This window comes from Phocoena sinus, chromosome 17, assembly GCF_008692025.1.
Source record: "Phocoena sinus isolate mPhoSin1 chromosome 17, mPhoSin1.pri, whole genome shotgun sequence".
Lineage (NCBI taxonomy): Eukaryota > Metazoa > Chordata > Mammalia > Artiodactyla > Phocoenidae > Phocoena > Phocoena sinus.
Window position 1 is genome coordinate 51287885 of NC_045779.1, and position 144179 is coordinate 51432063.

General features: G+C 35.9%; 1 protein-coding gene across 2 annotated transcripts; it reads left to right on the forward strand.

Moving 5' to 3' along the window:
* Positions 1-8208: 8208 nt before the first annotated feature.
* On the forward strand, positions 8209-60596 carry EMC2 (ER membrane protein complex subunit 2). Of its 2 annotated transcripts, XM_032610587.1 has the most exons (12): positions 8209-8318; positions 18707-18820; positions 19335-19399; positions 21618-21703; positions 28798-28855; positions 38344-38429; positions 38580-38639; positions 44037-44118; positions 44938-45048; positions 47506-47610; positions 56849-56936; positions 60425-60596. In XM_032610587.1, the coding sequence occupies exons 1-11, from the start codon at positions 8279-8281 to the stop codon at positions 56933-56935; spliced, it is 894 nt and encodes a 297-aa protein (XP_032466478.1). In that variant the 5' UTR covers positions 8209-8278; the 3' UTR covers position 56936; positions 60425-60596. The 2 variants fall into 2 exon arrangements, with proteins under 2 accessions (XP_032466478.1, XP_032466479.1); XM_032610588.1 differs by lacking the exons at positions 47506-47610; positions 60425-60596 and having other exon boundaries at positions 56849-57256.
* The last annotated feature ends 83583 nt before the right edge of the window (positions 60597-144179 follow it).

Here is a 144179-nt window from a genome sequence, read left to right on the forward strand (position 1 = left end):
TTTTCCAGGTCACTTATCCATTCTTCTGCCTCTGTTACTCTGCTATTGATTCCTTCTAGTGTATTTTTCATTTCAGTTATTGTATTGTTCATCTCTGTTTGTTCTTTAATTCTTCCAGGTGTTTGTTCTTTAATTTTTGTAGGTCTTTGTTAAACATTTCTTACATCTTCTTGATTTTTGCCTTCATTCTTTTTCTGAGGTCCTGGATCATCTTCACTATCATTATTCTGAATTCTTTTTCTGGAAGACTCCCTATGTCCACTTCACTTAGTTGTTTTTCTGGGGTTTTTTCTTGTTCCTTCATCTGGTACATAGTCTTCTGCCTTTTCATTTTGTCTACCTTTCTGTGAATGTGGTTTCTGTTCCACAGGCTGCAGGACTGTAGTTCTTCTTGTTTCTGCTGTCTGCCCTCTGGTGGATGAGGCTATCTAAGAGGCTTGTGCAAGCTTCCTGATGGGAGGGACTGGTGGTGGGTAAAGCTGGGTGTTGTTCTGGTGGGCAGAGCTCAGTAAAACTTTAATCCACTTGTCTGCTGATGGGTGGGGCTGAGTTCCCTCCATGTTGGTTGTTTGGCCTGAGGCAATCCAGTACTGCAGGCTACAGGCTCTTTGCTGGGACTTGTGGCGGACTCTTGGAAGTCTCATGCCAAGGAATACTTCCCAGAACTTCTGCTGTCAGTGTCCTTGTCCCCACGGCGAGGCACAGCACCCCCCCACCACCACCATGGCCTCTGCAGGAAACCCTCCAACACTAGCAGGTAGGTCTGGTTCAATCTCCTATGGGGTCCCTGCTCCTTCCCTCTTGGTCCTGTTGTGCACACTACTGTGTGTGTGCCCTCCAAGAGTGGAGTCTCTGTTTCCCCCAGTCCTGTCGAAGTGCTGCAGTCAATTCCCGCTATCCTTCAAAGTCTGATTCTCTGGGAATTCCTCCTCCCATTGCCGGACACACAGGTTGGGAAGCCTGACACAGGGCTCAGAACCTTCACACCAGTGAGTGGATTTCTGTGGTATTCTGTGGTATAATTGTTCTCCAGTTTGTGAGTCACCCACAGAGCAGTTATGGGGTTTTATTTTATTGTGATTGCGCCCCCTTGTACCATCTCATTGCGCTTCTCCATTGTCTTTGGATGTGGGGTACCTTTTTTGGTGAGTTCCAGTGTCTTCCTGTTGATGATTGTTCAGCAGTTAGTTGTGATTCCGGTGCTCTCGCAAGAGGGAGTGAGTGCACATCTTTCTACTCTGCCATCTTGAATGAATCACTATCAACTGCTGATGCCAACGCTTTTCCTCCCAACACTGGGAAGCTGACTGATTGCATCACTAAGTCCTCTTGTTACTGAACCAAACTTGAGTCTGCTCAGCCATGTGCAGTAAAGCCAGTCTAATGACAGTGAGTTGTGGTGAAGGTAAGTGCAGTGTTTATTATAGGGAGCCAAGCAAGGAATTCAGCAGAGCTAGTGCTCAAAAAGCCTGAACTCTAATCAGTTATTTTTGTAGAATGGCTCCCAATTTGGGTTTGATTGATGTTTTCTCATGATTAGATTGAGGTTATGTTTAATATTCCATAATCTTGCTATTGCCTGTCCCTCTGCCTGTCCCTGCTCCCACCCCACCTACATGACCAATGTTCAAGCCCATTATCAAAAGATGCAAAAGAAATAATAATAGAAACATCATGAGCAGATGAAGGTAAAACATTATAATACCGAAAGAATTTCTAGTAAGGTGGCAGCAATCTGAACCAAATGGCAGCTTTTGCAGCACACCTATATTATTCCTTACTTCATAGCTTTAAGATTAAAAATTCCAAGTACAATTTAAAAAATTATGGTACATAACATTTTCAAAAAGTTCGTATTATGCTGTTTCCTCAGGAATGAGGTGGTGCTGGATGTCGTTGGTGGAATGGATTTAGGGGGTGGGCAGTTTTCTTAGAGACATGCTGCCAGGAAATCAGTCTCTTTCCCAAATAAATCCATGAGGTTGATTAAATAAGCCCTCCTATATGTAAAAAAGCACATGATTTATCATCTGAAGGGTAATATGGCCACATTATGCCTCATGTGGCCATATTATTGGCCTTTAAGCCAACTTTAGCCAAGAGTGGTCAGCATGACCACTTACAAAGAAAAAGATGACCATTAAAGATGACCTTGTGGCCTGGTGGCAAGGGTAGTATACCTCAGAACTACAGATCTGAGCAAATCAAACCACCAAAGAGAGGGATAGTTGAAGAATGAAAATTACATCTGCAACAGAATAATACGTAATAATAAATGCATAAGTTAACATTCAGTATATTTTTGTGTGAGTTTTGTTTATTGTAAATAAATACTCTTAACGTTTTTCAAGTAAAGAATTCAGTTATAGTTCTATTGCAGAAAATGGAGTCTAGATGAGCTCTAGAGACCATCAAGTCACAGTAATAGTACATAGAGACTCCCAGATGTTTGGTACCCAAAAGGGATGTTTACAAAAACACATTTTTGCAAAAGGACTGTTACATTTGCACAGATGTATGTGTGTATCAGAACAGAAAATGCACTTTGGGGAAATTAAATAACTATTGTTTGAAAAAGTGTACTTTTAAGTATGGTTATAAATCTCAAAAAGAAATAGCTCTAATTTATTGCCCATCTAGGAGAAATTCTGGGTGTACTCTTTCTGGATATACTCTCCTCTTCACTCTTACACCTATGGCACAGGGGAGTAATTATCAGTTTGTGAATTCTACTGTGAAAGGACCTAAGTGATTTCACTGGAAATCTTTCCCAGAGACTTTCCTTTGCTTTTTAAAATAATATAATTGGATGTGAAATGAATGGCTGGCACATTTTATAACATATATATTGCAAATTACGGCAGACTTGAAAGAACTAGAAGTGCCTAAATGGTATGGTTGTGCCAGTAATGGAGGCATAGGCTCTTGGGTTTTGTGGGAATGTATTAAATTACAGAACCTTTTAAAAATGTAATAAAAAACAATGTTCATAAGGTTTCTAAAACAACTCTATATTAATCTGGCTTTTGGTAAATAAAACTCTAAGGAAAACTTCCTTCCAAATGTGAACGTGTCACAGTAAAAATATATTGACATGGAAGGAATGAAGATGAAATAAGTAATATTTTCCCTTAAACACAAAGGGATTATAGTTATGATTCACTAATTAGAAATAATAACATGATTTAAAAGCTATGATGAATTTTATATGAGAGTTGTAGTAGACCAATTTATTTTGATGGATAATTGTCAGAGTAGTAAATTGAGGTTATAAACTGTGCTACATAATGTAGGATATTTGAATTCACTATGATTAAGACAGAACAAAGCAGCCAGTAGATTCTAAATAAATGATTTGATGACTATGTTGAATATTGCAAAAATCAATTAACATGGTATTATGCTTTGTCCTGTTAAATAATGTCCATTTTATAAAAGCCATAAGGCTTATTAAATTTAAGAAGTTGCTTTAGTCTTTCATAATGTCTGAAGACATTAATTAAGTAAACCATGAGCATAAAAAAGAAGCATTCTAAAGCGCTTTGTGGGCCAATCTGGCTTGATAAATAATCAAAGCTTATCCCATCTTAAAGAAAATGTGGAATTACTCAAAGTTATTCATTTTTGACCATAATTCATTCTGATGTATTATTATTCTAACTTTTCAAACAAGATTTTGTAGGACAAAAAATGGAAATCATAAGATAGCTTCACATTTAAAAAAAGCATATAATAGATCACATTCATGTGCCCTTTTCATTCTGCTGTTGAGATCATTAATGAAATAGTAATTCCCATGGTGTTGGACATGGCATAATCTACTATTTGGCTGCTGGGATAGTTTCCTGATATTTGTCACCAATATTGGGCAGTTGTTCAATCAGATAAAGAGGATTAAATTTTTTTAATGTGTACAAATGAAAACTCTCTTTTTCAAAGGAATGAGAAGGTGAGAGGTAAAACTCTGAGAACATTTGTAAAGGTGGATTTACAGAAAGTATGCTTGATGTTTATGTTGCCAAGGTTATGGTTTTACCTATAGAAGGTATTTTTTAATTTACTTTATAATTACATTATAAAATGTTAAAGAAGAATACAGAAGTTTTGTCACTGACATGCCAGTTTTTTCCTGAGTGTGTCTGAGGAAAGCAAGTTTTACTGGACAACTGAAATGTTATAAAATATGAAGTCACTGTCCTCGCTTCAGAGAGTACTATTGGTGACAAAGATTTTTCCTGTAAATATTTCATCTTTCACCTATGAACTAAACATCTCATCTCCACCCTATGAATTTCCCATCTTTTTTACCTACTAGTAGTAAGAACTTGAGCAAATAATTTCATTTCAGGGCCTCATTAGGAAATGCATACAATGTTCATTAGTGTTTTTCAAAATATGGGTCATTACCCCATTTGTGGGTCACAACTAATATTTTTATAAAATAAAATGGAATTGACTCAATTTGAATAGAAAATATAGAGAACAAGACACAGTAAAAGGCTTGTTTGCAAATTTTGTTTTAGTTTTAAATATCTGTATGCACAGTGTGATATAAAGTGCATTCCTTAATATAAGATGTAGGCAAAAAAGTTTGACAAATACTGTTCTAAAGAATCATAAGTTCCTTCTAAGTCTAAAATGAAATTATTCTAGTTTCCAGCTCAAAAACTCTGATATTGACCTCTTTTAACCTTATGTCATATGGTTTATTGCCTGACAGACAACAGTAGCCAGCTATTGGGTTGGCCAAAAAGTGCCTTCGATTTTTAAGTAAAAATAAAAAACACATTTTTCATTTTCACCAAGACTTTTATTGAAAAAAGTATTCACCCTTTTGTTCCACTACCTTCTGCCATTTTTCAGGCAACTTCATAATTTCACCTTCCCAATACTTTTATTATCTTTTTGAGCAAAGAACTGTTCCAGGTGCCTTTTACGGTCTTCCAGGGAATTGAAATTTTTTCCTTTAAGAGAATTTTGTAAAGACCAAAATAAATGGAAATCTGAAGGTACTATGTCTGGTGAATATGGCAGATGAATGAGAACTTCCCAGCCAAGCTAAGTTTTTGCCTGGTGATCAAAGAAACATGCAGTCTTGCGTTATCCTGATGGAAGGTTATGCGTTTTCTGTTGACTAATTCCGAATGCTTTTTTCTAGTGCTGATTTCAGTTGGTCTAACTGGGAGCAGTACTTTTTGGAATTAATCATTTGGTTTTCTGGAAGGAGCTCATAATAGAGGACTCCTTTCCAATCCCACTATATACACAATATCACCTTCATTGGATGAAGACCAGCCTTTGGTGTGGTTGGTGGTGGTTCATTTCGCCTGCCTCACAATCTCTTCTGTTCCACGCTCTTGTACAGTATCCACTTTTCATTGCCTGTCACAATTTGTCTTAAAACGGAACGTTTTCATTACATTTAAGTAGAGAATCACATGCGGAAATATGGTCAAGAAGCTTTTTTTTGCTTAACTTACGTGGAACCCAACCATCAAAGCGATGAACATAACTAGGCAGGTGCAAATGATTTTCAACACTTGATTTGGATATTTTGAGTATGTTGGCTATCTCCGCCGTGGTATAACACTGATGGTTCTCAATTAATGTCTCAATTTGATCGCTATCAACTACAATGGGTCTACCTGCCTGTGGAACATCATCCAGTGAGAAATCTCCAGCATGAAACTTTGCAAACACTTTTGACATGTTCAATCACTCACAGTACCTTCTCCGTACACTGCACGAATTTTTTTTTGCATTTCAGTTGCGCTTTTACCTTTTAGAAATAATCTGCCGAAAATGTTGCTTTTTTCCTTCCATCTTCAATGTTAAAATGGCTACAAAAAAATTCACCTATTTTGATAAGTCTTTTTTAAAATGCGTGCTGATGTGACAGCTGTCATGTGCAATCTAACAAAATTCTTTCAATGAAGTTAAAGACAACTAAGTGCTACTAGAGCCATCTTATGGAAAAAAACGAACAAACCTTTTGGCCAACCCAATACAAGGGCATTTAGTTAAAGTGAGTGAAAAATATTTACTCCCTCAATTAGTTGTACTCGTTATAGCCACTGTAAGTCATTAAAAGACAACTTCTTGGGCTTTCACACACTCTGGGTAAGTGCCAGACCTAAGGCAGATAGGAGTTTGCCATGGTTGAGAAATAGAAATAGGTGAGAATGGTAGGTATCTAGTGAAAAAAGACAATGGTAGGAGATGAAGTAAATCATGGTAAAGTGTTTAGAGTATATTTTTACTGCCAGGGGAGCCATTTGAAAGCTGTAAGCAGAGGACTTCTGTGGCCTTTTTAAGACCAGTAGGATTGCTGTATAGAAAATAGATTTTTACACAGCAAGAATGAAACTAAGAAGGTTAAAAGACTATGACAGTCATTCAGGTGAGAGATGGTTGTGGCTTCTATTAAGGTAGTAGCAGTGGAGATGAAAAAAAATAGATGGATTTGGGGAAAGTTTTGGAAGCATACAATACAGAATTTGCTAATAGACTGGATATAGGGGGCTTGGCAAAGAAGGGAATCAATGATAGTTCCTAGAATTTTAGTTGTGATGGGGAAGAGCAAGTTGGGGGGCATGGTGGCAGGAATCCAGATTTCTGTTTGGGAGCTGTTAACTTTGAGATACATTTTAGGCATCTAAATGAACATGTCAAGAAAGTATAACTGGGTTTCATGGGAGAAGTAAGGACTGCTGGATTTTATGCATTTGGGCATCATCAACATATAAACAGTATTTATAGCCACAGGACTGCTACTTCCATAAGAGTGTCATGCAGTGTCTCTTTTAGTCTTGATAACAATTCAAGGGAGATATTTTCTTTTTATATCGATATGATTAGCTTCTTTCTATGTCTGATCAACTCCTATGCTCAGAGATACATAGGCTAACTGTCAAGCAGCTACTAAATGGTGGAGCCTGGATTCAGATCTGTCTGACAGAGTTCTTGTTCTTTCCATTACACCAGGTTGTTTTACTGAAGTATTAGAATATGTGAATTTCTGAGTGGAGGATTTTAAATTTTTTTGAATGAAGGTTGTTTTTTTTTCAAAAGGTCTGTCTAGTCTAGAGAGAATGAACTTCATTCAGAATCTAATCCAAGTTTATAAATTCAGTAGTCTTTTCTATCCTTATGCAACTTCCCTTGGGCAGGTGCCACTGATAGTTCCTTTTTTTTTTTCTTTTTAACTCTACTCCTTTGGCATGTGGGATATGACTCTCTGTTTTCCTTTTTCCTCATATGTTGATTTTCTTTTCTTCACTGACCCTTAAGTATATGTGTTATGCAGGAATTTTTAGCCTTCTTTCTTAACTTTACATATTCCCCCTTCACATTTTTATGTTCTCATTGCTTCAAATACTAAATATACCCTTATGACCCTCAAATTTTTTGCCTCCACTCCAGACATTTTTTCCCTAGCTCTACCCAACCAGGTCCAAAGGTTTCTGAAAGCAATTAGCCTGGAGGCTCCCCCGTGCGAATAAAGAGGAGCGAAGTGTAGGGGCTGTGATTAATTCATCTACTTATAATCATTTACATATCGTCTGCTTTTATGGAGTTTAAAAAATAGACTGGCAAGCAGACAGTGATCCACGGGGAGCGTTAACTAAGGGTTTGGATTGGCACGAAGCCATTCATGTCAACATAAAGAAGTCCTCGGCCACAGGAACATAACTTGCAAAGCAGAATTCTGCTTAGTTCCTCAAAGAGATTTAACCAGAAATTTTTGAAGTGTATCAGTTCAGCCGAACATTAAAAAGGAAATCGAAGGCGAATCCCATCATGGAAGGAGGAAAGTTGGGGACAGATAACGGGTTCGCGCAGAACTTTGCATTGCAGCAGGTCATGAAGAGAACAAGGTACCGATTAGGAAGTGGGAAGAGAATGAATACACCTATGCAGAAAAAAGTGAAAAGCCGGGAGTGGCACACATTAAAGACCTAGAATTTGTTAAGAATCCACGGTAAAATAGACATCTCACCCCAAACCAGCTTCGGCGGCTCTCGCTCCAGCGGCTCCGGCTCCAGCGGCTCCGCCCCCGCGTCCTCACAGACCTTAACGGGCGGTGCACCGCCCAGCTCGTCCCGCCCCCTTTCCCGACTGGCCCTCGGCAGGGCCGCGTGCACGTGTGAGGCGGATCCCGCCCCCTCCGTGCTCTTGGCCAATGAGAAATGGTGTCGTAATTCGCCACCGCCTAGTCTCGGGTCGTGTGACCACATCTCCCCGCCCTCTCACCCGGTTGCCTCCAGGTTCTGAGAAGATGGCGAAGGTCTCAGAGCTTTACGATGTCACATGGGAAGGTAACTGCTGCCGGGGCGGGCGCGGAAAGACCAGAAGCCGTGGGAAGCCGTTCGGGAGTACCTGCTGCCCTCGGAGAGCTGGATTTTCCGGTCTCTCTTCGGCATTGGACCGGCAGAGCTGTGGTGGTAGCTGAGGTGGAGGTTGAGGCTGACCCCTTCCTTGGCCGGCCACCGACTGGGGTCTGTGGTGTTTCCCACCTCTTGCGCCAGTAGGCTGACCGACCGTCCTACCTCCGCGCCAGTCCAACGGCCCAGGGTAGCTTCCATTGAAAGGCGGCCGGGACCTGGGGCTCGGGTTGTCATACGTTTCCTGTGGCTGCTGGGCGGCGCGGAGGAGGCGGGATAGTTGCCTGCACAAGCGTCTTTGCAGCCGAGAAATACACGGCCTGTACAGGCCTTTGAAGTGCTCTGTAAGGGTTACAATTCTGTGTAGTAAAGGTGTGTGGAAAACCCGTGAACATATCTGATTCTTTTACATGCCAGTTTACATTTCATTCTCTCTTCAAAACTGGGTTTCTGATTTCTCCCCTTGTTAATTATCCCCTGTCCCACTCCCCCTCAAAACACATTTACACACACAACTTCCTTCTTATTCCCTACCAGTAATTCCTTTTCTGAAGGGGAAGTACCTCTGGTTTAATCTGAGGTGGAGTTTGTGTTTAAATTTGGAAGCAGCCAAACTTTGGATGAGTTCTGTAAGAGATTTTCCTTTCTTAAAAACTTTCGTGGGCTGCATGCATGCTTAAGAGAAGAGCCTTGAGTTTCTCTAAGGCATGGAATTTGTGTAATCGAAATTTATATTCCCAACATTTCACAGTAGACTTCAGTAGCTTATTTGTTCGGATATTTAAATAATGGCCTGATAACATGTGGACTGAAAACTATATTGATTGTTCAGTGGTGAGTAAATCTTTCCAGTATTACAAAGTTGAAAACAATAATGGGAAAAGGTAAAATTCTTTTATACTGGAAGTGAATTCAGTGATGTATTATTGCTTTTGTGGCTTCTAGCACACTGAACCGCAGTGTTTCTACCTGTACTGGGGAATCCATTATATTAAAAGTATTAAGTTCTCAGTACTTGGAGACAGCAAATTAAGTAACACAGTCCCTACCTTCAGGGAGTTCATAGTCAAATGGAGAAAGACAGACTTGTAACATAGTTTTAAAAGGCTTGTGTCAGGGTATATTCCTTCAGTAGATACATGGCTGTTATTTTTAATGCTTTTAAGAAATTTTCAAATATTTCATGGTATTTCGAAGGTGCTATTTTGAAGGTATGTTCAATATAAGTTTCTTAGATGATGGTGTTGTGTAGAATGGTAGGGAAGGAGTAGGTGTGTAACTACCAGCAGACAAGGTAATTTAAGTAACTTGGACCTTACCCTGTGGACATTCTAAAGATGAGTGACATAATTAGATTTAGATTAATCAATGATAACTACTTCACAAGTTTGTTGAGGAACAAAAGGGAAAACATATGTTAAAGTGTTTTTAAACTGTTAAATACATATAAAAAGATGATCTGGCTCCTGCCTGTGTCTCCAGCTTTATCTTAAGCTACTCTTACCCTTGCTCTGTGAGCTGGCCACGCTGGCTTCTGTTGAATTCCCTATATGTGCGATGCTCCTCTAGTCTTAAGACTGGATACAAGCTATTCCTTCTGATAGGAGTGTTCTTCCCTCCTGGTTCTACTCTTATACTCTGCTCTACCGACTATTATCATTTCTCGGCATTCCCCTCAAAGGTCACATACTTCAGAGAGCCTTCCTTGACCACCCTACCCCCGCCCATTCTCCATCCCGCCACCAAAATTTAAAAGAGAAAAGACAACAAAAACAAGCAACAAAACTTACCCCTGGTCCTTTAACTATGTGTCCTCATAGTACTGAAGTACTTACCCAATTGTGTTAAGTTTAAAAATGTCTCTCCTCGAATGAAGAGGGACCAAGCCTATCTTGTTCTAGTGCATGACATATTGGAGGAACTTAGTGATCGGTTGACTAACTGAATTGTTAGTAGGATTAAAAAATTAAAAAATCATCACAAAAAATACTATAAGTAATTTTCTTAGTATTGGAGTGATATTTTTAGTATCTTAGACTTAGGCAACTCACTTAGCAAATAGAATATAGTTTGCTCATTTTAATTAATGTAATCAATAAGTAGAATTAAAATTCTATTTTAGGAGACTTTTAGGAAAAGTATTGTAGATTTTTCTTTCAGAGACTTTTGGTAACAAGAGGGTAATGGGAGGACCCTCGGGGTAGTTTTTTTGTTTAGATTTGGAGGGGGGGCGGGAGTGTCAGTTGACCTGTGTCCTTTAAGAATTCCATTGAATAGGGCTTCCCTGGTGGCGCAGTGGTTGGGAGTCCGCCTGCCGATGCAAGGGACACGGGTTCGTGCCCTGGTCCTCCGGAGCGTCTGGGACCGTGGGCCATGGCCGCTGAGCCTGCGCGTCCATAGCCTGTGCTCCGCAATGGGAGAGGCCACAGCAGTGAGAGGCCCGCGTACCGCAAAAAAAAAAAAAAAAAAAAAAAAAAAAAGAATTCCATTGAATAGCATCATGAATTAAAGTACTGGAAATGGTTAGTTCAAAGAGTAGTGTGATTCTTGTGATAGGAAAGTTTATCACATATTTATAAAAGACATATATACTAAGTTTAACACTCTCAGTCTCTGTTGGGCTCTATAAAAAAGTAGGTATATGGTTTATTTATAAGCCAGTTGAAAGTTATTGATGTTTATTATATAGAGGAGTTTGGAGGTGGGAAAGAGTTGAAGGAGGGTATAGTCAAGTTTGTTGAGAATAGGGTATTTGGGCAGAATATGGATAGGATGCCTCGCACAGTGCCTGGCCTATAATAGGCATTAAATGAATATTTGTTGAAAAAATATTTATTAAAAATATTTGAGGGGATTTTAGTTGTATATGCTCACTGTCTCTACTTCTCTTTTTATTCAGTCCTTTAAACAACCACAATTTGGTTTCCATGCTCTATTAGTCTAGTAAGATTTCTAGGGAGATCTAATGCCGGGTCTAATGTATCTGTTTTGTACATCTATACTACATTTGTCATTGCAGGTCATTCCCTCTATGAAAAATTCTTTCGTTGGTTTCTTAATAGCATTAAGGCTCTCTTTTTACTTTTCAGAACTTTGCTGTGTTCTCTGCATCCATTTGCTCCTTAATTTTTGATGTCCCCAGTGGTTCTTTCCTTAGCCCTCTTAATCTGTTATTGGTGGTGATTAATCCTGAGTTCAACAGACTTCTAACTGTTGCAGGCATAGGTGTTATGTGGTCTGTGACTTTCCTGAAATTATATGGAAAATTGGGTGTGTTTTTAAACATGTACATATTTCTGGGGGAAAGTTGGTTCAAAGGTCCCATCAGCTTCAAAGAGCTCTAAAAAGGTTGAATGTCTTCTGTGGGTAATCATCCACACCTAGCTTTAATTATTAGCCTGTATGCTAAATGACATGTTAGTTAAACATATATTTGAGTACTTTGTGCCAGCTGCTGTTCCAGTTCTTGAGGATACAGTGCTGAAAAAGACAGGCAGGGTCCCAGGTCTCATGGCATGTACCCTGAGATTTCACTTCTGCACTAACGGTTCATATTTATGGATATGTAAATGTTTAGTGAAGGTCATTTTTGCAAGGTAAGAGCTGGAGAGGTAGGTTGGTGCCTTGAATACTAGCCTAAGGAATTTGGACTTTATTTTGTAGATAGTTGGGAGCCACTTTCCTATTTAAAAAAAAAAAAAAAAAGATCAGTGACTCCTTTTGTTAAACTTAAAATTTTAAATGGACTTTTGATATAGGGCAGGGCTTTTTCTTTGATAGGGATCTCCTCATTGAAATTCCTTGTCATCTTTAATAAACCATTTTCAACTTTGCTTTCTGTAACATGGAACAAGAACATAAAGAACCTTGTATAGCAGCTTCAGTGCACAAGTCAGTGCATTGAGTCACCTTAATATAACAGCAGTGTTTGAAAGCTCTTTACCTTTGTGGAGTCTTTTTAAAGCATCCAGCTTTGTTTTATAGAAAAAGTCTTATCTTTTGCACTCAAGTTTTTTTTGGCTTTTGTAATATTTAATTATAGTATATAATTACATTAAGTTTAACTGCCATGAACTGGTTTGCATGCAAACACAACTGACATTTTAAAATGTAACAAATAATGGAAACAACCAAGAGCCTGTTGGGCAAGAGCTTCTCAAATGCTAGGGGCATCATTAGTATTTTTTGCAGGAAGAAATTCTTTGATTATAACTGGAGGATAGTTAGAGTTTTTAATGAACCTTATTAATGTCACCCATATTTTTTTCATTGAAGTATAGTTAATTTACAAACACCCCTCATATTTTAATTACTTGTTTACATTCTGTACACACACAAATCTTCTCAGTGCTTCCAATGACCAGCATAGTGGTGAGAGTCAAAAAATAGCTCTCAGTAAATGCTAATTAAAATTTTTGTAGCACTTTATATTTTATGAAGTGCTTTACATAAATTATCTGATATTAGGAGTTCTAAACTCAGATGCCAAGAAGATGAGGATAATGTGTGAAATTACGTGAAAGATGATAGTGGTGCCTATGAAGAACTGGTGAGTGCATGCCTTATCTAAAGGTAATCAGAATCAGATTAAAAACAGATTACCCCCCACCCCAACCCTCAACATTGTACTGGCTAAGACATTTGAGGGGTCTAGGTTTTGCTTTATGTAACATTCATGGCAGATAGGCTTGTGATCTTCTGTATTTTATAGCTGAGGTTAGAAATGTTATATAACAGGTCCAAGATGACTATGCTAAGTAGCAGCATTGGGATTTAAACCAAAGTCCTCTGACTGTAGCTCCTATGTCTTTATGCCACTTCATGCTCTAAATCTGGAATTGGCATTATTTTCTGTAAAGGGCCAGGTAGTAAATGTTTTCAGCTTTGTGTGACATATGGTTTGTCTCAACTATCCAGCTCTACCATTGTAGCACAGAAACAGTCAGACAGTACCGAAATGAATAAGGGTACCTGTGGGTTTTTTTGTTTTGGGTTTTTTTGGGGGGGTGGGGGGTGCCTGTGTTCTGGTAAAACTTTATCTATAAAACAAGTGGCTGCAAAATTTGGTCCTGGGACTTTAGTTTATTGACCCCTGCTTTCAGTCTCCTGCTTTAAATGAAATATGAAGGGCTTCCCTGGTGGCGCAGTGGTTGGGAGTCTGCCTGCCGATGCAGGGGACGCGGGTTCGTGCCCCGGTCTGGGAAGATCCCACATGCCATGGAGCAGTTGAGCCTGTGAGCCATGGCCGCTGAGCCTGCACGTCCGGAGCCTGTGCTCCGCAACGGGAGAGGCCACAACAGTGAGAGGCCCGCGTACCGCAAAAAAAAAAAAAAAAATATGAAGACCAAAACCAAAGATGGAAGGATTAGGAAAAGATAAATAGCATTTGGTTTTAGAGAATGTACTGGTGGCTTGCAGAGAAGTTTCAAAGCCTTTTGGTTCAGAAACAAAAGAGAATTAAAAGTGGGTATGAGAACAGGTAAGGAAACAGAGGGTAGAACATTAATAGCTTAAATTTTTTTGAGCACATTTTGTACCATACACTGTTGTAAGCACATAAATTATCTCACAGTGCTTACCACAACAACTATATGATACAGGTATTATTATTTTTCATCTCCACTTTTTAGATGAGAACATTAAAGTGAAAAGTGTTAACTATCCAATATCACACAGATAGAAAGTGGTAGAACTGGCGTTTGAACTCCAGCAGTTTGAATTTTGCATCTTCACTTTTAACCACTACACACTAGTGCCTTTAGATAGTAGAAGAGATATCTGAAGAAAGAAGATAAAAATTTAAAGCTTATGGGAGTTTTGAAACACAGGAAAAACCTTTGGATAGTGAAAAGAATTGTGAGGCAAAATTGAAGTGTATGTAACACTTTAAATATATCTTTGAGGGAGTCATAACAGTGCATAGATAATACTTTTTACCTTGCTTTAAAAATATCTTGAAGTACATGTTATACTCAATTTGGTTTTCTTTTAAAATTTAGAGCTTGGGTAAATAGGGAAATATTTGCGTGAAAGGGCTCATTGTTTTTCCTAGTTAATCTTTAGAAAAAGTGCTTTTATTACCAAGTCCAAGATCATTCTGCTCAACGAGCAACAGGCTAATAACTTGAGAGGTGAGTTGTTGGGACAAGGAATAGTGACTTTATTCAGAAAGCCAGCCAGCTGAGAAGATGGTGGACTGGTGTCCCAAAGAACCATCTTACCCCAGTTAGAATTCAGGCTCTTTTATAACTAAAAGAGGGGAGGGGGTATGGTTGATTGCTGCAAACTTCTTGGTGTCAAAATCCTTTGTTCTTGCATCTGTTCATGTAGGTCAGGTCATGATGTTCCTGAAAACCTCCAACAAGACAAACTTTATACTCTGTTTGCAACTTCTTATCTCTGTATAAGTAGAAAAGTGTTATACCTTTAAAGGTTGGAGTCTTGAGAAAGGGCTGGCCTGTATATTTCAGGCCATTAGGCAACACTCTTAACTTGTAGCAAAAGCAATAGAATACAAAGGTTAAAGTAAAAGAAAAATATACAATATGGAGTCAGATTTGTTCTTCCCTATTATACTTTGCTCTCCTAATTTTCCTTCTTCTGGTGAGTGATCCTTCAGGTTTTTTTTTTGTTTGTTTGTTTTTTTAAGGGTCTCTGGGAGTAGTCTTTGACAGAGAAACATGTTCCCCACCCCTGCTGTGGGTTACATAAACTAAGAATTAACCTGAGCTCCATTTTGCAATGGCCTGAAGGAACTGCTTTGCCTGCCTTCTCTCTCTCCCCCAATAGGTGGGTTGGGCACTTTCCCAGTCCCTGGGAAAAGGTTGGTCCCCAACCTTTTTGGTACCAGGGACTGGTTTCACGGAAGACAATTTTTCCACGGACCAGGGTGGGGTGGATGGTTTTGGGATGATTCCAGCACATTACATTTGTTGTGCACTTTATTTCTATTGTTATTACATTGTAATATGTAGTGAAATAATTATAAAACTCACCATAATGCTGACAGGAGGTGGAGCTCAGGCAGTAATGAGAATGATGAGGAGTGGCTGTAAATACAGATGAAGCTTTGATCACTTGCCCGCTGCACTCAGCTCCTGCTATGCGGCCTGGTTCCTGACAAGCCATGGACCAGTACTGATCCATGACCTGGAGGTTGGAGACCCTTGCCTTACCAAATGAGATACTTTTATTCCTCTACCATAGTTTATGCTCTTTGTTGTAGAATTCATCTGACAAACTCCCTTTGATCCTTAGGGCTTAATTCACATATCACAGATGTCTTCTTTAACCCTTTCTCCCTGCCAGGTGAAATTAATCTTTCCCTCACCTTGCTTTCTTAGTGCTCTGAACATAACCACTATCTTACCTTTTATCACATTATTTTGCTGCTGTTTACAGTTTTTCTGTTAACTTGTCAATTTCTTAGGCACACTGGATGATTCTTTTTCATCATTACGTTTATAGCATGTTATAAAAAGTATGTATTAATATATTTTTGAATGACTAATTAGAAGTCATGGGGGACATGACAGTGGGTGAAAGGGAATGTTTTAAAAGTCAGAGATTTTCCAGTAATATACTTTGATTATGAATAAGTAGGAGGAGACTGATGGAAAATTGAGTACTGTTGGTAAATGAGAAATTTGACAAAAAAGGAGATGGGACCAATTTTTCTCTTTTAGTCTCTAGTTTATGGGAAGGAATTCTGTGGTTTCTTAAAGGGCATTCTAAAGCAAGTTAAGAAATAATCTAATAGATTAAAAGATATTTCTTAAATTCAAACTGCATAGTTTATTAATTCGCCTGGGCTAGCATTTCTTAATTTGGGTGTCAGGGTACAGGCAAGGGGTGCAGTTTTGTGGAACAGATCTGTAAAACACTAAATAAATTTATATTCCCGAGGCTCTTCCTATTTTAAAATAGTCTGCCAGGTTGACAGAGAATGTCAACTTCAGACAGTATAACTATGGTATAGGGGATGTGGTTTGAATGAGTTATGAGAACCCAGGTTGTGGACCTTGTGGATATATGTTATATGCATGTTATCTTGTGGATATATGTTATATTTTATATTTGATATATGTTATATTGTATATTTGGTATAAGGTATAATGTATATTTGGTCTTCATCCCCAATTTCTGGCACAGAGCTCCTAAACCCTTGTAATTTCCTTAGTGATAGGGTTGATAGGAACATCTTCTGTTATAATATTTGGTCTTAGTCCTGGGTTCCACATACAACATCTTCTGAGATTTATAGTGATACATGTCTTTTTATATACCACTGAATAACTGGTGGCTGGATAGCTTCGGGATGGGGGCTGGTCACTGGTAAGACCAAGACTTGAGTGAAGGGTTGGAACTTTCAACCCTACCCTTCAACCTGCTGGGAGGGGAGAGGATCTGGAGATTGACTTAATAACCAGTGTCTAAGGATCTAATCAGTCATGCCTACAGACTGAAACCTTCATAAAAGCCCCTAAACTTCAGGGTTCGTAGAACTTCTAGGTTGGTGGATACATCAAGATGCTGGGATGGCTCACTCAGAGAGGGTACTCCTATGCCCCCGAAAACCCCCTCCCACCCCCAGCTCTTTGCTCTGTGTATCTCTTCCATTTGGTTGTTTCCTGAGTTGTATCCTTTATAAAAAACCAGTAATAGTAAGTGAAGCACTTTCCTGAGTTCTTTCAGCCACTCTAGCAAGTATCAAACTGGATGCAGGAGTTGTAGGAAGGAACCCCTGATTTTGTAACGAGTTGCTCATAAGTATGGGTATCCCTGACTTGTGTTGGTTTCTGAAGTGGGGGCAGTCTTTTGAGACTGAGTCCTTAACCTGTGGGGTATGAGTAACCTACTTTTTTGTTTGCCTGCTCAATTCCTCTTCAACCTTTAAGATTCAGTTCAAGTTACTTCCTGTGCAGAGTGAGAGTCAAGGTGATTTCTAGGTTTCAGTAGAAGAAATTAACTATGTTAATTTGTAATGATTTTCTAAGACCGTTTTTGTAAATTCACTTAGGGTCCATTTTCATCTTATGATGATTTTTGTTTTCTTTTGTAGACTTCAAACTGTAGGGACTCAGGTAATGCATATAAAGGTAGTGAAAATCCTATATGCTTCTCTTAGATATATTCTATAGAAGCATAGCATATTGTTTATTTAACTCATGTGTTCAACAACAACTTAATTCAACTATTTAAATCTGTACAACATGTATGTCAATAGAAGGAAGAAGGTAGTACTTCAGATGAATATGTAAGATTTTCAAGAGGTAAGAGTAAGAAAGCATGTATGTAATTGGTGAACTGGACAGTTAATTCTACCATAGCCATATAAAAAAGGGATCTTTTTTCTGGGTTAGGTACTCCCCCACCCCAGTTATTATTTCTGCTATTGTCAAAATGCTGTTCTTTGAAACTCCAGAGTTCCCTATTGTATTAATATGCAAAGTTGTTCTCTCAACTTTTGTTGTTTGCTAGTGCCTTTGACCTTACTTTACATTATTCATTTTTATCTTTATATATAATCAAAAAATTTCCTTTGTCCTAATTTTTTCTTCTGTTTATTTCCCTTTGTAATTGTGTATCTTTATATGGACTGTTGTAGTAATGTTGTTATTAAGAGAGTTTTGTGATGAATGTTTCTTCAGTGCTGATAGCCTAATATGATACCCTGATTATGAAAATTTTAGTCAGTGGGTAAACTTCAGGAGCACCTTGAATTTTTGAGATTTCAATGTATAATTTTATTTGTTTTTCTGAGAAAATAATCCTTAGCTTTTATCAAATTCTGAACATTGTAACCCAAAAAAGCTATGATCCATAGTTGCTTAAAGGGATAGAAGATATTTGTAGCAGACCCATGCCGTACACTACTTTTAAAGATAGTTGTAATATCAGTTGTAATGCATTTTCAGTCTTCTAAAGCAGGGGTCCCCAATCCCCTGTCCTCGGCCTGTTAGGAACCAGGCCACACAGCAGGAGGTGAACGGTGGGTGAGTGAGCAAAGCTTCATCTGCTGCTCCCCATCACTCACATTACCGCCTGAACCATTGCTCGCACTACTGCCTGAAACATGCCCCTCCCCCGTCCGTGGAAAAGTTGTCTTCCACGAAACCACTCCCTGATGCCAAAGAGATTGGGGAGCGCTGTTCTAAAGGATCTGTTGCTCTTGCTAAAATGATTTTCTGCTTTATTAAATTTGAGATACCATAGACTTTTACATTAGTGTGAGTGTATTTTCTTAAAAAGTTGATTTCATCTTGTCAACTGACATTAATCAAATGTATATATATATGTAATCGCAAGCATTTTTTTTTCAGAAATGCGAGATAAAATGAGAAAATGGAGAGAAGAAAACTCACGAAACAGTGAGCAAATTGTGGAAGTTGGAGAGGAATTAATTAATGAATATGCTTCTAAGCTTGGAGATGATAGTAAGTTTTTTAATTTATTGTGTTCATGCTCAGCACGTTTCATTTACAGTTCTTAGTTTTTTTAAAAAAAAATTATTATTATGTTTTTTCTGCTGTTCATATTAATCTCTCTATGATCTGTTAGTTTTTAAAAAACTTCTTAGGAAGTCTTAATGGCAATTTTATTTTGAGAAGGACTTATAATTGTTGGTAGTAGTGAAGCTATCAAATAGGCATTTTTGTTTTAAAGCTCACAAGGCTGTAGTCCTGGTCAGGTCAAAATGTATTTTATAATGACTTTTGAAACAGTAAAAGTATTAAATAATTAGAGATTTTTTTTTACCTTATATTAAAATATTTTGCATTGCTGAAAACATAAGGTTGCTTTCTTTCCTTAATTCCAGATGTAATACAATAAATCAATTTTCAGTTATGAGTAATGTTCTTTAAAATATCAGAAACAGGAAGAATTTATTATCTAATTTCTGTTCTGAGATTTTTATATTAAATTCAGTTTTTTCCTCTGTGTATCTAGTTTGGATCATATATGAACAGGTGATGATTGCAGCCCTCGACTATGGTCGGGATGACTTGTCATTGGTAGGTATTTAAACTTGTTTTATTTTATATTTAATTTGCTTCATAAATTATGTGTAAGCAGTTAGTATATGGCTGTATTGAATGCTTTCTGTAGGTGGTTTTCAGTGCTACTCTTTTTTTTTTTTTTTTTTTTTTTTTGCGGTATGCGGGCCTCTCACCGTCGTGGCCTCTCCCATCGCGGACAACAGGCTCCGGACGCGCAGGCCCAGCGGCCATGGCTCACGGGCCCAGCCGCTCCGCGGCATGTGGGATCCTCCCGGACCGGGGCACGAACCCGTGTCCCCTGCATCGGCAGGCAGACTCTCAACCACTGTGCCACCAGGGAAGCCCTCAGTGCTACTCTTGAGTAGCTGGGACTAGCTAGGTACTTTGGGACACAGTATGTTTTTATATCTTTTTAACAATCTTGAGAAGTAGATGTTTAGTATCCCAGTTTCACTGAAGAGGTTAAATTAGTTGGTGAAGGTTATCCACTTAATAGGTGAATTATGCCATATTATAGAGTTAAAAATAAGAAGCATATAGTTTAAAACATTTATTTTTGGGGTTGTTAAATGACTTAATATATAATGTTAAGTACTGTTTTACAATGTTTTAAATGTATATGTTAAATTAGTAGAAAATCCTGACATGTACAGAACATGACTTAAAATATTAATATTAGGTATTTAAGTGGGGCCTGACACATGGAAGTAATTTTTAATTTTAATTTAATTTTAAAATAAAAGAATGATAGCTATATTTTTAAACACTCATGTGCTAGGTGCTATGCTAGAAGCTTTACATCATGGTTTATTTAATCTTTATAATTATTTCATAATTTGATTTGTGTTTGATACTATCACTATATTCATTATATAAAGCAGGAAGCAATGGTTTCTGTTCTTTTGTTCTGTATTTCTGAGCTCTTAAGTGCTCCTTCACACTGCTTCCTCATTTAAGCCCAAAAGAAATACAAAAGAAACAGAAAGTAGAAATACCCAAGAACATATGCATGTCTAATTAGCTTTGTCCTTTTCAAGGTAATTATGTCATGTTGACTATACACATAATTCCAGTGGAGCTACCAGTGATAAAAAATATTCCACGAAACCGTTGTATTACGTTTAGCACCTGTGAGACATAGTCTTTTGAATACCAACAGAGGTGGCAGCTTATATCTTGAGGGAAATTTTGAAATTTTTTTTTGTATAGCAAAATGCCATTTGGTAAAGTAGGAGATTAAGTGAATAGGTAATAACTTCTTTTGTAACACAGTATTTTTTTTTTAGTGGTTCAGAAGTTCAGCACAGTTAGCTTGATTGAACAAGTACTATGAGTTTTGCATGATGTCAGAGAAATAAATGACCATCATCTTCAGTTTTGACTAACTTGAATATTTTTCTTATTACAGAACTTAGAGCCACAGACTTTGAAGCTATATTTCCAGATCATGTTAAAATTTACTTCATTATTGGTTAATAGTTTCTTCATTAGTTAAAGGCATTTTTAATCAGTTATGCTTGGGGGAACTAGAGTGGACCATTTTTATCATGCTTAATATTTCTAGCACTTCCAAGACTCTTATAATCCCTTATAGGTTGCTGAGAACATAGTAGGTGCTCAATAAATACTTGATTATTTGTGTAGTTGAGTTGATGGGTAAATTATGGATATCTGCCAAAAGGAGATTGGTACTCCATTGATATGGTGTCTGTATTTTATGACCCCAAATCACATGTGTACTGACAAGGTGATTGATTAGAATATGACTTCAACAGGGCAAAATTAAACAAAGTGTTAACAGTATTTGCTAGGGACTTGAGGTTACTACCAAAAAACTTAATTTTTATCAAGAGAATGTTTGTGCAATACTTAGGAAGAAAAGGCCAGCAAGCAGTTGTAGTTATTTAAGTGGTGCCTGACACATTATGGAAGCAATTTTTAAGTGATATGGTAGTAGTATTTGAAGAGTTATTAGTGGACCTCATAATCTGCTCATTTTCTTAGTTAAGAGCTTGATCAGTTTCTGAGAACTGATTGTTGTCCTCACTGTAAGTTCAGAGTTCTTTTACTGCATTATTCATTACTGATTAATTTCACTTATGCCATTAGATCTCAGTAATGAAATTATTTAAGAAAAACATTGAAGACTATGTAAGCCGTTCCTTGTAACCCATTTAGTATATGTAGTGTAATTACTACTCTTCAAGTCTTTTTTACCAATATTTTTTTTTAGTTTTGTCTTCAGGAGTTGAGAAGACAGTTCCCTGGCAGTCACAGAGTCAAGCGACTAACTGGCATGAGATTTGAAGCCATGGAGAGGTAACTGAATCTTGTAAATAGTGTGATCCTGTTTTAAAATGGCAAACATGGGGTCTTACATTTAGGTCCTTCTATACCCGAGGCAACATCATTAATTGTGCAAGATCTTTTGCTAGTGAGCTTCAGAATAGTGTCAGAGTGCTTCTCAGACTAAATCCTGCCAAGTTACTCTCCTTAAATAGAATTTGACATAAGAGTGTAATCCATTTACCATCTTTGGCCTAGTGGAATTGGGATCATGCTTTGGAGTAAAATAGGCTTCCTATCCTGTTTCTAAGGATTTATTAGCTGTTGACCTGGCAAATTATTTAAGATTTTCAGCCTTACTCCTCTGTAAAACAAGAATATTACCAACTTGTCAGGGTTGTTTTTTTGAATTAATAATGATATATGTGTAGTGCCCTCACAGGCACTCAAGGTATAGAAGCTATTATTATTATTATTTTATTTATTTATTTATTTTTTACGGTACGCGGGCCTCTCACTGTTGTGGCCTCTCCTGTTACGGAGCACAGGCTCCGGACGTGCAGGCTCAGCGGCCATGACTCACGGGCACAGCCACTCTGCGGCATGTGGGATCTTCCCAGACCAGGGCACGAACCCGTGTCCCCTTCATTGGCAGGCAGACTGTCAACCACTGTGCCACCAGGGAAGCCCTATTATTATTTTTTTAATTGAGATATAATTGATATATAACATTGTATTAGTTTCAGGTGTATAACATAATGATTTCTTAAATGTGTACTTTGTGAAATGATTACCGCAATAAGTTTAGTTAACATCCATCATCATAGTTATAAATTTTTTTCTTATGGTAAGAATGTTTAAGGTTTACTCTGTTAGCAACTTTAAAATGTACAACACAGTATTGTTAACTGTAGTAAACCATGCTGTATTATATCCCCAGGACTTAATTTATCTTATAACTGGATGTTTGTACCTTTTGACCACCTTCACCCACTTCTCCCACTCCCCATTCCCTCGTCTGGCAACCACTAATCTGTTCTATGTATCTGTGAGCTCAGGTTCTCTTTGATTCCACATGTAAGTGAGATCATACAGTATTTATCTTTCTCTGTCTGACTTATTACACTTAGCACAATGCCCTTAAGGTCCATCCAGGTTGTCATAAATGGCAGAATTTCTTTCCTTTTTTATGGCTCAGTAATATTCCATTGTACATACAGTTGACCCTTGAGTAACATGGGTTTGAATTGTGTGGGTCCACTTAGTACGTGGATTTTTTTCAATAGTAAATACTACAGTGCTACACAGTCTGTAGTTGGTTGAATCTGTGGATGTAGAACCTTGGATATGGAAGGGCCGATTTTAAGTTATATATGGATTTTCCTTTTTTTAATTTAAATTTTTACTTTTGGCTGTGCTGGGTCTGTCGTGGCACGCAGGCTCTTCATTGTGGCACATGGGCTTCTTGTTGCAGCATGCGGGCTTCTCTAGTTGCGGTGCACGGGCTCAGTAGTTGTGATGTGTGGGCTCCCTAGTTGTGGCATGCGGGCTCTAGAGCATGTGGGCTCAGTAGTTGCGGCACGTGGGCTTGGTTGCCCTGTGGCATGTGGGATCTTAGTTCCCCAAATAGGAATTGAACCTTTATCCCCTGCATTGGAAGGCGGATTCTTAACCACTGGACCACTAGGGAAGTCCCCTATGTATGGATTTTCCACTGTGCTGTAGGTTTGGTGCTCCTGACCCACACGTTGTTCAAGGGTCAGCTGTACTTACACCAAACTGTTTTAGCCATTTATTTGTCGATGGACACTTAGGTTGTTTCCATGTCTTGGCTGTTATAAATAATGCTGCAATGAACATGGGGGTTCAAATATCTTTTCAAGTTAGTGATTTTATTTCCTTTGGATAAATACCCAGAAGTAGAATTGACTAGATCAAATGGTAGTTCTGTGTTTAATTTTTTGAGGAACTTTTATACTGTTTTCCATAGTGACTGTGCCAATCTACATTCCCATCGACAGTGCACAAGGGTTCCCTTTTCTCCACATCCTTCCAACACTTGGTATGTTTTGTCTCTTTGATAATAGCCATTCTAATAAGTATGAGGTGATATCACATTGTGGTTTTAATTTTCATTTCCCTGATGATTAGTGATGTTGAGCACCTTTTCATGGACTTGTTGGCTATTTGTGTGTCTTCTTTAGAAAAATGTATATTCAGTTGCTCTGACCCCTTTTACTTGGCTTGTTTGTTTTTTTGTTATTGAATTATATAAGTTCTTATAATATTTTGGTTATTAGCCCCTTATCAGGTATGATTTGCAAATATTTTCTCTAATTCCATAAGTTGCCTTTTCATTCTGTTGATGTTTTTCTTTGCTGTGCAGAAGCTTTTCTAGTTTGATGTAGTCCCAATTGTTTATTTTTGTTTTGGTTGACTTTGCTTTTTGTGTTGAATCCAAAAAATCATCACCAAGATTGATGTCAAGTTTACCACCTACATTTTTTTCTAGGGGTTTTATGGTTTCAGGTCTTATGTTCAGGTCTTTAATCCATTTGAGTTGTTTTTCTGTATGGTGTAAAGATAGAGGTCCAGTTTCATTCAGGCTGTCTAGTTTTCCCAACACTGTTTATTGAAGAGACTGTTTCTCCTCCATGATATATTCTTAGCTCCTTTGTCATAAATTAATTGACCATATACGTGTGGGTTTATGTCTGGGCTGTCTGTTCTGTCCCATTGGTCTATGTGTCTGTTTTTATGCCAGTACCTTACTGTTTTGATTACTATAGTCTGAAATCAGGGAGCCTGATCCCTCCAGCTTTGATTTTCTTGCTCAAGATTGCTTTGGCTACTCAAGATCTTCTGAGATTCCATACAGATTTTAGGATTATTCTATTTCTGTGGGAAATGGCACTGGAATTTTAAGAATTGTACTGAATCTGTAGATTGCTTTGGGTACTATGGACATTTGACTAATCTTAATTTTTCCAGTCCTTGAGCATGAGATAATCATCTCATTTATTTGTGTCTTCAGTTTATTTCATTAGTATCTTACAGTTTGTAGTATATAGGGCTTTCAGCTCTTTGATTAAATTTATTTCTAGGTATTTTATTCTTCTTGATGCAGTTATAAATGGGATTGTTTTCTTAATTTCTCTTTCTGATAGATTCTTATTAGTGTATTGAAACACAACAGATTTTTGTATATTAATTTTGTATCTGCAACTTTATTGAATTTATTAGTTGTAACAGTTTTTGATGGAGTCCTTTGCACCAGTAAGCTGTGATTGTATTCACCTGTCTCGCAATTTTGGATGCAGTGGTTTGCCCTGTAACATTAATTGTCTGATGGATCTAAGAAGAGTTGTTGGGTCAGCTTTTTTCTTGCGAGGGTGGGAGTGATGACTTCCAAGGTCTTTATGTGCCAGACCAGGAACCAGAAATCTTGAGTATCTTTTCATGCAATAATTGGCCATTTATATATGTTCTTTGGAGAAATGTTTGTTCACATTGTCTGTTTTTAAATTGGGTTACTTTATTTATTTACATCTTTTTATTATTAGTTGTAAGAGTTCTTTATATATAGTCTAGATACAAGTTTTTTATCATATATATGATTTGCAAAAATTTTCTTACATTATGTAAGTTGTCTTTCACTTGCTTAATGGTGTCTGATTACAAAGGATTTTGATTTTTTTATGAAGTTCAGTTCATTTTTTCTTTTGTTGCTTGTCATTGTGGTGTTATTTCTAGAAACCATTGCCTAATTCAAGGTCACAAAGATTACACTTCTTTTCTTCTAACAGTTTTATAGTTTCAGTTTTTGCATTTAGGTCATTGACACTTTTTGAGTTAATATAGTATGAAGAAGGTGTCCAACTTTATTCTTTCTTTTGTGGATATCCCATTGTTCCAACACCATTTGTTGAAAAGACTGCTTTCCCCATTTAATTGTCTTGGGCAATTAAATCAATTGAATGTAAATGCGATGTTTTATTTCTGGGCTTTCAATTCTGTTCCATCGATATATATGTTTATTATATACCACACTGTATCGATCCCAATATTGATATTGTAGCTTTGTAGTAAGTTCTAAAATTGGGAAGTGTGAGTCCTTCAACTTTGTGGGGTATTTTTTTCAAGATTATTTTTGTCTGAGTCTCTTAAATTTTTATATTCATTTTAGAGTCAGCTTGTTGTTTCTTACCTTTTTAACTTGGTGTTTTAGGTGAGACAGGGTTAACTTGTACCTCAATTGTAGCAGCTTTTTTCACATAGGGTCTATTGATATAGTTTTTCTTAATCCTTTTATTTCTTGGCTTTTGGCTTATGTGTTTATGTATATGTATATTTTAATATCTTTGGATCTTCTCAGTTAGCAAAGGGCATGGATAAATAAAAATAAATAAAATAGTATTATTATAGGTTAGCAGAAAATAATTTTGAATCAGAGGACAGAATGGAAGAAATCTGCAAAGGATTGCTCCTGAATCAGTATTGTACTCTAATACCACTTTTTGTTTTACTTCAAGTAGTATGAGTTCCTAGCCCGTTCTTAAAATATGTGAATAGCAAAGCACATCCCAGAGTCCAAGATGAATGATTTTTCAAATTATCTTTTTAACACATTTTAATAGTTATCATTCTACCCTCTTTCCAGCCTTACAAAAAATTGATATGGTAACAATAATTTATTTTTCAGTATTAACTCAGGTTTCTAAGAAACCTAGTGAACTTTAATTTCTTTAAGCTTTTATTCTTTAATTGAAACTCATATCATCATTTTACCTAGTAAGGTTTTACTGTTTTTTTCTGAAAGAGTGGCTGTTATATGTTTTTGTTACACAGGACCTTTAACCATTGATTCTCATACATGATTGTGTGAATTAGAATTATCTGTGGCATTTAAAAAATAGTAGTTGCCTAGTCCTCACTACTGAAATCAGTCTGTTAGGGGTGTAATGCAGGAGAATAGGCAGATTTGAGAGCGTTGCTGACTAAAGGTAAATTTTTATGGACCTTCAGTGTATTAGTCAAGACTCTCTAGAGAAACAGAACCAGTGGGATGTGTGTATGTGTGTGTGTGTGTGTGTGTGTGTGTGTGTATACATATACATATATATATAATGGAGATTTATTATGAGGCAGTTATGGAGGCTAAGAAGTCCCAGGATCTGCTCTCTGTGACCTGGAGACCCAGGAAAGCTGGTGCTGTAATTCAGTCTGAGACCAGGTCTGAAGGCCTGAGGACCAGGGGAGCCAATGGTGTAAATCTCAGTTTGAAGTCTGAAGGCAAGAGAAAGTGAGATGAGATGTCCCAGCTCCAGCAGTGTAAGGCAGTAAAAAGAGGTAAATTCTTCCTTCTGCCTTTGTTCTATTCAGGCCCTTGAGGGATTGGATGGTGTCCACCCATATTAGGGAAGGTAATCTGTTTTACTGAGTCCATGGATTCAAATGCTAATCTCATCTGAAACACCCTGAGACATACCCGGAAATAATATTTGATCTCGGCACCCTGTGGTTGACACATAAAACTAATCATCACACCCAGTTTTTACATAAATTACTTTTTTTTATTATAATATAACTTAAATATGTTCAAATATAAAACCAGTATTAGTGCCTTACATGTATATTTTCATATAACTGTGAAAACAATGTATGGTTTCTAATAAAATACCAAAAAAACTAGAAAGTACTAAAATTCAAATTATCATTCTATTAATGAAGTGAATGAATAGTTTCCTCTGTCATTTCCAATATATTTCCTGGAAGTTATATAGTTGAGAAAAGATCCCCAAGTGATTCTTATGTACTGTGTCTTGTGAGAACCCGTGCTCTATGGCATTAATTTTGCCCTTGTTTATATACTGTTTATATACTTTATTTTATACTTGTTTAATGATACTATTTTCTCTTTCTCCATATAGTTGCAGGTTCTTATGAGGCTAGCATACCTACTATATAATCATGTGTTTGATGTCCAAACTAATTTTCTTTTTTTGAGCTATTGCTAACTCTGATTAACTTAGTGTACAGTGATGTTATTTGGACTTTGCATGGTATGGACATATTTACAAATTAAGTCTGATTTTATTTTCTCAGTAGTCTACTACAGTAGTAAAATATTCTTAGCTACTGGCATGACCACAACCACAGATACAGGCTTGGTCACTAAAATTGTGGGCTGGTGTTTGATTAAAAGATGTGTCACCATGATGTGTTGAATAACATTAAGAGAAAAATTAAAAATTATCATAGGGAACTTAAGAATAGATCACAAGAGTATATCTGCCATCCCTAGTTTTATAAATACTGCTGTAAAAGTGTTTAAACATCGTTTTTTGCTTTCTCTAAAGATGTGTATCCGGAAGTGGAGAAATTGATTGGAAGGGAGTTGGGGGTTGTGGATATGGTTAGGAGGGAATTTCAGACTCACTCGACTATTTCCTTGTATCCCAAATAAGATCACAGTGTATAGGATTATATTGTTAGATAAAGTTCTTTATGTGATTTCTGATGTATTCCTCCCTTTGATTCACTATCATATAATGTTAATTTTGGCTTCTTAGTTATATCCTGCCATATTTGATTATTTTTTCATTTGATAAACTTGTTAACTATTTCCCATATGAGACTAACCCAGCAAAGTGTATTATGTGTGCATACTTAATAGGTACTTAATGAATTGAACTTCACCAGCTCAACTAAGAAAAGCTGTCATAAATATTTATTAAAGGAGAACTAATACTTAGATCATTTCCTTGTGAATATATTTGTTAAAATTAAACTTTTTCTCATGGTTTATTAGCTGTAATTCTATGTATAACTAGGACCACAAAGGTGTCTCTTTGAGCTGCTAGTTTTTACCTTTGTATTTAGGCCAAATTGAATCAGTATGTTTTTGAAGTAAGTTTTTCTATAAATACTTTATACATTTTTTTTTTTTTTTTTTTGCTTAGAAAATGACATTGTAGCAAACTTGCTGTCATGTGAAGATCAGAAGAGGCTTAGTAGCGATTGTAAATGCATATAAAGTCCTGCCAGTTTAATCATTTTCTGTATTTACTATTTGTCACTAAATTTTAAGGTAATGATTCTTGATATTTGTTTTTCTTTTTAAATAGATATGATGATGCTATACAGCTATATGATCGAATTTTACAAGAAGATCCAACTAACACTGTAAGTTAGCTGGTTGTGCTGAAGATCAATTTGTTTTAAGAGGTGAAATTAATTTATTTTGGAAATAATGGAAAAAAACACATGGAACTATGTTCTATTTTGTTACTTTAAATATTTCATGATGGGCCATTTAAAAAAAATAGGTTTAAAACTCTTCAGTAAAATTTGATTTACAATATCTCTTATTAGAAAGAAGCTAGTTGAAATTTAGAAAGAATGAATTTTATGTGCTTGCAAAAAAAAACACCTAGCAGAGCTTATTGTTTTTGTAATACTTTGAAGTTTATGGAATACTAACTTCTCTGGTTTGGGTAGTTATATTTTAATTGTCTTCATCAAAAATGAAAGACGTCACCTCAGTAATTAGTATATGGAATTGATTAATGAAGGCTTTTTTTTTTCAGTTTTGCTTTCTTCCTTATACCTGAATAGGGATATATATATGTATATGTTTTCCTTAAGATAACATCTTTAATTTATTCTGATTTTGAACAAATATTTATCTCAGTTTATTGGGCAGAAGATTTGTTTCAAATATACTTATATAGTTTATCTGTTTTAAAAACACCATGGTGAAAAATTTTTTTTTAATATTGAGAACATTTTAGTTTACTATATTGGCATAATGGCTTCCCTCAGACTTACCTTTTACTAAATGAAAAGTCAGAGACGCTAGATAACGTATCAGGCGTTTCAATGTTTCATATTATTCTATCCATACACACATATGCCTGCTAAAGTAAAGTAAATATTTTTAGAGTTTTTAAATAATAATCAGTTTGAATTTGTTTTTTCCCTTTATAGAGACAGATTGTTATGTTAACACATAATACAACTACGTGAAGGTTTTCTCTTATTTGCCAAGTAGTTTATTAAAAATATACATTTAAAAAAGCCATATAATGTATGATTGTGGATTAAAAGATGAAGAAATACTGATTGAACATTGGTAACTTGATTCATTTTAAATTATTTATGCTAAGTTTGGAAGTTAATATTGAAGTATGCAATTTTTAGATAGCATTTATACCAGGCATTTATTGGTCATAAATCCCTGATCTCTCCTTGCCCCTTTTGTTACCTATAGGAATATGTATTTTTTTTTGCTTAAATAATATTTTTTCCCAGCTTTATTGAGATATAATTAACATTGTGTAAGTTACACAACTTGGTGATTTGATATGTGTATATATATACAGTGAAATGGTTTAGATTATTGCTTTTAATACAGTCTCACCCCAGGGATATTTTCTCTGGAAACTTTCTAGGTGTTGTGTTTTGTTTTGTAGATATTTGAATGGTAAGGATTCATCATTTTGTGAGGATTCTCAAAATATAGAAAGTTCAGGGAAAATTTTGACAGAGCTGCAAGCCTACCTGTTATTAAAAAAACCCAGTTAATTTAGATATCCCAAATAAAAAGAGAGTTAAAATTGAGAAGTTCTGAATAATCCTTAAATCTTATTTATCCTAATAGCTTGCCATCTGTCTTAATAAAACAGTCCCTTATAAAAAGCCCCATTTTTCTTTTCCTAGAGATTTTCTCATGTACTTATTTCAGCTCTAAGACTTTACTACAGTTTCAAAGGTATTCATTTTTTACACAGTGATATTTCTGTGTAATATGAAATATGACATCAGATTTCTGAAAATTTGTTTCATGTAGTTTTCTCATACTAGTTTAAAAGATTAATAGTTTGTAATTTATTTTTTTGAATTAGGAGTCATATTTTACTTCTGTCAGTTTAAGTTGGGCATATTTTAAATAAAGTATTTCACTGCTTCAGGTTCTCAGATAATATGTAACTAAATATTATTCTATCTTTGTAGTACTTTCCATGTTTTATGGTTTGGCTCCCCTCATAGACTATGTATGAGGAGGTAATAACTAAATTATTTAGTTGTTAGGTAAACATTTTAGAACAAGGTAACTAAATTCAGCTTTGCTAGATGTACTATTCTTTCATCAAATATTATTTTTATCTAGTCTCCCCTCAGTCCCTTCTGTCCTTCTGTAAATGTTTATTGAGTACCTGTGAAGAGCCACGAAAATGTTGGTGTTACTAAGAATAAAGACACTATTTCTGTTACTGTATCCATAGAAAGCACTGTGTTAGACATTAAGGGAGAAAAACAAAGCCATATAAGAACTAATAAAGTCTAGTAGGGGAAGACTTTTCTTATATTAAACAGTAAAGTTACTATGTAGAAGACACGATAGTTATAATTCAAGCTTTTATACTGTAGAGCTTTGCATAGTCTAAAACTGATCATGTGACTCTTTCATCTGCTTCTGTGTTCCTATATATCCAGTATAGAAATGAGGCTGTTCATTAAAGCTTTAAGGAGCTCTCTTTCCCTCTCACATGCATTCATTATTCTTTCAAAAAATGTTTGTTGAGTGCTTGCAACATGCTTGTTGTGGAGACTAGCAGGATGAATTAGACACCATCCTTGACTTTGTTTTTAGAGATATAGCATGATATAATGAACACATTATGGACTTTGAAATAGACTTATTGAATCCTGACTCTGGTGATTTGCTGCATTACTTTTGAGTCTTGTAGGCCTTGAAGGATGAGTATGGCTTAAATAAGACAAAGGTGGTAGGCTGGGGAAAGACATTGTATCCCATGAATGGCATGAGTAAGCCTTAGCATTATTAAAGTACAAGGCCTACCTAGGGAAAAAAGAATAAAGTGATTAAAATGGAAGTTTTCAGATTTTGGGAGGTTGCTTAAATGGGACATCTCATCTATTTTTAAAAAGCTGTAAAATATTCTTTTGAAAAAAGTAACATGTACCCATGTTAAAAAATTACAAACAGTACAGAGTATATGGTGAAAAATAAGTCCTCCCACCCCTGATCTCAAGTCCTCCTTCACTTAGGCAAACATTGTTAACAATTTCTTAAGAACTCTTACAGAAATTTTTTCTCATGCACACACAAATAGGTGTGTGTGCATGTGTGTCACTTTTGACAGGGAGAATGGTTGGAAATGCAAATGGTAGCATACTGTACCTAGCAATATCTTTTAAAGTTCGTGTGCTGTCAGCACATCCTTTACCTCATCCTTTAGGTACCTGCATAGCATTGTAACGCATGGATGTATAATCCCTGTCTTCATGGAAAACTTTCTTTTAATTAAGTCCCCTTGGTATCTGATATATTCTTCCCAGAAGCAGTGCTGCAGTACATGTCATTTGTAGGATAGATTCCTAGAAGTGAAGTCTCCTAGTCAGGAGGTCCATGTATTTTAAAATTTGATAGTTGTTACCAAATTTCCCTCCACAGAAGCTTTTTAGCTGTCTATACTCATTTATTTGGTATATGAAAGTGCTTCTTGCCCTGTATCCTCCCAGGTGGTATATTATCAGCTTTTTTTGTGTTTAACCTTTGCCAGTCTAATTAGTTAAAAATGTTACTTTGTTTTAATTTGCATTATGAGTGATGTTTAATATCTTCTAATATGCTTAAAGGACCAGGTGTATTTCTCTTTTTGAACTGCCTCCTTTAACACGATTTTCGCATGAAATTTCATTTCTATTCTCGTTGAAGAGAGGGCATGGTTCTGGTGCTCTTTGTAAGTTTTAACCTCCCCCTTCTTCCTGACTGATTTACTGCTGAGGAAAACTAGGGCTCTAAGGAACAATATTTTGTACCTTTTAGTTGGTTCATTGTTCAGAGTGACTAGCGATACAAGAAAGTCTACATTTGTGAACCTCCTGGTATGTTACACTTTAGAATTTTAATTTTTTTTCTGCATTATCAATACAGTTTTATTTCTTTTTTTGTTTTCTTTTTAATTGAAGTATAGTTGATTTACAATATTCTGTTAGTTTCAGGTATACAGCATAGTGATTTGGGCCTTTTTGCAGATTAGATTCCATTATAAGTTATTACAAGATATTGGGTGTAACAGAATTTTAATTTTTATTCTTAGAAAATGGAGAATGAAGTCAAATTTTGATTAGTGAAATTCCACCAGATTTTTTTTTTAGAGATAACTTTGTCAGTAATACGGGAGTTGGTTTGAAAGAGGTGAAAAGAAATGAAATAGTAATTTGGAGGCTGTTCTGTCTTAGGCTAGAGATTATGGGGATCTAAACCTAGGATAAGTAGAATTGAAGAGGATGGGGGTTGGATGAAAGTATATTTTGCAATAAAAATATACAAATGATGCAAACTTAGATATGAATGTTATTTTAGAAGGATAACTCTGAAGTATGAAAATTTTCGTCACCAGCTCATCAAAATCAAGTATTGAATTAGGCTCACTGTGAACTTTTTATCCCTTAGATTACCCCAACACCGGTCAGTTTTTTGTTTGCCTGCTTTTAAAGTAAAAGTAGGCTTTTCATCCTTTGAAAGCTCTTTGAGGGAAAAATTATGCCCATTGCATGCAACAATGCCTAGCATATATGCCTTCAGTAAATACTTGTTGAATGCATGAATGCCTTTCAGAAAGAAAGTACAATAATTCTTATCTTTTTAGTTAAATTTCATATTTCAGAAAGATCAGATTTTGCCTCCCAATTGTGAACTGCCTGTTATGATATATCAAATATTTGAAGTCTTATTTTGGAATTAGATGTAATTGCTTCTGTGCCAAGAGTGAAGATGGTTTATTTATTTATTTTTTTTTAATTAATTTTATTTATTTATTTTTGGCTGTGTTGGGTCTTCGTTGCTGTGCGCGGGCTTTCTCCGGTTGCAGCAAGCGAGGGCCACTCTTCGTTGAGGTGCGTGGACCTCTCATTGCAGTGGCTTCTCTTGTTGTGTGCAGAGCACAGGCTCTAGGTGCGCAGGCTTTAGCAGCCGTGGCATGCGGGCTCAGTAGTTGTGACCCGCGGGCTCCAGAGCACAGGCTCAGTAGCTGTGATGCGTGGGCCCAGTTGTTCTGCGGCACGTGGGATCTTCCCATGCTCGAACCCGTGTCCCCCACATTGGCAGGCGGATTCCCAACCACTGCGCCACCAGGGAAGCCCCTGAAAATGCTTTTAGAATGCCATATTTCCCAGGGTCACGGCATAAGCCTCGGAGGCAGAAGAACTTGGAACTCTGCTTTCCCTTTGTTGGCCAGTGGTCTGTTTCTGTGTCCCAACATCTGGGGTAGGGGGCGTTCTAGGTTGTATTTTGCTGGTAGACCTTAATCCTTTAATCATTTTCTAGGTTCTCTCCCTGCGTGGCCTCATTTTTTTTTAAGATGTGATATGTCTTTCAGGAAAAATTGCTAGCTAGCTCCTTGTATATAAACAGAGGTATGTAAGAAATTTATGGTCATAAGAATGTTTTGAAGTTTCATAGTTTATAATAGAAATTCTGACTCCATTATTAAAATCGCTTGTAAAATGTGGAACAGTTTTCATTTTTGACTTAAACTGACTTTTACAAAGGTTGATCTAAACAAGAAATTTAGATAAATACAGAATATTGGCATATTTTATAAGATAAAAAGTATTAAAAAAAAAAGATAAAAAGTATAAGAAAGAAATATAAATGGAAGTTGATAGTCAAGACTGTACTTAATGTCTAATTAGTGCTATTTTAAAAACTGTTTTGGCATATAATTGATGTAGAATAGACTGCACATATTTAAGGTGTATAATTTGATAAGTTTGGACATTTGTATACACTTGTGAAACCATCACCACAATCATAATGAACAAAACCGTCATGCTCTAAAGTTCTCTTTGCTCCTTTTGATTTTTGTATTCTTATATATATTGTTTGAGCTTTCTTGTGAGATATCATTAAGTTACTTGCAAACAATTTCATCCTTTTGGGTCTTTGTTAGACAGGACCAGAACAGTGTTTATACTGGGACTAATTAATTCCCCATTATGTTCTTCTGGGTAGTCTGTTCACTGCTCCAGGAATCATGGCATTTTCCAGTCTGGCTGGTAGGTAGGGGCACTATTCCCAGCCCTGTGTGAGCTCTGGGCACATTTTCCCCTAAACTTTTCTGGTAGATCTTTCCTTGGCTGTAGTGGTTTCCACATACACATGCACTGATCAGTGCGAACCTGAGTACTCGAGGGAAACCCTTGAGATTCAAGGCGAATCTCTTTAGAGTCTCCATTCTGTATTTTTCTCTCTTCTCCTGTACTCTGTCCCATGAACTGTAGCCTCTTTGATCTTCTTGGACTCTGAGCTCCTTATGAACTCACAGCTCAACCTGATTTTCTTTTCTTGCCCAGCACCCTTGAAACTCTCTCAAAGCAGTCAGTCAGGGCCCACCTCATTTGTTTCTGCCTGTCAGGGATCAACTCTCCTTTTTTGCCTGTCGTCCTATGCCTTAAAAGTGGTTGTTTTATATATATAGTACAGTTCTTTCATGGTCTCAGGCAAGAGGGTACAACCGCTCCCTGTTACTCCATTTTGGCCGGAAATGAAATCCCTGCTTAATGCTTATTTTAAATGATCATGGTTTTTGTGCCAGAATGTGGTAGTATTTTTCTGTAGAGGGCTGTTGTATGTGACTTAATGATCCATTGTTGCCTGTATGATAGTGATTGCCATATAGGTTTTTCTTTAAGCTGTCATGTATAGTTTCATTAGGAAGACTGGCTTTGCATAGTTGAATAGTTACCTCTTAAAAGTGTGTTTTAAACCTTATAATATTAGGAGATAAGTTACTATTATCTTAGGCCTTACATGGTTAAGCAGTGTATTGCTTATTATAGTAGAGATTTGGGGGCATGTTTCACAAATTGATTAGTAAAACCTTATGTTTAAAATCTTTGCTTATACTTCACTGAAGTGTTTGTTAGGTGGAAAACTCTTAGTTTTTAAAATAGGCTGTTACAAAGTTAATACTGAATTTCTGTTTTACATTGTAAAATTATGGCATTCCACCTACTATAAATATACATAATTCAAAATAATAGTAACAAATTAATTGGTAATATTTCAGTTTCAGGAACTCTTATCAATAAATCTAGAATGGGAATCAGAAATTTGAGATCCTACTTCTCATCCTACCTCTTTTGATGCATTTGGGTTGTTTAAACCTCTGTTTTTCATTATTTACAAAAGGATTCTGTTTTAAAAAGGCATTTTTAAAGATTAATTATCTTTGAAACACTAGCAGTGCTTTATAAACTGTATTCTGCAAAATGCTGCTGACCTAAAAATTTGGTGTTTGTTCAACAGTAGAGACATGATTCTCTTGTCAAATCAATGAGAAAATGAGTTAATATTAGACAGGTGTTTTTAAAAAAAACGAAACTCATTTTGTGAATAATTGTGTCCATTACAGTGTTCATACCACATCTCTTACTGTAGAGGTATTAGTTGCTATTCATATTTATACTTTGACTTTTTGTCTCTTATTTGTGGCATTTGAATGAAGTATTTTCAACAAGTTTCACTGCATCTATACAATATCTCATTTCAGCTGATACAAATCCTGTAAGGATTGGGGCAATATATCAATATTAAACTAAGCAAGCCTGTGCCAGTTCTTTAAAGATCTCATAGGTAGAGCTTTTGGCAAGTTTTAACACATATATATATTAAGCATAGACCAAAGGTAAAAAAGAAGGAAGATAACATTTATTCAGTACTGTTATATGCTGTGTACTGTGTTAGATACTTCACTTTGATACTTGGAGATTGGTGGTATTACTGAAGTTTGGGCAGGTCGGATGTTTTGGTCTTGGTTAGAAAGCTCGTAAGTGACAAGAATTGGGATTCAGTTCCTTGTCTTTTTATTTCAAAACCTAGACTCTCTGCTCTGACATATTGCCTGTGGAAGAAGTAGTGTCATCAAATGAAATGAATAAACAAAAATGTTTCAAATTCTGTTGAACTGGTGAAATTAGATCATATATGCTCCAAAGAAATTAGTTTCTTAATTATGTTAATTTAATCCTCACCTGTTTGCAGAAGGACTTGGAATAAGGCGTACATTTGAAGTCTAATATTCTTCCTAAAGGCTTTAGGATTGAGTTACTTTTAGAGCTTTACTTTTACTTTCCTTCTGAATTCTCGAGACTTAAACTTTACATTTATTATGGCGCTTTCATTGTTGTGCATAGTGAAATTATTCCAAAAATATTTGAGTTCCTGCTGTGTGGCAGGTGTTCTGGTAGGCATTCAGCATGAACCATATAATCAGGGGTATACATTTTTAACAGATGTGTCATTCTTTCATTACTGAAATATTGTTATCACTATTATTATAAATATTGCTTTTTCATATTTATTGGGAGTCTTTTGATTCACTCTGATATTTTGACTTTCAGTTTTTCAGAGCAAAAACCCACCTTTTCCACCCCAGGACAGATAGCTCCTTTGGTCTAAAGAGGCCCCATTCATTTTACAGTACTTCCCTTGTCTGTATCTTGTGGAGTGTGTTTTACATAAAACAATGACAATCACGTTCATAATTAATAAGCCTAACCTAGCCCTAATTATAGTGTTTTATTGTTTAGTCTTCTGCATTGAATTAAACAGAGATGGAGGGGATGTAAATTTAGTAATTCACACAGAGCCCTCCAGTCACTTCAGCCCCAAACATATAGTCTTGATTATACACAATGCTGCTGTCTCCTATGCCTTTGCTCCTGTGTTCTCCTACTATGCAGTATCGTCCCTCCACACAACTTTCTTTTCTGCTTTTTTAATGTCTACTTGCACTTTCTCTTTCAACCCAGGTATCACATCTGGGACGCTCTTTGCTTCCTGTGTTTCCACTTCCTCCCATCTGCCACAGCCTTGTTAGGATCACCACTGTGTTGCCACAACATCTTAGATATCTCTATTATTGTCTTTTTATTTGATGTCTCTTTCTCTTATCAGACTGAGCTCCTGCAAGGAATTATCTGTTCCTTTTTTTTATCCTTATATTTTTATTGTCCAGCGCAGTACCTGGCAAACAACAGATGTTTGTTACATATTTGATGAATGTATAAATAAATGGCATTGATTTTTATATATTTAAAAAGCTTTAAGTTGCAGGTTTTAAATGTTTTGTCTATTATAAAATATTTCTTTCAGCACCTATATTATTGTTTTGAAAGACTTAGGTAGATTTTTCTCTTGAAATTGTGAAAAAACTTATTTGAAGCCATATTTGTATAATGACATTCAAGTGGCCACAGTAAGATTATTTTCTAATCTCCACTATCCCTCTGTCTCTTAAGATACAGATCTTATGAATGAGACAGAGTAAAGGACTTTAGGCTGGATAAAGATTAGGATTCCCTGCTGGCTTGTAATTATCAGAATCTGGATGGTTATTTATTTGAATGAAATGATGCATACATTGTGTACATCAAAAGTAAAGCACATGTGATTGTTAGAGGAATGTTTGAACTCCCCAGTGGGATGTCATGGGGTATGTTTATAAACTCCCACTAAGCAGTAGTTTTACAATGGAATTTCACTGGCATTGAGATAATAATTTGCACAGTCAAATTACCTCTTTACAAAAACCCAGGGAATCATGAGGGTCTAATCCTTTATTAATGTCAACCCACAGGCTGCAAGAAAGCGTAAGATTGCCATTCGAAAAGCCCAGGGGAAAAATGTGGAGGCCATTCGGGAACTGAATGAGTATCTGGAACAGTGAGTGTCTTACAAGAGGATTGTGTTTTGTTATTCTGATAAATCTTTTTTAATTAAAATGGAATTTGCATTTGATTTTCCTTTTTGCCTCCATGCTGTTCATTTATAGAATATCTACACACTTACTTTTTTTCCCTTTCCTCTCACCAGATTTGTTGGAGACCAAGAAGCCTGGCATGAACTCGCAGAACTTTATATCAATGAACATGAGTAAGTCGTTAACACATAAAATTTCGTTAAGGAGTGCAATTTTCATCACTATATAAGTTCAGAAGGCATAGTAGTTTCTAAAGGATTGGTGAGAGGTATGAATCACGTCATTTTAAATTAGCAAAATAAATAAATGAAGAAAAACAAATCGACAGTTTGTTGGTTATAATATGTGAATTGCTTTAAGTAGGTCATTTGTGTTTGCTAAATTATTTTTGTTTGGGAAATGAGTATTCTTTCAAATACAGATGGCATTCTTTGGAGTTAGAAAGGCATGTATGTGCTGAGCTAAGGTTATTTTTAGTGAATCAAAATTGTGAATTTTTAGAATTTAAATTGTTCTTACATACAAAGAGTATTATACTCCCTGCTGTTTAAAAATTCTGTCAATTGTATGCATTTATTAGCCTTAGTGCTAAGAGAATCAACTCTTCCAAAGTAGAAGCATTCTGTTGCCTGGGTAAAAAACCAAGAATAATCAAGAATGTTGAATGCTGTAGGAACTTGCTTATTGGATATTTAATGTTTTTGTTAGCTTTTTTTTATTGCAGTGACAGGAGGAAATCCCAGTGTGAGAGGATTAGCCCAGTCTTTTCTAATATCACAGCATTAACGCTAACCTCTATCTAGAGGCAGGCTTTTTTTCCCCTTTTTTCTTAGTGAGGAGTCTGAAGTATATCACATTGTTTCTTTCCTTCCTTTTCAGAGAACAGAATCAGATTCTCATGCACATATTCTTACTGTGCACGAATACTTAGAATACTTAACCTCATCCTCATAGTACAAATAGCTGACATAGGAAATAATATCGAATGGAAGATACTTGTCTCTTGCCTTTTCTCAGGGGTATATATGTATGTGAAATAGAGTTAATGTATTATCTGTGTAATTCTAATAAAAGTGGCGGCGAAAATAAAATGTCACTCAATGAATGTGTACTGTATTCTGGGAACCATTTTTCATTTCTCTATTATATATGCTGGCTATCAGATTCTCTTTGTTTTTTGTTAGGAAGTTATTTCCTGAACCATGTTTGGATGCTTGTATGATCATATTTGTAAATATACTTAGCTTTCTCTTACGTATGTAAGAGTGGTAGTGTATTTGGTTAAATGGTAATGTTTCTATTTTTCATTGTTTTAAAGTCAACATTTATAAAGTATTTTTTAAAATGTAAATTATTTGTATGCTGGAAACTATAAAATATTAATTAATGAAATTAAAGAACACCTAAATAATACCAAATTCATAGATTGGAGGCTCAGGATTGTTTTGTTTGTTTGTTTTTTAGGGTTTTGTTTTTGTTTTTGTTTTTATTGAAGTATAGTTGATTCACAATGTTGTGTTAGTTTTAGGTATACAGCAAAGTAATTCAGTTACACATACATATAATGATTATCTTTATTTAAATTTTTCCTTGGGCTAAATTCTTAGAAGTAGAATTACTTGATTAAATGATATGCACATTTTCAGTGGTTTTGATAAATCATTCCTAGATGTGCACTAGAAAGGTAGTGTCAGTTTACTCTCACATCAGCAATTATTAGAATGTCCACTTAACAACACCGGGTGCTACTGTTCTTTCTAATCTTTGCAAATTTTGATAAGTGAAAATTGGTTACACGTTTTTTAAGAGCTCTTTATGTAAATGATATGAGCCTTTGTCCTGTCAAGAATATATCCTTGTTTATTATGTCCTTTTAATATTGATTTTTTTAACTTATAGAAACTTTATATTTTTAGATGGTCAGATATATCAATTTATATTGCTTTCAGGTTTTCTGTCCTCTAAGAACTATATAAATATATCATCTCTGTTTTTTTCTTCTACTTCTTTATCAATTTTTACATTTTTACATGTATTTGTAATATTTCTATATTTAGTTCTCAAATAGGTTATACTTTATTTTTAACCTATCATTAAATTTATTATTTGCCTCACCTTGTAATAGCCACATTCAGTTTTGCTTTGTTTTGAGTCTCTAAAGAGTTTATTGAGATAGAGTTGGATGTACATTTAAGAGAAATGAACTGAAGAATCACAAGAAATTAAGAGATACAAAGAGAAAAGCACCTGAAAAATAGTTTCTTTTCATGGGAAATGATACTTACATTCTGCCTACCCTTTTATCTTGTATTACAAAACTCTTTTTGGTCTTGAAGCTAGTTACTTACACAATGTCTGTTTATTTTTTCTAATTGAACACTTAGAAGGGATATTCAGATTTACGGTGAGTGGAAATAAATGTCTTCAGATTTTTTGAAACTGTATGAAAATCAGAATGTTCACTTAATTCATTTAACTTATTTGAGCAAGTCATTGTCTTCGGTAGGGTATTGTTGGTACAAGTAGTAAGTTACTGTGGAATGTCAGTTTACCACAGTTTTGTGGACCTGGTGGCAAAAATGTACCAATTTAGGAATTGCTTGATATATTTAATATTTTGACATTCTTTTCTTCATATTAATAGTTATAGTAAGTCACAGGCAGCATTGTGAATCTAGATGTAGACTTTTTTACTCCAAATAAATTTCCACAGTAGACTGTTCATATAAGTCTATTCAGTGATTTCATAGAGAGCAAAGGGGATATAGAATTCTGCCACATACTTTTTTTATGTCTTTAAGTTATTTTTATTTAAATTTGCTTCTGATTTATAAATTCTAGATACAGTTATTCTAGTGGTATATGTCACACCAGTTGATCACATTGAGACACTTGCTCTAAGTATAAAAAATTAGTCATGATTTATACCTTAACCCCACAGTACATATTATAAACAAAAATATGTATTTTAAACAAAGATACTGAATTTTTTTTTACTTGATTTGTAGTTAAAAATAGATGTTATATCAGCAGGGAGCAGTTAGTAAAGATTGATTATGATTGTGATTATTGTAGGTACAGCCTTACTATAAAATTCTATAACAAAGGGAATTATCAGAATCCTGTAAGGAAAAAATCACAATGTTGATAAAGCAGTCAAGGAACAAATATTGTAACCTATACATATGCTTTTGTGAGGAACAGAAGAACTTCAAAAGCTTTAGTTACTGACTCTAATGTAGTAATAATAGTGGTTATTCTATTTTAAACGGATTCCAATTATTTTGACTTCTCTAAATCTTAGTCTCATGAGTTGTATATAATGAATTAATTTCTTTATATATCTGCATTGGTATTGGCTATGTACCATCTTGGGAGAACTGAGAAAATAGTCATCACTCAAATCACTTTTGTATGGCTTAATACTCGTGTACCCCTGGCTGAGAAAAACTGGATTAGACCATTTCTCACTCCTTCCAGCTCTAAGTTTATTTGATTCTATACTTTATCCACAAAATTAATTTGATTTTATATTTTGTAAAATTGGGGGAAGGTATCCCCTCGTATGTGATACTAAATAATTTTTGAGAAAAATATCTTGGCATTCATTTTTCATTAGAAACTCCTCTCTGCCCATTTTATCTTACATTATGCTATATAAGAATCAGAGTCACTGTTTTGCTCAACCCATTTAAATCTCTAAGAACATTTATTCTTAGCATTAATATGAATTTTTGGCGTTACCGTAAAGGAACACATTTAGAAGGGAACTATCTTTCTGATGAAGCTGGTGTTTAAGGTAGAGACGACTTCCCCTTCTACACAATGATGAATAAATATCAGATAGGTAGTCACAATACTTTTGTTCTACACATTTATTGTCATTTGTTCAGTCATTCATTATATAGCTATCATATGTCAAGAACCAATACTGGGTGTTGGGCATAAATATGAAAAGGGCTAAATAGCAGCATGATCTTTGATGAGAATTATATATAAGGTCCTTCATAAGTTTGAAATGCTGTGATTTGGGGCTAATCTGCAGGGTGTTTTTGGTTCCTTTGGCCCTTTGGGTTTGATTGCTGTACCTGTTTTTATGTTACCGTTGACATATTCATCACTACCATCACCACCTCGATTTTTCATCCTGATGTGTAGTGTATATAGGTAGTATGCATTGTGGTTAAGAGTGTAGGCTGCCTGCCTACTTCCTAGGGTTTTGGTGGGATTAAATGAATTAATAGTTGTAACACACCTAGGGAAGTGCATGATACATAATGAGTACCTAATAAAAGTTAGCTATTATTAGTATTTCACATGTTTGAAACTGCAACGTATATATTTTGAAAACTAAGTATATCAGACATTAGTGTAAAATAGATACCTTTGTATATTGGTGACAGATGTCAAAAATAACTGTAGGTAGCCATTTTCTGTTGTAATGTCATAACCTCCTCACTGGGACTAAATCTTACAAGACCTGTGTTCTTTAGGATTTCCTGTAAATAGGAAGGATATTCACAGGGCTTAAACATATAAAATACATTAAGGAGAATTATAGTCATGTGGTATAAAACTATTTTCCAGAGCCCTTTGCAGCAGTTTTCTCCTTAGGTTTTCAGTAAAGATTTTGTTTCTCTACCACATGATTAAATAGTAGTAGAGTGCATATCAAAACCACGAACTTGATCTGTTTTTCATGGGTTTAGAAATTCGTAACTTAATAACTTTGTATTTGACAGTAACCTTAAATAATGAAAAGTCTTTATAATGGAATATGTGGGATATGTCTGTAAAGGATTTTTAGTGAATATTTAGTGTTTATTTCCTCATTACACTTTAGCTATTTGAATATTTTATTAAATGATCAGTGGACTTGTAGAACCTATTTTATATGTAACCTGATCCAAGATCTTGAAGCCTGTGTTGTTAATTATGTTTGGATGTCATCCTAGTGACCCAGTTTTAAAAATTTAATATCTCGGGACTTCCCTGGTGGCACAGTGGTAAAGAATCTGCCTGCCAATGCAGGGGACACAGGTTCGAGACCTGGACCGGGAAGATCCCACATGCCGTGGAGCAACTAAGCCTGTGCGCCACAACTACTGAGCCTGTGCTCTAGAGCCCGCAAGCCACAACTACTGAGGCCATGTGGCACAGCTGCTGAAGCCTGCGCACCTAGAGCCCATGCTCCGCAACAAGAGAAGCCACGGCAATGAGAAGCCCGCGCACTGTGTAACCCTTGCTTGGTGCAAATAGAGAAAGTCCCGCGCACTGCAATGAAGACCCAACGCAGCCATACCTACATAAAAAAATAAGAAAAAAAGAAAAATGTAATATCTCTTGATAGTTCACAGGCTGCTTTAGGATTTAAGCTTCTGTGTATTCATTTCATTAAAAAATATGATATTCGTATTTATGAATTCAAGATAGGTACTTTATTAATAAAGGTATTTAAAGTATTTTGGGAATAAAATGTGTAATATCACTAAAATTGTTTTAAAATTATTTTAAGGTGTAACTGACATAAAATTTATGACTTTTAAAATTAACTCCTTGATGTTTTTCAGCTATGCTAAAGCAGCCTTTTGTTTAGAGGAGCTTATGATGACTAATCCACACAACCACTTATACTGTCAGCAGTATGCTGAAGTAAGTGTTTTCAAAAACAACAATTGTATGTGATTTTATTTTTGTTGGTGTGGGTATTATTATGGAACTAAGAATATGTCGTTAACGTTAGGCAAGTATATAAATATGTGAGATGTGATGAAAATTGATTTATGGGAGTAAAATTTTTAATACTATAATGGAAATACTGACTTTTCAGTTAAATGCACTTATTTAAAATAGGGAAATTCTTTGTATTTTTCTAATTGCATACTGTATTCTTTCCTAATTATGAATTATGTCATAGTTATCACCATTTAATGGCCTTTAAGGCATTTACAGTGATTACAGTTTTTACATCCATATTCTAGGAAATTGATATTAAGGTCAGTATTTTGGAAAGTAGGAAGTATTTATCTTATTTGATTAACTGTTAAGAATAGCAATACAATTGAATTCTATAAGGTTAAAAGGACTTCATCATTAAGGAATGTCAGTGCAACTAGGAAAGGACAATTCAGTATGAAGTCTAGATTTATAATACTAGTAATAGAAAATAAAGTTGTGAAGCATTTGGAAGGCAGTTGAAATAGAAATTATACTGCCTTTTTTATATTGGCAGCATTTTTTTTATTTTAAAAGCTCAGTGATCTTAATGTTCATAGAATATAATGATTCTGGAGGGTAGGTTATGCTTTAAAGTTTAGATTAGCTTTAACAACTTTAAGATGAATTCTTTTAACATCTTGCATTTGTTTACAGAATATCTGTTTCAATTACTAATGCCTATGGTATGATGAAACATGCTATATTTCAAAGTAGTAAAATAAACAGGTTTCAGCACTCCGTAATTTTTAACAGGTTAAATATACCCAAGGTGGACTTGAAAATCTTGAACTTTCAAGAAAGTATTTTGCACAGGCATTGAAACTGAACAACAGAAATATGAGAGCTTTGTTTGGACTTTACATGGTGAGTTGAGGTGCATGTTTAATGTTATTTTATGAAATGTCATTTAAAGTCCATTAACCGTCCCAGTTAATCACTTCCCTCTTTTTTTTTTTTTTTGTATTTCATTGATAAGCATATGATTTTTTTCCTCTAGTTAATTATGAGCAATAGGTTGTAAGGCAGTTATATTTTTCAATATTAATATATCCCAGCTATTTGACATTTTATTGTCAATTATCTTTTACTATATCAGAATTTAAATCTGCCTTTATGAAATTAAATAGTAACAGATACAAAGCTATATTATGTATTTCTTTTTTTTTTTTTTTTTTTTTTTTTGCGGTACGTGGACCTCTCACTGTTGTGGCCTCTCCCGTTGCAGAGCACAAGCTCCGGACGCACGGGCTCAGCGGGCATGGCTCACGGGCCCAGCTGCTCCGCGGCATGTGGGATCTTCCCAGACCAGGGCACGAACCCGTGTCCCCTGCATCGCCAGGTGGACTCTCAACCATTGCGCCACCAGGGAAGCCCAAAGTGATTTCCTTCTTTTTTGTTTTCCTCTTTTTTTTTCTGTTTGCGGTACGCGGGCCTCTCACTGTTGTGGCCTCTCCCGTTGCGGAGCACAGGCTCCGGACGCGCAGGCTCAGTGGCCATGGCTCACAGGCCCAGCCGCTCCGCGGCACGTGGGATCTTCCCGGACCGGGACACGAACCACTGTCCCCTGCAACGGCAGGCGGACATTCAACCACTGCGCCACCAGGGAAGCCCGTTGTATTTCTTAATTGTTTTGTTATTCTTGGGTTCATGCCCAACATTTTATTTCTTACCTTAAATTATAATTGTATGAGATATTTTTAAACTATGTTTATAAAAGACATATTAGAAATAAAATCTCTCATGCCAAACTAAAACTTTTTTTATGATATAGAAAAACAGTTTGTGGTACGCATGTAATTAAATATTTCTTTTGTTTATGTATGCTAAATGATGAGCTTAGAAAAAGTCAGTTAACAAGAGCTATGGGAAATAGAGGAAGAATTTAATGAACTTCAAATTTATATAAAATGAGCTCCTTTCTACAGTCAGAATGACTAGAAAAATAAACTTCTTTAATAGGCCAGTCCTTTGAAATTTTAATTTATCCTAGTCTTTTCATGGACTTTCGGATGAATATTTTGTTGGAGCTTAGTGAAAAGGATTGATTGCAGAAATGGAGGCAGGAAGAAGCGTAAATGAAATAATTTTTAGGAAAGAAATGGCAAAATATAATTAGAAAACAGATTAAAGGGATTTCAAAAAATTTTTTCTGGATTCTACTAGTGCCAGTTGTAACAGCTTGTAGGTACAGTATGGTAGCAGTGTCTCTTTTACCAAATAAATACTATTTTTTAAAATAAATAAATTATTAATAATAGTAAAAATACATAGCACTTTATGTGTCAGGTGTTGTTATGAGCTCTCTTTTTTATTTTAAATCATTACATCTTTATATCAACTATTTGAGAAGGTACTATTACTACTACCATTTCACAGAAAATGAAACCAAGGCACATAGAGTCCTGATTAATTTGCCCAAGGATGGACACAGAGCTGCTAAATGATGCTCAGGCAGTTGACTCCAGAATCATTCTCTTAACTACTGCAATCAGATTTTGGCATATAAATTCCTTAGTGGCAGAGAAGGAGACAGAAGGAAAAAGCATATAACACAGGCTAGGCATTAAAGAAACCACATGGACAGATATATTTAAGCATAAGATAAAATTTGTATCTTTCTCTTCCCAGAAATACATACAATTAAAAATAATATGATTTTGAGGGTCTACAGATTCTTGCATGGATCCCAGTTTAACAATCCCTTGTTTAAATACATCTTTAAAAAGGAGATGATGGCTCTAATTGGTTCTTTGGAACATAGTTTGGAGACTCTCAGTGTAGTGAAAAGAGAAATAGGTTGGAAGTGATGATCTCTTTCTACTTGTAAGACTTTCGTTAACTTACTTTAGTTAAGTCAGTTCACTCCTATTGGACTTAATTTTTTTTTCACCTGTTAATGTAGGAAGTTAGACTAAATTATTTTTGAGGTTCCTTATATTAATATTCAGTAATTCTAAAATTCTGACATAGAAAAGTTGAAGTAATTCAGTAATAAGAAATAGCACCAGTAATATCCTACAGTATTTAAGTGATGATGGAATTTTACCTTCAAGGGCTGTGGTAGACAAGTAATAAAATAATTTTAGATATTATTTAAGGTATCCTTTCTCTTCCTACTACCTTGGATTATTCTCCATTTTAAAATATTTTCATTTCATTTCACTAATTTCATTCAGCTTTATTTTATTTTAAAAATTGTGTTGATACAGTTTTGAAAAACTCTTTATTATCAGCCCATTGCAATTATGACCCTTACATGTTTTTGAGTGTCTTGGCTACATCAAAGGAGTATTGTTTTTGATGTTTCTTTTTTGTTCTTAGTCTGCAAGTCATATTGCTTCTAATCCAAAAGCAAGTGCAAAAACAAAAAAGGACAACATGAAATATGCTAGTTGGGCAGCTAGTCAAATAAACAGAGCTTATCAGGTTAGTATCGATAATTTTATATTATGACAAAGGTCAGTTAATGTATTTCTTAGTTGTTGTTTATGTTTCTACAAACTACAAAGCTAGATGTCTATCATTGAACTTTTGTGCTTTTGGGTCTTTATCAAATGTTTTTTACTTTAGTAAAATAGTAGTTTTACTTTAGTAAAATAGTAACAGGAGTCTGTTACTATTATGATCCCATAATGAGCCTTATCATCTCAGTAGTTCTACATTTGGCAAATAAAAGTAATTGTAAAAATCCAGAAAGGATAAATTTCATGATGTATTTCAGAGGCAGATTGGGTATGTGAGTGTATTATTAATCAGAGATATCTCAAATAATAAAAAAAAGAGGAAGAAAATCCTAAAAGTAAACTAACAAGACTATATAACAAAGTTTATGTACTCTGTTTACAGTCAGATCTTATCTGAAACATCTCCCCTCATTTTTTAGTTTACTGAAGCTCATCCCTAGGAGATTCTTCAGGAAAGACTCATGGAAAAACTCACCTTCTTACATCTTTCATGTTTGTAACTTATCTGTCTATAGTCTTTATATTTGAAGGACAATTTGACTTTTTATACATCCTTTGCTATTAAATACATTTACCTAAGTATTAAGCATATTGTTCCTTTTTTTTTAGGATAAAATATTTTTGTCAACAAGTTTCATGCCATCCTGATTTTCTTTCTCTAATAAGTGACTTGCACTTTTTGTCAGGTTGCCCAAAGGAATTTTTTTCTTTATCTTTAAAATCCAGTAGTTTCACTATGATAATGTTTTGTTGATATTCTTGGGTCGGTCTTCCCAAATACGCTATAGACCTTTTTAATATTTGGATTCAGTCCTCTTTTAGTTTGAGGAAAGTTGCTTTTAGAATTATGATTTTGAATTTTTTTTGCTTGATTCCTTAAGTTTTCTTTTTCAGGTCTCCAACTATAAGTTTATTGGATCTCCTTTCACACTTCCTTTTATCATTCATTTTTTTTTCAAATCCATCTGTCATTTTCTGTATTTTATTCTCTTCTTTTTTTTCTGGTAGTTTATATGTTTCCTCTTCTTTGTTACAGAGAACTCAAATATGACCTCTCTATATATCTAGTCTTTCTTAGAACTAGGTCAGGTTCAGAATGATTTTTCTGGCTGCAGGCCTCCCTGTGTTCTACCCCTACCGGTCTACAGATCTTGAATTTTGAGGTGGTGTTCTCAGTTTTAAATGTTACATTTTGTTGTTGTTGTTTTTTCTTCTGGGATTTTCTGCCTCTGGGCATCACTACCTCCCACCCTCCCCTTCTCCCCTTATCTGAACCATCTCTCCCTCTTAACCCCAGTGTTTCTGCCCTGTTAAATTTGGTTTCAGTTTCTGTAGTTTTCTTTCAGTTTGAGGTTTTTTTCCTTTTGGAAGAGGGTGTTTGCTGGATAATTCAGAGATTTTGAGGTCTTAGACTATTAGATTTGTTTAAGGTCACGTTTGCATGCAGTTTTTTTGTTTTGTTTTTTGAAGATGTTGGGGGTAGGAGTTTATTAATTTATTTTATTTATTTATTTTTGCTGTGTTGTGTCTTTGTTTCTGTGCGTGGGCTTTCTCTAGTTGTGGCAAGCGAGGGTCACTCTTCATTGCGGTGCGCGGGGCCTCTCACTATCGCGGCCTCTCCTGTTGCGGAGCACAGGCTCCAGATGCGCAGGCTCAGTAGTTGTGGCTCACGGGCTTAGTTGCTCCGCGGCATGTGGGATCCTCCCAGACCAGGGCTCGAACCCATGTCCCCTGCATTAGTAGGCAGATTCTCAACCACTGTGCCACCAGGGAAGCCCTGCATGCAGTTCTTTATACTTTGATTTGGAGCCTATGAGACTGTCCTAGTTTTGCAAGCCATTGCATCAGTTCATACTTTTTTTTACTTCAGTGGCTTATAGAGTAGTAGGTTGTCCTCTTTTACATCCTGTAGTGCCTACCACATAGCTGTTGAGCTTTTGTAGGTCCTGCTACTGTTGGTGGTATAACAACCTTCTAGGGTTTTGAAGGATTGCCTGCAATATAGTTTTTTTTGAAAGATGTCTTTGTTGGGTTTGTTTCCTCTTATTTTGGTCTTGGTTTTGGTGCTGTTTATTTCTTTGTTTTTGTACTCCTGGTTGGGGAGATTAAAACAATTCAGTGCCCTGTGATCACACCATTTAGTCACTTTTGTGTAGTTTTATTATATAAAATAGAGAATGTTGGTTCTGTTGGCATATTGCAAGTCAGAATATCTATAAATATTAGCTAAGCTATGCTTCTTCAAATGGAGAAGGCTCCATCTGAGAGGGCTCGAGGGGTTCCACACAGAGTAGGCTTGGGCGTTGGGGGTTGCGAGGGAGGGAGGGATAGTTTGTGATTTAAAAATAAGACTTGGGGGCTTCCCTGGTTACGCAGTGGTTGAGAGTGCGCCTGCCGATGCAGGGGACATGGGTTCGTGCCCCAGTCCGGGAAGATCCCACATGCTGCAGAGCAGCTGGGCCCGTGAGCCATGGCCGCTGAGCCTGCGCATCTGGAGCCTGTGCTCCGCAATGGGAGAGGCCACAACAGTGAGAAGCCCACGTACCGCAAAATAAATAAATAAATAAATAAGACTTGGATAATATGAAAATAATAGTGTGCAAACGACATCATTGTTTTTAAGATATTTTTGAGAAACAACTAGCTGCTCAGAGAGTGCTTTTTTTGACCTGGCATGACTATATTTCTAAAATCAATTTTTATTAAATTATAACATACATGGAAAAATGAACCCAAGTCACAAAGATACATTCCAATGAATTATACAAGTAAATGTATCCAGGTCAATAAATAGAAACATTACAGCACCCCAAAACCTTCCTGGAACCTTCTTTCAAATTCTACTCCTTGTATTCCCCTCAAAAGTACAAATTTATAATCCCATAGTTCTGGCTTTTTTTTTTTGAAATTTATAGAATCATACAGTATGTATTTATTTTTGTCTGGCCTATTGCATGATTTATGAGTTTTATATTTTTTTAAGTTTGTAGTTCATTCATTTTCATTGTACTGTAGTCTATTATATGAACATACTATAATTTATTCAGTTTTTTAAAAAATTTATTTTATTTACTTATTTATATTTGGCTGTGTTGCATCTTCGTCGCTGCTCACGGGCTTTCTCTAATTGTGGCAAGCGGGGGCTACTCTTCTTTGCAGTGTGCGGGCTTCTCATTGTGGTGGCTTTTCTTGTTGCGGAGCACGGGCTCCAGGCCCACGGGCTTCAGTAGTTGCACCACGCAGGCTCAGTAGTTGTGGCTCACGGGCTTTAGAGCACAGTCTCAGTAGTTGTGGCACATGGGCTTAGTTGCTCCACGGCATGTGGGATCTTCCTGGACCGGGGCTCGAACCTGTGTCCCCTGCATTGGCAGGCGGATTCTCAGCCACTGTGCCACCAGGGAAGCCCGTTTATTCAGTTGTTGATAGGCGTTTGGATTATTTCCTGTTTGGGGCTATTATGAATAATACTACACTGATATTGCTGTACAAGTCTCTTGGTGTATATGTACATGTACTTCTTAGGGGTGTATACCTTTGAGTGGAAATACTGTGTCATAGGATGTATATATATCTAACTGAAGTAGATAAAGCTGGTTTTCCAGATTACTTGTTTATAGTCTCACCAGCAGTGTTTGAGCGTTCTCATAGTTCCACATTTTCACCAACACATCCTTCTGTCAGTTTTTGTAATTATAGTCATTCTGGTATATGTGTAGTGGTATCTTCATGGTTTTGTTTTGTATCTCCCTGATGACCAGTGAGGTTGAACACTTTTTCATATGTTTATTGGCTGTTTGGATATCTTCTTACGTGAAGTCTATGTTTTTCATTGGTTTATGACTTTTTATTTTGTTTTTTAGTTTTTTGATTATGGGCCCTTTGTTCATTATATGTGTAGCAGATCTTTTTAACTCCTTAGTTGCAATCACTCTCAAATGATTTTGATGAAGAAAGTTTTGAAGATTATCTTCACCCTAATCGTTCATTTCCCTTATGGTTTGTCTTTTATGTTCTGCTTAAGAAATCATTTGCTACTGATGGTCATAAAGATAATCTTGTGTGTCTTTGGAGTTTTTTTTCTTCTACTTTTCACATTTAGATCCACAATCCATTTGGAACTGATTTTTATGTATTATATGAAAATAGAGGTCTGTTTCCCCCCTGCATAGCTTTCCAGTGTTTCTATCTCTGTATTCTGTCATGAGTCCCATTCTCTGGAAGCTGCTACCTTATAATAGTTGAGAGAGAACACAGATGCGCGAGCTGTATCGTCTGGCTTCCAAGTTTGGCTCTGACATGTGGCCATGGACAAATTACATACCATCTCTGGGCCTAACTTTTCATTTGCAAGATGGACATAATAAAAGTTTTCTGAGTATTAAAGGAGTTGATACATACTTTTTACCATATCACAGTAATACACCTTATATTGTGTTTACTAATTGCATGCTGTAAGTTCACTTTATTATGTCTGCTATTTTTATTGCAATTACAATAGCAGTAACAACAATAACAGTTATAATAGCAAACAAAATTTATTATAAGGTAGGTACTTTTCCTGTTTTACAAATGAGGAAATTAAGGCATGAAAGATTAAATAACTTTCTCCAAGGTGATATAACTGGTTATTAACAGGAGCGATTTTCAAACCTAGGCAGCCTGACTCCAAGTTTGGTGCTCTTAATGGCCACAATATACTGCCTTTATAAAGAGATGTCAGGTATAAATGTTTCTAAAAGTGTAATTATAGTTTCCAACTCCCTTCTTAGTTATTTTCTCATGTGAACAAGTGATATCCTACCCTCACTTGTTTCCCTTTTCATTTCAGACCCAAAGCTCTCCATAGTAACTAAATTTAGAGTTTCATTTTGTTTGTTTGTTTGTTTTTCCTCGGTTTCACTGTCTCTTCAGTAATGCAAGACCAGGCAAGCATGCCCTTCCCTGCCATATGAGATGCACTTTACCATTAGACATGAATCCATCATTTCGATATTTTAAGTCATTGTTCATATATCCAAACCCTATTCGTTAGTAATATTTTCCCTCCCTGCCATTCTCTTTAAACAAATTTTTAAAAATTGTCTTATTAGATCCATTCTCTTTTCATAGACTTATTTTGTAAAGTCTTAGTGTTTTTGGAAAGAGCTCTGAGAATATCATCTGTGCTCTTCAGTCTTTGACTTTGGCACCATAAACTCCATAGTACCCAGTGATGTTTTACACATCTTTCCTGACGATATGATTTGCCTTTTCTTGACTCTAAGGGAAAGGATAGTATAAGGAATTTTTGTAAGTTTCTGTCATCTTGGATACCACTCCAAAAATATAACATCTCTCAGTTGATAATGTCAGGTTTCTGTATAGCAGCCTAAAATACCTCTCAATTAGGAATCACCCATCATGCAAAATTTATTTTTGCCTCTAGACACTAGTAACATTTTTTTTGTTTATTTTTGTTTTTGTTTGGCTGCTCTGCGCGGCATGCAGGATCTTAGTTCCCTAACCAGGGATCGAACCTGTGCCACCTGCAATAGAAGCACAGAGTCTTAACCACTGGACCACCAGGGAAGTCCCCGTAACGGGTTTTAAATAAAATCTTTTGTTGCTTTTGAAATTTTCATCTCTATTCTTTTTCTACAGAAGTTGGTGATTTTCTTCATGTGAATCAGATTTCATAAATATTTGTATCTATTGCCTTTTGCTAACATAGTGGTTTAAAATAACGACTTATTTGCTTATGAATCTGTAGGTATCATGTAGGCTTGTGCTCAGTTGAGTAATTCTACAGGTCTATAGTGGACTTATTTTCTTTTCCCCTCTATGCTAGTGGTTGATGGCCTCACTTAAATGTCTGATGGTTGGCTCTCTGTCAGCTGGGGGTGCTGGGCCTTGTATTTCCCATTTGGCAAGCTAACTTGGACTTATTCACATGATGGTTTCAGGGTTCCAGGAGCAGCAAACAGGCAAACTCCAGAGCCTCCGGTTATGTCACATATGGCTAATATTCCATTGAGCAAAACAAGTCACATGGTGAACCCAGATACAGGGGATATAATATTTCACCTCTCAATCGGAAGAGAAATATGTGGTCATTTGGCAGTTTATTACACTTTTGTATAACTCCATAGTTCCATCCTTCTGTTTTTGTTTATTTTTCTTTTTATCCACTTTATTGAGGTATAGTTTACATACAATAACATGCACACATTTTAAGTGTATAGTTGAGTTTTGACAAATGTATACTCCTCTCTCACCACTATCCCATTCAAGACATACAGTTTCCATCAGCCCAGAAAGGTTACCTCTGCCACTTTGTAGTCAGCCCCATTCCACACTGCAGACTAGCACTGATTTGATTTTCATCACTATAAATTAGTTTTGCCTGTACTAGAACTTTATATATAAATGAGATCATAGATTATGTACCCTTTTGTGCATTGCTTCTTTCACTCAGCATGTTTCTGAGACTGATCAATCCACTTCTCCATTTTATTTATCTTATTACTTTGTCCACCCATATTATTTTCCACAAACTGTAAATTTGTGAATTTTAACCCAACTTACTCCAGTTATCACAATGGGTAAATCATTGACCTTTGAATTTGATAAGCAATTTTTTATTATTTGAGTGGTTTTCTGGTTAGTTTTCTTTAAGATCCATCAGGAAATTATGAAAAAAGTTTACTTAAGCAAAATCTGTGTGAAAAATAATGCAGAATTTGTGATTAATGTGGAAAAGTATAATTTTCAGAGACTGACATTTTAGTAATAAATCTCTGGGATCTAATTGAGAACTTTATATGTCTAGGCATATAAACAAGTATAAAGTGTATAGTAAGTATTCCTTATTGTAATGTTTTTCTAGGCATTTAAAAATTAGAGAAAATGAGATTTTAAGAACTGCTTTCTGTCTTTGTTTCTACTTAATGAAACAAAATATGGCTACTACTTGCTTTTCAGTTAGGTAATTGGTTTAGCATGTTCAGTAGAGGCAGGCAAGTTTGATTAATGCTCATGAAAAACTTTAATGTGAACCTACTCACAGTAATTTTCCAGATAAATGCTTCTTTGGTACTCTGTTAAATTCGTCTGTGCTAGTGATCCATATGTTATTTGTGATTGCAGAGGTGATTCTGTTACTATCCTTTTGGGAAATAGAAAATTAAATCATGATTTGAGGGAAAAATAGGATTCTGGCTTAATCAGTTAAATTGCCATATAATTCTAGAATAGACAAAATAATTGCATGTCAGGTAAAATTTGAAGTGATAGATTTATATTTCCAACTTTCTTTTTATTTGTTTTGACACAAGTTCGTTTGGTTTATTCTAAATTGCACTGGTTGTCAGTAGTGTTGATACACAATCTTAGGTGGTTTTCTAAAATTAGCTAATTTTAAAAATCACAAATTTGTATTTATTATTACTTTTATTACATTTAAATACAAATCAAGAAAAATGCTATATTTTAAAATACTATGACTTCAGCGCTACACAAATTTTTCATTTTTATTTTCCATTTAAAAAATTAGGTGTCCTATGTTGTACCCCTTCCCCCAACCCATCAAAAGCTTTTTCTTAGAATTAGACCTTTAAGTATCTGATTAGGACAATTCCTGTTTACTTTGGGTAGGCAGTGGTAAAAGAAAAGGCTTTCTGTTCTTGGTAAGTCCTTGTGAAAGTGACTCTATCAACTGGGTAATAGGAGTAATAAGCACACTCCACACATCCTTTACTCACCAAGGGAAATTATGAAAGGGCAGAGTTTTAAATGTGGTGTTGCTATTGCCATATTTTTAAATTATGGCCTGTATATTCAGCATTTGAATTCCTTAAATTAATAATGTCTTATGAAAGGCAAAGTGATCTTGATTCTTACAAGAAGCTTTTTCTCTTTCCCTGGCATTTCCTCTAGAAATCCCCTTTAGTTACTCTATCAAATCAAGATTCAACCACAGAAGCTAATGGTTTAGGAAATAGGAGAATCATAATGTTAAGCTGCAGCCAGAGAGGTCAGAGGCAGGTTACCAATTCCTGAAGCCTATTGCTTCTACGATGTTACCTGTGCTTGATCACTTAATCTTTCTCAACAGGTCACAAGAAGTTTGCCAAATTAAGTTAATTACAAAAGAGAAGGAACACATCATAAATCAAGTACTAAGTACCTAAGACAGCATTGATATTTGAAGGAAAGATCAGTCACTTGAAAGTATACTGAGTGCTTAGATGTTAACTTGAAAATACTGTATGTTGCTAATAGAAAATGTTAATACTTTAACCAGGGGAAAAACAGGTAATATAGTTATAATAAACCTTCCCCTTCCTTAACAAGGAATATATACTTATCTAGTAAATCTGTAGTGTTAAGTCAAACTGATAAATGATGGGAATTGGCAGTCTAGTTAGAAAACTCATTTTGAAATCAGCATGGGGTATTCAACAGTTACCATGCACTATATTGAATTTAATACACATGAATTTGCTTTTAAATGTACAAAGATAGTATTTAATGCACTATGTTTTGTTTTTATTGTAAAATCCAATCCCAAATTGGTATTATAAAATAAATTATGACTTAATAAACTAAAAATGCATATTTTAAAACGTTTACTTTAATATGTAGCATAGAGTTTTATTTGATAGGTTTTTGCTGCAGAAACATGATATTATCTAGTCAACTAATAAATCTGGGAAATTTTTAAAAATTGCAGCCCACTCTAAGTAGTTTTGGAGAATTCTTGCAACTCTAAAATGTTTGATAACACTTCTTTACGTTTGTATTTTACCTTTGTTTGAAATTGTAAAAAGTTGATTAGAGGGCCACACAAGTAGTCCACATTCCTAATAAATATAAGCTAAATTTCATTTCTAAATTATGCTTTTTATTTCATAAAGCTTTTCTGGTCTGAAGAGGGAGTACAGTTTGAAAATCATATTAATGTTTTTATAGGTTATCATACTACTTAAACATTTAAACTGGCCAATTTCACATGGAAATTTTTATATACGTCAGTTGAAGATGAAACCTTAATGAAAATGTCCTTAAAACCCAAATTTTGTTTTTTATTGAAGAAAAAGAACATATCTGATTTCATGCTAGTGATAAAATAGATAATGTTAACTCTCTAACAATTTGAAAGTAAGACTGTGATTTTGAACCTGCCACTGAAATTGAGCCTAATTGCATTTTCTAAAAATTAGTTTGCAGGTCGAAGTAAGAAGGAAACCAAATACTCTCTCAAGGCAGTCGAAGACATGCTGGAAACACTGCAGATCACCCAGTCTTAAGGTTTCAAAAACTCTTTCACATTACATTTCACAACTGTAAAATTGAGCTCACTGGTTTGTGACCTATTTACTAGATGCCCAGTGCTATTTATATACTGATTTTCTGCTAAGAAGGCAGTTGTAAAGAATGTGATAATATAAACCTAAAAATGCCATTTATTGCTAAGCAGGAAGATGGGGAAAGCCGATGGAAGAGAGATTTGACAAGATTCTTACTGATTGTACATCATTCTTTCCATATCATACATATATAACTGCTTTTAAACCACAATCTGATATAGAAATAACCTTGTTAAATAAACTGATGATTTATTAAACTTGCATATGAAAATTCTAGATTCTTTTTGTTATAGTCAAATAGTGAGTGACTATATTGTTTTAGAACTCGATTTCTAGTTAACTCCTTTTTATTTGTGATAGGAAATACATAGCATATATAGGTGACAGAAGCAAAATGCTGGCAAATTATTTTCATTCTTTTTATAGCGTCAGGTTGGGTTTCGCTCTGTATTCCAGTGGGCTATTATTTTATATGCTGTAATGTTATTCTGATAAATCTTGATTAAAATATATATCATTCTCCAAAGTTCAGCACTATCTTTTTATAAAATTTTGTTTTGCTATGGGACATAACAGATTTTTTTTTACCTATAAAATGGTTTAAGGTTCATGTATGTTATGATATTCAAATTTAACGCTTATGAAAATAATATTTATCCAACTTTCAACTCTATGTAAAAGGCATAATTTTTAGAGAGCATAGATAATAGGGATAAAGGGGTTTCAGTGGCTTAGTTATTTTTACTTTAGGGAAAAATAAGAATAAACTGTCTTTAGAAGGAAATTTTTTACAGTTCTCATATCTCATTACTCCTCAGTAATAATAATTAGAATTTCTTCTTCCTTTTTTTCTCTTTTCATAGTGAACAACCATTACACTACCTTTAGCAGTATTTTGCATGTTTCACAATAGAATAGAAAGAACTTTGAGAGTTAACCACTTTATTCAGACACAAATCAGTTTTTAAAATAGGCAGTTGTTCATTCAGGGCAAATATTGTTAATATTAGTTTGTAATTTATATACATAACTTATATATTACATATAGAAATACATATATAAATTTTAATTAATTAATTACCAACATAATACAGAGACTCCGGCATGCTTGTTATTGCTTTATTTGCACAAATTGGAGATCATGGAAGAATTGACAACCTGGAAGTCTTAAGGAAGAAAACTATTGTCAGTATCAGCTTTTTAACCTTTTCAGTTATTCTGTTAGTAAATTATTCTCCACATCTAGTCTAATTCTTTCATTTTGCAGTTTTTTTCATTTTATTTTGCCCTGAGTAATGGGCAGATGTGAAATAACTCTTCCCATATGAAGACTATTCTTATAAATTAATAATTGTTATCACAAGATACACTGTTTTTGCCCATGAATTTAGTGACCATTTTCAACACAATCAGACATTTCAGATTTGTTTGCTATAAAGAAAATAGTGCCCACATATTATTCCACTACCTTTCTTCCCTTTAATCTCCTCCCATGAGTCACTAGAGTAGTGTTTACTTTAGCAATATTTTTGTAATAAGTAATTTAGTGTCCCTTATAACTGTCAGCCTTTAGTTTCACTATATTTTTTCTAATTTTAATACCTCCTTGCCAGGAATTTTTTATTTATTAAGTACATTGTTAATGTGCAATAATTTATAAAATTCAATTACATATGGTGATAATCTCATTGTGGCAGACAGTTGCCCACCCAACTGCTTTTACCTCCTTCCGTGTTAACAGTATCCTATGTTGTTCAGATAGGAGCACAGATCCCTGTGGGAAGTATCATGATTGATCTGAAAGAGAAGTGGTTTCATTCCATATGGTCCGTGATATGCCAAGGCAGAACTTTTTGCATTGAAGGAAATATTCCATATTTGTGCTACCTAATGTGGTAGCCACTAGCTGTATGTGGCTATTAAGCACTTGAAATGTAGCCAGGACAACCGAGAAATGGAATTTTTAATTTAATTTTAATTTTAATAGCTGCATGTGATTCATGGCCGCCATATTTGAAAGTGCAGATATCCAAAATCTGGGCATGTGGCCTAATTAGGGCTAATGAAATGAACAGAAGCTGTGGGGAAGGGCCTTTCTTTCAAATTAAAAAGTCACAAGTTTTGTGAGCTGAGGCTTTTTAGCCTCTTCTGGCCATGAATGCCGACAACAAGCCTGGAGGTATAATAGCCATCTTACAAGCATGAAATAGCAAATATGAGAATTAAAGCTGTATTTCAGAGATGGTTCCGTAGAAAGATTACTGGGAGCCTGGGTCCCTGATTGGCTGAACTCTTGAACCAACAAGAGCAATTGCCAGCTTCTGCACTAACTACATGAGAAAAACAAACTCTTGATTGTTAAGCCATTGTTTTATTTTTTGTTACTTTAGCCATATATGTTTCTGACTAATATATCCATCATTCAGCTTTTTTTTTTTTAAGATGCAAAACTCTTATCTTAGACATGCTAGGGATGCTATTTTATAATTTAATGATTTAAAATTAAGTAGATAATTACATGTAACAAAAGAAGTAGTATCTTGTTCCAACTCAGCACCTAGTATTTAAGCCAACAGAGGTGAGAAAAAGGCATATTTAGAATGTCTTTAATCATGAGGATAATATTGACTTGGGAACAGAGGAGGAAGTAGAAAAAGTTGAAATGGAAAATCAATGTTTCAATATGTTGGAAGCATACAATTTTTATTATCAAATATTTAGAAGAATTTTTTTTCTTTAATGCTATAATCCCTTTATCCTCAAAGTAACATTTAAATTCAAAGAACTATAGTAGGAGTGTAGGAGGGACTTTAGAGAGATTTAGTTGTTCTGCATTTTAGGATGAGGAAGTGAGGTTCTGAGAAATTAAGCTCTTCTGTGACAGAGCAGGTAATTGGACCAGGATGTCAGGCGTTCCCAAGTCAGTGCTCCTTCTAGCATATTCTAAGGCATATATCTAGTCTCTGATAGGTTGTTCCTTGACAAAAATGAGAGCCAGATATATCTAAAGGACATTGCTTGTTAGCAGAGCAAGGACTAGAATTCAGATTTTCTGGCTTGTAAAAGAATTTTTTAATGGAATAATGAAGTCAGAATTTCATTTTTAATTAAATTGAATTTAAACAGAATTACCCATTAAAGATGTTACTTCATTTATAGTTAATGTGAGAAGTATTTCAAACTATTTGGAACTATTTCAAACCTCTTTCACTTTGAACCTGTAATTTATCCTATCTCTCTTCTCATTCTTGGCAAGTAACCTCTTTTATAGGCTGAATTGTGTCTTCCCCAAAATTTCATATTTGAAGTTCTAAGCCCTGGTGCCTCTGAATGTGACTTTATCTGGAGATTGAGTCTTTAAAGTGGTCATTAAGTAAAATTAGGTCATATTGGTGAGCCCTAATTCAATATGATTGATATCTTTATAAGGAGAGATTAGGACACAGACATACAGTGGAAGGACCATGAGAAGACGAAGACAAGATGTGCATCTACAAGATAAGGAGAGTTTCCTCAGAAGAAATCAACCCTGCTGACACCTTGATCTTGGACTTCTGGCCTTTAGAACTGTGATGAAATAAATTTCTGTTGTTTTAAGACACCCAGTCCTCTGTGTACTTTATTAAGGCAGCCCTAGTTAACTAACAAGGCTCTCTTACTGTTTCACAGAGAAAAAGAGAAGTCATGAGATAAAAACATATCCAGTATGACATTCTTGTGCCCAAATTCACCTCTTTTCCTCTTAGAGTAAAAGAAATTGGCCCTACCCTTTTCTGAGCTATTTCCCACCACTGTCTTCCTCATTTTTTATGCTTTAGCCATACTTTAGCTTCGTGAATTTGCCACACTCCCTTCCTGACTTCCCAAAACTTCGTCTTTTCTTCACATTTGTCCTTAAACTATTTTTTTCTTCATTACCTCTTCTTTTTTATTTCAACTAGATTCTTCCTATTAACGCTAAAATATGCTCAGTTTGCTACCACTTTTTAAAACATCTTCCTTCATTTCCACAGTCCCACTCCAGCCACTACCCAGTTTTCTCTTTTTACAGCCAAATTTCCTCACTTGTCTAAACTCATGTCTGTTTTCCCATTCTTTAAATTGCTCCAGTCTGGCATTCCCTTCACCCCTTGCATTGTTCCTTTGAAATAGTTTAGTTCCATGTCACAAATCTAATGGACGTGTTCAGTCTTTTAAGTCATGACCATTTTCCATCAATTTTATGCTCTATGATACACCTCAAATCTATCTACTCTTCTCCATTTCTATTGCCACCACCACCCTACACCAAGCTACCATTACCGACTCCTAGACTACAACAGTGGCTAGAGAGCTTCTTCACTTCCCCTGCTCCATTCTTCACTACAATTAGAATGTGACAAAACATCACTAATAATGCCTTTTTACCCTCCCCCTCTTTAAAACTCTTCAGTTGTTTCCCATTTGTTGCCTTAAATATGACCTTTGAGGTTCTGTATGCTGTCAGAACCAGGAAGGAAGATTCAGATTTTCTTAATTGTAAACTGTCGTCCTCTACTCTTCCCCTTTGTTTCTGAATTTAGCTACGCTTAAATTCAATGGCCTTGTTATGCTTCCTTCTACAAACTTGGTACTTGTTTTTCCCTCTCTATAAAACAAAGCCTTCCTTAACTCATCTTTCAGAGGTCACACCCCTCTTTTTTTTTTCCTACTGTATTTTAAAGACAGTGTCTTATTTTAAAATACTTTAAGACTCACAAGAAGTTGCAAAAGCAATACAGAGAATTCCCATGTACTGTAAGCTTCTCCCTATTATGTAACCTTAGTACATTGTTAAACCAGGAAATTGACATTGCAGCAGTATTATTAACTCAGGTACAGACTGTATTCAGATTTCACAATTTTTACATGCCTTTTTTTACTTTTCTGTTTATGAAGTGTTACATATGTAGATTCATTTTACCATCACCACAATCAGGATATAGAATGTATATCACAAAGGAACTTCTTTTTTTTTTTTTTAAATAATTTATTTTTGGCTGTGTTGGGTCTTTGTTTCTGTGGGAGGGCTTTCTCTAGTTGTGGCGAGTGGGGGCCACTCTTCATCGCGGTGCGCGGGCCTCTCACTGTCGTGGCCTCTCTTGTTGCGGAGCACAGGCTCCAGACGCACAGGCTCAGTAGTTGTGGCTCACGGGCCCAGTTGCTCCATGGCATGTGGGATCTTCCCAGACCAGGGCTCGAACCCATGTCCGCTGCATTGGCAGGCAGATTCTCAACCACTGCGCCACCAGGGAAGCCCCACAAAGGAACTTCTTGCTGCTCCTTATTAGGTTACATGTTACATCCTCATCTAATGCCTACTGTCCACTGATTTGTTTCTCTGTTGCTATAATTTTCTCACTGTAAAAATGTTATATCAGTGGAGTCATACAATTTGTAACCTTTTGAGACTGACTTTAACTCAACATGTTGCCCTTTAGCTCTATGAGTGTTGTTGTATGTGTCAGTAATTTGTTCCTTTGTATTGCTAAATAATATTCCATTGTTTAGAGGTATCACAGTTTGGTAATGCATTCACCATGGAAAGACATTTGAGTTGTTTACACAATGAAGTGGGCTTTATTCCAGATACGCAAGACTCTTGCTTTAATATTTGAAAATTGGTCAATGTAATTTATCATATTAAGAAGAAAAAAGAAAAAGTACATGAGCATGTCAACTGATCTGAAGAAAGCATTTGAAAAAATTCAATACCCATTTATGACGAAAAAAACAACTCAGCAATAGAAGGAAACTACCTCAATTTGATAAAAAGCATCTACAAAACTTGTGCCTAGCATGCTACTCAATGAAAGACTAAATACATTAAGATGGGAAGAAGACAAGGATATGCACTTACCACATCTGTTTGTTATAGTACTTGATGACTTAGCTGGTGCAGTAAGATAAAGGAATAAAAAGCATACAGATTGGAAAGGAAGAAGTAAAACTGTCTCTGTTTACAGATAACCTGATGGTCAACATGTAAAATCCCAGGAAGTCTCCAAGAACATCTTGGAACTAATAAGTGAGTTTAGCAAGATCACAGAATAATACAAGGTCAACAAAAATTTTATATGCTAGCAATGAAGACATTTTCACTTACAAGTTGCTAAAAAATACAATATTAAGTATAAATTTAAGAAAATCTGTGGGATATGTTTGCTGAAAACTACAAATGCTAATGAAAGAAGAGCTCAATAAATGGAGAGACATACCATATTCATGGATTGGGAGGCAACATAGTAAAGACATCAGTTGTACTCCAAATGATCTGTGGGTTTAATACAATTTCTATCCTGAAGGATTCTTTGTAGATAGACTTTCTAAAATTTATATGAAAAGGTAGAGGAACAAGAATAGCATACACAATTTTGAGAATGAAGATAAAGTTGAAGGAATTAGACTGCAAGATACCAAGACTTACTATGTAGCTACTACAGCAGTCAGGAAAGTATGGTATTGTTACTGATTGTGTGGTTTTGCCAGAGTGATAGACACATAGAACATGGAACAGAATATAGAGTCCAGAATAGACTCACACCAGTTTGGCAAACTAATTGATTCAGTGGAGGAATTGTGCTGGGACGATTGAATATTCAACAAATGGTGTTGGAACAGTTGGGAATCTATAGCCAAAGAAACCCTAAACCTAGACCTCACACCTTAAAAAAATATTCAGAATGGGTCATGGATCTTAATGCATTGTGTAAAACTAAAATTTTTAGGAAAAAAACATGAAGAAACCCCTTTGACCTAGGGTTAGGCCAAAATTCTTCAGGTGACAAGATGTAATCTTTATTTAAAAATATGAATAAATTGAACTCTGTAAAAAATTTTTTTTGTTCTGAGAAAGACCCTGTTAAAGAAGTGGAAAGACAAGCCATGGACAGAAAATACTTGCAAACATATTCAATAAAGGACTTGTGTCCAGAATATATAAAGAACTTTCAAGATTTAATAGAAAACAATCCAATTAGAAAATAGGCAGAAGACTTGAACAGACATTTCAACAAAGAGGCTGTAGTGGTGGCACATGAAAAGATGTTCAACATAATTAGCTATTATTAGGGAAGTGCAAATTGCACCTATAATGAGATACCACTGAAAACCTATTAGAATGGCTAAAATAAAACAACTCTGTGCTGATGATTATGCAAAACAACTTGGAAATGTCAAATGTTTAGCTTCTCTGAAAAATGGTTTTTCATATACTTTTTTTTTTTTTTTTTTTTTTTTTTTTTGGTGGTACGGGCCTCTCGCTGTTGTGGCCTCTCCCGATGCGGAGGACAGGCTCCGGACGCGCAGGCTCAGCGGCCATGGCTCACGGACCCAGCCGCTCCGCGGCATGTGGGATCTTCCCGGACCGGGGCACGAACCCGTGTCCCCTGCATCGGCAGGCGGACTCTCAACCACTGCGCCACCAGGGAAGCCCCATATACTTTTATATTATCACATACCTTTCATTTGAAGCACTTATCATATTAATCATTTTCAGGTGATTCCCACCCCACCCCCCTGCTGTAGATTCTTTAATTACGTGAGGTCAGAGACCATATCTGTTTTTGCCCACTATTGTCATTCCAGTTTTTAGCATCGAAGCTACACACACACACACACACACACACACACACACGTTCATATACTCATCTCTCTCCATTTATATATTTGTATTTATTTTTGCACCCAATTTAATAATCATAATGAGGTGTAGAAGGTATGAACTTTGCATTACAGTAGACATAGTAGAAAGCAAGAATAAATCAAGTCTTCTATACTTAGTTTCTTAGCATAAAAATATAATTAATAATTAGAAAGATCTTGATGCCCAAAGTTAAATTAGAAACATTGCAACAGACCATTTAATCCACAAATGACCGAATTTCAATAAGGTCAATTGCATCTCTACTATTTAACATAAAAACACAAACATTATAAGAATGCACAGCTCATTTTCAAGTCTAAGTCCTGGAAAAATTCCTCTATCTCAACAAACTGCTGCCAGCAAAACAAACTTAGAGACATTAATTTGGCAAATAAGTCACTAATAAGGAAATATGTACTTGCAGATGTCCAAGTAATCATGAACATTTCCAAACAGTGAATGGACAGTAACTTCGAGGAAACCTGAGTTTATGCCTAACAAACTTGAGAGATACACTACTAAAGAATCCCTAATTGCAAATTCAGTTCCTTTTTAGGCAACTTAAATATTACATGAAAACGTGGATACGAATTATGTGAAAATGTGATTGTATCAGATGAATGACCCAAAAAGTTGAAGTTTATCAAAAAGCATGTTCTTTAAAAACTCTAGGTAACAATGTGTACCAAAATATCACATCAATTTAAAATCAATTTGAAGCTCTCCAGAGTGGTAACTGTAGAGTGGTTTCAAGAGTTGGCCTCAAATGACAGCTGATTTTGGATCCAGTTTCACTATACTGGTTTACGTGTCATACTCAGTATGACAGAGAGAACTGGAGACAACACAGCTCCACTGGTTGATAATTCCCCAATGTCCCCCCCCAGTCTGACTTTTAAAAATACGGGAATAAATATGACTACAGTTCTTGTGAGGGGAATCAAAGTTGTGTGGTTCCAGATAAAAACAATTGTAGAAAATTGTCTTGCTAAAAAGAGCTTCAAGTAACATGATATATATGCTGATTTTAAAAAACTAATGGCTTTTGGGAAATAGACATGGTGCAAATCTTTGCATCACAAATTGTTGCAACACAAATGGCACCCAAGAGTCAGAACTCTGATGCTTGCACAAATGCAATCTTAATGAATATTAGAATGAGAGGGAGTTCTAAAAAACAAGTTTTAAAGATGTAAAAATAGTTAAATACAATATTTTTTCCCCATGGGGTGGGAGTTACTGCTAAATATTTCATTTTTCTGCGTGTGATTTCTCTGAAGTTTTTCCCACAAGACAATATTTACTAGTCTAAAGAGAATCATAATACAGTATTTTCTGTTAATTATATCCCAATTTAGCTTAGCAACTTAATTTTCTATTAACAAATCTCAAATATCATTAGACTAGTTTTTGAATTAACAGTCATTGATTAGAAGTAACAAAAAATGATTTTCAATTGTATTCTTTTCCTTCTACAATCTTATAGAAGTACGCCACCTAGAGTAAATTTTATAATTTTTAAAGTATAAAAACTGCTGGGCTGGTTTTATTCTAAACTACAAAAAGTAGGCACATTTTAATCAAAATCAAGCTAAATATTATAATGTGGAATTTTTCATATATTTTCTGTTTTGATGTGACTTTCTTAATATTACTGTATATAAAATAGACTCTTTTTCAATAGTTCCAGATTAAGCAATTTACACAATGTGCCCTCTCGAGATGGTTAACAAATCAAGTTCAGGAGTTATAATTTTTGAAACCTGATTCAATGACATTAGGTAATCTTAACATGTTATTACCAACTAAAATAACTATGGGAATATTTGAGAGATAATATAAATAATGAGTTTTGGATATATACGTAAGTACACACACAGTATACTAGGCAATGTTAAAAATCATTGACTTTTTTTCCCCCAACTTTATTGAAATATAAATGACATATAACGTTGTGTAAGTTTAAGATGTACAAAGTAATGATCAGATACACTTATGTATTGCAAATTATTTACCACAATAAGGTTAAGTAACGCATCCTTAACCTCATAATTACTATTTTGTTGTTGTTACAGTGAGAGCACTTAAGATTTACTCTCACAGCAACCTTCAAGTATGCAATACGGTATTGTTAACTATAATTCACACTATACATTAGATCCCCAGAAATTACTAATTTTAGAATTAAAAGTTTGTGCCCTTTGTCCAGCATCTCACCGTTTCTTCTGATCTCCAGCCTCTGATAGCCATCAATCTATTCTCTGTTTCTATGAGTTTGACGTTTTTAGATTCCACATATAGTGAGATCATATGGTATTTGTCTTTCTCTGACTTATTTCACTTAGCTTAATGCCCTCAAAAGCCATCCATCTTGTCACAAATGGCAGGACTTCCTTCTTTTTTATGGCTGAATTATATTCCATTACATATATATATATATATATATATATATATATATATATATTCCATTGCATATATATATGTATACATTTTCTTTATTCATTCATTGATGGACACTTGGATTGTTTCCATGTCCTGGCTATTATGAATAATGCTGCACTGAACATGGGAGTGCAGATATCTTTTCAAGGTAGTAATTTCATTTCCTTTAGATATATATTCAGAAGTGGGATTGCTGGGTCATATGGTAGTTCTGTTTTTAATTTTTTAAAGGAATCTCCACACTGTTTTCCATTGACTGTTTCAATTTACATTTCCCACCAACAGTGTACCAGGGTTCCTATTTCTCCACATCCTCTCCAGCATGTGTTATCTCTGGTCTTTCTAATGATAGACATTCTAACAGGTGTGAGGTGGTATCTTATTGTGGTTTTGATTTGCATTTCCCTGTTGACTATTGATACTGAGCACTCTTAAACTTGGTGGCCACTGTATGTATGTCTTCTTTGGAAAAAGAGTTTTTGCCCATTTTTAAATTGGATTTTCTTTTTTTTTGCTATTGAGGTGTGTGAGTTCCTTATATTTCTTAGGTTGCCTTTTCATTTTGTTGATTGTTTCTTTTGCTGTGCAGAAGTTTTTTAGTTTGATATAGTCTTACTTGTTGATTTTTGCTTTAGTTGCTTGTGTTTTTGGTGTCATATCCAAAAAATTATTGCCAAGACTGATGCCAAGGAGCTTTTTCAGTGTTTTCTTCTAGGTATTTCCTGTGTTTAAGGCCTTAGTCCATTTCAAGGTAATTTTTGTGAGAAGTGTAAGATAGGCATCCAGTTTCATTCTTTGCATGTGGATATCCAGTTTCCCCAGCATCATTTATTGAAGAAACTATTCTTTCCCCATTGAGTATTCTTGGTTCCTTGTCAAATATTTGTTCAGCTTTTGTGCGTGGATTTATTTCCGAGAGCTCTCTATTCTGATTTATTGGTCTATGTGTCTGTTTTTATGCCAGTGCCATACTGTTTTCATTACTACAGCTTTGTGATATAGTTTGGAATCAGGACATGTTATGCTTCCAGCTTTGTTCTTTCTCAAGATTGATTTGATTAATCAGGGTCTTTTGTGGTTCGATAGGAATTTTAGGATTGTTTTTTGTTTCTGTAAAAATTTTCATTGGAATTTTCATAGGGATTACACTGAATCTATAGATGGCTTTGGGTAGTATAGACATTTTAACAATATTAAGTGTTCTGATACATAAACATGGAATATCTCCCATTTATTTGTATCTTTAATTTTTTTCATCAATGTCTTATAATTTTCAGTGTACAAATCTTTCACTTTCTTGGTTAAATTTATTCCTAAGTATTTTATTATTTTTGATGCCATTGTAAATGGGATTGTTATCTTTATTTCTTATTAAGATAGTTCATTGATAGTGTATAGAAACAACTGATTTTCATATAAAGATTTTACTGAATTTATTTGTTCTTATCTGACTTGGTATCAGGATAATGCTGGCCTTCTAAAATAAGTTTGGGAGTGTTTTCTCCTCTTCCGTTTTTGGGAATAGTTTGAGAAAAGTTGGCATTAATTATTCTTTAAATGTTTGGTAGAATTCACCAGTAAAGTCATTAGTTCCTGAGCTTTTCTTCGTTAGGAGATTTTTGATTACTGATTTAATCTCCTGACTAGTATTTGGTCTGTTCAGATTTTCTGTTTGTTCCCAATTTAGTTTTGGTAGGTTGTATGTTTCTAGGAATTTGTCCATTTCTTTTGGGTTGTCCAATTGTTGGTGTATGATTGTTCATAGTAGTTTCTTAGGACCCTTTGTATTTCTTTGGTATCAGTAGTAATGTCTCCTCTTTCATTTATAATTTTATTTATTTAAGTCCACTCTTCTTTTTTCTTGGAAAACCTAGCTAAAATTTGTGAATTTTATCTTTTTACAAAGCCAACTCTTAGTTTCACTGACTTATTTTTCTATTGTTTCCCTATTCTCTATTTCATTGTTTTCTGCACAGATCTTTATTATCTGCTTACTACTGTTAACTTTGGGCTTAATTATTTTTCTTTTTCTAGTTCCTTGAGGTGTAAAGTTAGGATATTTATTTAAAATCTTTCTTTTTGTAATGTAAGCATTTATTGCTGTGAACTTTTCTTTTGCATAGCTTTTACTGCATCCCATACATTTTGGCATGTGGTGTTTCCAATATCATATGTTTTGATACATTTTCTAACTTACCTTTGATTTCATCTTTGACTCATTAGTTTTTCAGGAGTGTATTGTTTAATTTCCATGTGTTTGTAAAATTTCCAGCTTTCTCATGTTATTGATTTCTAGTTTCATATCATTGTGATCAAAAAAGATACTCAGTGTGGTTTCAATGTTTTAAATTTGCTGAAACTTTTGTGACCTAACATATGATCTATTCTGGAAAATGTTCCACGTGCACTTGAGAATGTATATTTTGCTGCTGTTGAATGGAATGTTCCATATATGTTTTTAGGTCCTTTTGGTTTAGAGTACAGTTTAAGTTCCACATTTCCTTATAGATATTCTGTCTCCATGATATATCCATTGTTGAAAGTGAGGTATTGAAGTCTCCTCCTATTATTGTATTGCTGGCTATTATTTCTTTCACATATGTTAGCATTTGCTTAATATATTTAGGTACTCTGTGTTGAGTTCATATATATTTATAACTGTTATAGCCTCTTGATGAATTGACCCCTTTATCATTATATAATAACCTTAGTTTCCTGTTACAGTTTTTGACTTAAAGTCTATTTTGTCTGATATAAATATAGCTACCCTGCTCTCACTTGGGTTTCATTTACATGATATATATTTTTTCATTCCTTCTCTTTGAGACTATGTGTGTCCTTGAAGTTGAAATGTGTCTCCTTTAGGTATCATATAGTTGGGTCTGGGTTTTTAAAAATTCATTTAGTCACTCTATGCCTTTTGATTGGAGATTTAATCCATTTACATTTAAAGAAATTATTGATAGTAGGGACTTACTACTGTCATCTTTTAAATTGTTTTCTGGCTCTTTTGTAGTTTTTTTTGTTCATTTCTTCCTTTCTGTCTTCCTTTGTAAGTTGATTATTTTCCATAGCAGTATACCTTGATTCCTTTCTTTTTATGTTGTGTGTATCTAGTATCGTTTTTTGTTTTGCATTTATCCTGAGGCTTACATAGAGCATCTTAATGGATATAGCAGTCTGTTTTAAGCTGATAACAACTTAACTTTGATTGTATACAAAACTCTACCCTTTTACTCCTCTCCCCTCATTTTATGTTTTTGATGTCACAATTTATATCTTTTTATATTGTGTATCTATTAACAAATTATAGTAACTATAGCTATATTTACTACTTTTCCCTTTAACCTTTATTGTAGAGTTAAGTGGTTAGCACACAACCATATCATAGTATTAGAGTATTTTGAATCTGACTGTATACTAAACGTTACCAGTATGTTGTATATTTTCATATGTTTTCATGTTACTAATTATCATCCTTTCATTTCAGGTTGAAGAACTCCTTTCAGCATTTCTTATAAGGCACATCTAGTGGTGATTAACTCCCTCAGCTGTTGTTTGTTAGGAAAGTGTTTATCTCACCTTCATTTCTGATGGACAACTTTGCCAGGTAAAGTATTTGTGGTTGGCAGTTTTTTTCTTTTAGCACTTTGAAGGTATCATCTCACTCTCTCCCACCCTGCAAGGTTTGAGAAGTCCACTGATAACCTTATGGGGGTTCCCTTTTATGAGAGAAAAATATTTTTTCCTTCTGGCTGCTTTTACAGTTCCCTCTTTGATTTTAGACAGTTTTATTATAGTGTGTCTTGGAGAAGATTGTTTTGGATTGAAATTTTGGGGTGACCTGTTAACTTAATGAATTTGGATGTCCAAGTCTGTCCCCAGGTTTAAGAAATTCTCAGACATTATTTCTTTAAATAAGTTTTCTACCCCTTTCTCCCTCTTTTCTCCCTCTGGGACTTCAGTTATGCCTAGGTTGTTTCTCTTAATCTTTTACCATTAGTCCTGTAGGTTTTCTTCATTCCTTTTCATTCTCTTTTTTTGCTTCTCACTGGATAATTTCAAATGATCTGTGTTTGGACTCACTATTTCTTTCTTCTGCTTTGTTTGTGCTATCTGCTCTTAAAGCTCTTATTGACTTTTTCAGTGCAGTCATTGTGTTCTCCAGTTCCAAAATTTTTCTTTGGCTCTTTTTCATGTTTTCTGTTTGTTGAACTTCTTATTTTGTTCTTATATTATTTTCCTGACTTCAGTAATTATTTGTGTTCTCTTACAACTGTCTGAGAATATTTATAACAATTATTTTGAATTCTTTATTGGGCAATTCCTGGATCTCCATTTCTTTGGCATCATTTACTGAAAATTTACTGTGTTCCTTTGGTGGTATCATATTTACCGGATTCTTTATGATGCCAGTAGTCTTGCATAGAAGAAGCAGTCCCCTCTGCCAGACTTTATGGACTGACTTCAGTGAGAAAAGACCTTCACTTGTGTGGGGCATGCTGGAACATGATGTGACCCTGGGTCTAGTGGTTCAGGGCACCAAGTGTGCGTGCATGTGGTGGCTCTGGTCCTGTGGAGGGGTGTACCATCTCAATTGCTTGGCCAACTGGAGTACATAATATCAGAAATTATGTGGTCCTTGGTGAACACTGTGGGGGATCTTCAGTGGCTGCGAGGGTTATTGGTTCTTCAGCTGTGCTTCCAGGTCCAGTGGCTAGGGACCAAGCCAGTGGTGGTGGCTGGAGTCAGGGGTATGTGGATCTGGGGGCCAGCTGCAGGTTCCTGTGTAATGATAGGGGCTGGTTGCAGGTACACACATAGTGATAGCAGCCAGGGCAAGCAGCGCATGCCAAGGTCAACTGGGCATACTGGCAGTTGTGGGGCCCTGGCTGTCAGCATACACTCCTGTGACTGCAGGGTCTTGCCATGGGTGCATTCAATGCAGCAAAGGTTAGTGACAGGAATCAAACTGGAGGTGTACAAGTGCACAGCTGGAGGAGCTAGCCCCAAGCGTGCACATGGCATTGGGGGTCAGCCATGGGGGTCTAAGGCTGTGTTTTGCACTCATGCAGCCACAGAGCCGGGATGCCAGTGCAGATCCCAGGCTCTGATAGGGAGGGAAGTGGGGAGTGAGGAGAGATACTAAGGCATTTGGCATCTGTAAACATGAAAACCTGTGGGGCACAAGCCAGATAAATCTGTAGGGGTTCTGTTGTGGTTGTGCTGGTTTCTTCAGTAGCAAAATCTGCTTGGGTCTTCTGTAGAGGAGTTTGCTGGGGATCATGGTCACTTCCACTGTGTGGCTGATACTGGTAGCCCTTGCCCTTCTTCCTTATTCCTAGCTGTATCTATATGTCTCAGCTTCGCCAGTCTCTTGGTGGGCTGAAACTGAAGTGGATTCTTCTTATAGTGAACTGAAAGGCTGGGGAAGCTGATGACACCCTGCTCTCTCTTTCCCAGTGAGGGGAACTCTTTCTAGCTGGGGAGTTCCTTCCTGGCCTAGGGAGATGAGGGAGGCAAAATGAAGCTGTTCTTCCTATCCTTTTTGTGTGTTTATTCTCAGGGTTTTTGTTCCACTGTGTTGCTAAAGTTTCTTAAGTGGACTCCTGAGTTCTCCCAGAGCTGGCTTTGTTCATGGATAGTGGTCTAATTGTTGATCCTTGCGGGGAGATGGCGTCTGAGGCCTGCTACTTTGCCATCGTGGTGATGTCACTCCTCAGAATTGACATTTCATAGTGAATGTGATGGGGGAAGATATCATGAAATTGAGTACAAAATATTTTAGATTTGAAACCAAAGCTATTTGGAGAGTTCTATCTTATCTCTGAGACTCTATCTTATCTTTTCTTTAAAAGATCATTTTCTCTTCTAGTTTTTGTGTCTTTTGATAGGTAATGCTTGGAATTTTTGCTTTGGGAATTCAAAATTTGAAACAGTTGTGGGCAAACGATGCTTCTTGTAACATCCCACAAGGGATCAGATTTTCTAATGAAATATCACTTTGATTTATTTGTGTCCTTGTATAGGTGATTTCTACACTTATCCAGAGGAAAAATTCCTGCAGAGTAGAGGTCTTGTCTTCAGTTTCATTTCCTTACATTATCTAACACATACTTTTGCCACAGGGAATGCTTATAAATATTTGTTGATATCATATTTTGTCTCCAAGCTAACTGAAGTCAGTGAGGAGAGTCATTCAATTGCTAAACTTTAACAGTCAAATTAGCTTATCAGACTATGAATTTAATTAGCAAAGTTTGAAAACTCTTCATGGTTTTTTTTTTTTTAATTTAGTATGGCAAATTTTATTTAAGGCATAGCAAAGCCTCCCTGATAGCAGTTATGTATTACAGAAGTTCAGAATGAAAGATTTATAAAATTTCTCAACCCACTAAAAATATAAACCAGACAGAAAAATTACCCATTGAGTAATAGTAAATGTCAGTGTTTAAAAAAAAAACGAACTTATTTTTTAGTTACAAGGGACACATGCATTTTATTTATAATATAGCTTCAAGACTTTAAATATGCTGCCCAGAATATCTTCCAGTTGCTATAGGGAGTTCTGTTATTCGTCAATGTAGGGTTTCCTACTTGGCAGCATTATGTATTTATGATGGCATCTGTGTTTGCTGGTTGTTGCATTTGCAGTGGAACTTGTATTTCAGCCAGTTGAAGAGGGAGGAAAAAAGAAAGTAAATTAAACCTGACTTCTTGGCAATGAAGTAGTAGCTTCTTATTACCTGGACCCATATATTCCAAGAACACCAAACGTAACTGCAGTTGTGTGCCATAGTTACTGTACCTATAATTGACTATATTTGCATTGTAATAAACTTGTATAATAATATTAAAACCAAAAAGTTAAAAACTAAAATATTATGTCTTGTCAGTTGACATGCACTTTTCAAGCAGAATTTTAATATGGGAAATTAGCTATTAGAATGATGCTTATTTTTTCCTGGTCAAAGAAAAATTGTGATTATCATCAATATCATTTTGTAAGCTTTCATTTACTTAAACTAAGTGAAAATCTAAATGAACTAATTAAAAAAGATTTTCCTCAACTTTTATGAGAGAAACAGAACAGAAAATAAAAGCGAACTTATTAATATGTAGGATTTCTTTTTAAAAACAACTAGTATATTTTAGAGTTAGTGTACATTTATCTCAAGCCAATATTCCAAACCCATATACATCTACCACATTAATCTGTAATATTTGATGTTCGTAAAGGTTATCTTCAGATATCCCAAGAAGTACCTTTTTAATATTAAGAACCTAGAAACACCTGCTTAGCATTGATTCTTAATATACACAACCGAGAGTTAACTCCTTAATGTTGGCATATGAAATTATATTCATTATAATTTCTAGATTTGTGAATTGTGTTCATTTTAATTTATGTAATTCATTTTATTTTTTAAACATTGGCAGTCTCTGAGGCATAGTTTAGTTAAATATCTACTAAGTTAACTTTTAACTTTGTGTTTACCCCAACTGTGTTGCACAATTATATTCCCTGTTCTCTGGAAGCTTATGAAATGGATACCCTGGTGGTACCATTATGCATAAAACAGAAGTGAGTGGTGACAAAAATATAATATTTAGATCTTGCCCTCAAGATGCTTACAATTTAGTTTGAAAGACAGTGAATAAGAATGAAAATTCTATTAGTGTACACAGGAAATAACTGTCCAGTAGAATAATATGTGAGTAATTCTTATTGCCTAGTGACTTAATATGTTAGTGCCGTACAGCTTCAGATGAAGATGTCACTGCAGTTCAGAAGGTTCTTTAAAAACTTGAGGGAAGGGGAGAGACTTGGCCTTGATACTGAAAGATGGGTAGTTTTAGATCAAGTGTTGGCATTCTAGGTTGGGGTAACAATTTATGCATCAGTATTAGAGAGGAGAAAACCACCTTCTAGAGGCACAGTGGCTAGGCCTTTTTTGCTAGGATGAGAGTTTAGAGAAGTAAGTATAGAGAAAGAATGGGGGGAAGTATTATTAGAACAAATATTTCTCTAGCACTTTACAATTTATAAGGGATTTCTATGTAATTCTCATTTAATCTTAAATACCTGTGATGCAGTATCTTTATTACTTCTATTTTAAAAATAAATCTAGAACTAAGGCAACTGGGAATTATTGTTACAAAATAAAAATGAACAAAATATAAATGTAAGCTTTGATAGTCTAAAGAGAAAATATAACAAAAATTAGGTTAGAGTGGAAAAAACTGTTAATCTGTTTAATCTTTTATTGTAAGGAGACGGTTTAAAGGTAAAACATAGTTTCAAAAGTGACATCAAAGATTTTTATAATTTTTTTTCTTACCTTTAGAGAGATCTTTTGCTTAGTAACCATATCTTCTGTGAAGATTAAATTTTTATGAATTTCAGTATTGCCTTCTATTTATTTTTTAAAAATTTAAATTTAAAAATAATCATGATTCCACCATTTTTTCCTGAAGTTATTTATATTTGCCCTTCTGAAGGACTCCTTTGCAAGCTGTACATGTGCGTAAGAATGTTCAATAAAAGTTGGCAATGATTATTTTGGGATGATGGAATAGTAGTAGATTTTTTAGTTTCTTCCTGGCACTTTTCAGTGTACTTTCTGAACCAAATATGCATCATTTTTTTTCCTAAAACATTAAAGGCTTTATTCTTAAAATTTAAAAATTCCATACAAGTGCTGTTCTGAGGAATATACTTTGGGAATCACTGATGTAGATAATTATTTCCTAACCTTTTTGGATGAGTGATCTCTTTCACAATAATATATGATTTTGCCAACTCAGGAATTTAAAAAATTATTTTCTGATTTTCCTATGGCATGTAACAAAGTAATTTAGCAAAAAGTTTTCATAATTATTTTATTTTATTCTCATGATGACATAAGAGAAAATGTTGCTACCTATTAGTATGTCTTCACAAATATAGCATTGATGATAGTGGGTTTTTTGGGGTTTTTTTTTTTTTTTGCGGTATGCGGGTCTCTCACTGTTGTGGCCTCTCCCGCTGTGGGGCACAGGCTCCGGACGCGCAGTCCCAGCGGCCATGGCCCATGGGCCCAGCCGCTTCACGGCATGTGGGATCTTCCCAGACCGGGGCACGAACCTGTGTCCCCTGCATCGGCAGGCGGACTCTCAACCACTGCGCCACCAGGGAAGTCATGATGATAGTGGTTTTTATTACCAGTTAAAATAAGGCCAGATTGGATATAATCATCACAGTCATTTATTTTATTAGCAGTGCTTTTTGAGGTACAAGAAATACTGGTGCACTTTTAAAGAATTTTGATCAGACAGATTGAACTAATGGGTCTGAAGATCATTTTGAGGCAAATTTGCACATTTATCATGTTTTTACTCATTAATGTGTATTTTATTATTTTCTTGTGTTATCTTTCTTCACCCAATGACTGATTATGGGTATAAACTAGGTAATAAGGGACCAAAAACAGATGATTTAAAACTAAGCAATGATTAATACCTTCATGATGACTGGTAATGCTTTGCTGAGTTATAAACTGACAGTGTCTATGTATGGAGACTCTTCCTCTGATTTCCAATAATCACTGTACATTCTTACAGCATTTGCACTCCTAGGCTCTCCAGATTTCATTTTATTTATTTATTTTTTTTTATTTTTTTTAGCATATCTCTTTAATTCCCAAATTCTTAATTTTTGTTTAGGCATTAAGTGGCTATATTCCATTGTCAGTAATTTTTTTTTTTTTTAAACATCTTTATTGGGGTATAATTGCTTTACAATGGTGTGTTAGTTTCTGCTTTACAACAAAGTGAATCAGCTATACATATACATATGTTCCCATATGTCTTCCCTCTTGCGTCTCCCTCCCTCCCACTCTCCCCATCCCACCCTTCCAGGCTGTCCCAAAGCACCGAGCTAATATCCCTGTGCCTTGCGGCTGCTTCCCCCCAGCTATCTACCTTACTACGTTTGTTAGTGTGTATATGTCCATGACTCTCTCTCGCCCTGTCAAAACTCACCCTTCCCCCTCCCCATATCCTTAAGTCCGTTCTCCAGTAGGTCTGCGTCTTTATTCCTATCTTACCCCTAGGTTCTTCATGACATTTTTTTCCCTTAAATTCCATATATATGTGTTAGCATACGGTATTTGTCTTTTTCTTTCTGACTTACTTCACTCTGTATGACAGATTCTAGGTCTATCCATCTCATTACAAATAGCTCAATTTCATTTCTTTTTAATCCAGATTTCATTTTAGATGGATATTTTTAAAAAGTTATTAACATATTAAGTAGATACTGAAACAGATAACATTGTTAATTTAACATCATGATACCTTATAAGACTTTTGTGAACCCATGATGATTACTATTTGGGAAATGGCCATACAGAAACTGATATAGGCATAGGCTTCCATGTAATTCTTAAGGAAAAGAGAGAATTTAGAAAGGAGAGTAGAAAGTTAGGGATTAAAGTTTAAGGCTTACTAAAATTTGGGGAGTGGATGAAGAAAAAATAGCAGAGGATAGAGAACTAAGGAAATACAATTACAGAGGAATAACCATTGAATGAATGACATTACATACTTTATCTCATTTCATACTCAGTTTAAATGAGAAAGTTACAACTAAGAAAGATGAATAATTTGCCCCCAGTCACCCAATAAATGGTAGAGCAATGATGATTCAAAGCAAGATCTGTAATAAAGTTTATGCTTTATCCTCCTCAGCATTCCATCTCTCTAATTCAGAGATGTCAGAAGAGAATCAGAAGAGGGATGATATAATAAAAATTAAAGGAAGAATTTTAACAAGGAAGTATTCTGCATTAGATGTGGCAGGGGTGTCAGGCAAAAAGAGATCTCAGAAAAGATCACTGGAACTGGCAGAGGCCTTGAAGGGCCAGGTCTAACATCCAGAAAAGGCAAAGCCATATTCTATGGAGTTAAGGGGACTTTCTCTGTTAACACAAGACTTGTGCTTTATGCTACTAGTGTGGTATCTTGCTCATTTTTTCCTGGTATCCCTAAGGCTTAGCATAGCATTTTGCCTACAGTAGGCACAAGGCTAAGATCTTGCAAATGTATGACTGATGTAGATTATGGGTCTAAAAGGTCTTGAAACAGTCTGGTGGATATTGAAGATCCAAAGGGTGATGGCACTCTGAAGGGCGATCCACAGAAGGGCTGATGATTTGAAGATGGTGGTAAATGAACACAATATGATGTTAAATGGTGAAAAACAAAGATGGGTGGTATACGAATCATTGGGACCTGCTTCTGGGGACCAAGAAGGTTGTGCCTCTCCCTTACTCTGTCTCTTCCTAGCCACTGTGAATCAGTAATACCACCAAAACCCACAAGTTTGGATGAAGTTGCGGGGGCATGTCACAGAAATTTTGGTCTATTTTAAATTGACGACAACTTAAAATTTTAAAGAACTTGTTATATAAAAATGTACTAACGATGATAAACGTTTTTTCAATAGGTGAAGAAAAAACATTTAGTATAATAACATACACATTTATGAATTTAAAAAATCAATGAAAATTGGGCAAAGTACATGAACAGGTCATTTAAAGAAGGAGATACTTAGCAAAATACAGTTCAATAAATATTTATTGAATAAAACGTAGGCTATGGTAGAATTAGATTTATACCATAAGAGGAGAAAAAACAAGTAGCTTGATTACCAAGAGCTTTGTATGTCATACTTTGGAGCATGGAATTTATCCTGTAGATGGTTGGAGTCTACTAAAGTGTGTCCACATTGAAGTAACTATTTTATTAGCACTGTAGTTAATGTACTCGAAACAGACTTGAGCTAGTGGAGAAAGGAGGTAGGCAGAGTAGCTCAAGTGAGAAACAAATGAAACTATGGTAAGGATAAAAGGAATGAGAGAAAATGGACAGATTTAAGAAATATTAAAACTTGTTTTCTAAATGAACTTCTTTTCTTCCAGTTTTATTGAGCTATAATTGACATATAGCACTGTGTAAGTTTAAATTGTACTGCATAATGATTTGACTTAACAAGCATCATGAAATGGTTACCACAATAAATTTAGTGAATATCCATCATCTTATATAGATACAAAATTAAAGAAATAGAAAAAATGTTTTTTCCTTGTGATGAGAGCTCTTAGGATTTACTCTCTTAGCAACTTTCATATATAAGATACAGCTGTGTTCATTATATTTATCATGTTGCAAATTATATCCCTGGTACTTATTTATCTTACCACTAGACGTTTGTACCTTTTGACCACCTTCATCCAATTCCCCCTTCCTACCGCTTCTGGTAACCACAAAGTTGATCTCTTTTTTCTGAGTTCGTTTGTTTGTTTTAAACATAGTAAGACCTGATGAAATGAATATGGTAGAAGGTAAGGGATAACAGGGAGTCTAGGAAAAATTCTATTTTTCTCAATAACTTGTGTGACTAGCTTGATGATAAAATGCTTGATAGGAAGTAAACAGGGTATAACGTGTTTATTATAAATTTTTGAAATTAAACTTGAAAAGCTTCTTTTAAATATAATTTTAAATGTATTCTTTATTAAGGACTTTAAAAAAGTTTTTTAGAGCACTTTTAGGTTTACAACAAAATTGAGAGGAAGGTATAGAGATTTCCCATATGCCCGTTGCCCCTACAGATGCATAGCCGTCCCTCATCTCTCACCAGAATGGTACACTCATTACCAAGAATGAACCTACATTGACATATCATAATCACCCAAAGTCCATAGTTTACCTTAGGGTTCAGTCTTGGTGTTGTAGATTCTATGGGTTTAGACAAAAATATTATGACATATATCCATCCTTGTAATATCATATAGAATATTTTCTCTGCCCTGAAAATCCTCTGTGCTCTGCCTATTTATCACCCCCTTCCTCTGACCCCTGGCAACCACTGATTTTTTGTCTCCATTGTTTTTCCTTTTCCAGAATTTTTTTTTTTTAATTTGGAGGTACATGGAGTTATGAATTTTTATGTTAGTCAATTAGTTATATATGTAATGCCATCCATTCTCCAAACTAGAATCACAAATAAGATAAAACCTGGATACAGATTTTAAAATTACTTGTAAGACTGCATGTTTATTAATACTATGGTCATATCAGAAATAGATATGGAAACATATTTCCCTGAAGTGTGATTGAAAATACAGTTGTTGTTAAGATTCTGGCCATTAGATTTAGTTCTGGTTGATGTTTAAAATAAAAAAATACTTTTATTAATTTCACATAAAAATGTTAGAAGGGGTCAGGTGTCATTTAATATTTCCCTTTTGTATCAGGTAATGCAATTTTTGAGTTAGAGGTTCTTTATTGTAACATAGTATCTTTCCTCTGTGTAGAAGTTCATGTTAACCATAGAAAATAAAGAAGCTCATTGCAGATTAATATAGATTTTTCTATGTAAAAATTTTTTTAATTCAGTTTTTATGGCACATGGAAATGCTTTCAGTCTGTAAAACATTTTGAAAATTTCATTTAACATGAAAATATATACTGAATTATGATCAGTGTCTTCTATTTAGGCATTGCCACTTACCCAGATCTGATAGAAAGGTAATTCATAGAAATTCTATTTGTGCACATTCAAATTTGACTTGATTTAGAATATTATAAAATAGAGGAGACTGAATAAAAGAAGAAAAAGAACACCAATTTGTGGCACAAATATAAATGATGACATTATATTACAAGATTAACAAACAGCTTCATTTAATTTTAGATTTTGGTACAACACTTAAAACATTGCTATGGCTCAAAGTAAGTTATTGAATCTGGGCAGCAAGGAAATAAAGAAAATTATTAGCATTGTAACAAAGCCCTGAAACAAAATGCCATTTGGCAAATAGCAAGCTGGCGATATGCCAGGGAGGGAAAAAAATTAGAAACACAAATGTTCCATCAGAGTCTTGGTTTTGAAAATGAATAAAAGAAGTAAATATATTACCATTTAAGTGTTATACTTATTAGACCTTCATTTCTAAAGAACAAATGACAAAAATAGGATCTGGATTTTTATAGAGTGGGAATAGGAGCTACTGCTCCCTTTCCATTTTAAGTTTGGAAAGTCTTCTCTCAATAATCTAGGATTGTCTCATTTTGCGTTTAAAGTTCGGGTAGGCCAGCCTAAACTAACAAATTACATCAAAGGGAAATCTGGAACAGACTAATGTCATTTAGGACCTGCGTTATCATATTATATTTCAAATGTAGTAATCTTCCACTTTTACATACACCAAAAACTTCATATTATTGTTTCGAAATAGCAGAGCAGAAAGTTTTGTAGGTTAAGGCTACAAAGTGAACAAAGTAAAAAACTCATTCAGGGACAACCTTACTTCCCAATATGGTAAAAATAAAATTTTGTTTTGTAACAAATTGTATTGCTTATAGAAAACATTCTGCACCACAAAGCTCTATCTTTTTAATAGTTTAAATTCCCAATGAACAAAGATATTAGTAGGAAAGGAGCTCAACAGTATTAAAATCCTTTGAACCTGAGGTAAGAGGTAGAATCTGATTGTACCTATGGTGAAGATGGCCTCCTTAGCTTATCAGGTGTTTTAAGTGTCACTGATTATTTTTCTCTTGCTAAATCTCTAAACACATCTCTGATTTGCTATGGTGTTAGCTGAATTTTTAGGATTATTTAGTTTCACTTTAATCAGTTGAGGACTTAACTACAAATACAGCTTCTTCTTTGATGAGTCAGTAACTGGTTCTTGCATCTTCAAATCTAAGAGTTCTGTTCTCCTGTCATTTGCTTGCCTGACAGTTTTATGCACAGTATGATTTAGTTAAAAGGATATTTAGCATTGTGGTTGATTTGTATTGCATGAAATAAGATAGCTGGTGGAAGCCAATTCAGGCCACACGTACTGTATTTAAGACTTAAATGCTGAACCTTTATGGTACATATAGCTGTTTTGGAAGTTGCCAAACAAGTCACACAGCCTACATGCAACAGACTGGGTGTGGTATAAAATGGCCTGAGCTTTCCAAATTTCCTGGCTTTTTTTCCTCTTTTTGGATTACACTAAAACAATTTCCTTCAGGATTGAAGCATCTGGCTAGCTCTTATAGTTTCTTTTTTTCTTATGATTAAGGGAGAAAAATTGATTCAGGGGAAAAAAAGTTATGGCTCAGCCCAAAGTCTGTGCTAAGGATAGACCTCAGTGGCACATTTTTGTGACATAAAATTTTACGTTAGGCATGCAAATTATTGATTTGATTTTGATTTTCTCAATTTGCCAATGATTCTATCTCAATATGGGGCCTTTACTTAGTGACGTTTAAAGTAATTCTTTACTGTAATACCCTATAGCTGGGAAAATCATCCAACTTTACTCTGCACAAAAAATAAAGCTTCTCCATACTCATGATTCTAAATCTATTATCACACTCATGATGAATTACTGTTGCTTTTGGTAGCACGAAAAACCACAATCTCTTTTTCCTCTCAAGTGGCAGGTCTCTCCTCACTTTTCCTTTTTCTGATTTTAATTCTCTCCCAGCTGCTTATCTCTTCTAATTGTTAACCTTTCCTTAATTATAGGAATCAGCAATGTGCTTTTTGTCAGAACTTTGTTCCTTTAGTGAAATAACAGTCATCAGAAACAGTCACCTTTGGACATTCACATGTGTGTTTACTTATAAAATCAGTTATTAAATCAATACATTTGATTTCAAATAGATGAGACTTGTTACGATAACTAAGCAGAACCCTAGTTATTGAAATTGCTTCTTATGTACAATACAGCTTTACCTCTCAAAAAATCAGCCTTCTAACAACATCTAAAAAAACACTGACAGAGGAGATAAATAAAAGCATTGTATACTTCAGTGATTCCCTGACAGTCCTTTTGTTCTACACTAGATACAGCAGCCCTTGGTTTATTAGAGGCCATTTACTGGTTTTGTTTGTTCGTTTGTTGGTTTTCAGAAGCTTGAGACAATGTACCTGTACCAATGTACTGCCAGATAAGCAGTGTAGGCCTGGTTTAGCTACATGTACTGACTAAATCAGTTTAGCCTTTCACTGTAGCAAAGGAGCATAGTCATACACGGTAGAGAACGCAGACTCAACATCACAGATCTATAAGCAGTGGAACAGGGTTAAAACAGGATGTATTCTACAACGTGGAAAGCAAGAAAGTTGAGTTTACCATTAAAGGAAGATGGAGACCTGGATGTATATTTCTGGAGATTAGTTACTCTAAACCACCCTTTGAACAGATTTTTAAAAATTGGATAAAATAAAATCTTATGTATATTTTTATATATATTACATGTATTATGTATATACATTTTTCTTGCATTGATGACCTGGCAAAGCAGCCAAATCCAAAAGCAGAGTAAACCAGGAACCATAAAAGATAAGTGCCAAATCTAGTTTTATTCTGAGGAGTTCTGCTGAATCCTGAAATACTGGGTTTCCATTTGACAGCTTCTTGGGCCATGGGGGATACTAGTTAAAACTGAAGATCCACCTATGGAAGGAAACCTACCTAATAGGATACCCCTACACAAAGCTGAGATGTGTAGGAGTGAAATAAAGATGGCAACACCAAGGAAATTCTCCAGTAATTCTAGGTAAGTGAAGAATAAGTAAACATTTCCTTGAGAATATATAAGTACAAACTGGCCCCTCAATGGGTCTGAAAAGCCTCAAGGAGTTTAGTGGAGAGCTTAGCTTAGAATGTTTCCAGCTGGTAATGCCCCCAGATGACTGGCAGAAACAAATGAAAATTATTTGGAGGAATTCCAACTTCAGTTTAGGCCTCAACCACCAAGGAAAATGAACTTTCATGGTGAAAAAAATCGTAAAGCACCCAAGGAGACAAGACGTCATAAATGAGAATCTACCAAAACAATCAAAACAATAGACCTCCCAAAACTATAAACACTGGAATTATGAGACAGAATGTACAATCATGGTTAATATGATTAAAGAGATAGAAGCTTGAAAACATAAATAGGTAACAAGTAGATTTGAAAAATAACTAAATAGAAATTCTAGAAATTATTAACATAATAATTAAAAACAGTAAAAAGATTAACCATCAGATTAGATGCAGCAGAAAAGAGAATTGGTGAAGTAATTTCTGAAGAACTTATCTAAAATACAGTCCAGAGAGAAGTGAAAAACATGATAGAGAAGTTAATAGCTGTGGAGAATTAAGGAAGAATATACTTTTTATCAGAGTTCTAGAAGGAGATTATAGAGTCAATGGGAAAGAGTATTCAAAAAGAATTCCTCAGAATTATTGAAAGACAGTAATCCTCACTCAAATCAAGAAAACCAAATAAATACCAAGATTAAATTAAGAATTTCTCTTCATCAAAAATCACCATAAAGAAATCGAAAGATAAGTTACTGGGAGCCAATACTTGCAATCCATACAACCAACAAGGGATTAGTATCTCTCCAGAATACATATATAACATATATTGTATATACTAGTATGTATAATAAAAATAAAAATTATAATATGTTTATATATATAGTAGAGAATAATACATGTTATTGTGAATTAATCAGAAAACTACACAGAGAGCAGCTCCATCTAGTAATTCAGGTTATAAACTTCCAAATTATCTTAAGCATGCCTCTGAATTATCCTAAACATCCCCCCTGTGTATCTATATCCAATATCTCCCAAGTCCTTGTGATTCTGTCTGAACTGTCTTCTAAATAGTCCCCTTTCCTTCTGGCTTCACTGACAATAACTTGGTTCAAGTCTTTATTACATTCCCTTTAACCTAGGGGAATAGATTTCGAACTGATTTCCCTCTCTCCCTTTAATCATTTCTTTTGCAATGCCAACAAAAAGTTTGCTTAATACATTTAGTGCAAGTTTTGTTATTCCACTCAAAAATTCACCATGCTCTATAAATCATGGATGTTCATTTTCATTTTTATCAAATTATACATACACATAGCTTAAGGAGTCAAGTAGTTCTATAAGGTCACTTCTTCATCCTTTTAACTTACGTCCATTTAACTTTTGTCAGTATATTGATGTCTTTACTTAACAGGTTTGTGTTGTTTCTTCTTGATTTTTCAATTTTAATGATTGATTTTCCTTTATGGAAGATGAGGATTTAGCTCTCTTTCTCCATCCCTACCACATATGAACACCCTTCCCACATCCCTCTCTTCCTACTATAGTTAACATTGTAATTTTGATCATATTAACATTTAGTATTTTACATAATTTTGACTATGAAAATACTGTTACAGCTGGTCCAAATATTAAATTAAATTGATTTTACTTTCCTGGAAAAATTTTGTGTTCTTTATCTTGCTCTTTTATTTTCTTGCCATTATTATTAATTCAAATCCAAACTCTTCCCAGTTGCCCAGTTCTTATCTCAAGACATTTCGATACATCATGCATTCGATCAGTTCCATCATCCTGAAGAAGTCTTTCATAGAATGTAAATTCCTAGTATTGTACTTTCATATGTTAGGTTATCAATAAACATTTATTGGTGAATTAACTGAAGTGCTACAAACTGAGCAACATAAACATATTTCTAGTTTATTTCTTCTGAGAAGAACTAAAATGTGGGTCATTTCAGATTTTGCATGATTTGGAGAAGCTTCAATTTCCTAATCTACAAAGTGGGAATAAGAATTTCTACTTCTAAAGTTGTCAGGATTAATCATATAATAATTATAAACAGTAATTGGAACTTACGAAGCACTGAATGGGTGGCAGGTACTGAGTTAAAATAATGGTTTTATACTACTACTACTATTCTACTACTAATGATGAAACATGGGTCCTTATTATAAATTTCCTTAGGGATTTCCAGTGATTTCTCATCAAAAGAAAGAGTTGGAGAAAAGTTTTCACTATTTCAAAATATTTCATGAGAATTCCTTTGACTGTTTTTCTTGGCCTACTATTTGAGGGGTTTGGGATACCTTTCCTATTCTCTAAATACTTTGCCTCAGGGACAACTTAAGTCCTGTCTCAGTTTTGGTAATACTCTGTATCAAAGCATATAACTACCAGACTTAGTAATTTATTACATACTTAGCTTTATTTAACTATTTCATATTTATTATCCTCATCTCTTTATTTCATAGGCTTTTAAAATGCCATGTGAAATAACTGCTTTCTATATTTTGTACTTTTTCTCTGCAGTTTTATATTTGGCATCATGAATTATAGATGCTTAAATGATATTATATTAATTGGTCTAAGTTTCAGGCAAGTAAGAAAGAGAAGGAAGAAAGTCTCCCAGTGGTGTGCAAAATTTCTGGGAGCATATAGACTTGATTCTTAAATGCTCCATAGCTGATTGTACTATTTTTCAGTTATTCCTTCATTCCTCCTCAAGATTTTTCTCCAAGAAGACTTTTTAGAAATTCTGCTTTATGTTGGCTTTTGAAATAATGTATTAAAGCAGGTTGACTCAGGGCTGCCACAGAAGAGCCCTTCAGTCAGCAAAGAAAAATCTTCAATAGTAGAGGGGTCCCCAGTCAACAATTCCTAACAAGGCTGTTCTTATTCCTAATAAGGCTATTCTTATTCCTAATTGTGCCTGACATATAGGGATTTCTGATGGATCATTTGGCATTTTCATTTCCTTGACATACACAGAAGGCATTTGAAGTTGTCCAATTAAAGATGTCTCTATTACATTAGACTTTTTGGAAATCTCAAGTAAAAAAATGACCATCATTGCACAAAGAGCTAAACTAAATCTCTCCCTTTGCTAGTTGAGCTATTTTGTTTGTTTGTTTAAACTTCAGGTATAGCTGGGAAAATATGAGATTATTTTTAAGTTATCAAACATTGGGCGTATTTTAAAATTTGAAATAATTGCTTTAAACGTGGAAATTTGTTTAGTTTTGCTTATTAAGAAAATAACATTGGGCTTCCCTGGTGGCGCAGTGGTTGAGGGTCCGCCTCCCGATGCAGGAGACACGGGTTCGTGCCCCGGTCCGGGAAAATCCCACGTGCCGCGGGCTGGTCACGTGAGCCATGGCCGCTGGGCCTGTGCGTCCAGAGCCTGTGCTCCGCAACGGGAGAGGCCACAGCAGTGAGAGGCCCTTGAACCGCAAATAAATAAATAAATAAATCATTTTGAAATAATGAAAATTCACTGTTAACGTTCTTTTCTTGTCTTTTTTTTTTTTTTGCGGGACGGGCCTCTCACTGTTGTGGCCTCTCCCGTTGCGGAGCACAGGCTCTGGACGCACAGGCCCAGCGGCCATGGCTCACGTGACCAGCCCGCGGCACGTGGGATTTTCCCGGACCGGGGCACGAACCCGTGTCTCCTGCATCGGGAGGCGGACCCTCAACCACTGCGCCACCAGGGAAGCCCAACTTCCTTCTTATATATATAATATAATATATTTTCTAGTGAGCTAAATCCGTTATCCCCAAGAGGCTATTCTGTACTATACCAGGGGAAAGGACAGCTAAGATGAGTGGTTTTTTTGGCCTGACCTAATCATGTTCATTTGGCGATGTTTACACTCACCCCTCCTTTGAGTGGTGTATCAAAAGCTTGGGGTATCTAAACCCTTGCCTATAACAGATTCTCTCAACATGCTTTTCTTGCCTCTTATGGAGTTTCAGCAGACATATCCAGTGAATAAGCGGAGGATCTTTATTTGGAATAGAAACATTCACCAAAGCTCAGATTTCTCTTTGGCCCACTATTTTTATTTTTTGATAGAGGAAGAGACAAAGCAAGTATAACTATTAAGAGGGATGTTTTTTCAAACATCAACATCTAAAGCAATGTCAGTACTGGGTCACCTGACCATCCTATCATGAGGTCTAAAATGCTGTCCAATGGAAACTGATTTTTATAATGATGATCCTGAAATACATTAAAAAAAAAATTTTCCAAATCATTAAGGAAACATTGATTTCCTTAATGATCAAGTATTTATTGATTATCAGCAAGTATTTATTTATTACTATGTCTCAACAACCAAGTATGCTTAGTATGGCTAGCTCTGTCTTAGAAATGAGGAAACTCAGGCACAGTTTCAAGATCCTGCTCGAGGTTTTGCTTAGAAAGTGTTGAAAGAAGAAGTAGTACCAAAGCTCACAGTAGTTTAACTTTCCTCAAGGAGTTGGCAATGTGGATGGGCAGATAAGAAAAAATAGAAATATTTTTAAAAATAGAGAATAATTAAACCCAGAACCATATGGTCAAGACTGTGGGTATAATATTCAGAGGATAGAGTTTAACGATTTTAGCAATTAGGCTTCAAGCAGAATGTTAGACTTGAACTAGGTCTTGAGGATGAAATGGGACTTGCATAGGCAGAGTGGAGGGAAAATGCAATTCAGTCATGGAGGAAAAGTCAGAGCAAACTAATGCAGGGGGAAAAGCAGAGTGTAAGTTCAGAATATTTTCAGTGTTGCACACATTTAACTGTATATTTCTTCTTCAAGTTTAGTACCCCATTCCTAACTAAATAGACTTTTACTAGGAAAATTGGTTTTAGACTTTTAGAGCTGAAAGAAATTTTTTTAACTTGTCCTGAGAATTTGGGCACAGTGAAGATTTGTAATTCATAGAAAGTTATTGAATCACTTTATTGCTTATCTGGGATTCAGTTTGCTTTCTGCACCACCACACTGCTCTGGGCAGATAGGTTATGGGTAATGGTGGTGGGAAGAGAGAAAGCCTCTAGTACTGGGTATTCTCAAACTGTCTCCTTTCCAAGTACTAAGCAGACCCAATTCTGCTTAGCTTCCCAGATTGCAGGGCTGTCAGATGGAAAGGAAAAACAAAGTACATGAAGTTTCTTTTAAGGTGCACATGTGGACTGGTGTTTCCTTTCTTGGCTGTTAGAAGGCATCTTTATCACAGTACAAAGGAATTTTCTTGATATTGTGGGGATTTATTGGCACAAGTTATAATGTGCCACAGAGGCACTTTTTCTCTCTGTAGAGTTATATCTGATGGGTGACAAAGCAAATACACAGCAGGCTTCAGAGGTATGATGTGCAGAACCTGAAAAGAAAGGAGTTTCGAGATTGGAAAGGAAGGAGAAAAAAAGGAACAGGAAGATAAATTTGCTCTTTTACCTCAACCTTGCTCTTATTATGGAAATCATACTGTTAAAAAAACAAAACAGTCCATAGTTCATAGACATTAGCTTTTGGCAAGGAGATGAGAGCTATTCTTTTAGCACACAGGTAAGCCAGAAGGTGTCGAAGGAAAGTGAAGTTTAAAGAACTACCTGATTCTAGGAGGATTCTTGGAAGGTCATTCAATGGATGTTAAAATCTACTTGGAAGGTCTCTAAAAACAGGAGCGGCACATTCATATCTTCTTTGATACTTTTTCATATGATTCTGCCTACAAATGGATGTACACAGCTGGACTAGATGACCTCTGCTGCCTTGCAAATCTTTGATTGCATTCAAGTCATTTAACCATTGGCCATTAGATACTTATAAGTATTTAACTGGGACATATTAGAAGGTCTATCTTATCAAAATGAAATGACACAATTATTAATACAGTTTAAAAATTGGGCAGAAGTTTCAGAAGGAATTCCTAAAGCCTTTGTTAATTGAGAAAGTCATGTCTAAATAAATCTTGTTTCCTTGCGGTAGAGGGAGTGCCTTGAGATATTCTGTATTTATAACAACCATATAAAGAAAAAAGTCTGTCAAGGAGGGCTATGTCCCTTCCTGTGTCTCTGCCTTGCTTTTGTATTTTGGGGCATGCATTCCTAAATAAATGAGCAATGAGCCTTTAGGAAATCGGGGTCTCCTGCCAGTATAGATGTTATACCTGAAAGGGGCATTGCATGCTATTGCATTGTTTATGGAGACGTTACATTCTGATTATATTTTGCAAAAGCTCTTCATTAAAGTGTAGAAATTTGAAGCGAATAGGAAGTTGTTATTCAAAGACTTGTTCCCTCCCATATTGGTCTCTTGGGCTCCATTCATTAAGTAGACTCCTTTGTGCCAGGTGTAATTCAAAACATTGGGAATACAATGGGAATAGCTTGATGTAGTCCTTGTCATTAAATATTCATTGTCTGGACACTCAAACTCTTCAGAGAATATCATACCCAGTAATAACTTTATGTAATTAGAAGAAAGTTTCCTTTTTATAAAGCCAGATTGTTGCCAGAATTATTGCAATATTTACAACAGAGAATTTTAAAATTGGAAAGGACTTGTAAAATGTTTCCTTTTGAGTCAACAATCCATTTTAGAAATCACTGGTAGTTCTATATAAATCAGATTTTCCAATTTATTCATAAAGTGGTAGAATCAAGTATATTTTCATAGATCTGCAACAGCAGGATTGGTAAAGGAGGCATGCAATAAGAAACCAATTTTAAATTTTGTTTCCTATTTCTGAAATTGTTTTCTGTCATAACTCTGGAAAACCAACACCATGAATTTTTCAAATTATCATTAGGCAGCTCTGGCATAATTTATGTTAAGAGGTTTTGGCCTGTTTATGTACCCTGGAATTTGCCAAAATTAGTAATGTGATATTCCATATTTAGCAAACCTATAGAGCAATAAATAAGGACATATGACTATTGGGGAGTGCTGTTTGTTTAAATTCTTTTTTTGTGGCATTCATGAAATACAAGGGACTTCCAGCTCAAATTCTGCAATATTAGGCAGCAAGTTGTACTCTGAACCAAACCAGATGGTGATCAGCTCTATTCCTATTATCAATTCAATGCAGCGATGGTTACCAGACCTTACTTGCAACTTTAACATTTGGAACAGATTAACAGCAGTTAGGCTGAAATGAGAAACCTCCATTTTACTAAAAGGTTCAGAATGTATCATGCTGTAAAATCAGAAAGACTAGTAAGAAAAATTATGAGGAAAAGAGTTCACTGTCTACCTTGGTTTCTTCTTGCAGGACGTGCTATTTCCCTTTCATGAATGCCTTTTTCAAAGGAATTTTAATGGGGAGTACTGTGATGATTAGGGTCTATAAGCCTATCAGCCTCCTGAGGTGCCCCACTACACAACCTGTTGTTGAATTTATCTCAGTGTAGCCATGAACAATCTAGACCTCAGGCACACAAGGAGGATTGTTTGCAGTTTTGGGGGGTTTCCTTTGCAAGAAAGTCTCTCTCTCTCTCTCTCTCTCTGTCTCTCTCTCTCTCTCTCTCTCACACACACACACACACACACACACACACACACACACACACACACAGTACAAGTTCAGAGGTTCATCCAGCTGCTGAAATTCATGAAGCATTTGGGCTGCCCAGGTTTGATCTATGGATTTGAATGTATGTGGCTAAAAGCTTTGGCTTGTCTTCCAATGCCACGTGCTATCTCCAGCAATCTTTTCTTTGTGGCATCTATTGGCCAAATCGATTCCCAGGGCTTTATAGGGCCAGGAAAAGCTATATATGTTCTTCATGTCTAATTTTGCATACAAGGTGAACACCAAGGCCAGCAAATCTTACAGTTACAGCTATCAGGACAAAATTGTAGCCATAGACTTATGACTGAGTTCAGCTCCCATTTTGTGGTGTAGGAAACTGAGGTGCTGAGAAGTTAAAGGATTTTCCTAAAGACACACAGTTGGTGTGAGAGGTAGATGTGATGAGGAAGGATGTGTGTGTTGTTAATGTATCAATATTCTTCTATGACCATGATTCAGAGACAAAGACAAAAAGGTAGATCCTCCACTTTCTATACCCAAATGATGGCAGCCCTGCTCTTGTTCTGGTAAACTGAATGGCTTGCCAGAGAAACCCTTTAGAGAGAGGCCAACAGCCTTTGTGCATTTTTGTTTATTCTCTAGCCAAGACCTTGCTTCAGGGCTGATTGAAAACCCTTCTGCCTATTTTTCGGTATGATAGGAAATATGAATTCCTCTTTAGGAATGGGTATTTGAAGTTTCTTGTACTGTACAAATTAGGGAGGATGAAAACAATGCTTAGTTCCAGGTGGATAAGAATACCTCACATGTGTCTGCTTGAACTGAATTTTGGGGTACAGTTGTCCATGTAGACAGTGTAGTTAAGAGGGACCTGGAGGAGAGTGGCAAGAGGTGAAAGAGAGAGACAGAGACAGAGACAGAGAACCAGGCAGGGAACAATCATTGCAAATTGCAAGAAGGATTGTTCTTTATCCTAAAAATAGAAGGAACACTTTTAAGTATTTCTAACTGGGAATGATATGATAGTATTTGCATTTTGAAACAATATGGCTGCAGTCTAGAAGAAGAAGTAGGATTATTAGAAGACAGGAGTAGATGAAAACCAGTTAGGTTATTGTAGTAGACCAGGTGAATGATAACTTTGACTAGCATGGTTCTTCAGGTCTTTGTTCTATTTATATCTGTATCTACCTATAACTATAGCTGTATATAAATATGTATATTTATAAAATTGATTATACCATATATACCGTTTAAACTCTGATTTTTTAACTTCACAATCTATTGTGAACATTTTTTACCATTCATTTAAATTTCAATGGCCACATAATATTCCTTCATGGGGGAATAGTATAGTAGTTTACTGAATCATCCTCTATTGATGGATATTTGAGTTTTCAGTTTTTCAATAGCCATGACTGTTATGACTATCTTTGTAAATACATCTTTGCTCACATCCATGACTATTTCATTTGGATAACTTCCTAGAAACTCTTTGGTACATAGAGTATTCAAAAGCCTTAAATTTTGTAGGGTGTTGCTAAATTGTACATGGCCACAATTCAAGTTCCTTTTGCAATACAGGTGATACTCAGGAAGCTGCATGTGAGTTGCATGCAGTATCTCCACACTGGGTGTGCTCCTCTTCCCAAATTTGTTAGTTGTGATTCTTCCTTATGGTGTAAAAGTACCTTGTAAATAATCAATGTACCAGTTACCTCTCTTATTCTAGACACTAGAGTTAAAATTTGGAATTGGAAAGGTCTTGTGAAATTTGTATTAAGAATCCATTTTTAAAATCACTGGTAGATCCAAATTTATCGATTTTTCAATTCATAAAGTGAAAGAACAGACAAAATTTTATCCATATTAGACGTGAAAAACATAATACCTGGCCCTCAAGCATTTAAAAAAATTTTAATAGACTTCATTTTTTTGGGTACTTTTAGGTTTACAGAAAACTTTAAGCATTTTATAATTACAACAAAAAGGAAACAAGAAAAGAAAAAGGAAAATCGGGACATAAATTGATTTATATTTTTGAAGTGAAAGAATTATTATTTTTTTCCTTTTAATCTATTAGAAGGTAATATAATTGGTTAACATTTGGGACTGCTTACATCAAGGATCTATCATTTCATAGTAACCTAAAACATAAGTATATTCTCATTAGCTTTTGAAACTTAAATCATGGTGAAGCTAAATGAAACAAGGCGACAAAGTAGAAAAGGTGATGTATTTATTCTATTATTTCGTGCTTTCCTCCCCTTCCCTCCCCTCTCCTCTATTTTCTTCTCCCCATCTCTTCTTTCATGAGAAATAAATATTCATGAGAATTTGCTTAGTGGAAGAGATCTTGAACATACTGGCTACCAGAGAGTTCTTATTCCCACAGTGGCATTTACATTTCTAATGAGATGAGCATTATGGCCAACTTGGAACTCTCATTTTTGTTTAATACAATTCATTGTTACAGGTTTACATGCCACAAACTTACCTTTCAATTAAAATAATTCCCAACTCCACTTCTTTTTTTACTTACTTCAAACACTATCTTGATAAATGCTACATACGTAGTAGATGCTTAGTAAATGCTTGATTAATTCATTAATCTGGAAAGTAGCTGTTAATAAGTTGAAGATTCTTATTATAGGATCTTCCTTGCTGTGAAGATTAGTAGCAAAATACTCTTTGTTGATACCAGAAAAGCATATTTAATGTAATCAAAGGGAGTGCAATAGCTTAAAATCTTAACTGATATTCTGGGTCCCAACAGCAACTATTAACACCTCAGTAACTTTTCACTAGTTGACTATGTGCTTTCAGAAATCTACTTGTACTTACATTTTCTCAACTGCTCTGTGTTCTCAAATAGTTTTAAAAAAAAGAAAAAAAAATGTCTGGCAGAGCATGCCAGCAAAAAGAATAGCCTAGCCAGATTTTAACCAAATCATCAAATAGAAGCTGTGTTTGTTTAGGACCTCAAAGGTCCCCCCCGCCCTTTATTTTTTAAATTTTAAAATTTAATTTAATTTTTTTATGCAGCAGGTTCTTATTAGTCATCCACTTTATACACATCAGTGTATACATGTCAATCCCAATCACCCAATTCATCACACCACCACCCCCACTCCCTGCCACTTTCCCCCCTTGGTGTCCATACATTTGTTCTCTACATCTGTGTCTCAACTTCTGCCCTGGAAACCAGTCATCTGTACCATTTTTCTGGGTTCCACATATATTCATTAATATACGATATTTGTTTTTCACTTTCTGACTAACTTCACTCTGTATGACAGTCTCTAGATCCATCCAGGTCTCTACAAATGTCCAAATTTCGTTCCTTTCTATGGCTGAGTAATATTCCATTGTATATATATACCACTTCTTCTTTATCCATTCGACTGTTGATGGGCATTTAGGTTGCTTCCATGACCTGGCTGTTGTAAATAGTGCTACAATGAACATTGGGGTGCATGTGTCTTTTTGGATTAGGGTTTTCTCTGAGTATATGCACATCCAGTAGTGGGGTTGCTCGGTCATATGGTAGTTCTATTTTTAGTTTTTTAAGGAACCTCCATACTGTTCTCCATAATGGCTGTATCAATTTACATTCCCACCAACAGAGCAAGAGGGTTCCCTTTTCTCCACACCCTCTCCAACATTTGTTGTTTGCAGATTTTCTGATGATGCCCATTCTAACAGGTGTGAGGTGATACCTCATTGTAGTTTTGATTTGCATTTCTCTAATAATCAGTGATGTTGAGCAGCTTTTCATGAGCTTCTTGGCCATCTGTATGTCTTCTTTGGAGAAATGTCTATTTAGGTCTTCTGCCCATTTTTGGATTGTGTTGTTTGTTTCTTTAATATTGAGCTGCATGAGCTGTTTATATATTTTGGAGAGTAATCCTTTGTCCGTTGATTCATTGGCAAATATTTTGTCCCATTCTGAGGGTTGTCTTTTTGTGTTGTTTATGGTTGGTTCCCTTTGCTGTGCAAAAGCTTTGAAGTTTCATTAGGTCCCACTTGTTTACTTTTGTTTTTATTTCCATTACTCTAGGAGGTGGGTCAAAAAGGATCTTGCTGTGATTTATGTCAAAGAGTGTTCTTCCTATGTTTTCCTCTAAGAGTTTTATAGTGTCTGGTCTTACATTTAGGTCTCTAATCCATTTTGAGTTTATTTTTGTGTATGGTGTTAGGGACTGTTCTAATTTCATTCTTTTACATGTAGCTGTCCAGTTTTCCCAACACCACTTATTGAAGAGACTGTCTTTTCTCCATTGTATATCCTTGCCTCCTTTGTCATAGACTGGTTGACCATAGTTGTGTGGATTTATCTCTGGGCTTTCTATCTTCTTCCATTGATCTATATTTTTCTTTTTGTGCCAGTACCATATTGTATTGTTGATTGTAGCTTTGTAGTATAGTCTGAAGTCAGGGAGTCTGATTCCTCCAGATCTGCTTTTTTCCCTCAAGACTGCTTTGGTTATTTGGGGTCTTTTGTGTCTCCATACAAATTTTAAGATTTTTTGTTCTAGTTCTGTTAAAAGTGCCTTTCGTAATTTGATAGGGACTGCATTGAATATGTAGATTGCTTTGGGTAGGTTAGTCATTTTCACAATATTGATTCTTCCAATCCAAGAACATGGTATATCTCTCCATCTGTTGGTATCATCTTTAATTTCTTTCATCAGTGTCTTTTAATTTTCTGCATACAGGTCTTTTGTGTCCCTAGGTAGGTTTATTCCTAGGCATTTTATTCTTTTTCTTGCAATGGTAAATGGGATTGTTTCCTTAATTTCTCTTTCAGATTTTTCATCATTAGTATGGAGGAATGCAAAGATTTCTGTGCATTAATTTTGTATCCTGCAACTTTACCAAATTCATTGATTAGCTCTAGTAGTTTTCTGGTGGCACCTTTAGGATTTTCTATGTATATTATCATGTCCTCTGAAGAGACTGAAAATTTTACTTCTACTTTTCCAATTTGTATTCCTTTTATTTCTTTTTCTTCTCTGATTGCTGTGGCTAGGACTTCCAAAACTATGTTGAATAGTAGTGGTGAGAGTGGACATCCTTGTCTTGTTCCTGATCTTAGAGGAAATGGCTTCAGTTTTTCACCATTGAGAATGATGTTTGCTGTGGGTTTGTCGTATATGGCCTTTATTATGTTGAGGTAGGTTCCCTCTATGCCCCCACTCTGGAAAGTTTTGGTCATAAATGGGTGTTGAATTTTGTCAAAAGCTTTTTCTGCATCTACTGAGATGATCATATGGCTTTTCTTCTTCAGTTTGTTAATATGGTGTATCACATTGATTGATTTGCGTATATTGAAGAATCCTTGCATCCCTGGGGTAAATCCCACTTGAACATGGTGTATGATCCTTTTAATATGTTGTTGGATTCTGTTTGCTAGTATTTTGTTGAGGAATTTTGCATCTATATTCATCAGTTATATTGGGCTGTAAGTTTCCTTTTTTGTAGTATCTTTGTCTGGTTTTGCTATCAGAGTGATAGTGGGCTCATAGAATGAGATTGGGAATGTTTCTTCCTCTGCAATTTTTTGGAAGAGTTTTGAGAAGGATGGGTGTTAGCGCTTCTCTAAATGTTTGATAGAATTCAACTGTGAAGCCATCTGGTCCTGGTCTTTTGTTTGCGGGAAGATTTTTAATCACGGTTTCAATTTCATTACTTGTGATTGGTCTGTTCATATTTTCTATGTCTTCCTGGTTCACTCTTGGAAGGTTATACCTTTCTAAGAATTCGTCCATTTCTTCCAGGTTGTCCATTTTATTGGCATAGAGTTGCTTATAATAGTCTCTTAGGATCCTTTGTATTTCTGCAGTGTCTGTTGTAACTTCTCCTTTTTCATTTCTAATTTTATTGATTTGAGTCCTCTCCCTCTTTTTCATGATGAGTCTGGCTAATGGTTTATCAATTTTGTTTATCTTCTCAAAGAAATAGCTTTTAGTTTTATTGATCTTTGCTATTATTTTCTCTGTTTCTATTTTATTTATTTCTACTCTGATCTTTATGATTTCTTTCCTTCTGCTAACTTTGGGTTTTGTTTGTTCTTCTTTCTCTAGTTCCTTTAGGTGTAAAATTAGATTGTTTATTTGAGATTTTTCTTGTTTCTTGAGGTAGGCTTGTATAGCTGTAAACTTCCCTCTTAGAACTGCTTTTGCTTCATCCCATAGGTTTTGGATCATCATGTTTGCATTGTCATTTGTCTCTATGTATTTTTTGATTCCCTGTTTGATTTCTTCAGTGATCTCTTGGTTATTTAGTAACATATTGTTTAGCCTCCATGTGTTTGTGTTTTTTACATTATTTTCCCTGTAATTCATTTCTAATCTCATAGCGTTCTTGTCAGAAAAGATGCTTGATATGACTTCAATTTTCTTAAATTTACTGAGGCTTGATTTGTGACCCAAGACGTGATTTATCCTGGAGAACATTCCGTGCGCACTTGAGAAGAAAGTGTAATCTGCTGTTTTAGGATGGAATGTCTTATAAATATCAATTAAATCTATCTGGGCTGTTGTGTCATTTAAAACTTGTGTTTCCGTATTAATTTTCTGTTTGGATCATCTGTCAATTGGTGTGCATGAGGTGTTAAAGTCCCCCACTATTACTGTGTTACTATCGATTTCCTCTTTTATAGCTGTTAGCAGTTGCCTTATGTATTGAAGTGCTCCCTATGTTGGGTGCATATATATTTATAATTGTTGTATCTTCTTCTTGGATTGGTCCCTTGATCATTATGTAGTGTCCTTCCTTGTCTCTTGTAACCTTCTTTATTTTAAAGTCTATTTTATCTGAAATGAGTATTGCTACTCTAGCTTTCTTTTGATTTCCATTTGCATGGGATATCTTTTTCCATTCCTTCACTTTCAGTCTGTATGTGTCCCTAGGTCTGAAGTGGGTCTCTTGTAGACAGCATATATATGGATCTTGTTTTTGTATCCATTCAGCAAGCCTGTGTCTTTTGGTTGGATCATTTAACCCATTCACATTTAAGGTAATTATTGATATGTATGTTCCTATTACTATTTTCTTAACTGTTTTGGGTTTGTTTTTGTAGGTCCTTTTCTTCTCTTGTGTTTCCCACTTAGAGAAGTTCCTTTAGCATTTGTTGTAGAGCTGGTTTAGTGGCGCTGAATTCTCCTAGATTTTGCTTGTCTGTAAAGCTTTTGATTTCTCTATCAAATCTGAATGAGATCCTTGCAGGGTAGAGTAATCTTGGTTGTAGGTTCTTCCCTTTCATCACTTTAAGTATATCATGCCACTCCCTTCTGGCTTGTGGAGTTTCTGCTGAGAAATCAGCTGTTAACCTCATGGGAGTTCCCTTGTATGTTATTTGTTGTTTTTCCCTTGCTGCTTTCAGTAATTTTTCTTTGTCTTTAATTTTTGCCAATTTGATTACTATGTGTCTTGGAGTATTTCTCCTTGGGTTTATCCTGTAAAGGACTCTCTGTGCTTACTGGACTTGGGTGCCTATTTCCTTTCCCATGTTAGGGAGGTTTTCGACTACAATCTCTTCAAATATTTTCTCGGGTCCTTTCTCTCTCTCTTCTCCTTCTGGGACCCCTATAATGCGAATGTTGTTGAATTTAATGTTGTCCCAGAGGTCCCTTAGGCTATCTTCATTTCTTTTCATTCTTTTTTCTTTGTTCTCTTCCACAGCTGTGAATTCCACCATTCTGTCTTCCAGGTCACTTATCTGGTCTTCTGCCTCAGTTATTCTGCTATTGATTTCTTCTAGTGTATTTTTCATTTCAGTTATTGTATTGTTATCTCTTTTTGTTTGTTCTTTAATTCTTCTAGGTCTTTGTTAAACATTTCTTGCATCTTCTTGATCTTTGCCTCCATTCTTTTTCTGAGGTCCTGGATTATTCTTCACAATCATTATTCTGAATTCTTTTTCTGGAGGGTTGCCTATCTCATTTCATTTAGTTGTTTTTCTGGGGTTTTATCTTGTTCCTTCATCTGGTACATAGCCCTCTGCCTTTTCATCTTGTCTATATTTCTGTGAATGTGGTTTTTGTTCCACAGGCTGCAGGATTGTAGTTCTTCTTGCTTCTGCTGTCTGCCCTCTTGTAGATGAGGCTATCTATGAGGCTTGTGCAGGTTTCCTGATGGGAGGGACTGGTGGTGGGTAGAGCTGGCTGTTGCTCTGGAGAGCAGAGCTCAGTAAAACTTTAATCCTCTTGTCTGCTGATGGGTGGGTCTGGGTTCCCTCCCTGTTGGTTGTTTGGCCTGAGGCGCCCCAGCACTGGAGGCTACAGGCTCTTTGCTGGGACTAATGGCAGACTCCTGGAGGGCTCATGCCAAGGAGTACTTCCCAGAACTTCTGCTGCCAGTGTTCTTGTCCCCACGGTGAGCCACAGCCACCCCCCGCCTCTGCAGGAGACCCTCCAACACTAGCAGGTAGGTCTGATTCAGTCTCCTATGGGGTCACTGCTCCTTTCTCTGGGTCCCAATGCACACACCACTTTGTGTGTGCCCTCCAAGTGTGGAGATTCTGTTTCCCCTAATCCTGTCGAAGTCCTGCAATCTAATCCCACTAGCCTTCAAAGTCTTATTCTTTTGGAATTCTTCCTCCTGTTGCCGGCCCCCCAGGTTGGGAAGCCTGACATGGGGCTCAGAACCTTTACTCCAGTGGGTGGACTTCTGTGTTATAAGTGTTCTCCAGTTTGTGAGTCACCCACCCAGCAGTTATCGGTATTGATTTTATTGTGATTGCACCCCTCCTACCGTCTCATTGCGGCTTTTCCTTTGTCTTTGGATGTGTGCTATCTTTCTTGGTGAGTTCCAGTGTCTTCCTGTTGATGATTGTTCAGCAGGTAGCTGTGATTCCTGTGTTCTCACAGGAGCGAGTGAGAGCACGTCCTTCTTCTCCACCATCTTAAACAATCTCACAGTTCCCCTTTTAATAGGCCCTTTCCTCTGTCATTCTGCTTCTAGAATACTAAGACCACTCTGATGTGTCATTAGCCGAGAACATTTTCTCTGTTAAAGTCCTTGTCAACTAACACTTCAAAGCAAGAGTTTAAGGCATTAATATTTTCAGGAGTAATTGCATTTTATTAGGGGGATGTTTGAAAAGGAATAAATCTTTATAACTCAAAGTAGCAATGTATAGTGGAGGGGATTTTAGGTGATGATCTATAAGTGCTATTTGGAAAGTTCTTTTTAAGGTGTATATTTGGAAAAATACTTTCTTTTCACAGCTTATCACAGCAGATAAGTTGATGCCAACTTAATTGAACCAATCTCTCCCCTCTCTGAATTAAGGCTTCTTCATATAATCTGACTCTGCCTATTATTTTCTTAAATTCTGTGATGATCCAAAAGCTGAATCCAATGGGTACTTGTTAGCACCCATCCAATTTGACACCTCCTTGCTAATCTTTCCCTTATGAAACTGCCTTTCCTTGGTTTCAACGTGTTCTTCTCTTGATTCCCTTTCCCCATCTCCCAATACTTTTTTTTTCCCATTTTCTTGAGCTTTTTCTCTTCTTCTCACACAGTAATGTTGATACTTCTCATATATAAGCAAGCCTCTTTTGTATTAGTTATAGAGTTTCTCCTTTTTATTTCCTCCACTCTTTTGTCTTTAGCTATTATCTCAATGCCTACCACTCTCATTATCTCCTACTTGAATCTTCTCTTGCATTTTCTATCTCAGTTAGTGACATCACCATTTATTCAACAACCTTCCACTCCTAAACCTGCCTGATAACTCATTTATCCTTGAACTCTCACTTCCACATCCAGTTGACTGGATGTTGCTGGTTCTCCTAAAATTAATTCAACAACTTCTCTCAATCCTCATTTCTTTCCCTCCCCCCAAGGGCCACATTTATTTTTTATTGGAGTATAATTGCTTTACAATGTTGTGTTAATTTCTGCCACACAGCGAAGTGAATCAGCCATATCCATACACACATCCCCTCCCTCTTGGACCTCCCCCCAGTTCCACCCAACTAGGCCAACACAGAGCACTGCACTGAGCTCCGTGTGCTATACAGCATGTTCCCACTAGCTATCTCTTTTACACATGGTAGTGTACTTTTGTCAAACCTAATCTCCCAATTCATCCCACCCTCCCATTTCCGCACAGTTTCCACATGTTATGTTTTAGTTTAAACCTTCACCTCCCCTAATCTATCTTATTGCAAAAACCTACTAAATATAGGCAAAGTGCCTCGGTTGTTCTCTTTCAACAATGATGCTTTTGTCACAGTGCTGCCAGATGTGATCATTTGCTTCTTCATTTAAAGTTACGATGGCTTCCTATGCTTATGAGACAAAGCAGGTTTTTCATTCATTCATTCAATTAATATAGTGAATACCTACCATGAGGCTGACACTGAATAAATATTGGTTAATGAAGTATAATATTCTCTATGTTTTTCCTCTACTTAATAATCTAATTCTAATGTAATTCTATGGATTAACTTTTTTCTTCCCAACACACCCTCCCCCCATGTCTATATCTCCCACTGGTTCATTCTTTAAAAGGTATTCTGTACTCCAGCTATTCAGATATATTATACATCCTGCTAAGATATCATGCTATATTATCCTGGTGACTTCTGCTTGTTGAGGGACAATTCTCCATGGATCACTTACATTTTTGCATTTCTTCTGAGCAGAGGCACTCAATGCCTTTCTTCTGGATTATCTTTTCCAAGATATTTGTATGGCAAGCAGTCTTGGAAGACTGGATAGTGTCTTCCTCTGGAGCAAAGGGCCGGCATGTTTATTGCCTGTTGTAAAAAAAAGTTGGGCTCCATAAGTTTGGGGTTTCTCCCCTGTAATGCAGCCCACTGTATGTGCAAGTGTTACCTGGCCCTTGTTGGGTCACCCGTGGGAACTGGGACCCAGGCATTGGTATAAGAAAGTGCTAACAGTCTGGCTATGATAGCTGTGAGTAGTAAAGATCTTTCTGTTTGATTAAGGAATTTCATGTTTTTTGCCAGCTTCTATGAAACTGTTGCAAGATAATTTGTTAGTTTGCTAATAGGATAAAATCTCAACACTTCACAGTTCTTGACACTATTCATCTTTTAAGATCCAGCTTAAATATTTCCTCTTTGATGAAAACTGTGCTGATTCTTCCAGGAAAACATTTTTGCAGATCTGTGATTTTCCAGAGCATTGCCCTTTAGAGTAATTGACACACCATGTTGTGACTATGCTTTCCAAGTCTGTCTCCTTGCTAGATTAATAGCCCTTTAGAATCAGGTACTAAGTCCCAGTTACCTGCATCTATGGAATGCATATTAATATATTCAGTAAATACTGATGAATCAATGGATATAATTTTCTTTCTTTTCCTGATTTCATCCTAGCCATTCTCATCTTCTTTCTAATATCTGAGGTATTGGGGAACTTATTTAAATTTTCCTTTCAAAGCAACATCCTCCTACTTTCATTATGTAACCACTGGAAAAGATGACTTCTATACCCTCTAGCCCAATTAGAAATTTCCCCACTCTAGAAATGTGTGCTTGTTTGAATTGCTTCTCCAGTTGTGATATAAGGCCAATTTCCCAAGAATAGAGAAAATAACTTCTTATTGAACATCCTTGGTTCCAATACTTTATATAAAAGTGGCTTTATCTTACTGTATATTTCCTTGTAACTAATTGATACTCTTTTGTTAAAATGTTTGCATTTTTCTTTTTAACCCTTAAGATGTTATAAACCACAGCTTGACATTAACTGAATGTCTTCTTGACTCTTATTCGTGATCTGGGGCATCACATTGTCATCAGGCTGTTTAGTTGAAACTGTTAGTAACTATTCTCTGAGTTTTCCCCCATCTAGTCTTCTATTATTCAGGCAACATTTTCTACAGTACCGGTTTTTACCTAATTATCTTTTAGAATTTGCCATAAAAAGAGTCAGAAAACCATATGTAGGAGAATGGTAGACAGGGCAATAGAAAGAAAAAAGTTTGAGTATTAGTCATGATAGTACAAGCCTATGCTTCATAGCACACAAACCACCAAATATCACTGGCTTGACTCAGTGAGTCCAGGTGACTCTCCAGGAAAACTTATCTTCCATACAGTAACTTGACATTTGAACCTACTTAGATCTTGAGGCTCTCTTTTCTCCTCATCTTAGTAGAATGTATCAACAGGGGAAGAGTGAATGGAGAGTTCATAACTTCTTCAAATCCCACTGGCCAGAGGTAATCACAGGGCCCCATCAAACTACAAAGGCAGAAAATACTGGTAATCATTACTAATGAGAACAGAAGTAAATGTATCTAAATTTTGAGAGAAAGGGTTCAATCATGTGAAAGTACATCAAGTTTGAGAGGAAATGAATATTAACTAGGTACCTACTGCAGAAGTCCCCCAATTTTTTTTGATTTATGACATCCTCAGAATTCCTAGACCAAAGTAAGTAACTGTACTGTCGATTTGAGTGGTTAGGGCCAAACAACTTAAAATGTATTTATATACTAACAACTTAGTAGTTTTTTGAGAAAAAAATAATACACATAGTTGAAGGAAAAAATTTTTTAGTTTTAACCATGTCACTTACCAGCAACATGTGTGGGCCTCTTGGGCACTGCGTACCTCTCAGACATTGAAATCAGATTGGATACCACTACCTTCATTTCCTGTTCTACATTGATTTTCATGCTTATTTGCTTTTTGTGCAGCAACCAACAAAACTCAGCTTCACAAAGATATGATGTCACTGAAAGGAATGTAGTATGATCTAATGTTGAAACTGTGAACTACCTGGAGCTAGTAGTTCACACAGTGGCTGACAGATTTCAAATATTGCTGTAGTTTCCTTGAAAATTTAAAATATCCCATACTGCCTCTATAAATGTGCTGCAGTCCCCAGGGGTGCCTCAGTGCACAGTTTGGGAACCATGGGCCTATTGTCCTAGGTACTATATATAGATCACTTACTCCTCACAATAGTTTGGAAGGTAGATGTTATTATTGCCAAGTTGAACGAGAAAACTAAGATCTGAAAAGGGCATGAATTTACCCCAAACCTCCTACTTAGTAATTAGCAGAGCAGAGGCTTGAACCCAACCCTTCTGGCTCCATACCCCATTGCATCATGCCGTGTGTCATGGGATTTGCAGGATTAAGGTTTTCACAGCTTCCTCTCCCCATGACCTTCCCTGAGTTTCAAACAACATTGAAATGACTATTTTTTTAAACATGTGGAAGTGCTTGAAGCTCATGGAAATGATTTTAAGTCATGTCTGCATTTTTAGTTTTAAGGCACACCTGCTAGAAAATAAATTCTCTTGAGCAGAGATTAAAGAACTTTAAAATGGTCTTAATATAGCCCAAGGAAGATTGTTTAAGCTTTGAAATCAAGACAGTACATTTCTAGTTAACTTGTAATTATTTACTGCTAATTTTTAGTATGACATTCAGTATGGACCACATATCACTTTTCCTCCAGCTGTCAGGACAGTCCCTAAACTAAACCTTCTTCACCAGCTGTTGCCTAATTTAATATGGTCCATTTTGGAATTTTTCCAACTCTGCCTGCACATAATTTCTAAGTCTCAACAGACCTGTGCAAAAATGAACCATAACTATAATCTTTCATGTTACTCATAGTTCTATTTAATTATCTGAAATACTACCTGATAAATAGTGCAATCAGAAGAATTCCAGTTTAACAGTAACTACTTCCACATCACTTTTTTGCTGTCATCTAATTTGAAACAGGTTTTGGATTACTACCTCTAAGTTATGTAAACTACTAATCAATGATTAATTTAAGAATCTTCAGGCTGCTGCCTTTTTTCTTTTTTTATGTGGTTCCTAAGTGTCAATAAATTCAGGCCTAGTCAAATAAAATTTTTTTCTTCCGTAGACTTTTAGACCTTTATTTTCTACTGAGTTTGTTGAGGAGGCAAAAGATAGGTGGTTAGAACCAAAAAGAGTAAATCCATACAACAGAAAATTGTTTTCAAAGCAAATGTCTCCTAATATAGAATTAAAAGTACATTTGTATTAAATGCCTCTGACACAGATTATGGTTCAGAGAATTATCTGAAGGTAAGTGGAAAAATTGTTCTTCATTTAAAACAAAATTCGTCAGTGAATGGAAAGAGAGTGACGTTTATCGAGTACTCTAAATGCCAAGCATTCTCATTTATTATTTTGTTTGAACCTGAGCACAACAGTGGGAGGTCATTGTTATTACCTTCATTTTGCAGATAAGGAAACTGGAAGCTGAGACTTTGAGGAAATCTCCTAAGTTTACAAATGAATATTACTTAGAGCTCACATTCAAACTCAGGTGGGTCTGACATCAACATTGCAACGTGGCTTTTGCCCACAAAGGTGTTCCGCCTCTAGATCAAGATATGTGGGGATGGGCTTGTGTCCTTTATGATTCAGAATATGAAAACATGATATTAATTTTTTAATTTATCAAATATTTATTGAGTGCTGCAATATGACTGGCACTTTTCTAGGAGTTAATTGTGCTAATTGTGAATATTGACATTTATTAAGTTGTATAACTTATTTGCATCTTCTAAAAGTCTGATTTATTTTTAACTCTTCTGTTGTTTGACATTAGGGATCTCAAGGGATCCCAGTGAGTTGGTGATTATCTACAGTATTGAAAATATGTTGGACTTGTTCCCAAGAGAACTGTGAGTTTGTGTTTGTTTTTCTACTTGGTACTCTGGTGGTCAAGAGTCAATTTCTATGTCCTGGCTCTGTTTTTTCATTTGCATAATGAGAGGAATGAAATGTCTGATCTCTGAGGTTCTTCTGAGTACTGATATTCTAAGAATCCTCAAGTATTATAGGTCATGCACAATGATCCATGTGATGTCTGAAAGAAATGCCTTTGGATTTGTCTTTGGGAAGTATAAGTGAGGTACAGTGAATGAAACCTTTAAAGCACTATGCCAATTGTATTAGTTTTCTATTGCTGTATAATGAAGTACAACAGATTTTGTGACTTAGAATAATACGTATTTGTTATCTCACAGTTTCCATGGGTTAGGAGTCTCAGCATGGTTTAGCTGGGTCTTCTGCTCAGGGTCTCACAAGGCTGCAGTCAAGGCTAATTCATTTCTGGGTCTTGGTCTTTTTCTAAGCTCTGGTTGTTGGCAGAATTCCTTTTCTTATGGTTGTAGAATGGAGGTCCCCATTTTCTTTTTGGCTGTCAGCCAGGGGCAGCTCTTAGCTTCTAGAGGTTGCTGGCAGTTTCTTGCTCTGTGGCTCCCTCATAAGCCCTTTCAAAACCTGGAAGCTTACTTCTTCAAGCCAATGGGAAGGAGTCTGTCCCTCCTGTCTGCTAAGACTAAGTCTTATATAACCATACTAGGTTGAATAGTGTCCCCTCAAATTCATGTCTACCTGAAACCTTACAAAGTGACGATATTTAGAAATGGGTCTTTGCAGATATAATTAGTCAAGTTAACATGAGGTCATACTGGAGTAGAGTAGGTCCTAAGCTAATAACTTGTCCTTGCAAGAAAATAGAGGCATACATACAAACAGAGGGAAGACAGTCATATGGCAGCAGAGCCAAAGATTGGGGTTTGGCTGCTATAAGCCAAGAAACCCTAAGGATTTTTGGTAACCACCGAAGCTAGAAGAGGCAAGAAAAGAGTCCTCCCCTAGAGCCTTCAGAGAGGTCATGGACCTACAGACACCTTGATTGCAGACTTTTAGCCTCCAAAACTGTGAGAAAATACATTTCTGCTATTTGCTGAGCCACCAAATTTGTGGGACTTTATTATGGCAGCCCTAGAAAACTCATACAATAACATTATATAATCACAAGAATAACAATATCACATTACCATTGCTATATAACTTAACCAAATCAAGGAAGTGACTGACATTCTATCATCTTTGCTGTTTCTGTTGGTTGGAAGCGAGTCACAAATTCCTCTTACACTGAAGGGGAAAGAATTATACAAGGTAACTCACTGGGATCACCTTAGGATGTACCTGCCACATCAATGCAAGTTTATCTTATTTTGTGAGAATGGACCCTTCTATTATGTAGGAATTAATTAAGCAGCCCTATCTAACTTTCTTTACCATTTCTAATTATTTTAAAATTATCTGAACAGATATTTTAATAAAAAGATTCATTGTGACTAATATTTTTTTAATGATGGCTCTTTAAAGTCTACCACTCAATATTTTCTATGCTCTTAATTGTTTTTTTAAAATGGATTTGTTGATAATTTGGCTACAAGTTGTTCTGAAGATGAAAGTTAGTCAATCCTTTGAAAGTATAAAAAAGAGAAACAGAGAAATTTATTAGCTAAACACTGCCCTCTTAAAAACATCATTAATGGGGAGGACCTTCAAGATGGCAGAGGAGTAAGACGTGGAGATCACCTTCCTCCCCCAAAATACCTCAAAAATACATCTACCTGTGGAACAACTCGTACAGAACACCTACTGAATGCTGGCAGAAGACCTCACACTTCCCAAAAGACAAGAAACTCCCCATGTACCTGGGTAGGGCAAAAGAAAAAAGAAAAACAGTGACAAAAGAATAGGGATGGGATCTGCACCTCTGGGAGGGAGCTGTGAAGGAGGAAAAGTTTCCACACACTCGGAAGCCCCTTCACTGGTGGAGACGGGGGGTGCACAGGGGGGAAGCTTCAGAGCCACGGAGGAGAGTGCAGCAACAGGGGTGCAGAGGGCAAAGCGGAGAGATTCCCACCCAGAGGATTGGTGCCAACCAGCACTCACCAGCCTGAGAGGCTTGTCTGCTCAACCACTGAGGTGGGGTGGGGCTGGGAGCTGAGGCTCGGGCTTTGGAGTTCAGATCCCAGGGAGAGGACTGGGGTTGGCTGTGTGAACGCAGCCTGAAGTGGGCTAGTGCACCACAGCTAGTCTGGAGGGAGTCCGGGAAAAAGGCTGGACCTGCCTAAGAGGCAAGAGACCGTTGTTTCGGGGTGCGTGAGGAGAGGGGATTCAGAGCACCGCCTAAACAAGCTCCAGAGGTGGGTCAAGCCATGGCTATCAGCACGGACACCAGAGACAGGCATGAAACGCTAAGGCTGCTGCTGCGGCCACCAAGAAACCTGTGTGCAAGCACAGGTCACTATACACACCTCCCCTCCAGGGAGCCTGTGCAGCCTGCCACTGCCAGGGCCCCATGATCCAAGGACAACATCCCCGGGAGAACACACGGCATGCCTCAGGCTGTTACAATGTTACACCAGCCTCCACCTGCTGCAGGCTCCTTCCCCACAGCGTGAGTGAGCCAGAGCCCCCTAATCAGCTGCTACTTTAACCCCATCCTGTATGGGTGTGGAACAGACATCCTCAGGTGACCTACATGCAGAGGCAGGGCCAAATCCAAAGCTGAACCCCAGGAGCTGTGCGAACAAAGAAGAGAAAGGAAAATTTCTCCCAGCAGCCTCAGGAGCAGCAGATTAAATCTCCACAATCAACTTGATGTACCCTGCATCTCTGGAATACCTGAAGAGAAAACAGATCATCCCAAAATTGAGGCAGTGGACTTTGGGAGAAACTGTAGACTTGGAGTTTGCTTTCTGTATCTAATTTGTTTCTGGTTTTATGTTTATCTTAGTTTAGAATTTAGAGCTTCTTGTCATTGATTTGGTTGCTTTCTTTCTTTTTGTTAAATATGTATATATATTTTTTCCTTTTTCTCTTTTTGTGTGCATGTGTACGCTTCTTTGTGTGATTTTTGTCTGTAGAGCTTTGCTTTAACCATTTATCCTAGAGTTCTGTCTGTCTTTTGTTTGTTTGTAGTATAGGTTTTAGTGCATGTTATCATTGGTGGATTTGTTTATTACTTTGGTTTCTCTCTTTTTTAAATAATTTTAAAATTTAATAACTTTATTTTAATTTAATTTAATTTTCTTTCTTTCTTTCTTTCTTTTTTCCCCTCCCTTTTCTTCCGAGCCATGTGGCTGACAGGGTCTTGGTACTCCAGCTGGGTGTCAGGCCTGAGCCTCTTAGGTACAAGAGCTGAGTTCACAACATTGGTCCACCAGAGACCTCCCGGCCCCACATAATGTCAAATGGTGAAAGCTCTCACAGAAATCTCCATCTCAACACTAAGACCCAGCTCCACTCAATGACCAGCAAGCTACAGTGCTGGACACCCCATACCAAACAACTAGCAAGACAGGAACACAACCACACCCATTAGCAGAGAGGCTGCCTAAAATCATAATAACTTGACAGACACCCCAAAACACACCACCAGACACGGTCCTGCACACCAGAAAGACAAGATAGAGCCTCATCCACCAGAACACAGGCACCAGTCCCCTCCACCAGGAAGCCTACACAACCCACTAAACCAAACTTAGCCACTGGGGGCAGACACCAAAAACAATGGGGACTATGAACCTGCAGCCTGCAAAAAGGAGACCCCAAGTGCAGTAAGTTAAGCAAAAAGAGAAGACAGAGAAATATGCAGTAGATGAAAGAGCAAGCTAAAAACCCACCAGACCAAACAAATGAAGAGGAAATAAGCAGTCTACCTGAAAAAGAATTCACAGTAATGATTTAAAGTAAATGATTTAAAGTATCATTCACAATAATGATAGTAAAGATGCTCCAGAATCTTGGGAATAGAATGGAGAAAATACAAGAAACGTTTAACAAGGATCTAGAAGAACTAAAGCACACACAAACAATGATGAACAGTAAATGAAATTTAAAATTCTCTAGAAGGAGTCAGTAGCAGAATAACTGTGGCAGAAGAACGGATAAGTGGAAGATAAAATAGGGGAAATAACTACCACAGAGCAGAATAAAGAAAGAAGAATGAAAAGAATTGAGGACAGTCTCAGACACCTCTGGGACAACATTAAATGCATCAACATTTGAAATATAGGGGTCCCAGAAGAAGAAGAGAAAAAGAAAGGGACTGAGAAAATATTTGAATAGATTACAGTTGAACTTCCCTCATATGGGAAAGGAAGTAGTCAATCAACTTCAGGAAGTGCAGAGAGTCCCATACAATATAAATCAAGGAGAAACATGCCAAGACACATACTAATCAAACTATCAAAAATTAAATACAAAGGAAAAATATTAAAAGCAGCAAGGGAAAAGCAACAAATAACACAAGGGAATCCCTATAAGGTTAACAGCTGATTTCTCAGCAAAAACTCGGCAAGCCAGAAGGGTGTGGCAGTACATATTTAAAGTGATGAAAGGGAAAAACCTACAACCAAGATTACCCAGAAAGGATCTCATTCAGATTTGATGGAGAAATTAAAACCTTTACAGACAAGGAAAAGCTAAGAGAATTCAGCACTACTAAACCAGCTTTACAACAAATGCTAAAGGAACTTCTCTAGGCAGGAAACACAAGACAAGGAAAAGACCTACAGAAACAAACCCAAAACAATTAAGAAAGTGGTAATAGGAACATACATATTGGTAATTACCTGAAATGTAAATGAATTAAATGATCCAACCAAAAGACATAGACTGGCTGAATGGATACAAAAACAAGACGCCTATATATACTATCTACAAGAGACCCACTTCAGACCTAGGGACACATACAGACTGAAAGTGAGGGGATGGAAAAAGATATTCCATGCAAATGGAAATCAAAAGAAAGGTGAAGTAGCAATTCTCATGTCAGACAAAATAGACTTTAAAATAAAGACTATTAAAGGAGACAAAGAAGGACTCTATATAATGATCAAGGGATCAATCCAAGAAGAAGATTTAACAATTGTAAATATTTATGCACCCAACATAGAAGCACCTCAATACATAAGGCAAATGCTAACAGCCATAAAAGGGGAAATTGACAGTAACACAATAAGAGTGGGGAACCTTAACACCCCACTTTCACCAATGGACAGATCATCCAAAATGAAAATAAGTAAGGAAACACAAGTTTTTAATGATACTTTAACAAGATGGACTTAATTAATATTTATACGACATTCCATGCAAAAACAACAGAATACACTTTCTTTTCAAGTGTTCATGGAACATTCTCCAGGATAGATCATATCTTGGGTCACAGATCAAGCCTTGGTAAATTTAAGAAAATTGAAATCATACCAAGTATCTTTTCTGACCAAAACGCTGTGAGACTAGGTATCAATTACAGGAAAAAGTCTGTAAAAAATACAAACACATGGAAGCTAAACAGTACACTACTAAATAACCAAGAGATCACTGAAGAAATCAAAGAGGAAATCAAAAAATACCTAGAAACAAATGACAATGAAAACACGATGACCCAAAACCTATGGGGTGCCACAAAAGCAGTTCTAAAAGGAAAGTTTATAGCAATACAATCCTACCTCAAGAAACAAGAAACATCTCAAATAAACATCCTAACCTTACACCTAAAGCAATTAGAGAAAGAACAACAAAAAGACCCCAAAGTTAGCAGAAGGAAAGATATCATAAAGATCAGTTCAGAAGTAAATGAAAAAGAAATGAAGGAAAGAATAGCAAAGATCAATAAAACTAAAAGCTCGTTCTTTGAGAAGATAAACAATATTGATAAACCATTAGCCAGAATCATCAGGAAAAAATGTGAGAAGACTCAAATCAACAGAATTAGAAAAGAAAAAGATGTAACAACTGACACTGCAGAAATTCAGAGGATCATGAGAGAGTACTACAAGCAACTCTATGCCAATAAAATGGACAACCTGGAAGAAATGGACAAATTCTTAGAAAAGTACAACCTTCCAAGAATGAACCAGGAAGAAATAGAAAATATGAACAGACGAATCTCAAGCACTGAAATTGAAGCTGTGATTAAAAATCTTCCAACAATCAAAAGCCCAGGGCCAGACGGCTTCACAGTCGAATTCTGTCAAACATTTAGAGAAGAGCTAACACCTATCCTTCTCAAACTCTTCCAAAACATAGCAGAGGGAAGAACTCTCCTGAACGAGGCCACCATCACCCCGATAACAAAAGCAGAAAAAGATGTCACAAAAAAAGAAAACTACAGGCCAATATCACTGATGAACATAGATGCAAAAATCCTCAAAAAATACTAGCAAACAGAATCCAACAGCTCATTACAAGGATCATACACCATGATCGAGTGGGATTCATCCCAGGAATGCAAGGATTCTTCAATATATGCAAATCAATCAATGTGATAAACCATATTAACAAATTGAAGGAGAAAAAACGTATGACCATCTCAATACATGCAGAAAAAGCTTTTGACAAAATTCAACATGCATTTATGATAAACACCCTCCAGAAAGTAGGCATAAAGGGAACTTACCTCAATATAATAAAGGCCATATATGACAAACCCAAGGCCAGCATCGTTCTTAGTGGTGAAAAACTGAAACCATTTCCAGTAAGATAAGGTTGCCCATTCTCACCACTATTATTCAACATAGTTTTGGAAGTTTTAGCCACAGCAGTCAGAGGAGAAATAGAAATAAAAGGAATCCAAATTGGAAAAGATGTAAAACTGTCACTGTTTGCAGATGACTTGTTATTATATATAGAAAATCCTAAAGATGCCACCAGAAAACTACTAGAGCTAATAAATGAATTTGGTAAAGTAGGAGGATACAAAATTAATGCAAAGAAATCTCTTGCATTCCTATACATTAATGAATAAAAATCTGAAAGGGAAATAAAGGAAACACTCCCATATACCATTTCAACAAAAAGAATAAAATACCTAGGTATAAACCTACCTAAGGAGGCAAAATACCCCTGTATGCAGAAAACTATAAGACACTGATGAAAGAAATCAAAGAGGATACAAACAGATGGAGAGATATACCATATTCATGGATTGGAATAATCAACATTGTGAAAATGACTGTACTACTGAAAGCAATCTACAGATTCAATGCAATCCCTATCGGACTACCAATGACATTTTTCACAGAAGCAGAACAAAAAATTTCACAATTTGTATGGAAACACAAAAGACTCCGAATAGCAAAGCAATCTTAAGAAAGAAAAACAGAGTTGGAGGAACCAGGCTCCCTGACTTCAGGCTATACTACAAAGTTACAGTAATCAAGACAGTATGGTACTGGCACAAAAACAGAATATAGATCAATGGAACAGGATAGAAAGCCCAGAGATAAACCTATGCACATATGGTCACCTTATCTTTGATAAAGGAGGCAAGAGTATACAATGGAGAAAAGATATCTACTTCAGTAAGTGGTGCTGGCAAAACTGGACAGCTACATGTAAAAGAATGAAATTAGAACACTCCCTAACTCCCTACACAAAAATAAACTCAAAATGGATTAAAGACATAAATGTAAGGTCAGACAATATAAAACTTAGAGGAAAATGTAGGCAGAACACTCTATGACATAAATCACAGCAAGATCCTTTTTGGCCCACCTCCTAGAGAAATGGATATAAAAACACAAATAAATAAATGGAACCTAATGAAACTTCAAAGCTTTTGCACAGAAAGGGAAATGATAAACAAGATGAAAAGACAACCCTCAGAATGGGAAAAAATATTTGCAAATGAAGCACCTGACAAAGGATTAATCTCCAAAATGTACAAGCAGTTCATGCAGCTCGATATCAAAACAACAAACAACTCAATCCAAAAATGGCAGAAGACCTAAGTAGAAAGTTCTCCGAAGAATGTATACAGATTGCAAACAAACACAGGAAAGGATGCTCACCATCACTAATTATTAGAGAAATGCAGATCAAAACTACAATGAGGTATCCCCTCACCCCGGTCAGAATGGCCATCATCAAAAAATCTACAAACAGTAAATGCTGAAGAGGATGTGGAGAAAAGGGACCCCTCTTGCACTGTTGGTGGGAATGTAAATTGATACAGCCACTATGGAGAACAGTATGGAGTTTCCTTAAAAAACTAAATACCGAACTACCATATGACCCAGGAATCCCACTACTGGACATATACCCTGAGAAAATCATAATTCAAAAAGAGTCATGTACCACAACGTTCATTGCAGCACTATTTACATAGCCAGGACATGGAAGCAACTAAATGTCCATTGACAGATGAATGGATAAAGAAGATGTGGCACATATATACAATGGAATATTACTCAGCCATAAAAAGAAACGAAATTGAGTTACTTTTTAGTGAGGTGGATGGACCTAGAGACTTTCATAGAGTGAAGTAAGTCAACAAGAGATAAACAAATACCATATGCTAACACATATATAAGGAATCTAAAAAAAAACAACAGCAAAAAATGGTTCTGAAGAATCTAGGGGCAGGACAGGAGTAAAGAAGCAGACGTAGAGAATGGGCTTGAGGAAATGGGAGGGGGATTGGTAAGCTGGGACAAAGTGAGAGAGTGGCATGGACATATATACACTACCAAATGTAAAATAGATAGCTAGTGGGAAGCCACCGCATAGCACAGGGAGATCAGCTCTGTGCTTTGTGACGACCTAGAGGGTTGGAGTAGGGAGTGTGGGAGGGAGAAGAAAGAGGGAGGAGATATGGAGACATATGTATATGTATAGCTAATTCACTTTGTGATACAGCAGAAACTAACACACCTTTTCAATCAGTTATACTCCAATAAAGATGTTAAAAAAAGTCCCTTTGTGATTCCTAAGAGATAGCGAAATGAGTAAACAAAAATCATTAGTGCTCCTAGAGATATTGTTCAGTTGATTAATATACCATTGCAACTCTATCATATACTCAGAGCATTGTACACGATTATTAAGTATACCTTAGTACCTCTTCACTATTTCAAATGATAAAATGACATGGACAAAGGCAAGCTGAGACTTGCCAGCCAGCAAAGTCTTTGCCCTTAGATTCCTCTATGTAGTATATACTTACACAAAACATTAGTAGATTCCGTCATATTTATTAGATTTTACAGAACAGCAGTTCAGGGTTAGCAGGAACCAACAAAGTAAAGCAGTGACTCTATTAGCTATAGGTACTCTGTGGTTTTCACGTTGGTTTTTGAATCCAAACTTCCACAAATACTACGAATGCAGTCAGATTTGTGAACTAATATTCCAGACACATCTCTCATATTTTCCTATGGACTTCTTTGTGGGCTATCAGACAGACATGTGTTTTTCTTTGGGTACTGCCATAGAACTCCCTTATGGGATAGATTTCAACCCTTAGTCAGCCTTGGGAAAAAAAATATTTCCTTATATATGAACTTATTACATATCATGTTGCATAACTATTTTGGGTGCACAGCCCTGTACATTTGGAATACTTTCTAGGGTTTGAACTTTCCTTTCAGAGAAAGTTTGTTTGAAAACATACCAGTTTTTTTAAAGATAGAGGCTTACATTCTTTCATACACAGTGCTGTCAAAATCAGGCTCCTAATCTATTCCTGATTCTATAAAGATCACAGTTAAAATTCTCTCTCCTTGTCAAATTCCTATCTTTAATGCTGCATGAATAATCCTTTAAGGTATCTGTATTTAATACAGCCAGAAAGAGGTATTAAATGTGATAACTCCAGAAAGATTATTTGTGTAATATCGAGCATGGAAAAATTAAGTACGTTTTAGGTCTGTAATCTTAGAATTGCCATGTAATGTAATGAAGTAAAATTGCTTCATGTAAAGAAGTTCATATGTTTGAGTTTCTAGCTCTGGATTTTAGCAAAATGAAGTGTTCTATAGGTCCTTGCTGAAACTTAGATAAAGGCATTATTTCTCCTCTGAGTTTTCTGGATTTGTTCTCTCTGTGAGAGATGTCAGAATCCTATAGATAAAATCAGAAGCTCTGGAGTCAGTTGACCTGAGTTCAAATTTGAGCTCTGGCACTTTTTAGCCATAAAGTTGGAGAGTATGATACATCACAGAGAATTTGTGGATATTAAATAATGAATGTAAATTGCATAGCATGAAGCTTAGCATGTAGGTAATGCTTAATACGTTAGATAAAATGAATCAACAAAAATAAAATTTCAACTCAACACTCACTTCCAAGTGTCTCTGAAGCAAACTTAGGCTGTGGAGAAATTTGCAAATGATCTGGAGATTTTCTTTGGATGAGAATATTTTAGCACCACCCATCCTGGTAGGAAGGAACAAACAGTCACTGGCCACCTATTGCACATCAGATAATATGTTAGAATATTTGCATAGATGAACTCATCAAATTCTTACCCACCCCCAAAAAACAACAACAACAAAAAAACCTATGAGAGATTCTCATTTCAAAATAAGGAACTAAAAAATAAAAATAAATAAGGAACTAAGCTCAAATTATAATAAGTTGCAGAGCTGTGATTTAAATCCACATCTGTTCGACTTTCTAATCCAAGCTCTTACTGCTTCACCATGCTGCCTCTCAAAAAAACAAAGCTCCCTGAACTTCAGCCATGTTATATGATTTCTGTGTGCCATGAAGAGAGAAAAATAAAAATGGAAAGTGATGAAAATTTTTACCATACAGAAAACTTGACATTTCCTGTGAAAAGGCATAAATGAATTCAAATGGTGGACAAGCCTAGAAATTTTGGGGGAGGCTTTGAAACATAATTAGGCATACACAATCAGACATATTCTCAGATTTGCTTCTGTAGATCTTTCTTTTTTATTTCCACCTACACATACATGCATTCACACTTGGCTGGATCAGTTTATGTCTATTGACAATCTTGGACTCAGATGCTATGAAGGTGGTTGGGAATGGTAGGTGGGAAATAACTACATTTGCATTTTGAAAATATCTGGCTGCAGTATGGAGAACAGGTTAGAGAAAAGCTAGATGAATGTAGGGAGATCAGTTAGGAGGCTACTGCAGCAATCCAGGTGAAAGATGGTGATTCTTACAGTAGATTAGTAATAATCTAGAGGATGAAAAGTCAATGGGTTTGAGTTAGAATTTAAATCAATGGGACTTTGTGATGGACTGGATGTGAGTGGTTAAGTGAGAAAGGTTCAAGTAGAGCTCTTAGTTCTGTAAGGGTCACTAAAATAGGGAAACAGAAGTAGAATCATATTTTAGGGGAAAGATCAAAACCTTGCTTTTTGTATATGCTGGACTTGAATATGCTGAGTTTGAGACTTCCAAATGGAAATGTAGGATAAGAAGTTGAAAATAAAGAAATAAATCTCAGAGAATAGTCCTGGATGAGAGATATAAATATGGGGGAGGGGATGATCATAGTATATATGATGATTAAAGTTGTGGATGTGATTTTTCTCAGAAAAATACAGAGGGTGAGACTGAAAAGTTGTCTACTACCCAGGCTTTTGGAAGTCCCCCATCTGTTGGGTGGGTGGATGAAGATGAGCCTGCAAAAGGGAATACAGGAATGACCAGAGCTCGAAGAGTAAAACAGAAGTGGCTGTTGTAAGAAAGGATTTCAAAAGGAGAGACTAACACATATGATCATAGATGAGGACTGAAACATATTCATAGATTTTGTAACATGGAATGAATTAGTGACCTTAAGATCTCTTTTAGGAACCAAATTGAAGAGGTTGAAGAGTGAGCAGAGGTGTGAAATTGGTATAGTGTAGAGGAAAAATAAAACCTGAGTTTGGTTAGGTTTTTAGAAGCTGTGAAAATCAGTTAGGCTTTCTCTTTTCTTTTTTCTGCCTATTTAAGAAAAGCAAAATGTTGCCATTTTTATGGTAATTTTTTTCTTATACCCCAACCAAAAAGAAAAAAAAACAAAAGAAGATAAAAGAAAAGAAAGAGAACCAAATTAAAGCCAAAGGGAAATTAGAGGTAGTCTAATTCTTCCACCTAGATATGGGGAGCTGGAATGTGGAACATAGAGACTATTCCAGGCCAATACAGAGGAATCTTCTTATTTGGGGAAGGATAGGGAAGGGGCAGGAGTGTAGCTATGATGGGGGTGGGTACTCTAGTTGGGTAAAGCAGAAATCCAGTTAAGCTAAATTATCCCAGAAATATCCTCATTGATGAGCTTGAGTTCTTGATGTTCCGAAGTCAATATTATTTTGTTTCTCTTTGTATTTCTGATGAGATTTCAGTTTTCTTTGGGGGCAATAGAGACCAATGTCTAGTTTTAAGAATGTAGAGGAAGTGAAGTTAAGGGGAGGAAGATCCCTGACAGCATAAAACTTCTCTGTCATATCAAAGTAGGAGTAAGTGATTTTAAGTTAAAGGCATGTGTAATTCCACTTGATTAGTTTTTCAACACCAACTTGGTAGAAAGCATTCTATCGGTGTTTAGGGTACTCTTCAAAATCCACCTGCCTATAAGTGCTTGGTTTTTTCCTTAAGTATTTTATTTTTTTATTGAAGTATAGTTGATTTATACTATTGTATTAGTTTCAGGTATAGAGCATAGTAATTCAGTTTTTTTGCAGATTATATTCCATTATAGGTTGTTAAAAGATATTGGATATAATTCCCTGTACTTTACAGTAAATCCTTGTTGCTTGCCTATTTTATGTATAGTAGCTTATATCTGTTAACCCCAGATTTCTAATTTATCCCTCCCTCCTTCCCTCTACCCTTTGGTAACCCAAATTTGTTTTCTGTATCTGTGAGTCTGTTTCTATTTTGTATATAGATTCATTTGTATTATTTTTTAGATTCCACATGTAAGTGATATTATGTAGTAGTTGTCTTTGTCTGACTTATTTCACTAAGCATTATACTATCTAGGTCCATCCATGTTGCTACAAATGACAATATTTCATTATATGTATATATATCTCTCTATCTCACATGTTCTTAAGCCAATCATCTGTTGATGGGCACTTGGGTTGCTTCCATGTCTTGGCTATTGTAAATGGTGCTGCTATGAACATTAGGGTGCATATATCTTTTCAAATTAGAGTTTTTGTTTTTTCCAAGTAGATGCCCAGGAGTGGGATTGCTGGATCGTATGGTAGTTCTAGTTTTAGTTTTCTGAGGAACGTCCGTACTCTTTTCCACAGTGGCTGCACCAATTTACATTCCCACCAACAGTATAGGAAGGTTCCCTTTTTCCACGTCCTCTTCAGCATTTATTATTTGTAGACGTTTTGGTGATAGCCATTTTGACTGGTTTGAGGTGATACCTCATTGTAGTTTTGATTTACATTTCTCTAATAATTAGCAATGTTGAGCACCTTCTCATGTGCCTGTTAGCCGTCTGTATGTCCTCTTTGGAGAAATGTCTATTTAGGTCTTCTGCCCATGTTTTGATTGAGTTGTTTGTTTTTTTGATAGTGAGTTGTGTGAGCTGTTTATATATTTTGAATATTAACCCCTTTTTTTCACATTGTGTGCAAATATTTTCTCCCTTTCTGTAGGTTGTCTTTTCATTTTGTTGCTGGTTTCCTTTACTGTGCAGACGGTTTTAAGTTTGAATAGGCCCCGTTTGTTTATTATTGCTTTTATTTCTTTTGTCTTGGAAGACTGATCTAAAACTATTGCTATGATTTATGTCAAAGGATGTTTCACTTATGTTCTCTTCTAGGAGTTTTATGGTGTCAAGTCTTACATTTAGGTCTTTAAAGTATTTTGAGTTAGTTTTTGTATATGGTGTGAAGGAATGTTCTGATGTCATTGTTTTGTATGTATCTGTCCACCTTTCCCAACACCACTTGTTGAAGAGACTGTCTTTTCTCCATTGTATATTCTTACCTCCTTTGTCATAGATTAATTGACCATAGGTGTATGGATTTTTTTCTGGTTTTGTTCCATTGATCTATGTGTCTATTTTTGTACCAATACCATGCTGTTTTGATTACTGTAGATTTGTAGTATTTGTAGTCTGAAGTTTGAAAGGGTTTTACCTCCAACTTTGTTCTTTTTTCTCAGAATTGCCATGGCAATTCTGGGTCATTTGTGGTTCCATGTACATTTTAGGATTATTTGTTCTAGTTCTGTGGAAAATGTCATGGGTATTTTGATAGGTGCATTAAATCTGAAGATTGCTTTGGGTAGTATGGCCATTTTAACAATATTAATTCTTCCAATCCAAGAGCATGGGATATCTTTCCACTTCTTTGTGTAATCTTCAGTTTCCTTCATCCATGTTTTATAGTTTTCATAGTATAGGTATTTTACCTCCTTGGTTAAGTTTATTCCTAGGTATTTTATTCTTTTTGATGCGATTTTAAATGGGATTGTTTTTTTACTTTCTCTTTCTGATATTTCATTATTAGTGTATAGAGATATAGTAGACTTCTGTATATTAATCTTGTATCCTGCTATCTTGCTGAAATCATTGATCAGTTCTAATAGTTTTGTGTGGAGACGTTAGAGTTCTCTATACAAAGTATTAAGTCATCTAAAAATAGTGAGTTTTACAGGGAGGGGATATGGGGATATATGTATACATATAGCCAATTCACTTTGTTGTACAGCAGAAACTAACACACCATTGTAAACCAATTATACTCCAATAAAGATGTGAAAAAAAATAGTGAGTTTTACCTGTTCCCTTCTGATGTGAATATGTTTTATTTCTTTTTCTTAACTGATTGCTGGGGCTGGGACTTTCAATACTATGTTAAGTAAAAGCAGTGAGAGTAGGCATCCTTGTCTTGTTCCTGAATTTAGTGGCAAGGCTTTCAGCTTTTCACTGTTGAGTATTATGTTGGCTGTGGGTTTATTGTAAATGGACTTTATTATGTTGAGATGTGTTCCCTCTATACCCACTTTGATAAGTGTTTTGTTTTTTTGTGGTACGCGGGCCTCTCACTGTTGTGGCCTCTCTCATTGCGGAGCACAGGCTCCGGACTCGCAGGCTCAGCGGCCATGGCTCACAGGCCCAGCTGCTCCGCGGCATGTGGGATCCTCCCGGACCGGGGCACGAACCCGCGTCCCCTGCATCGGCAGGTGGACTCTCAACCACTGCGCCACCAGGCAAGCCCTGATAAGCGTTTTTATTATGAATGGATGTTGAATTTTGTCAAATGCTTTTCTGTGTCTATTGAGATGATCATGTGGTTTTTATCTTTCCTTTTGTTAATGTGGTGTGTCACATTGATTGATTTGTGTATGTTGAACCATCTTTGCAACCCTGGAATGAATCCAGTCTGATCATGGTGTATGATCTTTTTTATGTATTGTTGGATTCAGTTTGCTAACATTTTGTTGGGGATTATTGGATCTATATTCATCAAAGATATTGGCCTGTAATTTTCTTGTTTTGTAGTATCTTTGTCAGGTTTGATATTAGAGTAATGGTGGCCTCCTAGAATGAATTTGGGAGTGTTCCCTTATCCTCAGTTTTTTGGAATAATTTGTGAAAGATAGGTATAAATTCTTTATATGTTTGGTAGAATTCCACAGAGAAGCCATCCAGTCCTGGACTTTTGTTTGTAGGGAGTTCTTTTGGTTATTTTTTTTTTAATTGAAAATTCTATTTCATGTCTAGTGATCAGTCTGTTCATATTGTCTGTTTCTTTTTACCTCAGTCTTGTCAGGCTGTATGTTTCTAGAAATTTGTCCATTTCTTCAAGGTTGTCCAATTTGTTCACATATAACTGTTCATAGTATTCTTTTATGATTTTTTTTGTATTTCTGTGGTATTGGTTGTTATTTCTCCTCTTTCTTTTCTTATTTTGTTTGAGTCCTCTCTCTTTTCTTCTTGGTGAGTCTGGCTAGAGGTTTGTCAATTTTGTTTATCTTTTCAGAAAACCAGCTTTTTGATTTATTAAATTTTTTCTATTTTTTAATCTCTTTTATTTATTTCCTCTCTAATCTCTATTATTTCCTTCCTTCTCCTGACTTTGCACTTTGCTTGTTCTTCTTTTTCTAATTCTTTTAGGTGGTAGGTTAAGTTATTTATTTGAGATCTTTCTTGTTTCTTGAGGAAGGCCTATATGGCTATGAACTTCCCTCTTAGAAGTGTTTTTGCTGCATCTCATAGATTTTGTAAAGTTGTGTTTTCATTTGTTTGTATTGAGGTATTTTCTGATTTCTTCTTTGATTTCATCATTGACCCATTGGTTTTTTAGTAGCATGTTGGTCATTCTCTATGTATTCCTTCTTTTCCTGATTTTCTTTCTGTAGTTGATTTCTAGTTTCATAACATTGTCGTCAGAAAAGATGCTTAATAGAATTTCTAGGCTCTTACATTTGTCGAGGCTTATTTTGTGACCTAGTTTGTGGTCTATCCTAGAGAACATTCTATGCACAGTTGAAAACGATGCGTATTCTGCTTTCTTTGGATGTACTGTCCTGTAGTTATCAATTAAGTGCAACTGGTCTATTGTGTCATTTAGAACCTCTCTTGCCTTATTGATTTTCTATCTGGAAGATCTGTCAATTGATGTCAGTGGGCTGTTAAAGTCTGCTACTGTTGTATGATTGTCAGTTTCTCCCTTTATGTCTATTAGTATTTATATATTTAGGTGCTTCTGTATTGGTGTGTATATGTTAATGAGTATAATATCCTCTTCTTGTATTGATCCGAAATTTATAATATAATGCCCTTCTTTGTCTTTCTTTATGGCCTTTGTTTTAAAGTCTATTTTTTTCTGGTATCAGTATTTCTACCCCTGCTTTCTTGTCATTTCCATTTGTATGAAATATATATTTTCCATCCCCTCACTTTCAGTCTGTATGTGTCTTTCACCCTGAAGTGAGTCTCTTGTAAGCAGCATACTGCAGGTTCTTGTTTTTTTAATCCAATCAGCCACTGTATATTTTTTGATTGGAGCATTTAGTCTATTGATGTTCAAAGTAATTATTGATAGGAATGCTTATAAGCATTTTGAGACAAGGACTATACATTTTTTTAAATTAAAAAATTATTTTTAAAATTAACATATAGTAATATTGACTTTCTTTTGCTATGCAGTTATATGAATTTTAACACATGTGTAGATTCAGTAACTACCACTGATGTCAGAATGCAGAACCATTTCATCACTTCAAGAATCTCCTCCTTGCTACTTGTACACTTTTCCTGCCTAGCCCCTGGAAACTACTCATCTGTTCTCTGTTCCTACAGTTTTATTTTTTTGAGGCTGCTGTATAAATGGAGTGTGTAACTTTTTGGGGCTGCTGTATTTTACCCGAGAATAGTGCCTTTGAAATTCATCCAAGTTGTTCCTTATGTCAATAATTCATGCCTTTTATTTCTGAGTAATATTCCATTATATAAATATACCACAATGTGCTTATCCATTTACCTGTTAAATGGCAACAATTGATTATAATTGTTGGCAATTATGACTAATGCTGCTATAAACGTTTGTGTACAGATTTTTGTGTGAACATAAATTTCCTTTCCCTGACGTAGTTAGCCAGGAGTAGCATTACTGGGCCATATTATAAATGTGTATTTAACTTTAAGAGACACTGGAAGATCACCTTCTAGCCGTACCATTTTGTATCTTGGTTTTAAAACCAAAATTAGTTACACATTAGTATTAGAATGACTAAAATTTTAAATCTGGCAATTTCAAGTGGCTGACAAGGATGTGGAGAAAGTAGAACTCTCATACATCGTTGATGGGAATGCAGAATAGTACAGCTGAAATGAAAAAAGGTGGGGGGAGGGTCATACTCTTTGATAATCTAATCATGGAAATGGCATTTCATCACTTTGCTGTATTCTGTTTGTTAGAATCAACTTACTAAGTCTAGCTCACACTCAAGGGGAGGGAATTCCACAAGGCTGTGAATATCAGGGAGAAGGGAATCACATTTGGAGTTGTTGGAATGCTGCCTAAAACAGTAATTTAAAGGAAAGGGCAACATATTTACAGAGAAGAATATTATATTTGCACAGATATTTACCATTTCTATTGCTCTTCCTATATTCTTGATGTTCTGAATTTCCTTCTGCTATCATTTTCCTTCTGTGAAAAAATTCCTTATCTTATTATTTCAGAGCATATCTCCTGATTATGTATTCTCTTAGTCTCCCTTCTTCTAAGAAAGTATTTATTTCACTTTTTTATTCCTGAAGGGTATTTTCATTGTGTGCAGTGTGCTGGGTTGACAATCTTTTTCTTTCAGCTCTTTAAAAATGTTCATTTTGCTTCTGGCTTACATGTTTTCTGATGAATTTGAATTGTTGTTTTCCTATAAATAATTTGTTATTTACTCTGGTTACTTTCAAAAAATTTCTTTGTCTTAATTTTCAGCAGTTTAATTATGATGTTTCTAAGCATGGATTTCTTTGAGTTTCTCCTGTTTGGGGTATACTGGGCTACTTGAATCTGTAGGTTTATATTTTTTACCATATTTTGGAAGTTTTCAGCCATTACATCTTCAAAGCTTTTTGAGTAACTGGACTCTTTCTCTTCTTCTGGGACTCCAATGACAAAAATGTTAGATCTTTTGATACATTACCATAAATCCTTGAGGCTTTATTACTTTTTTTTTCCCCAACTTGTTTTTGAGTTAGGAAAATATCAATGGATCTATCTTCAAATACACTTAGTGTTTTCTTTGTCATCTCTAATCTACTATTGAGCCTTCATGGTAAGTTTTTAATTTTGGTTATTGGTTTTTGCAGTTTTAAAATTTCCATTTAGCTCTTCTTTATACCTTCTTTTTTTTGCTGAGATTTTGAATATCTTTTCTTTATTTTAAATCCCTTCATTTCTAGCATATCCTCCCTTTCTTGTTGGAGCATTTTAATAATAGCTGATACAAAGTCCTTGCCACATAATTCCACTATCTGTGTCATTTCAGTGTTCATGCCTATTGCTTGTCTTTTTCCATGCAAGTTGAGATTTTACTAGTTCTTTATATGCCAAATAATTTTAGATTTTGTCCTGGATATTTTGAATGTTATGAGACTCTTTGTCTTATTTAAATCCTATGGAGAATGTCAAAATTTTTGTGTTAGCAGGGAACTGACCCAATTGTCACAAGTTCTGTCCAGTCTTCTGTGGGTTGTGGTTTCAATGTCAGTTCCATTTACAAAGCCTTTGCCATATTACTCATATATGTCCCATGTACATACCATTCAATGTCCAGTCTGAGACTTACCTCTCAGTTAAGTTCCCACAGTCTTTGTTATGCTGTTTAAGATATGATCCATTCACATGCAACTTAGGGTGTGAGCCCAGGTATAAAAAATAATTTTAGGTGTTACTTTCCCAAGCTCCTTCCTGTCCTCAGAATTTTCCAGTTTCCTGATGTTCCCATTGTTGATTTTCTGGCTAGAAATCTGGGACTTTATTTAACCTGCTTTGCTGCCCTGCTCACTTCTCATGACTGTACTTGCATCTGGGGCCCACTGGTTATAGGAGCTATAGAGAAAAGAGCATTGGGGTTTTGTCCCACCCTCTCCAAGTCTGACTTTCCTTACTCCTTAACTCTAAAATACATTTTCCCTCTAGCATGACAAACTTTTATGTTTTTTTTTTGAATGAATGAATTTTAAAGAAGAAGTCATTTTGCTAAAACCTTACACTTTTCTCATTTGAATCACAGCCTGTACTCTATCTGGTACAAAGCATAGGAAGCAAATTGTGGGTACAATAGTCTTAGGTAAGTACCATGTACTAGGGGAATCCCTTGTAGGATAAGAAATCTGAAATTAACTATAAGATGAGGGTAAGACAACAGGAAGTGCAAAGAGAAGAATACAAGAGAGAAATGAATAGTGCATCTAATAGGTACTAGCTCTGCCATGCTGGTCTAATGTTGAAGTTGAACCTATACCACCATCCCTGAAAAAAAAGGTAGATTCATGTATCTTTGAGTTCTCTTAGGTCTTTTGAGGTTATAAATTGTAAGTTCTGTAATGGCTTCCCTTTTATAGGCCTACGTCTATTCAAAACCACATTTCTGCCCACAGTAGGTTAATAATTCAAAAATTACATTTTGATGTTCCTGGGAGGTCTGTGGAACTCAAAATAAATGAAAGCCAGGACTTTCAGCCATACTCTTACCACCTTTCCAAGGTAAGGATACAAAGGAATCCTATTCAAGGACATATAAATCGTTTAAAGATCTAGTTTTATAAGAGTGAAATGTTCAATAAATATTGTCCAATTTTTTACTCTGAACTGGAAACTTAAAACCATGTGACTGGTTATCAGACTAAAAATAAAATGATTTTCAAAAATAAACAAAACCTTCCAAGTGGCACATAAAAATGATGTCATTGAAATCTGAAAACTCTCTTTAACAGTTTATGTTTATGCAATGATGTCCTACTGATGTCTGATGTAAGAAAAAACAAAAAAACCTCTTAGAGAAGATTAGCTACTTGAACCTGGGCTGCCAAATGCATTTAGCAAGTCTTACAATTTTGGCAGAATATCACATCATCTAAACAGAGGAGGTAAACTTAAGGTGTAAGGGATATGAGATGCAGTATGCATTCTTGACTCTGCAGATAGTAGATTTTGGAAGATGATAAGATAGGTCAAAGCTTCTGAGGAAAAAGTTAAACGAATTCTGAAGCTGCCAGTGATACATCCTGGCTGGACTAAAATCAAGGCATTTTTATTAGTCTAGGCAACCTAGAAGCTATTGACACAGGGTTCTGTTATTTTATCTTTTAAAATATAACTTCCACCTTGCTATTATATCAAGAATTTTCCTTATTGGGGAACTTGAAGTTTGGTACACACGCAAAATGGCTCATCTTTTAAGCAGTGTGGAAAAAAAATGACTTGATCATAAATAACATGAAAATTAATAACGTTTAGGTAAAAAATGGAGAATTATAAGCAAGGTGCATCTTAATTCCTCTACTTTCTTCATAATCAGTGTGCATGATAAGCAGTGTATGTGAGAGGCAAAGTGCTCTGAACATCTCTGAGGATGAAAAAGTAATTTGTTATGTGAAAAATAACAAAACTACTTGTAGCCGATCTAGTTACAGATACATAGTTGGTGCGGTGGGGGCTGGTGGGAGACATTGTTCTATTGCCACTGACTGTAATAATTTATGATATTTATTTAGTTTGTGCCAAATTTGCTAAATTTTGCCATAGAGTTATCTTTAGGGGCAGTATTGTGATACCCACCAAGAGTTTGGGCTCTGCTGTCAGACTCTCTAGGAGCCAATCCTGGCTTCACTGTTTTCTAGTTTGTGACTTTAGGCCCATTGTTTGCTATCTCCTAAGCTTCGTTTATCCCATCACAAAGTGGGATTAATAGTGTCTATTTCATAGGGTTGATGTGAACATTAAAATGATTTGCATCTCATATAAAATGCTTAGCATAATATTAGCACAAGTATTTAGTAAACGCTCCATAAATGTTAGCTATTACAATGACATTGCAATTATATAGAACAAGTAACTCAGTGAAAGCTCTTTCCATGAAAAATGTCCTATGAAAGAATTCTTCAATATACATTTTAGTCCAGCAAGTTTGGGATTGCTGGTCTTTCATGTTTCATAACCTGGTGTATAATAAATGGATTTTTACTATAATTTTAAAAGTTATTTAAATTATATTTATAAAATTAAGTTCTATTCATACATTTACAGAAACTGGGAAATATGACCATGGACTCTCTGGTTTCTTAACTCAGGTTGAAAACACTGAATTATGTTGACCCTTTGTCCCTTTAATAAAGATTCATATAGAAAATTTAGTACCAGTCCATTTAACTGCCTACTCCAGAATCAGAATATTTATCTCACTTCACTGAGACTATTATACCTTCAGGTGGAAGACTTAAAATAAAAATATCTTTGAATTTCATTTGAATCTTTTGAATTAACTTCTATTTGTGTTGTTGAATCTGGCAATCAGCATTTCAGCTATATTTTTGTTATGTACACCAAGGTAGTGGGGCAGAAAGAGAAGTTTAAGCAAGAGTTCCATGTTTAAGTGTGAAAGTCATCAAGAAAGGATTGAGGGATTTCCCTGGTGGTGCCATGGTTAAGAATCTGCCTGCCAATGCAGGAGACACAGGTTCGAGCCATGGTCTGGGAAGATCTCACATGCTGTGGAGCAACTAAGCCCGTGCACCACAACTACTGAGCCTGCACTCTAGAGCCCACGAACCACAACTACTGAGCCCATGTGCCACAACTACTGAAGCCCACATGCTAGAGCCCATGCTCCACAGCAAGAGAAGCCATCGCAATGAGAAACCCGCACACTGCTACAAAGAGTAGCCCCCACTCGCCACAACTAGAGAGAGCCCACATGCAGCAGCGAAGACCCAACGCAGCCAAAAATAAATTAATTAATTAATTTTAAAAAATAGATAAGCAACAAGCGTAGCTATTAAAAAAAGAAGAAAAAAAAAAAGAAAGGATTGAGCATTGGCTTCTTCTGACAAACCCCTAGGACAAAGGAAAGATAGGTTGATGTTTTAGACTCCCACAATTCTTGGTAATAATGTGCTCAACGCATACTTTCTGAATAATTGAATTCAATTTGGTTTTGCCTGCACTTGCCTTTTTTCCTCTCATCAAAAACAAAAGACCCTTCTTCTGTCTATTCTTCAAGGTTCAGCTAAGTTCCTGTCTCCTTTCTTGAAAATTTTGCCACAGTGTTGATTATTTTCTTTAGAGTATCCATGACCTCTTCTACACAAAGTGTTGGAGGTATCCTTTGTAGTGGTTTCATAGAAGTTCTTGTCACGCCAAAGGCATACATAGTATTAACTAATTCTCTTTTCCCCTGTCCCCACAGTGCTGAATATGTTATAGGATCTCAGTATTTATTTGTTTATTCGTTATATTTGGGTGATTGAAATATGTGAAACCTATGATTCTGCAGATACTTTCTTAGTTGTTAATTATTTTTGTGACTCAGAGCTGGTATTTGAAATCTGGGGTTTGTATATCTTCAGCTGTTAGTATGGTATTATTTTCATCTTGGAGTGAGTAGCAAAAATGCTACTTTACTTCATTAACTCTGAAACATAGAGGGCTTAGTTTGTGTTTACTAAAAAGATATTCAGTGTCAATTGGAGGACCTTGAGAGGTTCTCTGGGCTCTGTTTTCATAATTACTTAATTATCTGCCTCCTTCTTCTGTATTCTCTTAAAAGAATCACAAACTATTGTTTAACTCATTGGAACTCAGTACAAGTTGGAAGAGTTTTCATCTCATAACAATCTACAATTCAGTGAATGTAATAATTGGATGACGAGAACTGCTTCCTCAAGATGGGATAAGAAAGAGGCATGAATGAGGCCAAGAAGACCGCACTGGTGAAAAAAGAAAAATTTACCCAAAAAGAGATCTTTAGCAATGAAGATAGAGTGTCCTGAGGTTATATTCTTATGCGTGAAACCCAGATTTCCTGGAAGAGTCCCTCCTAAGGGTTTGGCCCTGCACAAACTATAATGCCCCTACACAGATGGATCACTGAAGGAAGCATAGGCTGGAAGATTCTGTTTGGATATCATCCCATGGGTGGTTCCTGTCACCCATCCCACAGATTATCTGCTCCCTACTAGTTCTCTCATTTCCAGATCCTGCAAACAAACACTGCCCTGTGTAGATGACTGGAAAAGGTAGGCAGAAGAAGAAAGCAAAGTAGGACCAATGACAAAGCTTTTACATTTCCACAAACCCACGAAGCGTTGGATTCCACAGAGGACCTGGCATAGGAATATTTCCAAAACTCCTGTCACATACATGTGAACAGCTGTTTTGGACCTTATCTTCTCTAAAAATCCCCACTGTTGTTTGGTCTATGCAAGTAAAAGGCAGACTGTTCAGCTTGCTTTGAATATGAAAGAAAAATTATAGCTGGGTTTGCCGTGACAAGAGTCAAGGTCTGAATTTTGTAGGATTTTCTTCCCCAAAATTGCAACTATACTTCCTACCCCTCTAAGATGATCTCATTTATTTAATTCTGATATGACCCTGTAGAGTATAATTTTTACCAGTATCATCTATGTTCAAGGCACTTGTTTGATCTCTGTCTAGGGAATGAGCATTACAAAAAACCATCTTATTCTGAGACAAAATTCTGCATTTTTCCTTTGTGCCAACAAACTCGCTATCGTTAATAATCCTCAGGCTATTTGGAGTCTCATACTTCTTAGAGGTAGCATAGCGCACTGCTGGGCGCGATCCAGCTGTGATGCATTCAGAGCAGCACTCCCCACAAACTGATTATATCATCTCTCTGTAACCACACACATGTATTAGAAGCTTATAGGAGAATGCTAATGAACACACCCTGCACAGTGTTTCCACAAACACTCTAATACGTTTCCATTGCCTGTTATTCTTGGTAACCAAAGGGAGGGTAAAAGGAAAGAATTAAGCTGTTACCCACTTGCTAAGACTCTGAAAGGATTTGCAAAGACTTCAGTAGGGTGGGGGAACACTCACCTCTTTTTCCCATTTTCATTTATTAGAACAGAAATATTGTGTGAGGACATACCAAAAACATTTTAATCTCCCTTCCCCTCCCCTCTCCTCCTCTCCTCTCTATTGCAATTAACAGTGATAAAAGCTCAACCCTAAATCCACAATCATGGAAAACATCCCCTCCCATAATATGCTTCCTGTAAGACACAAAGCAGAAACCTCTCCACTCAAACTAGAGATATGAAGCTATAAAGGTGAACGTCTAGTCATCAATAATTCATTCCTACATTAACCAATTTCAGATGTGCTGCAGTTTGATTCCAGCGTCTTTTGTTTTATCATTAGATAGGGAGAATAGGAGCCACAGTCCTTTGGAACAATTACTTTGTAACTGAGTACAGAAGATTCCCTCCCTGGTCAGCTGGACAGGAACAGGCTAGGAATGGTGTCCTGGTTTGTAGTCTGTGCCTCTGCAAAGGAGTAGCTCCTGAGAAGTAGGGAATGGATTTCATGGCCTTCATGGAAAATCTCAAGATCTGGGTGGTTCACTTCAATAGGCAGAGTTGGCATGGAGGTAAAAACTACCCTCTGTCTTTTGCATCTCTTCATCTACCTGTTTATCATTCTATTTTGCTACCTACTGGCATACTTTCCACTATAGTTCTAGAGGGGTAATACCTCTTATTGCTCTCCAGATACTTAAAACCCTAGTTATGATGATTTCTGCCTTCTACTATTCCCAAATAGTACCTCTTCCCCTCCAGTCATGCCTCCCCTACTTTCCTCACAGAGAAATTTCAAGTGAATTTTAAGAGAACAGCCTGCTGGCTGAACTAATTCACATTTAAGTATGAATAATTGATAACTTCTTATTACTTCTAGAATGTTGGCATTTTAAGAAGAGTCTGATTACCCCCAAAGAATCAATAGTTGGAGACATTTCAGAAACTATGAAGTAAATTAAACCAGGCAATTTGGGGAAGATTTCCTGGGGAGTAAAGGCAGTGGACAGCTGTTTTATTTGGTCCTGAAACAAGGCAAAGTCTGTGTTGTTTAATAAGCCACCCTGTAAAGGCCATTATTCAGCAGCCACAGTGCATGAGTCTTAATTGAGAATGGGAAAGAGGGTGTCCTTTGGGAAGGAAACACAACAAATTGGGTTAGATCTAGAAAAACTTTAAACATTTTCTGTAAAAACTTCTCATTTTATTGGTGAACAAAATACCAATTCAGGATCACTACTAACCAAGGAACACTTGTGTCATTTGGTGACCCATCAAAAAAGGAATAGCCAGAGATTGTTAACTTGAAATCTATAATTTCAATTTACTTCTTCTGGAGAAGGGATTTTACTTTTGTGTCTGCTGCTCCATTGAAACTTTTTTTGCGTTTTACAGCAGAAATAGCACAGCATGTGAAACCAGAAAGAGGGTGGAAGTGCTGGGCCTGGCTACTTGCTTTCTGACTGTGAGCATTTCCTCTCTGAGCTTTGGTTCCTCATATGCTACGATGGGGTAATAACGATGACACATAGTATACAGAGTTGTTGTGGTTGTAAGGATCCACTGAGATAATGTGGAGCTTGGGAAATGGCAAAGTTGAGAGGCTCTCTCAAAAAATTTTAGGTCCTTTCTTTCCCAGTCCTTATCAGTTCCTTTAAAAGCCATAGGACACCTGACACTTGAGATCTAGGGCACACACTGCCTCATATAACCTTAATTTTTTCCATTTGAGTGTTTGTATGCATGCGGAGTGAAGAGGAGGAGGATACAGAGTCTATAAGTCAAGGCCCTGGCTTTGGAACTGGACCTTGAAGTAAATGTTGGTGAATGAAAGGTTTCCTATGCATTGTGTCGTATCAAAAGAGACGCTACAGATTCTTCATCTTTGTGAGTTCCTACTGTATGGACATGACATGGGTCAGGACAGGCAAGAACATTTTGTGGCTTTTATTCAGTCTTGGTCATTTAGAGATAATCATTGTAGGTCTCACAAAGGCCAAACAAGATCACATGAATGCTCCTCATTTGGGAGACTGCCACTCTTACTGGCTTGAAAACTTTTAATTTCTCAGGACTGCATCAAATTAAGCCATTACCAGTCTCTGCATTTTGTCTCTTCATGACTCCTAACAAAGCCAGCTTAACTTCTTCCTGTCCCTCTAGCCAAGGGTACTTTCACCCAGCCCTTTTTTTTTTCTCTGCACATATGTGTGTTTTCCAAAAGCTTAACCACAGTTGCATAAATATTTTTCCTGTTATGAACCTAAAGCTGACTGTAGGGAAATAAGATAATTTAGTCAGCCAGATTTCCTTTTAAGAGTAGGAAGGAATCAGGGGAGCTTCCATAGGGTTGGACAACATCCTCCTGGGAAAACATCAGTCACATTAGTGCATATTCCACTAAACAATGCTACTGATGACTGAAATTAGAAAATCACTGTGATTCAGCAAACTTGAATCATTGTCTGAAGTACAGTACTACATGTATTATTTATCCATTTAAAAAAACAGTTGAAAGAGTCTCAAAAGGTTTCCTTAGGCAGAAGACCTCCATATTTTCAGAGTTGGCAAGCTAGGTATAGTAGGGGGTAGGAGATGTATGTGCCTAAGTTTCCAACAGTTCTTCTTTAGATCTTCTGTGGACAGTTCTATTAGATCCTTTAAGTTTACTTAACAGAACCCACTCTCTGGTTGAGAGCTGAAGCTCATGTTTTCTTTTCTTTCTTTCTTTTTTTTTTTTTTGGCTTCTTGGCATTATTCAGAGCCTTCAATATAGCTATTCATTTCTTTTTTCACTTATTCTTTCCTTCCTTTCTCGCTTGTTCCCTTTCAGGTTTTTTGATCTTACATTCATAGAATTGGTTTGTCATGATTCTCAGTATATAGTCAAGTGTCATCATTGATCCATGCTCAACTTCCCTTTTATATTTAATTTCTTCATCTAATTTTATTATTCGCTGTATTGCCCATTTCAAAATCCATTTTCCCTCCTGTAGACACCGATTCTTATGTATTTTTAATTTTATTTTAGAAAAATATATATTTTATTTTATTTATTTATTTGGCTGTGCCAGGTCTTAGTTGCAGTACATGGGATCTTCATTGCCACGTGCAGGATCTTTAGTTGTGACATGCGGGATCTTTAGTTGTGGCATATGGGCTCTTAGTTGCCGCATGAGGTATCTAGTTCCTTGACAAGGGATCAAACCAGTCCCCCTGCATTGGGAGCATAGAGTCTTAACCACTGGACCATCAGGGAAGTCCCTATTCTTAATGTATTTAATGTGAGTCCTTCTAAGCCATCATATATATATATTTGCAAATATGTGTCCATAGGCAATATTAAGTATTACGTATGTGCTTTTAATTTACAGAAATGGTCTTATTTGACACATTGTTACTCTTTTCATTCAGCATTATGTTTTTGGAAAAGTAAAGTGAAGATGAGAGACTTACCCATAAGTTATAAAGGTTTATTACAAATATGTAATAATTAAATTACTCTAGCACTGGCCCAGGAACAGGCAAATAAACTGTTATAATAGAATAGAGATTCCCAAACCATTCCTATTTACACAGGGAAACTGATAAGGATAGATTAGCTACTTAAATCAGTTATGAAATAATAGATTATTTAAAAAGTAATATTGACATGTAATAATAAGAACAATAGCAATCAATATTTATTAGACACATACTATGTTCCAGCCCTGCTCCAAAGGTTGGCATACACACTCAATCTCATAACCATATGAAGTAGGCAATAGTTTTGCTTTACAGATGAGAAAATTGAGGCACAAGCACAGAGAGATTAGATAACTTGACAATTCCCAAACAGAGATTCCAACCCAGGCAGTTTGGATTCAGTGTCCATGATCTTAGCCACTATACTACACAGCTGTCTCAGCTACATTGGCTCATTTGAAGCAGAAAAATAAAATTAAGTTCTTACTTTAAACCATACATTAAAAAATAACCTCTGGATGAATTGTTTCCTTTTTTTTTTTTTTAAAGAAACCTATAGTACAATCTAATATTTCTAGTCACTGGTATCAGGTGGGTGCCGACTCTCTTCCTAATATGAATCTAAAACTAAATTTCTTGAACTCTCTTACTGACTTCAGGATGTTCATGTTTAATTTGAGTTTTCCCATTTCCTGTATTCAGTACCTGATAGGAGAAACAAATTTGCTTTACCAAGAATTGTTAACTATTACATTACAGGAAGAATGTAAAGAAAGAAGTGATGGACTGCCTGATGCCACATCAGAGTAGAGCTTGCCATCTGAAAACACTGTATACTATTGGAAGCAGATGAGAAAGACTGCTGAAAAAGGGAATTTTGACACAGAGTATTGAGCCATACCTCCATGGAAACTCTTGAGGCATATTAGCTAAATGTCAGGTTGCTTCCTGAATATGAATTCTGGAAAGAAGCAATAAGGTACTCTCTAATGACACAGAGTCTAAGAATAAGAAAAGTACCTAGAAATCCATAAATTCTTCTCTACCTCTCAATCAATTGGAATAAACTAGGTACTCATGAGGATTCAAGATTCTAGTATAGAGATGGATAAAGTTTCAGTGAATAAAAACATCTAAAAAGTTTAATTTTGTTTACATTATATTAAATTATATATTTACAATGTCTCTCTGACATAACAAAACTCTCTGGAGCTTTGGCAGTTCCTCATCTCTTTCACAGTTACCTCCATTGACTTTCACTCAGTATCTTATATATAACCTTTCCCTCCACCCCAAAGGCAAGGTTGGAGTTTCAATAAACAGAGTATAGACAGGAAATTCAATCTTTCCTTGCATCTCTCACAAAAATTTATGGGAGTCTAAGAAGATAAACTACCACAGTTATATTAAAACATTGTATCCTCTCTAGTATCTGTTATCCCTCAAATCCTGGGAGCCTTGTCTTCATCTGTAACAAACAGCTGTTATCCATGCCATTTCTGTCCTGGACAATGTGAAGTCATGCAGATTATGTCCTAACAGATTATGTCTTCTCTGTCATGACCAGTAGCCGTGAGGGGTGGAACATTTCTTCCATAATGAATGCTTTTCTCAACAATCCAGTCACATCACTTTTTCCTTGGATGGTATTGGAGGAGTAGGGAGAGAAGGAAATAAGTAGAGAAAGCAGGTGTGCAAGGGATGGGAGCTCTGGATCTGTATATGTTGGTTATGTGGGTGTATGCATGTCCATGAATTCTACTCTCCTCAGTCTACCAAAGAATTAACACTTCTGCCACCCCCTTCCTAGATAAAAGTGAAAGAAAAGGGAGGCAAAAAGAGGGAGTAAAAGTAGGGCATGGAAACACCTAAAATTCCTTAGAAGAAACCCAAATATTTTTGACTTGCCATTTCGGAAACAGGGTTCTTTCATTTTTTAAAAGTTGTCTTTCTGTAAAACACTAGAAATATTTAGTCCTGCATCACAGCCCATTTTGAGATCTTAGGTCTAGCTTCTGATTCTATGTCCTACCTGAAAAATCATACTGAGAATTAAAGAGTCTGGGAACTCAACTAGATGGAAGGAAATGTCTGTTCCCAAGCTCCACTCACCTCACGTTTTTATTTTTAATATTTCCATTCTGCTTAGTTGTAATTAGTTTCAATAGGACTGTAGAAAAAAACAGAAAAACTTTAGATTTTAAAAAATTGGGATCAAATTGTACAATTGGTGTGCCTGATTATAAAAAGTCAGTTTAAAGTGTTCTTAACCTAACTTCAAATCTCCTGTCAATATCTTTGGACTGTAGAGGCAAAGTATGTGAATTTCAGTCTGACATTGCAAATATCTGCTTAAAGTCAGTATGACATCTTTGAAGAACAGAATTCAAGTTCCATCATAGTGATGTTAATAACCTATAAGTGATATAAATAACCAGTTATCAAGATACTCAAAATCATAGGTGACCAAGAGAGTAAGTAGCCACTAGTTTTAAGGAGTCTTAAGAAATAATGATGTGATAATCTTACTAGACCACCCAAGCTGAGATTATGATTCTGAACATGTTTTTATGATTTAGAGGGGCCTGGGCTATTATCTATATAGTTAAGTGGTCTGTAAACCTGCCAAATCCCATCTACCAACTTCCTCAACAAAACCAAGCATTTGTGCCTGTCATCACTGCAAATCCTAGGGAACAGCATGAATGTCACTAGGGGTTATTTCACTCATGTTTTCTGTCAACCAGATCAATTTTGCAGTATCAAAATTCTAAAAGCATTTTTTTATTTTAATGAAAATATTGAACCATTTTGAGAATTTGGATTCTAGAAACACCATACTTAAAACTCTGGGTTTTCCTACATGGTTGATCTGATTTCTTATTATTGTAGGTATTGCACAGCATGGACTTAGTATCTTATCTGTAATCAGTGTATGTCTACTCCGTCACGACTATACAGTTTGAGAAAAAGAGATACTTTTCAGACCCTCCCCAGACTGTGAAATAAATCCAGGACAAAGTACCTTCCAGGATGTGTCCAAGGGATAATGAATTGTTTGAGGGCAGAGGAACCTTGGTTCAGCGCAGTTTCGTCTTCCCGTGCTAAATGTGCAGGAGGGAGTCCAGGATGAACGAAGCTGGCCTTAGTGAGTTGTGTTTAATGCCCAGAAACTGGCCCAAATCCCTGCCTTTATGTAGCAGTCTGATGTTATAGTGCACAACCACTGGAAGTGTAATGTCACATAACTTGAAACTGATCTTAGAGGTCAGATCCAAAATCTATGGGAGAGGTGGATGCCCCCATCAATTACTCTCATGGGTATGAAAACAATATCATTTTGGTTTTGTTGTCTCTGTTTTTATCTCTGTGTTTCTCTTTTCCTACCTTCTGTGGGTACGTGAGGATTGAGTGTTTTTTAGGATTCCATTTTGATGCATCTCTTGTGTTTTTGAATATGTCTTTGTATAACATTTCTTAGTGGGTTTGTAGGTATTACATTTACCTAACTTAACAGTCTACTGATGTCATTGTTTGACCTGTGAGAGTGAAGTATAAAAACGTTCCTTCCCTTTGTGTCCCTTTACTCTCCTCCATTATCTTAAATGTTTCCTCTACATACATTTAGAACTACGTCAGACAGTGTTATTTTTGCTTCAACTCTCAAAGACAATTCAGAAAACTCAAGAGGAGAAGGAAGACCTATTGTATTTACCCATATTTTTGCTTACCATATTCTTTCTTGATTAAAAAAAAAAAAAACCCTTTTTCTTTCTGTTTAGAGTACTATTTTTAGCTATTCTTTTAGGGTAAGCCTTCCAGTAACCAATTCTCTTAGATTTCTTTCATCTGAGAATGTCTGATTTCCCTTCATTCCTGAAGGATATTTTCACTGGGTGTAGGATTCTGGATGGACAGTTCTTTAAGCACTTGAAAAATATTGTTCCACTTCCTCTGGCCTCCATGTTTTCTGATAAGTCTGCTATTTGAATTTTTTCCCTATTCATTATTCCTCTCTCCCTCTCTCTGCTTTTAAGTTTCACTTTCATAGTTTGACTATGATGAATCTTGGTGTGGATTTCTTTGTTTGGTGTTCACGTAGCCTCTTGAATCTGTCAGTTTTTGTCTTCTGCTAAACTTGAAAGGTTTTCAGCCATTATTTCTTTCAGTACTTTTCTATTCCTGTCTTCTCTCGCCTTCCCTTCTGGAACTCCAGTGACATGAATATTAGATCATTTGTTATAGTTCCACAGGTCCCTGAGGCTTTTTTTTTTAGTCTATTTCTTTTTGTTGTTCATATTGGATAATTTCTATTGTTTGATCATCTAGTTGGCTGATTCTTTCCTCTGTCGCTTCCATGCTTCTGTTATTGAGTTTTTAAAAAATTACAATTCTTATATTTTTCAGTTCTAAAATTTACATTTGATAGTTCTTTATACCTCTGTTTCTTTGCTAAGATTCTATTTTTTATTTATTTATTTATATTTATTTTTTTAATTTATTTATCTATTTATTTATTTATTTATTTTGGCTGTGTTGGGTCTTCATTTCTGTGTGAGGGCTTTCTCTTGTTGCGGCAAGCGGGGGCCACTCTTCATCGCGGCGCGTGGGCCTGTCACTGTCACGGCCTCTCTTGTTGCGGGGCAAAGGCTCCAGACACGCAGGCTCAGTAGTTGTGACTCATGGGCCTAGTTGCTCTGTGGCATGTGGGATCTTCCCAGAACAGGGCTCAAACCCGTGTCCCCTGCATTGGCAGGCAGATTCTCAGCCACTGTACCACTGGGGAAGCCCAAGATTCTACTTTTTAAAAATTTTTTCCAAATATGTTTGTAATTGCTTATTGAAGCATTTTTGTGGTGGTTACTTTATAATCTTTGTTAGATAATTCTGATATCTCTTTCATCTCAGTGTTGGCACTTATTGATTTTCGTCATTTGTTTTGAAATCTTCCTGGTTCTTGGTATGCATTTTTGATTGAAATCTGGACATTTTGAATATTATGTTATGAGAACCTGGATCTTATATTTATTTATTTATTTTACATATACATGTATCTATTTTTTTTCAAAGTTTTTCCCCTTTAGGTTGAACCTTCTCTCTTTTTTTTTTTTTTTTTTGCGGTATGCGGGCCTCTCAGTGCTGTGACCTCTCCCGTTGCGGAGCACAGGCTCCGGACGCGCAGGCTCAGCGGCCATGGCTCACGGGCCCAGCCACTCCGCAGCATGTGGGATCTTCCCGGACCGGGGCACGAACCCGTGTTCCCTGCATCGGCAGGCGGACCCCCAACCACTGCGCCACCAGGGAAGCCCTAAACCTTCTCTTTTAGCTGGCTTCCTATGACAGAGGAAGGAGGAGTACTATTTTATCACTGTCAGGTGGGAGTAGAACTACAGACTCCCCACTTGGCCTCTCTTGTCACCTTAGGGGTGTTCTTTTTGTGACTGCTAGTTGGGGTTTTAGCTTGACACCAAGCCTCTACTAACACCATGGCATGGAATTTACCTCTTTATTACTGGGTAGCAGTTAAAATCTTGACTCTCTACTAGGCCTCCTCTGATGTTATTCCAATGGGGAGAGAGAGGGGTACTTCCTTACTGCTGGGTAGAGGTGGAAATCTAGCTCCCTATGTGGTCTCCACTGACACTGTGAGAAATTGGGAACTTTATTACCACCTATGGGGATGGAAATCCCAGCCCTCTACTAAGCCTTTTCTGACTGCACTTCGGTGGTAGAGTTGAGGTGCCTCATTACAGTCTGTCAAGGGTGGAAGCCTGGATTCCCCATTGGGACTTTGTTTTTTTCAGTGGGAGGTGCTAAACTTCCCTCTCCTTGTCCTTTGGCTAAAGAGAGCAGGCCTTTTGTTCTTTGTTTTTCTGTGCCCATTGGTATTTCTGGGTTACCAGCCCAAAGACTTTTTGCTCAAAGTCTGGGGTATATGAGACAAAAAGCAAACCCAGGGTACTCACCACCATATTGATTCTTGGATCTCCTGTTAGTCTGCCATCTTCTCTCCATCTTTCAGAGTCTTCTTATGTTTGTTTTACATATAATGCCCAAGGTTTTTATTTGTACTTAGATGGAAAAATAGGGAATGTTATGTCAACTCCATCTTTTTGGAAGGGGAAGTCCCTCCAAAGGCTTTTTAAGTCCCTCCAAAGGCTCTATTATAACAAGACATATAACATTTTCTCATCAAAAGTCCCACATTCCTTAGCTATGAAAGAACACCTCTATCATGAACTTCAGTGCTCCCTGTAATGTTGAAGAAGCTATATAGCCTCAAAATAATGTTAAGAGAAAATATTTTAGAAGATCTTTTCACTAATGTTGAGAGCATGAAATCAATCATTTCCTTTTGTACCCATCATGCCCCTATTTGAATTCTCTTGCAAATTCCACACTGTTCTTTTCTGAGGCATCTTGGTTTGAGCTTTGAGTGTCATTGGCTTTACTGTCATGTTTATTATTCTCAAACTGCCAGATGCAAGGTCTTCCTAGTTTTCATTGTAACGAGTGTAACCAGTGTATTGAGTTGGGTGTAAACATGAAAATCTTTTATTTTTCCAATAAATCCCTATTGGGGATTCCAATAATTCCCTTACAACAATACAGGTTTGTAGAAAAAGGCCAAGTGTTTTTTGTAGATGTTTTTGAGAAATCTAGCACTCTATATGGTAAGGGAAAAGTTGGATTGTACTTTATATATCCTATATAAAGATGATCCATAAGATTGCTTCTGGACCATTTATTCTGCTGCATTAGTTTTTCTTTTTGTCTGTTTTAGACCAGTTCTGCTACTCTTATTGCTATGGCTTTCTAGTATGTCTCAATACCTAGTAGAATGAATCATGGCTATTTGGAGATTTTATTGTTCCATGTAAACATTAAAATGTTTGTGAAGTTCCTCTAAAAAATTCTGCAGACTTTTGTTGTTGCTGTTGTATTACATTGAATTTAAACATGGCATGTTTATTCAGGTCCTCTTTTATTAGTTAAAAGTGTTTGAATACAACGGAAACTAACACAACATTGTAAAGCAATTATACTCCAATAACAATAAAAAGAGATTGAACATTTCTTTCATAATGGCTTGTCCATTCTTCACTAAATTACCCTCACTTTATAGCTTTTGATTTCTGTAACATGATAGTATATTTACAAACTTGATGAATTCTTTTATTAGTTCCAGTTGTTTGTTTACTTTTGTTTTAATGACTATACCATCAGGAAGTAATGTCTTGCACCTTCCCTTGCAATTATCATAACCCATTCTTATCATTCTTACTGCATTAGTTAGGATGTTCAGTATTACTATGCTGAATAGTAATAGAGAAAATACAAGTTTTTATTTTCTTCCAGTTCTTAAAGGGAATGTACTTAACTATGGGTTTTCAATAGATAATCTTTATTAAGTCAAGGAAATTCTTTTACTCTTCCTTTTCTGGGAGTTTCATCAAAAATATGTGTTGACTTTTATCAAATATAGTTTTTCTTCATTTACTGGGAAGACCATGTGATTTTTTTCTTTTAGTTTGTTAATGTTGTAAATTACATTAATAAGTTTTCTCATATTGAACTATCTTCAATTGTTTTAATAACAATTGAACATTGAATCATGATATATTAATTTTTAAATAAATTGATATTTTCAGTTGTCTGATTATTTAGGTATTTTAGCATATATAAAATGTTCATAAATTGAACATATCTATACTTTTTTCTATGCTTTGTTCATCTTTGTTTTTTTGGTTTTTTTAAACACAGCTTGTGGGGTTTTAGTTCCCCAACAAGGGATCAAACCCAGACCCCTTGACAGTGAAAGTGTGGAGTCCTAACCACTGGACAGCCAGGGAATTCCCTGTTCATCCATTTTTGAACTCAAGGTTACATTAGATTCATAAAATGAATTGGGCAGCTTTCTCCTTTCTTCCGTTTTTCTGAAACAACTTGTATGAGAAAGGGATGATCTGTTCTTGAATGCTTGGTAGCACTCAACTGCAAAAACCATGTAGGACCAAAGTTTGGTCATTTTTGGAGGGTGGTGTTCTTGATTCTGATATCCAGTCTTCAATGGTGATTCATCTGTTCAAGTATTATATTTCTTGTGGGGTTTATCTTGGAATCTTACATTTTTCCAGAAATGTATCCATTTAAGCTAGGTTTTCAAATGTCTTGGCATATAGTTGTTAATAGTCTATTATTTAAAAAGTCTCTGTTACATCTGTAGCTTATTACTAGTTTTTTGGGGGGGGATTATTTTGAATTTTATTTTTATTTATTTACTTTTGTACAGCAGGTGCTTATTAGTTATCTGTTTTATACATATTACTGTATATATGTCAATCCCAATCTCCCAGTTCATCCCACCACCACCACCACCACCACCCCTGCTTTCCCCCCTTGCTGTCCATACATTTGTTCTCTACATCTGTGTCTCAATTTCTGCCCTGCAAAGTGGTTCATCTGTACCATTTTCCTAGATTCCACATATGTGTGTTAATACGATATTTGTTTTTCTCTTTCTAACTTACTTCACTCTGTATGACAATCTCTAGGTCCATCCACGTCTCTACAAATGACCCAATTTCGTTCCTTTTTATGGTTGAGTAATATTCCATTGTATATATGTACCACATCTTCTTTATCCATTCATCTGTTGATGGGCATTTAGGTTGCTTCCATGACCTGGCTATTGTAAATAGTGCTGCAGTAAACATTGGGGTGCATATGTCTCTTTGAATTATGGTTTTCTCAGGGTATAAGCCCAGTAGTGGGATTACTGGGTCATATGGTAATTCTATTTTCAATTTTTTAAGGAACCTCCATGCTATTCTCCATAGTGCTGTATCAATTTACATTTCCACCAACAGTGCAAGAGGGTTCCCTTTTCTCCACACCCTCTCCAGCATTTGATGTCTGTAGATTTTCTGATGATGCCCATTCTAACTGGTGTAAAGTGCTGCCTCATTGTAGTTTTGATTTGCATTTCTCTAATGATTAGTGATGTTGAGCATCCTTTCATCTGTTTGTTGGCAATTGGTATGTCTTCTTTGGAGAAATGTCTATTTAGATCTTCTGCCCATTTTTGGATTGGATTGTTTGTTTTTTTAATATTGAGCTGCATGAGCTGTTTACATATTTTGGAGATTAATCCTTTGTCCATTGATTCATTGGCAAATATTTTATCCCATTCTGAGTGTTGTCTTTTTGTGTTGTTTATAGTTTCCTGTGCTCTGCAAAAGCTTTTAAGTTTAATTAGGTCCCATTTGTTTATTTTTGTTTTTATTTCCATTACTCTAGGAGGTGGATCAAAAAAGATCTTGCTGTGATTTATGTCAAGGAGTGTTCTTCCTATGTTTTCCTGTAAGAGTTTTATAGTGTCCGGTCTTACATTTAGGTCTTTAATCCATTTTGAGCATATTTTTGTGTATGGTGTTGGGAGGGTTCTAATTTCATTCTTTTACATGTAGCTGTCCAGTTGTCCCAGCACCACTTATTGAAGAGACTTCTTTTCTCCATTGTATATCCTTGCATAGATTAGTTGACCATAGGTGTGTGGGTTTATCTCTGGGCTTTCTCTCCTGTTCCACTGACCTATATTTCTGCTTTTGTGCCAGTACCATATTGTCTTGATTACCATAACTTTGTAGTACAGTCTGAAGTCAGGGAATCTGATGCCTCCAGCTCCTTTTTATTTTCTCAAGATTGCTTTGGCTATTCGGGGTCTTTTGTGTCTCCATACAAATTTTTAGATTTTTTTGTTCTAGTTCTGTAAAAAATGCCATTGGTAGTTTGATAGGGATTGCATTGAATCTGTAGATTGTTTTGGGTAGTATAGTCATTTTCACAATATTGATTCTTCCACTCCAAGAACATGGTATGTCTCTCCATCTGTTTGTGTCATCTTTGATTTCTTTCATCAGTGTCTTATAGTTTTCTGCATACAGGTCTTTTGTCTCCTTAGGTACATCTATTCCTAGATATTCTATTTTTTTTTTGTTGCAATGGTGAATGGGATTGTTTCCTTAATTTCTCTTTCTGATCTTTTGTTGTTAGTGTATAGGAATACAAGAGATTTCTGTGCATTAATTTTGTATCCTGCAACTTTACAAATTCATTGATTAGCTCTAGAGGTTTACTGGTGGCATCTTTAGGATTATCTATGTATAGTATCATGTATCTGCAAACAGTGACAGTTTTACTTCTTCTTTTCCAATTTGTATTTCTTTAATTTTTTTTCTTCTCTGGTTGCCATGGCTAGGACTTCCACACTATGTTGAATAATAGTGGCGAGAGTGGACATCCTTGTCTTGT

Bases quoted from the DNA above. Each gene is read 5' to 3' on its own strand.
- EMC2 (XM_032610587.1), top strand. From the start codon at position 8,279: ATGGCGAAGGTCTCAGAGCTTTACGATGTCACATGGGAAG. The intron at 19,400-21,617 runs GTAGGTATTTAA...ATTTTTTTTTAG, and splicing joins GTCGGGATGACTTGTCATTG to TTTTGTCTTCAGGAGTTGAG. The intron at 38,430-38,579 runs GTGAGTGTCTTA...TCCTCTCACCAG, and splicing joins CTGAATGAGTATCTGGAACA to ATTTGTTGGAGACCAAGAAG.